The 124,464-nt window shown below is 32.6% G+C and overlaps 1 protein-coding gene across 1 annotated transcript; it reads left to right on the forward strand.

Moving 5' to 3' along the window:
• Nucleotides 1–3,677: 3,677 nt before the first annotated feature.
• LOC123714258 (connectin-like) lies at nucleotides 3,678–81,051 on the forward strand. Its single transcript, XM_045668460.1, has 3 exons — nucleotides 3,678–3,775; nucleotides 78,734–79,772; nucleotides 79,984–81,051. Exons 2-3 carry the CDS (start codon nucleotides 78,743–78,745, stop codon nucleotides 80,454–80,456), a joined length of 1,503 nt encoding a protein of 500 aa, XP_045524416.1. The 5' UTR covers nucleotides 3,678–3,775; nucleotides 78,734–78,742; the 3' UTR covers nucleotides 80,457–81,051.
• The last annotated feature ends 43,413 nt before the right edge of the window (nucleotides 81,052–124,464 follow it).

A 124,464-nucleotide genomic window follows, 5' to 3' on the forward strand; every position in this document is an offset into this window, starting at 1 on the left:
AAATACAATAATAATAAGAACAAAACCTCATACAAGGTACTGTATACATAGAAAGGTATCAACTTCGCGAAGACAGTATTTAGTAGCTTAGGTATTTTCAATATTTACGGAATGCAAGAAACTAATTTGTTATATTAATCTATAAACATATTCTTAACGTCTGCGATGAGCGTATCTTATTATAATTGATTAATCTATAAAATTAACTAAGCTCCTAAATCAATCATATCTCAATGAGCTTGCTCGTTCGAAGTTTCAAACAGAAGCTACTGGAGGGTACTCGAAAGATGGCAGACTATACTTGAGTTAGTGTAACAGAAACAAGTGATGATCTATAGTCTTTTGAGGAAAAAAACTGCCGTACATTAAATTGGCATATAAGTATTTTCTTATTTTAAATGACGATTAATTCCTTTAAAACTATAAAAGAAAAGATAAGATAAAAAAATGGAAATGTAATTTTGTATTAAATCAGGCAAAAGAAGGCCTTGCACAGTTATGGAATATTTAAATAAAACAAAAAAAAAATATAGTTATATTATCTAAAATAGATACATTTAACTTAATTAATATGTTATGATTTATTGTAAGAATAATCCCATTAAATAATAAGTATATTTTTCGTCAACGTTCGTTTGTTCTACCCCTTATGCACAGTGGTTCAATGTCATAAAACGTAATATCTTTATAAAAGCTAGTATATTTATAATGTCTTTAGCTCACGTTTCGTATATTTATAGGAAATACAGTATTATAAGCAGAAAATTAATTTTTTTTGGTTCGGTATTGAATCTGGCATTCCGCAAGGTAGCGTACTTTCTCTTCTTCTTTTTGCTATTTATATTAACTCTTTAACTTTCCGTCTTTTAACTAATTTTCATTTAAACGCCGACGATCTACGTACAATCAAGTCTCGATGATCTCTTGAAAGCCATACAATCCACTAACTATGAGTTGGCAAGATAGTTGACTGGAGTAAAAATTTTGGTCTCTTAATCAATCCCAAAAAGAGTAAGGTAGTAATTATTGGCAGCCTCTATTTCACGACGAAAATTGATTGCGCCAGGATACCGCCTATCTATATCGACGGTAACTTTAAATATTAGCCGTACAGTAAAAAAATTGGGGGTTTTATTTGATCAAAATTTATCCTGGGAGCAGAATTTTAAAGAATGGTGCGTCCAGATTCCTTCGACGTCTTAGTAATTTTCTTCCCTTTAGCACTAAAACCTCACTGGCACAATCACTCCTCCTGCCTTTACTGGACTACGCTGATTCTCGCTCCGCTGATCTAAACGAGGAATTGCTAAATAGACAGGATCGTCTCCAAAATTTCTGTATCCGATTTATATTCGGTCTAAGAAAGTACAACCATATCTCTGCGTTCCGTAAGCGGCTAGGTTACCCATTCGTCAGCGACGTGATACTCATGTTCTCCATCACCTATATTCCATCCTGTTCAAATCCCTTCCTTCCTATCTCAAAAATGATTTCAAATTTTTGGGAGCCCATAACTATAGCTTACGCTCTTCCGAAAACTATACCCATAAAATCCCATCTCATAAATTCTCCTTTCTTGGCGATTCATTTAAGGTCTCTGCAATTAGGCTATGGAATTCACTTCCCATCTTCGCTATCGTCCTTTAAATTTCTTCTGTACAAACATTACCTGTCCACATCGTATCCCTAACTTTCTTACTAACTACTAACTGACGTGAGACTTATCTTAAATTATCGTGATTTATGTGTCTTTTTACTTTTTATTTTTAATGTATCATCTTTTTAGTTTAGTTTGTTTCTTTTCCTCTTTAGTTTTGTCTTAATAACTGTGTATAACATCTATTTTTGAACTTCTTGCCTATCTTATGTAATTTAATACATTTTTTTCTTTACTCACAGTGGTTGCCTGGAAGAGATCGCTCGAAAGCGATAAGGCCGCCAGTTGCCCTCCTTTTCATTTAATTATCTTCAATTTTTATATTGTAATATAACGAAGTGTTAATCAATAAAATAAATAAATATATATATCACCTAGGCCTACTAATCCGGATTTATAATTGCTGATTCCTTGAACCTAAGTTTCATACTATTCATTTAACTTATTGCTTACTTATTTCTATATTCTTTATAACTTATCATATGGTTATGTAAAAAACACACTATAATTAATACCACAAATGTTTGTATTATTCATTTTCTTTGTTTCATAACATAGTAACAATTCGAAAAAAATTATTAGAAAACAAACTGACACATAGTTTTAGTGGAAACAAAAAAGAAGTCAAATAAAAGGTATATAATATATAAATAAAGATAGCTAAAAAATCTAATATTCAAACATGACAGAAAAACGTTAAGTTTATTAGTATTTTGACTATTGATCGTAAGAAAACGTTATAAATACAAATAATTATAACAATTTAAAAAATAAAAGGCAACGTTAATGACTGTTTTAACTGGAGTTTCAAACAGGTCGACATTCGTGAGAGAATCAAGTAAACAACTCATTCTGAGTCCCCCAATAAATATAAATCCCCATAAATAGAATTTGTACCCAGTTTAATGACTTATTTTCCCAACTTGACATTATTAACAAAACAGAGGCCTCCTAAAGAAATTATATACAAAATAATTTCTAACTTTCTCACACACATATATACGTACAGAACACCAATATTTATATATTTTACTAGGGCCGTTCATTGCAATTCTTTGTTATATTTAATTTTATCATTTTTATGAAAATATCTAATGAAAATCATTAAATTCATTTCAAATACCGTTATAAAAGATATAGACACCAATAGGTAGTATTCGTAGTGGTAATAATTAAATATAATAATTGCAACGCTCAATAAGCATGAGTCATTAGTGCTGATTATCATATGAGTATGAGACTTACGTTAAGTATTGTTAAGCATAAATACTAAATAAACAGTTATCCCATATTAAATGTAGTTATTTTTTATTTGAATGATTTATTTTTGAAATAAAAGGCATTTTCAATCAAAACACGTCAGTCTATCACGAATAAATTATACTTTTATTTATATCTACATATTTCAAGATTGAAACTTTTTTCCTGTAATTGAACATCCTTTGTAAATCGCTATCGTAAATAACATGTTTTTCTTTGATGTCAAAAAGTAATTTCTTCAGAATCCCCACAATTACATCCAAGTTATAGATTTTGAAATTAGTTACAGGAATTTATTAGAGAATTAGAAACAGAAGAAACATTTGTAAAGTAAAAGTTATTACATAAATCTATTATAAACTAAGCGATACTCATCCCATAGATTGTGCGTTTAAACCTGGCTGAACACATGCAAAAATGAAGCTTTTCCTCAATTAAAGCTTAGCGTCGTGGGCGGATTTTAAATTTGTTCCAAAAAAATATATATATTTTAATTCAACTTAAAAAGTACTCAATACAATATGTATAAGAGAAAAATAACTCTTCTAAGATAATCAATTAGTACTCCACTTTACGAGTTATTATTACTTACCTGCTTTGGAAAAGTTACCTTAATTAAACGTCATTTATCTCTGTTTATAGCTACGGTGCTACGCTCGTAGAGCCGAGAGCTACGGTTCTACGAGCAGTATAATTTCGGAGCCTGCGCGCCCCGTCAGTTTAACTCGAGCCTTTGTTGTGAGTGAGTGTCCTTTACAGTCTTTAACTGTGGTTTAACCCTCGTTTGACGTAACTGATGTGATTTTAACCGGTGACGGATACGTGAGTGATTTTTGTGATTTATGGCAAGTAGTTTTGGTAAGATAATTTTATTTATTCACATATAGGTTTGCAAAGTTTTTCTTATAAATACTTAGTACTATCGTATTTGTCAACTTTCTGATACTGTAAATGAGGATGTTTATGCCCCTTTTTTTCTTTTAAATATATAAACTAAATATATTTATATACGTATTTTACAAATTTTCTATTTGAGCCTTAAACAGTTTTCTTATTTTGTTTACGGAGCGGTATAAATCATAATGATTTATTCATAATTAATTATAGAATTTCAATAAGTTATTTTAAAAATGTAAATCTATAAAACTAATTATAAAAATATTTTATTTTATTTCTACTTCGCATGCAGGGTTTTTTATGTATATATGACAGTTTAAAAGTTGAGGTTTAATTAAAAACATGTTAGCTGTATCTAAAATATATTTTAATTATTTAAACATATTAAAAAAAATGGTTTAAATTACGATTTCCTAAAGAAAATTTTAGCAATGGCAATCTACGTACCTTTCTACGTTTTGACTTAATCAAAGACAGTTTAGGTTTTCTTAAAATTGATTATGTTAGTTAAGTATACTTTAGATTAATTAACAAATATTAAATACTAATTTCCTGATGTTTTTTTTGTTATGCCAACCAATATTTGTTCTAGAGTTAGATAACTATAGTATACGTATATAATATACCTAATTCATAGAGGATTAGGTTTATTAATAAACCAACCCTAATTTTTTGTTAAATATGTTTGGGAAATTAAAATTTGTCAAAAGGAAAATTGTTCTCATCAATATACAAGGCAACTCATGAGAAAATAACAAAAATCGTTGTCAACACATTTTTTTCACATCTCTATTTACTAAATAATCATGCGTAGTTGTTATTCAATTAATTTTTTTTAAATTAAAATATATTTTAATTTTTTATATAAACAATAGTAAGAGTGCCTGCAATTAAATTGATCTAAGTGCTATGGAATTGGAAAAATTGCTATTTAATAATTACTCGAAAGTGCAATTGTGCTTAGCAAGATACAATGGGACTTAATTCATAAATTGAACTTAATATATTAGATTTCTTGATTAATAAACGACATACACGTACACTTCATAGAAAATTATGGATAACTTTATTAAATGAAAAGCTTTAATCACGTATTAAAGTATTGATTTTAGCGATGATTTTTCCTATTAATTTGTAAATACAACTATGGCTTTGATACTATGGTTAGTAATCTTAGAGAAATTCAATAAAAAAAATCAATAATTTGTTAATCGATCAGTTTCAAGAACTAAACAAGAACAAAAAGATTTCAAGACCTCTTTTAAATGGAAACAATCAGATTATAATAGAATGTACAAATCCAAATGCTCAAATTTTTTTTTTACGCAAAAACAAACGCTACAAGAAATAACTCTGGTCACGACAGCTATATATATATTTAATGTACAAAAAACGTAAAGTTTTATGTCAATAGGCAGGTTATATTATAATAAAATGAAAATGAAATACTTTATTATAAATTAACATCCCATTCCATATTGATTATTATTGCCAAAATATAACATCCAAAAGCGGCCAATTGCACACTGTATACTATTTCAGCAAATTATTCACTGTTACAAATACGCAATTCCAATATCAAAATGCAGTCCAGGTTTTGGCAGTTAAAACATAAAGTACGAACCTAAGCTATGTCGTAAGCGTTCGAGTTGATCCTTTTTGATGCAAATAACGTCAAAGCGTACTGAGTACTGGCATATATATTGCATATAATATTTACGTTCGTAATAAAACGTATGCTAACATGCTAAATCTACTCTTTGCTTGTATGCTGTTGATAAAACTTAAAAGTGAGGGTGTCGTATATTATAGAATTCTTAATACGTGTAATATTTTTTTTCATATAAGAGTAGTATACCTCAAATACACATAATGGGAATCTTCAATAAGACAGCTCACGAGCAGTGTTAGTGTCCATGGGTCACAGTATTTCTTAACATCAGATCAGCCTGTGGCGTTGGCTTCCTGTTCTATAAACAAAATTGAAACTTTATTGACAAACCTGGATCAGCAAGATACTACAAGGCAGTCGTAGAGGCACAGAAAGTTTGGTTATATTATTTTAATTTTTGCAGAAATTTATAAATTTTAATGAAACATTACACAAAACAAAAAATTAAATTGCTCTTCTACAACCTTCCAACACATCTGACAAGTTGTTAGCGAAGATAAAACGAAACAATTAATAGTTATATAATCTTCATAATACATATATACAAGATAATATATATACAGGATATATATTGTATCGAACATGTCCATGGTTCAAACTGACTATCAAATTAAATTAAATTCGGTTCACTGATAATGGTATTTAGGCATGACAATATTGCGTAATATAATAGAGGATGTAAAAATTAGTTACAAATAGTAAATAATTTTGTAAAAATAATATTATCTATTTCACAAGAGAACAACTGGCAATAAACTCTCCGCCACTCTTTATAATCGCCAAGTTTTTTTTTGTATTACATATTTGTAAGGAGCTGTAACCATTACACCATATTCCACATGACATCTTAAGTAATAAATTATAATAAAATTTATTAAAAACAAACATTTTTTTTGACATTGTCAAAGACAATCTGAGACAAATGGGCAAATGGACAAATCTATCACTAGGAGGCATGGTGAAATAGGAGCACCCACTTCCATTCTCGTGGTAATAACACCCAAATATATAGTCGAATGAAACAGTAAACAAAGAACTAAATAATACATTTATAGACAACCCGTTTCAGGCCTTATCGCTTATAAGCAATCACTTCCGAGCAATCCGTGCTAATAGCAACACCGATAAGGGCTAAATAATACTTAATGTAAAATAATTTTATCCAATTATGATATAACTAACTATATAAGAAACTGTATTTTTGTAAACCATATTTATATTTTTTTATAAAAAACAGACAATGTTTCAGGAGTTTTACTGAATATGTATATGATAAGCTTTCACCTACCACCTTTGTTAGAAGTACTGTTTCTATCACTACATAATGTTTTAAATTAAATATGTAAGTTTATCACCATTTAAACAGAATTTTACTTAAAAATACGTAATTTTTTACCGTATACAATGGCGCTAAAGTTGATTAATTGTGCACATAGAAATAAATCACAGTGTACATTCAGACTTAGGACGCATGACATCAGAGCTCACAATCTTCATATAACTTGTTATATTTAGAACAGTCAATTACGTTGTTGGCAAATAATATATTATGTAGGCTTATAAAAGGCGTTTAACCACCAATAACTTAATCACAACCTTTTTTAGATGTCGTAAATGTTACTTGTAAGAGTTAGCCATTACACTTTTTCTACAAAGGATTAATCGTTCTAGTAATCACGTTGACATAGAAAACAAAATCAATTACGCAAAGTAACTTTCGCCCAAAAGAGGCCTTAGAACTAAGTTTTAGAAGTATTTTTCCTTATTTCCTATCATTTAGAGAGACGTATAGAAATGACGACTTTTATGTTCCGAAAAATGAACGAAAAAAAGGCTCGGTGAGTAGCTTGTATCGTCGGTTGAAATATAATTGGTAATATTTTTACGCCAAATTTATTTTTATCCATTATTAACAATTATGAAATATCGGTTCTTATAAATGATTTGTTCTTCCTTCTAAGAGTCTTTAGAGTCTCTAAACAATAATTGTTTTGCCGGGATTGAACCTGGATTTAAGGTTTTTATTTACTAGTATATCACTGAGTTAATGATTTACGGTGATGCACTTTTACACTTTTTATTTTGTATCTTTTTATCTCTTCTTAAGCACTATGTCATGAAAAATCGTTTCAGCGTTCTGTAAAATGAATGGATTTCCAACTCAAACTAAATTGCCATTGAATATATTCAATAGCAAAGGTTTTTAGCAAGTGAAGATTGAAAAAAAAAATATTTAAATAAATTTCTGTAATAATTTAAACAAATAGCTTAAATATAAGAGTCATGTGCTTTGCTCGCTCAACGAATAGCGAGGGAATGGTGCCAATCTTTTTAAAGTTGTTTTTTTAATTATTATTAATATGTAGGTAAAAAAAAATTGTAAATACTGTATATTTGATTGTTATGTTTAGATTTTAATTAGTTATATATTAATAGCAGTGTTGGCCTAGTGGCTTCAGCGTGCGACGCTCAACCCTGAGGTCGTTGCCTATTCAATTTACAAATAATCATGTAGCAGTTATAGAAATCTGAGGCCCAGATCTAAAAAAGTTGTAGCGCCATTGATTTATTTTGTAATTTTTAAACAAAAAACTTATGCGTAAATATAGACATACCTATACATATCTAATAGTAAAACTTCCATTTAAAGTTCTTCACGTTATCAGTATTAAAAAGTGGGTAAAGTGTAAATTCAATCTGTTTATATATCCCGACTCTAAAGTATCCGAGACTAAATCTCAAATTAATCCCCTCTTCCTGATAACTTTGCTGGAACTAACTTAAACTAGAACTTGTACAAATCCTTACAAAATAAATGAAGTTTTTTCTAGTTTTCTGACTACGGAGATAACGCTAAGTTTAAATATTGGATCTGATTTAATTTGTTAAAGTTTCTATTGGTTTTCTTAATTCAATAACATTATAGTATTTCAAGCATTTCTGATACTATATAATCGGGGTTATGTTATGAACAATGCTTTGAAGACGACCAGTTTATTCGTTTAGCGATATCCTCTATGTCTTCCGGATGCTGCCCGCAGCTATTGTTCTTGAACGGATAAACTAAAACTAAAATAACATCCAAAAAGGTTATTTCTATTTTAACGTATGATATTTGCATTGATGTACCTGCATGCGCGCTGTGCTCGGTTTTTTTTGTGTAATATTTTCACGATCAGTGTCCTTATATATATATATATATGTGTATATGTGCTCTATGAATAAATAAATAAATTAAAAACGGATAGTCAAGATATTCTCAAATTGTCAGAGCCTATGAGTAGCACTATGCATCAGATGAGACCTTAAACCAGCTGCCATGTGCTATAAAAATAAACATAATTAGTTAATAGTACGTATTAGTCGAATTTCCGGATGTGTGTGTGATGTGATTGCTTCCGTGTGCGACCACAGCAAAACGGATATTATGAGTATTATATCAAAATTGTATGCAAAACCGGTGTCGCTATCACATTTAATTGGCACAGTATTGACTAATATGCATCCCAATAAATGATTTACATTTTTACTATTGATTTTATCAAACTTTTTTGACTTAACTAGCTAACTAGATAACTAGCTTCGGTCGTGGTTGGTCAGTCACATTTTTTATTAACGTATATAATTGCTATACAAATAGAAGTGATGCTGCATATGGGCCTTCTGTATTTATTTTATATACTATATAAATAATAAATAGAGTATTTATATATACATCACTTTTTGTTGTCTCCATTTTTTTATTGATAGCGCACATATAAACAAAGATCTCACAAAATAATTAAAAATAGACGGGGGTTTAAACGCCCAATAAAAGGAAGAGTCGAGAATGCTTTTATGTAGATAAATGCTCCCGAATATATAATATACGAAGACAAATAAACTTATTTGTTTGATCTAGAAATTAGATATTAGGTCGAAGAGGGACATATCAAAAGAAAAATAATATTACCCGAATGTCGAAGATCTCACAATCACAATCCTATTTCTTTTTCAAATAAGACAAGAATCAGAAGCTTAAGTTACTTACGTGAGTAAAATATTCCATAAAAGATTTTCTAGGCAATTGCTTTGCCGCATATTTCTGTACCTTGTTGTATTATATTTATTATTCCAAATCTATCTTTATTCTAAATTTAATAAAAAGCTATCTAGAAACAAAAGATTACCCCAAATGTATTTGTATCCGTGTTTTCTAAGTTAACGAAACCACTTTTGTGGGGAAATGCGTTACGCATACCCACATTCCCGCGGCCCGACTGTCTTGTAATGGAGGGTTATGTGGGAATCGCTACTGTGCACTAAAACCCCTCGACATCACCAGCAATCGTCCGAGACAGGACACGGTTTATTAAAAACAATATTTCACTTAAATACAAACATACTATAAACGTGACCAAATATTATTTTACCATGACATTCAGGAATAAGACAATTACACTGTAAATATTAAATTTTTTCATGCAAATATATTTTCTTTACTGTGCGTGTACACACGTACGCGTTCTTTACAGTGTTGGCCTAGTGGCTTTAGTGTGCGACTCTTATCCCTGTGGTCGTACGTTGGATCCCCAGCTGGTAATTCACTCGAACGGTGAAGGAAAACATCGTGAAGAAACCGGTTTTCCTTAGAACCAAAAAGTCGACGGAAGGCTGATAACATTGCCTATTAGGTTAACAAATGATCATGAAACAGATGCAGAAATCTGAGGCCCAGACCTAAAAAGGTTGTAGCGCCACTGATTCATTTTTTTATTTTATATGACTAATATAGCCATCAAAATATTTGTAAAATTGTACGTACGTATAAGTTCACAATCTGCTTATAATAACTTTAGATAACTCATTTGAATGTATTTTTTCGATATATGGTGTGATAAAAGTGTTAAAAAATATTTGCATTCTAGACTATTATCAACACATTTCTATGGTTTTTTAAATGAATAATAGTAATTAATTTCCTTTGGAATGAATAGAAAATAACATCATATTTTCATTATATGGTCTGTAATGTTACAATTTCAAAATAAGCTTTCATAGGCTATTAATTAGTAAAATGATAGGTATTAGTAACTATAATTAGCTTCAAATGAACCTTATAAAGGCTGGTTAGGGTATGTAATATCATATTCCTTGCGCTTTAATTAGGAGTTAATATTTTAATTAATGCTCCGCCTATAGTTACAATTTAAAATTATCCCAAAACAATAAAAGTCTGCTTTCTATGTATCAAGTATGTAATCATTTATAATTAGAAAACACTGACAAACATCGTCACAATCAGACCAAAGACAATGCTGGTTTCCTTACGATGTTTATATTTATATAAAATCTTGTATAGCCACAAATTGACGATCTCAGGGCTAATAATCAAATAATTAACCTTAAGTTGATTTGAATTTTCCCAAATAAAAGTGCAAACTGCATATATATTGTAGTCAGAATAAATTTTCTAATATCAGTTTTATCGAATTGTTCATTTATATTTTTATTACATAAGTATTTACAATTTCTCAGTGAATATTCAAGATTAATCCCTAACTGAAAGGATTACGGATATTTTGCCACCAAATATACAACGTACCGGTTTTCCGGAGGGTTAGAGACATTTTTCCTTCACGTCTGTCATCCCTTTTATATTTACGATAATCGCGCGTTCACTGAAAATGGTTATATACCTAGTCCAGCCTGTTCTGTTACAAATGAAATTTAATGAAGTAATGTAATATTATTAAAATTTAAACCTACATATTTATGAAATTCCCAGCAAAAAATAATAAAATATTCTATTCAAAATGGCCATCTTTTGCTTTTATATAGGCCTTTTATCTGTCTGGCCACGAATCTATGGATTTACGCACTGGTTCCAAGGGAAACTTCGCCACTGCTTGTTCCAAAAAATGAAATGGCGCAGAAAAAAACTTTTTAAAAATAATATACGTGTTCCACATTCAAGATAATTAAAAAGTTGATAAAGAGAAGAGTTTTTATGTTACAGTATTTATGGCCAGACTATATATATAAACTAAATAGGTATTGATAAACTACTTAGAAATAATAATTTATCATGCGAGTAATTTATGAAGCCATCAAATAAATTTCTGTTTAAAAAGTAGGGCGACACAAAATCCACTGAAAAGTAATAAATAACAATATTTATTCAATTGAATTTGTTAGAATTAGTTTATATAATAGGGTCTCTCTAAGGTATTATAAGTCTCTGCAAAAAATGCTATGTGGATATTATCAACCTCTTTACATAATTCTTCTTATTAATCTTTACATACAATATACTAACTCGTACGCTCGGGGTGAAAAACGAAAGCGACAGCGCAAAGTACCTCTCTGTACTGTGCGCAAAGTAGCTCCTCCTGGCGCTAGGTTTCGTTTCCAAATTGACTGGTCCATGTCCACTGGACCAACTAGGTCTGAGACATTTGTGTCTTACGCCTTCTGTTCTCTGGACGTATTGGCTACCTGCCATTATTTTCCTTCACCATATAGCAGGTATTATTAGTACATAGAGAATAATGTCAAATCATTATAAGTATCCTATATAACAATACTTGGTGATTTTTGTCACTTTGATAGAAATTTGAGAGAAATGAAAGTTACGAATAATTTAGTTAAAAATATCTTAACAGAATACAACTAGGAACCAGGCTCTGATATTCCCACGCCTATACTGCTCGTTCACATTCATATATCTAAGCTAAATACATAAAACCCGGATAATTAGCGAGTGTAAATCCATCAAGCCGACATAGAGAATCGCTAATGAAACAATGTGTGTTTGCACTCCACAACATGCTCAAAGGGCATTCATTTGTCTGCTAATTGTATGTATTGACAGTATATTGTCATTACATTGTATGGTTAAGTGTGAGTATACCATTATAACAAGAGCAGTGTTGGCGTAGTGACTTCAGCTTGAAGCGGCTTGCCTTAGATTTAAAAAGGCGACGGCGTGTGTCCGGCACAGGACTGATGCTTGCCTGTTTGATTAACAAATGATGATGAAAACAGATATAGAAATCTGAGCCCCAAACGTAAAAAAATGTTGTGGCGCCACTGATTTTATTTTTTACCATTGTAACACAAAGGATTAACAATAAAAGTGGTTATATTTTACTGGATTTTGACTACTTTACAATAAAATTTCACTCAATTTTTTTTTTTAGAGAAATCACCTAAGATTGTCAATCCTTATAGAGATTCCATGGCCGAATCAGTCCGAAGTATTTAATTACCAATTCAACCCTACGAACTTTTCATATTGTTTGTGTAAAAAAGATTTGCTCTTTGGTTCATTCCTTCAAGAAAAAATCGTACCAATTCTTAAAAGGCCGGCAACGCAAGCACTCTGAGATGATGTCCATGGGTGTTACTTAATTTCAGGCTAGCCATCCCTGCCCGTTAGTGGCCTTATTTATTATTTACACTTCACATTTAAAGTACTATACAGCAGTTATGATTAGCTATATCAAGTTATTTATTTATTAGTAATCTTACAGCTAAGATACATATAAAACAAAACACTTAGACAATATACTAAGCCAAAACAGATTACATAGATAAACAATATATTTGAAACAGAAAACATAAGTAAGTACATTAATAGACAAAATACAAAAATAAATTAATGAAAACTGGACTTGTTAAACTATTCCTTTCCTATTATACTCATTTTCCCCCCTCTTCAAACATTTCCTCACGTCCTCTTTGGTAGGGTGGAAAATATCAATATCCTCATAATTAGTGTCATAGTTAGATAAAACCCGGAAGATTAGCGAATTATACATTCATGTTCGTACGAGTCACATGGAACAATTGAGAGTATCTTGTTGCATAGGGAGGGTGGGGGAGGGGGGAGGGTGAGGGATTCTTAGAGAAATTAACGACTAACCCATCAAGAATATTCCGTGCAAAAATAATTAGACTTGCTGATTTGTTAAAAAAAATTACATTCCTTTATACGTCCATATGAATTTGTCCAGAAACTTCCTCGTTGCGACGGAAGAATTTTTAATCAAATAAAACCAATTGTCAAATTTAATAGCAATTACATTACAATATTATAAATATTATATTACAATTCTTTACTCCATTTTGTAGCAGCTGAGAAATTCTATTATACGGAGACAATTTAAATTTTTCCAATTTAAGGCCATCACAGAATTCGGGATAATTCTATTTTACATTGCGAGAAGGCTTGATTTGTATCTTTTATTTAACTACAATACGAGTTAATCAGGTGGTATCGAAATAACTAAGCCAAAACAAAGTTTACGATACAGTGGATGTTAGATTTTCAGCCCTGGGCCGTAATTAAATTTACATATGAGATGAAAGTAATTCATAATGACATTTAAAACAAAACTAATGTTCTTGTATGGATAACCTTATGCCAGTTTAGTTTCGCCTAATTGACATCGTGCGATAATAGGAATTAATTTATTTATTAAAGTTTCATACATAGTAGTAAATCTACGTTATATGTTTCAATTTTATCTAAAACTAGAGGACCCGACAGACGTTGTCCTGTCTAAACTATTAATATTAATTTCGAATTCTTATAACAACTAAAAAATATTTAATAAATAATTGTGTTTACTATTCCAATGCTTTATGATAAACAACATTCTTTGTTTATTTTTCTGGTGCTTTGTTGTTCTTTATTTAAATAGTTTTGTTGGTATTCAAACACGGGACCAGGCAACATAATATAACTGACTATGTGAAAAAACATGGATTTTCAAGATTTGTATTGTATATGTACATCCTCTCTGACGATATTTGCAGCATGCATTCTGTCAATGCTATGTCAAACGCCATAAAGCTACATCAAGAAAGTTTGAATTGTAAAAGCGCTATGCACTAAAAAATTAATTTTCTATCGTAACAAAAGTATTCTTAAATTTTCAAATGTTCCGCGAAATTTTCTTATTTTTTTTCTTTCATTTACAAATACAACAGAAAAAGAATTAGCGAAATCGGTCCAGCCGTTCACGTGTGATGGTGTGACCGAGGGAAATAGGGATTCATTTCTTTATATATAGTTGTATGATAATTTAGGTAAACATGAATTTCCGAAACAAAATTAAATATTCAATTACAATATATACAAGACAAAATAAAACCAGAATATTTATATTATAAAAAAAAATTGAAGCGTATTGAAAATTTTATGATAAGGTACTTGTTCAATATAGAATAATAGTATACGGAAATACAATATGCAGCAATATATTATATAAATAAGTGGAACAATCAAGGAGTCAAGGCTTTAGTCGATATATTTCATTCCAAAACATTGGGCTCTCTCGTCCAATTTGATACGTTATCGTGATATTTCGTTTATTACTCCACAAACTTTTCTGAAGTTATGAAGCTTTTAATGGAATTTTTGGTCTTTGACGTCTTTGATAAAAAGCAAAATGAGCCAATAACTATTGGCATGCTGTAACTCATGAGACTAAAATTAAAAAGAGAATTTCTTAAATAAAAAGTAAACTTATTATTTATGTATTATGCACAAGACAAATATAAATAAACACAAATAATCACTAAAGACGATGGCAAGCAGCTGGATGGGATTTCGTTGATTCCTTGGAAGATAGGACGAGCTTTGGTATGAGATGATACTTGTGTGGACACGTTAGCCCCATCTCACCTTCCTCGGACAAGCAACTGGCACCTCGGCTGGGGCAGCAGTCTTTCCTCCAACTTAGATTTTATTCCCTTTGGAGTAGAGAGGTAGTAATTGAAGATTTAATTTGGCACCTGGTAGATAGTACCAGTGACCTCAGCGCTGGTGCTTTCTTGGGTCAACGAATAAGTATAGCATACAGCAAGGGAATACTTCTAGCGTTGAAGGTACACTGCCACAGGGACCAAAATTTAAAGTTTGTTTTAGTATTCTTTTTATTATCTTTTTATTTTTGCTATGTGGGTTATGAAAACTGTTAATACTGTATATTTAATTGCTATGTAAATTTATAAACGCAAATTAGTTAAAATTTTAAATGATACCATTGTATATAGTTTTTAAATTCATTTTTATTTATTTCAAGTAACTTTTAAGGAAATAAAGATAATATATAAAATAAGATTATGATTAAAACACAAATTAATTACAACTTTGTAACGATCCGAACTCCGGACTTTTTCAACGAACATTAGTTGAAGTCAGAAGTTTTATCTAGTCTAAGTTGAACTATAACTTGAGACAATCTCTAGTCTTCCGATTAATGGAAAAAGGCTCTATTTAACAAGTCTCTTTCAGTTAGTTAAAGATTTTTCTACTCTACTCCGATATTTTGGCTATAGTAAAGCGAATGAGTTGTTATCTCGTATCTAAGTTGCTGGCTGAGTTCACAAGAGTTGCTTTTGCTATATTTTTATCTATAAGATCTAGGTTTATATATATATATAAACCTAGATCTTATAATAATAAATATATATATTGTATTTATGTTATTTAATTGTAGGATAATCGTTGCCGTCATTATTGTGTCGTTCTATTGCATTAGCAGTAACTGTTAAGATATAATTATGATGTGCAAACAAATAAATAAGTTATTTGTAGACTTCAAGTATAGTTAAAACGTGTGGTTTACATTTCGCCTTTTTGAAGTCTAGACTCCTTTTTAATAAAGTTGTGAAAAAAGAAGATCGCTATGTTGTTAAGTAGCACGGGGTCTCTTGGTAGAATGCTTACGCGACCCCAAGTTACCCCAACAGTGACCTGATTGGTGGGAGGGGTTTAGTGGGTAGGGCTTTTAGAGCGAGTCCCACACTCAGTGCGGAGATGCATTCCCCTCATTAAAAAAAAATGTTGTTATGTAGGCTAGGTAGGTGTGGCTGGCAAGTGCAAGACAGTTAAGGTGAATGTATTTTGTTGACGGCAAACTAACCAGAAAATACATCTTCACTTAGATTGATTTATATGAAAATAATAATAAGTTTTTCAAAATGTTTCATTAGAGGTAAAATGATGTTATTCAAACATTTATATATTTTAAAGTCTGTTTATTTCGTCTCTTTCTGTTAAATTGTGATAACGATTATTATAAAAAAGTGTATTGGACTAGCGTTGTTTGATTACCCACCCATCTACAAATAAAAATGAATCGCAAAATATGTTGCTACGCGTAAAAGTGAAAGACGGCTGAAATAATACAATATTTTTTATTTGTTCCTGGAACTATTATGATGAACTTTATTTTAGAGATAAAAAATACATTTAAAAAATCAAAAATATTGGTTTATTTAGAGTTTCAATTTTTATTCCAGAAATCGAATATACAAATATAGCAAAATTTAATATAATTATAATAAGGCAAAACTGGGGTCACATCAGAAGTCCATAGATTTTGTATACGTACGAAATAGCAAAGCTGGCATGGCAGGCTCGAACGCCTAAGAAAATTGTGATGAGAGCACGCTAAGCCGTTTTTCTAAACACCTCTAAGTATTAGTATAAAATAAATAAGTATTAACCGTCATAAAGCGAATACGAAAACTGCCCACTAGATGTCATTGTTAACATCGTCATGTCAATTTATCACAAGTAAATTACTATCAGCGCAATGTTGACACGAGCAATTCTGATTAATTGCCTGCCTCTCCTGTCATGACTCCATATCAATCGAGATGTTACCAAATTGATTTTATGTTGACGATATTTCAATGTTACATAAAGTAACACGATAGCTTTTGAAGTAAAAATCTTATTGAGTATTTTTCTCGTCTGTTTACAGCTCATTACAACGAAGACATCATTACTTTGATTCTTATTAAAGAAATTATTCGTTATTTTATAAATACCTATCGGTGCTGTGTGGTTCATGGGTATGTTCTCGGTAAATGAACTTTTAAATTTAAATTTTAGACATATGCGCGAACTTTTAGTGTAGGTACTATACTTCTACTGAACGGTAGTTTTAAATTATTTCAACAGTATTCACGAGTAGAGTACTTCCATAGCAGGTCATTGATAGATATAATTTAAAGATTATACATTATTCTGAATACTATAAATATTTAAAATAATTCAGCAAAAATGTTTCAAACTTTTCACTTTTTACCGTAACTTGAAAAATGTCTTATATCATTAAAAGTCGATTTGTCCCCGAACTCAGTACATTTGTACTCTGCACCGGATATTAAACGAAGCAACCACCAGCAACGATTTTGTCATTTTCAATGTGTGGAAAAAAGAATTTTAAAATCTTATATTTATACTTACTTTCTAAAAAGATAACAAAAACAAAGATTTTTGATTTACAAAACGTTTTTTATAAAAAAAATTGCTACCTCACGGATATTTATTATTTATCTATTGTACACATAATCTTAAATGGAAAAGAAGTTGGTTTGGTGGAAACGCAAACTGGACACAGTTTTGTATAGTAGTAGCAGAGTTTTAAGAGGTATTTTATATTTTATTAAACTGAATTTTGCAATTATCGCTCTTAGCCTTTCAGAGACAGAATTGATGAGAATTTTCCAGGACATTCGGAAATCTATTGTAAAACCCAGATATTTGTTGTTGTGAACCCAGGCATTGCAGTTGCAGTTGATGGGGTACGAGTAATAAGAATGTGCACATGTGTGATTGTGTATTAGATTGTGACTGGATCGCATATGCATGAAATGGACCTTAATATTAAGACCTTTAAAGAAGCAGATAACTATCGAATCGTGCGTCAACTCTTCGACTATGTATGAATTAATTTAACGCTTACTGGTACAGTAAGCATCTTCGATAAAGACATGCTCTTAGCCCAAAACATAAATGACGCGTGTCAGGTACGCGTGCGCCATATTGGATTGTATAACATTTTAATTTATTAAAAAAAAACAATATTGATTACAAACTGCCATAAGCAAGATCGCAGCAATGAATTATATCATTATAAATGTTCTATAAAACAAAAGTCATCCAACCAAGTTGAAACAGTATTGAATCTTATTAAAACTACCAACGAAATAATAAAATAGTACACAAACAATAATTTGTCGTAACAAACAAATAAAAGAAGTCCACTTACCTATCTCAAAAACAAGGCAATATCCCAAAGTGAAGAATCGCTTCAAATTTATAATCATAAATCCAAAGAAGCTAGTCATCTCCAATAATATGATCCATTTTAGGAGCGAGCGCCTTTGGCTACACTCAGCGGAAAAGTGCCAGCTTGATGTATGAAAAATGTTCAGCACTTTTCTTATTTAGTCGCCATGTATTTTTCTGCGACATTTGTTAATCTAGGCTTGGGTTTAAGAACAAGCTTTTTTATTTTAAAGTGAATACAATTTGAATTAAAGCCTATAAATCTTGCTCCATTCATGGCGTAAAAGTTGGAAACATGCCATATTTATTATTAAGTCATTAATCGATGGTCATTTCGCTTTCAACTTTTAATTAGAAATTTAGTTATAATTGGGAAATTACGGAACACGTCCAACAACACAAAGCAGCTGCATGGAATTATTATAAGTTAAATTCGTTCGTAACCCATATAAATATAGAACGTACACATTTATAGTATCGCACATATTGTAATCAACGATAGCTCTAAAATCCATATTTTACAATATTCATTCATTGCAAAGCATTAATCAATAGTTAGTTTAAAATATGTTTATAAAGAGACGAAAAATATTCACATGTTAATAAAGAGAGTTTGTTTTTTTAATAAATATTTTAAGTTTAGAATCGGTACTGAGACACCCTTTATAATAACATACAGTACAGATCCTCACTCTCATTTAAAAAGCAATCATCGTTATTATATCAACAGTTATTATACAAGAATAATTAAGAAATATCACTCCTAATTCATTCGTAGTGTAAACATTAGAGAATGTGAATATGAGCGAAGCCCTCGACAGTGTCCATTTATGAACGTTTGGAGATGTGCCATGCATCCTGTGACCTCATTTGTGACTCACAGACCCTCGGGAAGCTTGTTTTATCACCTTTGTTTCGAAAAACTCCATTAGCTGATTGTAATGGATATTAGGGCCTTCCTAAAATCCGTGTGAAATATTACTGGAACATTTGGAAATATGCAACGTAAAGAACTATTTTTTATAACTTGACGTATTGAGTAATTAACAATCGTTGTAAGTAAGACTGCCACACGTTAAAGACAACTATTTGATATTATTTTATTAGCCTCGAAGAATACATCACTTGGCATTGAATGACATACAGAACTAAAAATAATTTTACGTATGCTTTCTTATTGGATGTTACTATTAATTACATCTGTACCTCATATCTTAACAACAACCAACAAATTAATTCTAAAATAAATCGGAAGCATGTCAAGCCTGCCATAGTTGTAAATACAGAATATATATATTTATAAAACAACATGCCTACACACTGTGTTCAAAAACAACATACATTTCCAAGAGTATTTCCCTTGGGTCTTGCAAACTAAACGTGCATGGCATACCCATGATCTTATTTATGTAGTACCTTATTTCATGGACATGCCCACTATCTAAACCTAAAAATCGGAACGGATCAGGGCGGATCCCTGATGATAATTAAAAATCATAAAGATACAAAAATGTGTCTATTCTTTGCCCCATTGTAGTCATAATAATACCTTTTATTATTACCAAGTTCGCGAAACTTATTTAAATCGAATGCGGTAGAGAAGTAACATCTGCAATATATATCACGAGTAATAACTTTTGCAGTCTCCGTGTAATTTAATACTCTGCATTTAACTCGTTTTTCACGGCACATAATAGTTTTAATTTTATCTTTATGGCTCTACCAAGATATACTGAAGTATCGAATGCGCAAAAAATTGTAGAAACCGTCTATTTCTATTATTTTACTATATTTCACCAAATATTATTACAAATTGAAGACTTTTATTTTAATTAACTACAGAATAAAGTGTAATAAAAGAAATCAGTGGCGCTGCAACTTTTCTGCGTATATTTCATGATCATTTGTCAATCTAATAGGCAAGTAGGTGATCAATTTCCTGCGATTGATACGCCGTTGTATTTTGGGGCTGGGCATTTCCTCACGCTGTTTACCTTCGAGAGAATCTAAATCTATAGCACTAAGCTAAGCTAAGCTAAGCTTTGGTGGCTAATATTGTCCATATATCAAGACGGGTTCGTTTCGGTATCCTAATTTTGCTCTCACCAAACCAATAATTTTCTAAAATTAGCATAGATTACTGATTAGCTTTAAAAATATTCTATTATTTATTGAAGTGAAACTTCTTTATCGGCGTTGGAAAAATAAATAACTGTCCCATTTTTCGGTTACGCGTCACATTTTTCTTGTACCTACCACGATTGATTCGAAGAGACTCGAAGCTGTTAATTACAAAAATATATAATAAAGATAACAATGATTGTAATATTTCTAGTACTAATAAGATAAAATAAAATAATTGTATTATTTATATTCATGTCTATGATAATAAAAGCCTTTTGTTAACTTTATCTATTTAAGCTTTATTTAACCAATTTCTGTTAAATGCATACTTGATCACTTTTCGAAAAATAAGGTCATAAAGAAGTTTCACTTCCTATGTGTGTACACTAGTACACGCACGCATTTTTTTATTTTACAGAATAATTCAAATCATACATACATTTGAAAACTACTGTGATTACTAGCAATGTAACAATAGCAGGAGTCTTGTCCGGAGCGCGATATACGATATATGGTACATATGAAAATATTTCTTTAACTAATTTTAGGTTTACGTTAAACCGACTCCAATTAGCCGCAGTAAATTAATAAGAAAGACGTATAGATATAGTAATGTGTTACCCTGTCTATAGATACGTAGTATAATTCGAGTTCTGTGAAGAAATTACACTGAATTAAGTTTTCACACTAAGACTTAAGTTTTGTAAAGTAAAGTTAACAGCATTCTTGCAGATAAATATATTAACAAACCCATAACCATCTGAAGTTTTATTTAAACAGCATTTTTTATATAACTGGAATTAAAGAAATCCTTCCCAAGGTCGATATTGCAATCTAACCTAGTTATTAGTGCTTTCATCGCGTTAAACCAATTACTGATATCTCTCTCGATAACTCCGTCTGAACATCGTGGTTAGCTGTATAGTAAGTTCTGGCGCGAATTAATTTCGGCCCTGCACTTCTCACAAATGTGTATAATTGTGTGATAATGTCTGGAAAACGTTCACGGAATCTTTTATCCTTGCTATTGCAAATTACAATCATGATGACATTCTCTAGGTTCTCGTCACTCGTACGCATTGTGTGACCAAAGTACAAAATGATGACGTTGTCGACAAATGGTTGGTAAACGGGTTTTAATATGGAGCTGGGCATGGATTGACACATTGGTGTTGTAAGTTGTCTACGGTATTGTTAACATCCGCCCCCAGAACCACATTTGAAAAGCATGAATCCTTTGCACGTTTCTGCTCCGTCTAGGAATATACAAAATACAAGGGCACGGATGAGTCTCTAGTCAAGAAAGAGTACCAGGGATTGACTATTCCCGCTTTGTTTTGGAATCGATGGATAATTTGAAGTATTATCAGTACCTGTGGGGTAAAAGGTATAAAGGTTCTTTCTTAAATAATGAGCTTACTAGTAACTATCAACAGTTTTAACTTTTAGGTCAAAAGTTTAAACTAATTTGATCAAAACATTTAATATTATATATTCTAGTAAATTATAATGCAGCTCTCGGTAAATTAAAATCAAAACATTAGATTTTAATTCGTAAATAATAAAATAACTATACATTTAATTACAGACTACGTCAAATTATTTATTTATTAAAACTTCGTTTCATTATAAAAAAAAACAAGTAAGATAAATCATTAGAATTGCAACGTGGCCTTATCGCCAAGAAGCGATATCTTGCAGGTAACATAAGGAAAAAGAACTAAAAAAAGAAATAAGGATGAAGAACAAGAAGTGCATAGTCAACTTAACAAAAATAAATTTACAAGTCAAAGTCAAAAATCATTTATTAATGTAGGTAACCCAATGTACATAAATCAACGGTGTAGAACGGAGGAGAAGAACTGGCAATAAACTCGCCGCCACTCTTATAAATCACCAAGTTTTTTTTGTATTACACAACGTTTGTAAGGAGCTGCAACCATTACACCATGTTGCACATGACATCTTAAGTAATAAATAATAATAAAATAAATTAAAAACAAAGATTTGTCTGAGATTGTCAAAGATCCTCTATGAACAGGAGGCGGAGGATCAACGTGAGAACAACACGCAAATACATAGTCGAAATAACTAACATCACCGCATACACGAATTCAAGTACAACCAGTCACCACAAGTAGCACCCATTCACGAGCATCACGCTTGGCCAGCCATCGCCCCCCCGCCATATTTTAGGAAGAGAGACAACCCGACGCATGGACGCCGCCACAAGCAATGACATTTAAGTAATACTGAATAATTATAGTATCACCTAATTTATCTACAATAAAACAAACTAAAGCTGATCTTACGGTTCATAAATCACAAGTCAAAATGCAATACAGAAGAATAAGAATATTTCAATGTCCCTACTCTTGAAAGCATTGCTGAAATCAAGCAAATTAACAAAAGTGAGTTGCTTATCATTCATCCGTTCCAGATGGAGATCCAGATTGGAGAGGATCTAATATGAAAATTATCCCAATAGAATGAACAAATGCAATAAAACAAAAGCTGTTTTATGATGAGATTTGGAAACTTTTACACAATAATAGATTTTTTTAATGAACTTAAATGATGACAATTTACTTTAATCTAAATAGAAAACACAATAAGACTTATAAAAAAAATTAGCCGATCAGATTTTTTATATGTTTACCAAGATATGCGCGTAGTAAAAATTATAATTTTATATTCCAGCTCAATTTACATTTCCCAGAAATAACAGTAATTGTATATATAATAAGCAAATTAAAGCTCTCGACTATCTTCTGTGATTATATTATGATGCATTGTTATAATATTGTTTACTGTAATATAATATGTATAATTATAATTTCAAAATATAATACTGTTATATATTAGACTAGTGTATTTGAACCGCTTAGTTGGCTGTCGTTTGAGGCCAAATATTTACAATGTGTGATCGTGCACCTCTTTTTATTATATTCCGAGGTAAGAATTAGGCTCCTCACTTCATAGTTAGGATTGCATTCATATGCAATACGATCAATATTATTTAAGTGTGATTATTGTCAATACGAAAACATATATATAAAAATAACTATCGTGATTGATTTATAAACGTATGTAATCAATTCTGTCCATGACATAGTTGATTATTATAAGATGAAATTTACAAAAATGAGTATAACTTATCAACCTAATTGACTCATTTGACAGCAGTTGTAGTAGAGTTGGCCTAGTGGCCTCAGCGTTCGCCCCATATCCCTGAGGTCGTTGGCTCGAACCTCGGCTGTGCACTGGTAGACTTTCTATCTAAGTGAAATACAAAAAGTCAACCGCGTTTTTCAGACTCAAAAGGCTAGTCACCGACTTGCCCATTAGAAAAACAAATGATCACGGAATAGATACAGAAAGCTGAAGCCAAGAGCAGGTAGGACTTTTTTTTTACAACTGATAACAGCCAAGAATAATATAACTTTTAACCCGTCTTAATTTTGAATGTAGTTTATTTTACCTAATACTAATATTATAACATATATCTATCTGTATAACAAAGTTTATAAAAAGTACATACAAGCAAGTAGGTGAGTCGTATTTTGCGCTGTCACACACATATTTTTCGGCTATCGGCTAGACATCTCATTTCTAAATTTATTCAATTTCAATTTATTATTCATCACTGTAGAATCAATAATATAGAAAAAACTCAAAAGAGATTCGAAGACATAATTCAAGGGATGACATACCCATGACTATCCCTAAGCTATGTAATTTATTTAATTATAAGGTAAAGCAAGTAAGGCAAGAAATGTATGGTGATATTATCAAGAGGTCTACTAATTTATATGTTAACTAAGTACGTTTACGAGTCTGCATTAAACTTGCTTAAGATTTAGTCGAGAGAACTTATGTTAAGGAAACTCAAAACTTCTTTACGAGATGGCATTGTAGATATCAACATCTTGCCATACAATTTTTTGCTTTAGAGTCTGCCATTTATAAGTAAAATCTTTTGGTATTTTAATTATACATATTCTGTTATAGAAGAAAATAATAATTTGAAAGTGGGAACGTGGGAAGATAAAAGGGAGGACCGCCCACCAGAAACCTGGGGTAATGAAATAAAAGAGATATCGGTGAAATAATAGAGAATAGAAGCAAAGATGAGAGATAAGTGGAAGAATTCGGAGCAGGCCTACACTCGGAGTTCGTGTACTAATAAAATATAGTAACATAAACTGAATGTAGTCCTGATTAAGTAGTAGTCGAATACAGGCTTATTTTTATTTTATATTATTCTAATATTCTAAATGTAGACCTCCATTTTCCTCCAGTACACCGACCTCTCTTCATCCACAGATCAACCTCCTTGACAAAGTCGTCAGTCCATCTAGTCGGTGGGCTGCCGCGAGGTCTTTTGTGCCACAAAGATGTTGCGCCCTTACTATGTCGATGAAACAGTAGACTAACCTTATACGTGTAATATAGGTATAATTACATCTTGACTGGCTTTCATATAAAAACGTTTAGCATATCGCCTCGGATGCAATAATTTATTGAATTGTCACACCTCCACAGTTTCTAAAACTCACTATGTCCGCGTTTCAATTGTTTTTCCCGGAAGTCATATCTCTAACCAAATGTAATATTCACATTCACGTCATATGTGAATATTACATTAGGTTAACGTCTATTTTCAACTCTCAACACTCTCGTTAACTCTACTATAAATATACAAAATTCCAGCTATATGTCATATATTTTTATACTTAAAAGCTATTCCTGAATGGTACTGTCTTGTCGCCAAGATTTGTGTTTTAGAAAATTTTCTTAATTTATGGTTTAGTTAGGAACTACTGGATATTATACTTAAACAGAGTATAAAGTAAATTTCTATAACGCAAAATAGTATTCGAAAATGATAAATTGTAGTTATTTTTTATTTAAATACTTTAAACTCATTAAAACCGCATTATTTGTCTCGATACTCGAACTTCGATACTTTTCAGACTTTTATTACCTGAATAGTAGGTTATTAATATTTTTTAGCAATAATTATAATTATCTAAGCAAATATTAATTAGAATATCTAAAGAAATTAACAAGTTATATTCTCCTTTATGTATATGACTTTAAATGAACACATTAATGTCTTGTAACGTTAAGGAAAATGCTCTAATGATACAATTCTATTCTTGTCACAATGAAGTGTCTTATAAAAAGGGGCATTGAGGAGACGAAAAACAAGAAAATCCGAAAGTGTCGCTTTTAGTTTCCGCATCATTAAGCGTACTCAGGGGAAAGTTGACAAGTTTTGTTGTCTTGTCAGAGTTCAACTTGGCCTTTGTTTCAGTTAACATTGTTATGTGGATATATTTACGTATACATATATTCAATTGAATAAAATTGCCTCCGAGGCGATATTATATCGATATTTTGAAATGAAAGGCAATAGAGATGATATCATATAAGGTTAGACTATAAGTGGCGGTGGGCAGGCTACATAGAATATATGGCATAGAAGGCAGTGCAGGGCGTACTGGATGAACATCGAGGCGGCCTACATCTAAAAATGGACAAAAAAAAGATTGATGATGATGGAGTCTATTATCACAAATATTAGCGCATTTATAACCTTTCCTGATGGTTAACACTCATATACGTACTTATAGGGTAATATTTAGAATCGGCATTTATTACGAACTATCACTTCTGTATGTCAAAATTCAAATAGTTTTTGCACTCATTCTGTTCAGATTGTGCTATTGAAAAACATGAAATACCTAAAGAATTTATTGAGGCTAAAAAAGGTGAATTCGAAAAAGCTACACCTTGTAACATTTGCAATTAAGCTATTCACTGAAACACGACAAGCGTTGAAGCTAATTTAAATAAACTAGACACAGTTCTGAAGTCAAAACATCAGTTCAACAAAAATCTAGTTTTAACAAGTCAATCAATTTTCTATAAAATAAAACATGTTTAGTATGGAACATAAAATACAAGTATCACTTATGCCACGTGATTAAAATTGAATACGTAAACATCCCTACTCTTCGGCAAAGAAGACAGAGGATGAAGGCTAAGAGATAACGCCGGCGTAAAAAACTCTCGGTACCCTTTTAAAATAGCAAATCAACAATTCATAAATCTATATTTGACGAGATTAAGACATTGCAGTTTATGTATAATGAACCTTATTTTTTGCATAATACATATCGAATTGTCATGAATCTCACAAGAAAACGTCTATATAATATAATCAGTTCATTGGCAAGTATCATAAGTTTATCACGTTTTTAAAACATTACGTATGAGATTGATTGATTGATGAGAATCTTTAAGATTTATCATAACAGATTATTACGCTAACAATTTAGAAAATACCATTGTAAAATGTAATAGATCCCTGGAAACTACTGGTTAAGCCACAACGCGAGCTCAATTTGACTGTTCTAACTCGTAGCACACCTTAAAACTTGATCTGGCCAAGCTTTATTCAACGCTCAATGATTGTGCAAACGAACAAAGGTTCCACCTATTTTCCTTTTGAATACTATCAAGTTTATTCTTGGTTATGACATAATAATATCATGGTGCTTTAATATTGCTTTTCTCTATGTGTATGTTACAAACTTCTGCTATAATAATCAAATAAAATCACAAGTTCAAATTAAGATATATTTTTTTATCAGTGTAGGCCGAGATAGTTTCAACTCTCATACCTGAGGTCGCAGGTTCGATCCCCGGCTGTGCACCAATTGACTTTCTTTATATGTGCGCATTTAACATTCGCTCGAACGGTGAAGGAAAACATCGTGAGGAAACCGGCTTGCTTTAGACCCAAAAAGTCGGCGGCGTGCGTCCGGCACAAAAGACTCACCACCACAGAATCACCCACTTGCTTGTTAGTTTAACAAACGATCATGAAACAGATACAGGAATCTGTGGAATCAGGAGGAAATGAGGCCCAAACCTAAAAAAAGGTAGTAACCTACTTACTACTGCGCCATTAATATTTTTTAAAATCTTAAAATTAATTTTACTTAATGCTAATCGAGTCAAAATAAGTTCGAAAGGAGTATTGTATGTCTGAAAGTGTAAGATAGAGTAAAACTAGAAGAAATAAAAAACTTGACAAAGTTTTCTAAACTGCTGCTGTTACTTCTAGTAAATGATTGGAATGTAAATGGACAGGACACATTATGAGAGAAGACAAAGTGAAATGGACAGCAGCAATAGATTGGCATCCTTGCTATGACAAAAGAAAACATGGGAAGATGATATAAGTAGTGCAGCTGGCCCTATTTGGCTACATAAAGCTAGATACCGATAAGAGTGGAATCTATCGTACGTCCTATGCACCAGTTCAAACAATTTGTATGACTCAAAACTTAGCGTTTAAAAAGAGTGGCGGTGATTTCTTGCCGTTCTTCTTGCCCGATCTACGCCCTTGACATGCGAACTGGTAGTAAATGTAAATTTACAATTAATTTAACTTCTTTTCGCGCGCACATCGTCAAAAAACCGACACCTGCACACTGTCACAAAAAACCGACACACTGAAGTTAGCACAATCAATATTTTAAAATAAAAGATGTCCATTTCTTTAATTATGTAGAAATATTTTCTTGTGATATTTCAATAAACTTTATTTAACTAGATAATGCGTTATTATAAAACTATTAATGTATTAAATACCTTTTTTCTATTGTCAGTATCTTTTCAAAAAACCCCAAAGAGAAATAACTTCTAACACGTGTACATAAGTAAATACATACACATGTTTTTTTTTAATAATTTGCCTTTTTTAACATCATGATCAAGCCAAACTCACTACTAATAAGTAATTTAAAACTAACCTATTTTACAGATAGGATTTTTAACATAAGAAAGTATTCAAAGACACTACAGTCTTTATTAAGGGGAAGACAGTCTTTTCTTGTGTACTATTTTCGCATTTACTGCTGAGTAAAGCACAAAGCACTCACAATAATTCACTAATTCAAATGGTTTAAGGTAACATAAAAGATAAAAAGATCTTTTTGATATTAAAATATCTACAAATTGAAACCTAATAAGCCATTAAAATTATAAACAGCATTTTCTTTATAAAATAGAGCAACCACGTCGTTTTATATTCTCAATTGCAAATAAAAACAACGTTCATACAAAGTCGGAATTAACACCAGTATATTCTTCCAGTGACCCAATTAACAATGTTATATTATTAATTTTATTTCTGGTTTAATTAGTTTGCTCCATGGGAATAATTTTCATATGTGATATTAAAATTTCTACGAATATTTTGTTGTTTTATCATTGCCATATTCATATTGCACTATTTTAAATCAAGTTCGACTCTCTTAGTGAAATTGTGTTTACGCTATGATGATAAGAAATGAATTACAGTAGTTAAAATTTTAAAAAGCAGGAATAATCGGGGTTGATTTTTTAATATAAATGAATAAAACTATCCATTGGCTAGTTGTCATACTTTATAACTGACTTTTTCACGGTAGGATTAAAATAATATAACTGACTTATTAACTAATTATATATGACGAATTGTTGGGTTAGGCGAGGGGCAGAAGAAAACTATTGACGGATTAGGACTTGGATTTGACAGGGAAGTAGGTTAATATTCAGGAAGTCAAATGAAACTCCGCAAGGCGAGACGGTACTTAACATCACTTACACCTCTTAGCGCAAATTTGGTCCCACATAGAGTACGGATTTCACCTCTGAGCGGCAGCTCCCCAGTACCAGCTCCTTACATTAGACGGTATTGAACGAAGAGCGGTTCGAATCGTCAATGATCAGACACTTTCCGAGCGGCTTGATTGGCGTTGCTTAAAGATGTGCGTTCTGTGCCTCTTCTATTGCTTCTACAAAGGGAAGTTTTCGGAGGAGTTGTTCAGAATAATAACTACAGCTGAGCTTCATTATAGGAGAATACGAAATATCACCCGTATTACATCGACATCAGTCGTTCCACAACGGACCGTTTCCTAAGGCAGTTTTTGCGCACTACCACTATGTGGAACCATATGCCTACTACAGTATTTCCAAACCAATTGCACTTACGGTCGTACCAATTATTAAAAGGCCAGCAACGCACTTGTGAGCCCGAGACTTTGGCAATGAACGGCGGTGTCAATTAACATCTGGTGAGCCTTCTGCCCGTTTGCCCCCAGTTACAAAAAACCTAAGAATTATGGAATCCCTAGTACTATTGACCACTAAATAATCACTTATTTTAAACTACTACAAACCACTAGTCGAACCATTATTGAATTTTCAAGTAGCATTTGAAGTACTTTAAATATTAACAAAAACTGCTGAAAGCCAACTCTTTAGCGCGAATAATTGATTTTCTCAAACGATACCTTCCTCGATTTATGTTTTCCGCTGCTTGATTTGTAAAGAGTTTTCCTGTTGTTTTGAAATTTATCTTTATACCGAGCAATATCTTAAGTACCACGAGGATAGTAAACAAAATTATTAAAGCGATATTTCTTCGGAGTCGGGTCACGTCTACAACTCATGAATAAATTGTTTTATCGATACACTTTGATGTCTCCGTAATGTGGTGTACTCGGAAAGTGATTATAATAGATTAATTTCAGAATTGAATTGCCAAAAAAGCGGCTTTGGCTTGGCCTTTCTGGCCCCATTGAAAAACAGTATTGCTGGTGACAGCAACTTAAGCATACAAAATGAACCTACATTTTGTGTACAATATATTAATCACCATAAATTTATATATATAGGTATAAATAATAAAACATTGCGATCTAAAAGCTTATAGAATCGTCGCGTAGGCCATTAAGTATATTAATGTTTTAAAAAAAGCCATTACAAAAATATATTTTTTTACATGAGAAACTTAATATATTATATACGAACGTGATACACGCTAATATTACGAATTTTAGACTGTAATTTATTAATTATTGCACACCCTCATACTTGATAGACTTCTTCAAACAATTTGTACGCGGCTTCGGCAAAATAAGCAAACTTGCTTGACGAGTATTGCGTGTAGTGGTGTCTTTAATTTGATTAATACCTAAATGATAAGCTACCATGGTGAGCGATATATTTTTAGAAATTTTGATTTTGCATACTGCATCTTCTTCTTGATATCCGAGGTGGAAATGCATTTGCGCATCCCATGCTTCCAAAAGTTGAAGGGGTATCTGGGACTCGACCCACACCAAAATCTCTGCTATTCAGTGACTGGGTGGGCCACTAAAACCACCTCGAGTAGTTCCTACAAAGCCACGTTGCAGAGGCTCCGGGGTCTTTGCCGCATTCTACCGGGACCTCAATGGTATGTGACATTTAAAAACCTCCAGTGCAGGTGCACTACATAGGAGGTAGGAGATGGGCATATCTGTTCCTACTTATTCCCCTTCTCCTATCCCTAGGATTCGTCCTAAAGCATTCCCTCTCTCTGTTCTACCGTTTCCTTCTGTAGCATTACTTGCTCACAGAAGAACACCACTGAATTCCAAACCTCGTCACTACCGACCATTTTTTTTCAACACAAGGCAAAGCAAGATTACCCACTATAGAACAAAGATGACCACTGTGGACAATCCAACGTATGCAATGCCGTGTCATCATTAACACCATGCATGCTGTACCCAATATTTCATTAACATATATGTAATTGCGGCTTGACTAATCGATTATAAATTTAATGTCGTACAGAATGCATATATTACCAGTCGTACAATTTTGTATTATTTAAACTTATATTAATACGGGGCATGGCAGTTTTATTTTTCTATAAATAAAACCGTTGTGGTAAATTGGATAAAATATATATCAGTTAAAGACCGAGACCAATAGTAACTCTGGGTCTTAAAATAAATGTCCTTAAGGAAAATGGAGCATTGAAAAATACGCAATATTACATAAAGGAATCCACAATATATTTTAGGAAACAGAAAATAATTACAGCATATTATAACAGAGACGGAAAAAGGCAACACAGTCAAAATTTTATATGATAAACTAATCATAGTAATCAAAGAACACTTCCTACCTCTCCAGAAAATCATTCTCAATAGCTATTTCCTGTTAATTATTTCATAATACGTATACATAAATATATTCTACAACCCATGAATATATACTTGTTAACCAGATATGGATATACACAAAATAAGTGTTTGATAAATACATTAACAATTTTTTCTAGTATTACATTTAGAATGCTTTCAGGGTAAATTAAAACAATAAATGGGAGATGTTTCCCGTTCACACAACGTGGCTTAGCTTTTAGTATTGCTAACACCTTTTATGTATGTAGGGAAACCATTATTGTTTTACTTATAAAGGAATTTCAAATACAAAATAATAAATAAATAATTGTTAATATATATATATAGGTTTATATAGTCAAATGTTATTGTAAATAAGTGATTAGCGATAGCATAGTGGTTTTAATAAAAGGTTCTTTAGCCGGACATCGTGTCATCGGACACATTTCTCTATGTGCGGTCACAGATACATGATAGAAATGGTAAAGAAAAAAAAATATGTGTATGTATATATAATACTTCTTAGGCGTAACAAGACCAAAATCCCTATAAAAATTGTATCTTTCGCCTCATTCACACTAACAATATAAAAAAGGTATTTAATACATTGATAGTTTCACTATAACGCATTATCTAGTTAAATAAAGTTTATTTAAATATACACTTAAAGGAATGGACATTTTCTCCGTAACACACCAAAAGAAGTTTAATTAAAAAATATATATATTTGCAAGAATATGGTACAAATTTGTTACTGTGGTACAATCTATAGTTCGCATATTCTGCCACCCATAATGGCGCGCAAATTTGTCTTAAAAGGAATTGGAAAGGTCTACAATCGAGCCCTTGCATGCAAATGTAGCTCAGTCATTTTACGTATAACTCGTTTTGAGTTCTTTAGGATAGGTGAAAACATAAGTTGATTTTAATTTTGTTTCATAAAACGTCAAATATTTGAATTTAAAATACAAAAATGTACTGTACATTTCAAATCTCACAGCTTGAGAATGTTATAGACTTTCTGCATTGGTATTTTTTTTTTGTTAAATCAGGCAAACGGGTAGGAGGCTCATCTGATGTTCAGTGTTACAGCTGCCCATGGGCACTTACATTGCCAGAAGGCTTGCAAGTGCGTTGCCGGCCTTTTAACAATTGATACGATCTTTTCTTGGTCATATTATGAACTATATCATCGTTTAAATTTGATTTCATTATGGGAACCCTACTGATGTAACATAAATATAATACCCTCATCAAAATGTTATTACTTTATGTTTATTATGTAATTAAGAAGCGTGGACGAGACTAAAATATTATAGTTAATTACCTGGTAGTTCATAACTTGCACCTATATTTGTATTTTAAAAAACAAACAATACATTTATTCAAATGTTTTAAAATATAAAGAATTTTATACCATAGCTGTGCCTTGAAAATACAAATGCACTATGTGGAACCAGCTTACTGAAGTCTTTCCGAACCAATTCGACTTAGGGCCCTATAAAAAGAGAGCGTACCAATTCTTAAAAGGCAGCAACGCACTTGCGAGCCTTCTAGCAATGTGACTGTCCATCGGCGGCGGTATCACTTAACAAATCAGATGTGCCTCCTACACGTTGACACTTGTCATTGCTTGGGAATGCTTTGCCGGCTTTTTAAAAAGTGTTTTTTGAAGGTGATGCTTCAATTTTGTTGGTAAGAATTTGTTTGGAAATACTTCAGAGGTAAGCAGGTTCCACATAAATTATTATTCGTTTAAATTAAAAATCAGTTCACTGTATATCTCCGAACCTTCAAAAATATTTATTTTACGAGAATTTAAAAATCCATTGAGTGAAGCTGACACAGTTTGGTAACAGTTTCAGCTGGGTTCATTGTGAATAAAACTCAAATTATTGCAATGAAATATCGATCTGAATGTCATGAATCAAATTTAACGACTGTTTATTACTACTGAGTCATATCAGAAATGTATAAACGTTTGTACATAACTATGTATCTAAACACAATAAATCTGTATTAACTTCAGATTAATTGCCACCTAAAATTGACATAATTAAATTAGGAGCAATTAAGCAAGGAGGGCACATGGTGGCCTTATCGCTTTCGAGCGATCCCTTCGAAGTCAAAAATCATTTAATCATATAGGTAACACAATGTACAAAATAAATATACATTGAATGCTTATAATTTTACATTTACTGCCAGTTCTCAAATCAAGGGCGTAGAATGGAAGAGAAGAACTGGCAATAAACCCTGCGCCACTCTTTTTAATCGACAAGTTTTGTTTTTGTATTACACAACGTTTGTAAGGAGCTGCAACCATTACACCATGTTCTACGTGACAACTTAAGTAATACATTATTATAATAATATATAATTATAATAATAATTAAAAACAAATTTGTCTCAGATTTTCAAAGATCCTCTATCAATAGGAAGCATGGCGAAATAGGAGCACGCACTTAAATTCTCGTGGAAAGGAAACAACACGCAAATACATAGGCAAAATAACTAACATCACCGCATACACGAATTCAAGTACGTCACCACAAGTAGCACCCATTCACGAGCATCACGCATGGCCAGCCATCGGCCATTAAATCTATAAAACCTACCCTATTTTACATTTAATTTACAGTAAAAAACATTTAAAAAAATTAGCTTCATAGCTTCACATCAAAAAAACACAATATTCTGTGCAAAGTAATTACAGCGGAATCTCGTTGACACGTACCCATCAACCACGCGGCCACGATATTAATATTCTTTCATAAAGCTCTTTTTATTGCTGAAATGTTGATGACATTACTCATTACAGCCAGGAAACTATCATACTTGTAGCCCCATAGACTTGTGTGCAAATTCATTTTATTAAACTCCTCGCTACGCTTAAGGTCAATCTTTAGTTTGTCATAATCATACACTACATTTCGTATTTAAAATATATTTATTTATGGATTGTGTATGTATGAATAAAACTTAATTATTATTATTAATCCTGTTCAAACAGTATAGTAGAAATACAACCCATTATCTAATCTGACACGAATAAATATTTTGCATTGCTTATGATCGCGTTTCTACTAAATAGTCAGAATATACCACCCCTGGCTTCTTAAAAAAAAGTTTATATATAATATTTGTGTTTAACTGGTTTTTATGTATGGTTAGAGTACGGTAGCACTCTTTAAAACTTTACTCAAAAAGGTAATATAAATCTTAAACAGTTAATCAAAATTTATTTATATAGTCAAAGAAAATAAACGGATTTAAAGCATGTGAGATGATAACTGTATTTACGAAACTTTTAGTATAGTTTATTTGTTTGTATAATTGTATTTCGTATGAAGTAAGATGAAGTTTTCATTAGACGGTCGGATTTCACAGAGAATTAGTAAACTTACTGCATTGCGGCAAAATTAAGGGAAGACTTATCATAATATACATGTTGGTGTGATTTTGGTTACCTTATTGATGAAAACAAGTCAATCTAATTGCATGCTTTTAACGAAAGTACTCTTTTGTCTTATTCTGTTGAATTGTGTTTACGCTGTGAGGAAAAGAGAAAGATGAGCATTTATTTGTAAATTATGTTCACACTATATTCAATTCAAGAACTAAAGTATCTGGGTTTCATTCATATAAAAATTGAATCGCCTTTCATTTCTTTTTCTCATTTTTTATAGAACAACGGGCAGGACGCTCATCTGATGTTAAGTGATACCGCCGCCGCCGCGTTGCCGGCTTTTAAATGAAAATTTTCAACGTTAAAGATGATTATGATCCATTGGAGATTCTTAATTTTTTCAGCAACATGACTAACATGTTAAACCCTTATTAATTACAAATTGTGTAGTGTAGTGTAGTGAATATAAGCGCAAGTGCGGTATCTCGAACACATGAAATCAGTGTCAAAACATTATGTAACACTAAGACTATTACATTAGTTTAAGCTATTCATAAGTATTGTAGAAAATGAAGTCAACATAATATTACTTACTAACCATAATTATTGTATAGGATAGATTGTAATGCATGTAAAGTAGCACTTTTGTGAACATTATTGTAAGACAAAAAAAAAATTAAAAATTGAAAAAGACAGTGGCGTCACAACTTTTAAGCTCTGAGCCTTATCTCATTTCTGTATCTGTTTCATGATCATTTATTTTTTTCTCATAGGCAAGTAGGTGAACATCCCTGTGTCTGACACATGCCGTCGACTTTTTGGATCTAATGCAAGCCGGATTCCTCACGTTTTACTTCGCTGTACGAGTGAGTGTCAAAAGTTCACATGAGGGTCGAACCTACGACCTCAAAGACTCGCATCTGAGCCATAACTACTCTATATGACATACGTACACACGAATGTAAGATACAAAAAATTATTAATATACGGTTAATTAATTAAAACCGCCGTTATAACTAGGTCCTCCATCTAAATTCAATAAGCGCAATTACTCAAAACTTTGAGCAACTCAAGTTGTTCTACTTGAGTAGTGTTTTTAAAGTCAGACAATTTTAATTGCAAAAATTCTCTCTTCACGCAGTTTTATCCCAGCGCTCGAAAATAGTTCTTTAAAAGTATAATTTTTCGCTTTTTACAGTTCAAACTGTAAGACCTTAAGACGAAGAAATTAGAGTTTTTATACATTTTGCATTCTTATCTTTGTAATTGCTATTTTGCTCTCGATGAATTTCTAGACAAAGAAATTTAGATCAAATCTACTGTAAAGAAATGAACAATTTACATGAATTTTTTACGAATATTTGTGGGATAAATGGAGTTAGTTTTTAACCTACAACTATGTTGTATCATGCTCCTAATATATATATATTGTTACGAAGACGGGTCGACTGCATGTTTCTAGATTTTTCCACTAGTTAGAGAACTCTTCAGCAGGCTGAAATATGATTTCTGACCGTTTCAGAAGAGGCTCAATCACATATTAGTTAATTGTAATTTCCATAATGTTACCCTAGTTTTCAGGAAGCTGAAACATTTTTTCAGTCAGTTTCAGAACATGTGTAGTCGAGTGGTGCAGTTTTCAGGAGACCCATTTTCAGGCGTTTTCAGGCCTAGTTATACCCCTTTGATGAAGGAATATTCTAGACCGAACTTTCTAGGTGTGAGACAAGGACGAAATGATACGAGAGAGAGAGAGAGAAGATCAGAACTTTCTCGAAACTAGACGAGCACTCTAGAACGCCGTACGACAAGGACGGAGCAACGTGCGAAAGAGACAAAGAGTGCGGACGTTCTAGAATTGTGCAATCGCTACTCAGTAGCAAGCCCGCCTAGAAAGTTCTCGAATATTGTTTAGAATTATTCCCAGGGATATATAAGCGAGCCGAAACGCGACTAGTCGCCTTTAGTTTTGAATGCGACAACAAGAGCGAAACACCGAAGCGATAAAGTGCCAATAAAGTGAATACAAGTGATAAAGTACAGTGTGAAGTGTGCATAAGTGAAGTAATTAGTGACTGTGTTTTTGTGTTTTATTAGTGCATCTCTGCAATTAAACTGTGCCCATAAATTCCTCATTGATTTTTCAAGAAATAAACCCTTGAAGAAATCCACGGCATTTTCTATCCGATCCCCTAGCTCGTAACAATATATATACATTTAATACCTTTTTTAATTTGTATATTTTGGTTGAATGCTGTATATAAGAGTGTTTTTGTTTAACTAAAATACGATTGTAGGCCACAACAATCTTAGAGATATCATAGCTTTGTTATGTAAGAAAGTTACAATTTATAATCTTAAATTTGGGAAAACAATGAAGTACCAATCCTAGTAATAAATAAACTGTTTACGGTGAAATTTGATTAAATCTTTTACAACAAGTGTTTATCAGATCTCAAAATCTTAATTTGAAACTCAATTTTATCGACAGACAACAGACATAAATTTCACAACTCACAAGACACATTGTTCGTGAATTGCTCGCAGAATAAACACTTCACAAACTTTTCAGTTTGCTGTCTGAAACATTTGCCGCGGTAGTAACACTATTATGGGGTAAAACTTCATTATGTGAACATATGTTCAAATTTAGACAATTTTCAATGAATTCTGTAAATAATTCTATAAATTTCGTAGATAATAATATTTTGTTTTAGAAGTTGATGAACGCGACTTAATAGAACTAAGTAATATAACTGAATTTTTCAAATCATTTAGTCAACTCTTGAATTTTCAGTGTGTATATTTACTTTCTCATTGATATGTTGTGGTCGATATGACTGACTATAGGTCTTAAAGGATTGTTGTGTTTGTGTATTTTTGGCAATCCATACATTTTTGGAGGTTTTACGCGGTTGTTGTTAAATATTTAACGTCTAGTGACAGTGTTTTAGAATATTTAGTAAGGAGGTTAGATGTTTGTTTTATTACCTTGTTTGTCGGATCTTTATCGACTTTTTTATAGGTATTGACATCGTTTAAGAGGAGAGCCATCTTGCTTTCGTGTTCCGACGTATCCATAACAACGGTTGCGTTCCCTTTGTCAGATCGGAGTACTCGTTCGCCTTTAGCTCCACGGGACCCTTTGTTACAGCGTCGGTAAAGTTTCTTTTTGGCGGTCTGCTTCCTCGCATTATGCACAAGATGGCTTGCTGTATGGTTTCAGCGTCATCCTTTGGTATCATATTTTTGAATATACATTCCTCTACGTAACTAACAATTTCTTCGTGAAGGATTTTTCGCGGTGCCGTTGCAAAATTTAAGCCTCTATTTAATACTTCTATGTTTCACTTTACTTAAATTTTTCGTTTTGATAGATTGATGACAGTGACGTTTTGAGTCAAGTATCGGGTGTTTCATTTAAAGTCGCGACGTTTGACAGCTGTCTATTGCTGTTCTGTGCTAGATTTTCAACTAACTTTTTTATTTGTATGACTTTGCAGTTATTGAATTTGTTGTGAGCCCGAGTGTTTAAGATGTTTATGCACTGCCTCTAATCTGTGTGGAACAATATCTCACGTAGTTCCTCCTTTTCATTTTCTTTTTGTGTGTTTAGTCGTTGATATTCTGTTCTGTGTCGGGCGACAAGTTGACAAGACAACTACATACTAGGTCTCAGAAGCAGATCTAACACTGCGTAGGGTGTGTTCATAAATCAGTCATTTAGTCGTATTTTAAGATTGCAGACGGTGAGCGGTTAGATATTAGGCAGCCTTGTTTTAAAATATAATGAGCCGTGTACAATAAATGATGTGTGAGTGAAAACATTTGGCTTCCTTAATATTTCTCTTACTTACCTTCGTAGCACCGGTGAACTCATTCTACAACAGTTCTTTAGGTTTATACATCATTCTAGGTGAATCTGAAGCGAACACTTACAAAGAGTAATCATAGCAAGAGTAACATGCAGCTTGTTATCTTAGAAAACACTAGAAGGCAACTTGCAATATTGTATTTTGAAATTCCTATTTTCTTTACTTATTTGTTTTATATTTTTATGCCCATTATTAGAAATTACACAACTAAAAATCACGGATTTTTAGTTGTGTAATCGGCAATTGTTATCAGTAATAAAAAAGCCATAAAAAGTTCGAAACGATACTGGAAAAATAGGAAAACAGAGAAGTTAAAGTAAATAAAATAAAGGAAACCTTCTACAAAGCGACAATAATAAGCACAACTCAAAGTCTATCCATCTCAGCGAGAAGAAAAAAAATTGGCTTAAGAAGAGAACTGAAATAAACTCATATAAAACTCAACAAACAATAATGCTAAAGAATTATATAGAACAGTTAACTGGTTACCAACGTCTAAAACATAATGAAGAATATACAGACAAATATCAAATATCGATAATAAAAATAGCAACTTATTTTTACAAGAACTCATATTAATTAGAATATGACAAGTTGAAGGCAGTACCTAGCTTAGATGACACTTAATTAGTAAACATACTACTGTTCATCAACTCCGAAATTTAAAAAGCCGTTAACAGTTAGGAAAATAAGACACGGCGTAAGGTCTTGACTAGATAACAAATATACCACCTCAGGACCAGAAGTATTGTTATGCTTCTGCATAAAAAGGCAATAGAAGTGGAATCATTATAGACCTATAAGTCTGATATCAAATGTTTACAAGGTATTATTGACATTTATACTAAACTGACTAACTAAGATATTAGATTAACGACGATGGAGCAGGCTAGCTTTAGAAAAGGGTTTTTGACTGTCAATGATAATTAAAAAATGTCAAGAGAACGGCAAAGCTTTGTAGTTAGCCTTTGTTAACTACAGTAATGGCTTTTACTCCATAAGTCATAAATTCCTACAAGACGATAGTCCATAAAACCTGTAATCACTTGGCTTTTGGCTATATGCAACCAGGGTCATGACAGCAGTTAACAAATAATAAAAATTCAAAATTTAAAATCATTTATTTATATAGGTAACACAATGTACACTTATTAACGTCAAAAACATAAATGTATATGAAATGCTTCTAATTTTACATTTACTGCCAGTTCTCAAATCAAAGGCGTAGAACGGAAGAGAAGAACTGACAATAAAACTGTCTGCCACTCTGTTTAATCGCCAAGTTTTTGTTTTACACAACGTTCGTAAGGAGCTGCAACCATTACCTTGTTCCACATGACAACTTACGTAATTAATAATTATAAAATAAATTAAAAACAAATATTTGTCGTCTATCAGCAGGAGGCATGGTAAAATAATAAGAGGCATTAGTCGTGTTATATATAATTTGATGTAATAATTCAAATGTATTGAAATGTTGCCATGGTACCGCTAAAATTTGTTCATTAGTATTTTCTAACTTTTACATATTCCTTTTTACGAAGCCAAATTAAAATTTACATTTCCGCATACATGTTTTATGATAAATTATGAAACCGCAGTATCCTTTGAATCTATTTACCTCGATGTATGTACAAAAATGTCAGTACTTACGTCAACCACTTCGTTTAATGCAACGTTGAGCTTGATGCATTTCATTTTATGCCTTCCATCTATAAATTTAAGGTTTCATATTAAAAATGTAGTTTTAACTGATAGCCTTTTGTTGATGAAAGTAGGTAAATATGAATACATCGCATTATGACTTTTATTATTTTAAAAGCAACTCGGAATGAATGCAATAATTATTGTAAAAGGCAGTCATCGTTAACATAGATATCAAAATGATGCCGATGTTTCTAGCATAATTCATTTTGGTGTTTTGTTTACGTAATGTGTTCGTCGTAATGATATTAAATATAATTTCCATCCTTGCTATCAATTATAATTGTCATGCATTGCCGTATCACCTCGACACTTACACGACAGAGCGCTTTAAAAAGCACTTTGAGCCGTGTACCACCTCATTGTGGGACCAGCTGCTAAAAAAGGGTCTTACACACTAATACAACTTAGGCCTACCAGAGAAGAGTGCACCGTTCCTTCAAAGGCTGCTGGCCTTGACACATCCGTTGACAAAATGGCGTTGGCCATACTTGGTTAGGACTTTATTCAAAATTCAAGAAATAAATTTAAATTGACATTTCAACCTAATAGTTTCTTAAAAAAATTTTCTGCGTAAACAAGCGATCAATGACGACAAAGCTAAAAATAATTATCGAATGAGGCACATACGGGTACTAAACCCAGGAGATCAGGGTTGAAAACATACACTCTACCACAAAGCGAACAGTCGACATTTGTAATAGTAATTACAACAATTTGTATGACTCAATACTTGGCGATTAAAAAGAGTGGCGAAAAAGTTTCTTGTCAGTTCTTCTTACCCGCTCTACGCCCTTGCCTTGCGAACTGGTAGTTAATGTAAATTTACAATTAATTTAACTTCTTTTTGACGTTCATAAGTGTACTTGTTTCCCTATATGAATAAAGTTATTTTGATTTTGAGTTTGAATTGAGATATTTTTTTACAAAATAATATTCTCTGAAACTTGCTGCTTGAAAACTATGATTACTATCATTAGCAACAAACACATCACATTATATTTTTTACTACCACAGCTAATTTATGACGCAGAAATAATTATAGTAATACATTAATTCAATATACAGTTACAGGCTTAAAATTTATATAAATGTAGGTATTTTAACCTTTTTGAAGCTGCAAAACATAAAAACTAACTTGTAAGAAATTTATACTAGAAGTATGCAAAACATTCAATATGTTCAAAGCAATAATATTTTTAATATAACAAAAATGTTTAATATGTGCGGTATCTCCTATATTACGAGTTTAATATACGTTCTTGTGGTACAATATAATGATCGTTGAAGCAATTTGAACGTTTCCGTAACAATTTAATGACGTGAACGCCGCCTGAATAGTCCCCTGAGTAATACTTGAATTAATGGCCGTAAGCTATTCTGAAGATCTGTATTGCAATTAAGATCAAAGAACCAATATATCATGAGTTTGTTTCAATGATGATTAAAAATTCGAATTTTAATTGTGTACCATTGACTTGAGAAGTAATATTATAGTCTGTACAAGATACAAAAATAAAAAAGCTTTGTGAAATTTATATTGTACGATCGCTGAAATGAAACGTCTAAAACTGTAATTACTGAATAAAAGTAAAAGTCAATTATTACGTTTAAGTAATTCATATTTGTTTTAGAACAAAACGGGCAATTGGCTTCTCTATCAGGTAGACTTATACGCTTGACCATGGATACTCTCTATGACAAAGTCCCTTTCGAGTCGTTTAAGAATTAATAAGCTCTTTTCTTGAAAAACTGGCAGGTTCCTAGCAGTGGTACACGGCAAAAGTTCCTTAAAACCGAGAGTTTATGTGTGGAATTTCATATTTTGCCTCAAAGTCTGATGAAGCTGCAGGTAATAATCTAAACAACTCCTATAACACTCTCCATGGTAAATGCAGTTGAACACGTAGGTTATTAGATAATAGGTAATTTGGTATATTGGGTAATAGATATATTGTTTCAATCTTGTAATAGACTATGTGTAGCAATACATTTATTAATACCTAGAGAAGCAGCTAAAGGGAATTGTTAAGCATGGAACATGATCCCAGTAGCTCAAACTAAATTATTACTCTAGTAGAAATTAGAATTTAATTAACATTCACAACCATTTCACGACTGTTCTATATTATTTCAACAAATACACACTTTTGTTTTGTTAATTACAATTCAGTGTAGGGAAGTAGGTGTATTTATTTTTCTATGATTAAATAATTATTGCGTATCTATACCATCTAATAAATATCTTTATCTACAGTATTCCAGTCTAGTTACTAATCAACCGTGTAATCATTTTTGGGTATAAAACTAATAATAGTTTTTACTATAAACAAGGGAAATTATATGTATATTATCTAACTAGGCGATAAATACTGTTACATAAAGACTTTTTAATTTTTTTTTAAATTATTTTAACTACTTTTTTGCGAAATTTCTCATATTTTTTCGTGTTTATTATTAAATGGACTACAAGGGATGTAAGGTATGGGATACAACAACCCTTGTGTTATAGAAAATAGGATTGCAGTGATCGCCGTCGGTCATATTACAGACACTTCAAAAGCTTGTATATCGTACTATCAACAGATAAAACAACAGTTCGTCGGCGTGCTGTTAGAACTACAAAGACTGTTAATGCTGTTAAAGCCAGAATTCGTTGAAACCCCATTAGGAAGCAAATGAAGATTCTCGCTAGGTCTCTGTCACAACAATATAACAAGACCTAAAGCTCGTAGCTTATCGTCAATATACAGGACTAGTAGTGCTTGACTACGTAAATCAATCTTTACAATTAAAGAGAGTGTATCAAGTATTGTCTTTTGTTAACATAGCTTAACAAAACTTTTTTTTTTCACTTTTTTAAAAATAATTATAAGTTTATAATAATACATAGCTTCAATCCATTAAAATGTGTTTTCTTTAGAGTGTATCGATCAAAACGCCTTCTGTTGCGAAGGTGAAAAGCAAAGAACACTACAATAAGCAAAATAATAAAGTGTACGCTCACAGTGTTTAAGAGCTGCTCAAGTGGTAGGAATGGTACAACGTGGTTATAAAACTGCATCAGTGATGGTTTGGCTACATTTTTGTGAAAAATTAGTGAAAGCTTATACTGATACAGTCTTTTAACCTCTCTGCAATAGACTTTCCAAAAATAAACCGTTGACTTTCCACCAGGATTCAGCACTTGATCACAAGGTCCGAACTGCCCTGGCCTGGAACTGCCTGCCAAGCCTGGCTTGAAACCAACGTTCTGGACTTAATAAGAGCTGAAAACTGGCCCTCATTTAGCCCAGACCTCAATCCTTTTGACTTTCAATTATGGTTCTCTAAAACTGTTAGAGAACATGATCTGCTCTTAACGACACCGTGACATTTGAGTCTCTTAAAAAATCTTTGAAGCAAGCAGTGGCGAAATTTCCCTTGGAACCAGTGCGTAAATCCATAGATTCGTGGCCAAACAGATTAAAGGCCTGTATAAAAGCCAAAGGTGGCCATTTCGAATAAAATATTTATTTATTTTTTTGTTGAGACTTCAATAAATATGTAGGCATAAATTTTAATAATATTACATTACATCATTAAAAAAAAATCATTTGTAACAGAACTTAATGCTGGATATATCTTGATCTTGATCTATGATCTTTTATCATGTCTCGAGGGTGTAAAATTCTGCATCGTCGCGAAATATTTAGTACTTTCATATAATTAAAAATATATTAGAAATCGATGCTAGGCTAGTGGTTAAACAAGTGGTTCGTGGGTTCGAAACCTGTCTGTACACCAATGGATTTTTTCCGTGAGGATAATTTTAAGATAGTTTCCTCAAATGGACCAAGTCTTTTTAAGCTTTACTTTGAGCATAAGTTCTGGTTTTAGTTTAGTTACTTTAATATAAGTATTTTATATTGAACTGTAACTGTTTATTAAATTCCATTAGATTAAAGTAAAAAACATTTTAATGATTTCTAATTCAAAGCATCGCGAGACCATGTTTTAGGACCAAAAACCATATTTAACACGGATAACGGCTGATCACTTCCTGTCTGAAAAGAAAGATATCCTTCGGAACTTCTTAATAATAATTTAATATAATAAAGGCGAAAACAACTATTTTAAGCTTTCACATTTCCAAAATACTATATCGAAGGACGTAGTCCTAATGATTATCCGAAATAATTGAATGCCATGTGAACAAAACGCTAAAAAAATGTAGTCATGTAACAAGTCAGTTTACACCCACGCCTGTCGCTTACAGAATGAAATAGAGTATGTATTATATTTCGTTTATATTAATGGACTTTTATAACGAGAGTATGGATGTTGTTTCACTTACAAAAGTATACTCCTAAACCTAGTAAAAGCGTTGTAATAATCAATTCGTGTCAATAAAATAGTTATGCAAATGTGATAATCCAGTCAAAGAACCTCAATTATCAAAAAATTTGCATAATAAAGAATTTTAAACAGATGAGCGAGTATAAATATCAAGTTGTTAAAGCAAGTCAAACATTCGAAACAAAGAGACACAATTAAATGAAATAGCGTCACAAGCGCTGACAATTCATTTTTTATCTTTAAAACGCTCTGTTATAAGACAATCGTTATAGAGGGCGGCACTATCGAGCCATTATTGCTCTCTCTATAAAAGCCTCTTTGTTTGTCTCCGCTAGATAATGAAGTATCTTAGCAATAACGCGGATCACGTGCCATTGTTCTCTATGAATTATTATTACGAACGTTTTTAATGCTCATACGTGCGTATCATTAGGGGAGAATGGAGTAAATAGGTAAACGTCATTAGTAATGAAAAGAATTCTTTTGTTTTTTTTTATGATAACATCAGGCATTGTGCGAAATATGGATGAAAAGTTGAATTTGGAATTTTGTTGGGAATAATGAACTATTCATATCAGTTTTAGAGCGTTTACGTATTGTTTTCAGGTTAAATGTAAATTTTAGATTAAGTTTTGCTTAGTGTATTTTTTACTATATAGAAGTAGCACATAGCATTATCTTTTATTAACATAACTTTTAGACATTTAAAGAAAACACTTTTTAACGGATTATTTATTTTATTAAAGTATTCCTACAGCTACTCATTAAACAATATTCAAACTATTACGTTATACACAAAAACCAAAAACGGAATACACAAACATAAACATAAAGCACAGTTTTACCTATTTATACAAAAAATATAACAAAGTACACATTCATACTAAATTATATATTATAAGTTCTAAGATTCATTGATCATTATAATAATTATTTAATATAAAGGAAGAATAACAAAGCCATTATTAATAAAAGATACCAGAGTTTTTTTTTTAAATTTAAGCATTTTCAGTCACATTAAATATATCTATTTGCTGGTAATTTGTGTTATAATCTGAAGCAATTATTTTACAAAAAAATATATATTTTTCCGACGTTTAGGAATTAAAAGGTATTAAATGTCAAAAAGTATCACAGCTGTAGAGAAAGTTATATTATGGAGTTGATAATTATAAGTTTATAATAATACATAGCTTAATTCCGTTAAAAAAGTGTTTTCTTTAAATGTATAGAAGTTGTTTATGACTGGGTATTGTATTAAAGGTTCTTTCGAACGAATAATTCGATAATTTTGTGGGTTAGTAATTTATTTACCAACTCGAGCGCTGACAGAATTTAATCAGCGGCACATACGTTACGACATAAAACATTTTCAACTCAACCACACAAAAGAGACAAATACAAGATGGTGAGCGTCCGAGCAAAAGAAAAGATAGAAAAGAATATTACGGGAGAGGCATGAGAAATTAAACAACGGTATTTCAGTTTGTCGTAGCTACTACGGTTTGTTTCCTCGCCTTTGAGCTTTTTCCCACTTGTAAAAAATTATTCAATTGTAAAGAAAACGTTCTCTTTTGTTTTATAAATGTAAAATATTAAAAAAAAAATATTATAAAGAACAGAAGGTTGAGAGATTAATTGTGCTTATTCTTCATATGTAGTGTTTTACTATTGATACTTATCGTACGAAAGATATATAAGATATATATGATTGAAATTACTAAGGTTTTTCATAGAACATGGGCAGAGGGGCAGGAGGGTCAGCTGATCGTAACATGCACATGGACAGTAAATGCCAGAGTGCTCCCGAGATTCCGGCCTCCGGCCTTTTAAGAATTGTTACGCTGTTTTATTAAAGGACCCTAAGTCAAATTCGGAAATACTTTAGTTTAAGTCTTAGATCTAATATATACACAGAAACTATAAAGATACTACACAGAAAAACCAGAATCTTTTAACAATATTAAAGTACTAACTTTCTTTAAATAGCAACAGAACTCTCTACTTGAATACATTGTTCGTACAATTTGCAGTCGCCAAACATCGTCAAGTTCGTTTGTGAAATGCGAAACGGGCGCAAACTCAAACAAATTGTCAAATTCAAAGCTACCATCGTAACCAAGTTAGTACGTGGCCGTGCAACAGAATAACGTGTACTTGGGATTTCGTTTAGTTTGCTACTTGAACAACCGATTTGTGATCGGACCACTTGCACTCTTCGGTAAACTGTTTGCGTGAAATGCTTTTGTTCGTTCGTCATTTGTTTTAAAAATTTAACTGATTTAGATAGCAGTAAATTGTGCTACAAGCTTTATTTATCACATATCTATTTAGCTTTTTAGTTGGTGTTTTCTTTTATATATATCTACATGGATACTAGGTCTCCTTAGCCTAATATGTGTCGTCGATTTTTGGCCTAGCCGCTTGCCTCAAAACATGTGTTTATTGCGCATATACAAAAGAAGATCCATTGTTAATTAGCCGGGATTAAGCACATGACCTCACGGTTGTAACTATATATTTATATATTTATTAGGGTCACACATACGTCATTACATCGTAGGCGAGAACGGGAACCTGAACCGGATGAGGAAGTCTTAAAACAAAATGATATATGAACCAATAAGTGACACCGTGTATGATAAATTCACTGCAGCATTTTTAAGAATGTAATTTTTTTTTAAAGAAAACTGGTCCAATACTAGAATTACAACTTATCTATATACAAATTAGAATTAAAATTATTGTAATTCCTCTAATTTAACTTAATTTATAATAACAATAGTTTGTTTAGCAGTAACAATTTAGTTTTTTCTTTGAAATATTAAGTAAAAATGTTTCAGTTGTCGTTTTGTCTATTAATGTAATTACTTATGTTTTCTATTTCATATATATTGTTTATCAATGTAATCTGTTTTTGATTTTAATATCGCTCACTTACATAATATATTTTTGTTTTATAATATGTACGAGTATGATGGCTGTAAGAGCAGTGTTGGCAGTTTGGCTTCAGCGTGCGATTCTCATCCCTGAGTTTTGATCCCTGGTTGTCCACCAATGGACTTTATTTCTATGTGCGCATTAAAATTCGTGAGAACGGTGAAGGAAATTATCTAGAGAAAATCGGCTTACCTTAGACCGAAAAAGTCGACGGCGTGCGTCAGGCACAGAAGGCTGATCACCTACTTGCCTATTGGATAAAAAATGATCATTACTAATGATTATTAATGATGAATATTTATATATTGTTTCCTACATGTTCTAAGATTCTTCTACATATATTGTATATTCCTTTGTAGGGTTATCTTGCGATGTGTTTGTTATTTCCGTCTATTAATAAATAAAAACTACTTTATCTCTCTTAATGTAGCTTTTCTAGAATCATGTAACTTAAGGGTTTATAAAGGCACAGTTAATCGTTACAATAAATAGTACATAGCACATTTCCCGGCAAAGCACTTGGCAATGTGGGCTTCCTAGCAATGTGTGTATAGGCGGCGGTATCACTTCCCATCAGGTGAGTCTCCTGCCCGTTTGCCTCCTTATACTTATAAAAAAACTAACCAGTCCAAAGCAATGTTGACAATTGATTGTACCGTGTTTGCGTTTTATATTTACAATTAATTTCATTGCAAGAATTGTTGAATTGTCTTTATAATATCATTTTTACTTTTGACATTTATAAAGCAGTAATCTTAACAAATCATTAGTTTATTTATTTATAAAAAAAAGTTCTTAACTTAACTTTTTTTTAAATAAACACATTGGATGTATCAACAAATTGTTTCACTAATAAAAAATGTAATACAGATCAAAGCAAAACAAAACTTGACAACACAAAATTTATAAAAACCGGACAACGACAAACATACCTGTAGCTATAATAAAGAAGAAAGATACAAGGCTTATGACATTAACACTGTTGTTTTAAATGATGCAGTAGAGGAGTGCGAAAAAGGGTCGATGTTATTGACAGAATCTAAAGCAGAGCACATCCTGTGAAGAGGCCCTCGGATCCCAATGTTGGTTCTGGGAGTCGGAATGATAAAGGTTCTGTGTGAGCGTAACTTACACATTTAATTTAGAAAAAAAACTCAATAACGTCCAAGCAACTGTGTATATAAAATTCGATGCCACATAACTCAATTAGGAATCCATTTGGCCCACATCTGTTCAGGTATACCAATTTATAATGGATCGTAAGTTAAATCGAAGCGTTCAAAAGCATGTCAAGTGCAAAAGCGTGTCCCGTTCTTGAGGATACTGTTGAATAATAGCCAGTGAGCCTTTGATAGCAATTCCTTGGCGTTCGATTAATGTGAGGTAGCTGAATAGGTCCCTAATTTATATGGGTTTCAATACAATATTAGGTAATATTATATTGGTAATCAAACTTATAATTGATTATTGTAGTATTTAGTTTTTAATGCTTCAATTTTAGTATTAAATATTTAATTCAAACAATTGTCTCAGGTTACCAATGCTATAATGTTTTTTAGAAATTACCTGTGCTTTCGCTACTTTTTTGTTGTTGTTGTAAAACAGGGGGCAAATTGGCAGGAGGCTCACCTGATGTTAGTGATACCGCCAATCATGGACACTCATTACCAGAGGTCTCGCAAGTGCGTTGCCAGCCTTTTAAGCTAGTTGACGTAAATAGTTAACGCCAGTTATTATTTATTTATTAGAATCAATGCTTTTACCTTTATTTTTATAAAATACATGAGTATAAACCAGACATATGTTTAAAATACCTCAATTTTAATATACAAAATGTTTATCAAATTAATTTATATAAAACTATCATATACACAAAAATCAGATACAAAATATTCATTAAGAAATATTGATCAATTATGTTTCATACAACCAAGGATTAATTACGGTAAACAAAATATAATGTATCAAGGCATATAAATATTAATTATAAAGCCATTGAATTTCAAAGAAATAAAACAAGATCGACAAAAGTAATGTTCCTGTATTAGAACTTGTAAAGTGTAAAAAATATAAAGGCTACACAAGTTGCATAGAATTTAGTCTAGTTTATAAAATCTACTAATCCATTCCTAGTTCATATTCCAGTGAATGGACTCGTTTAAGATTCCAGCTAAGCTGTTCGTTTTAGTCTGTGTAAGCTCAATACGTCGCTCTTTCACGTAAGAAGGCTTTCACGACATCCTCAGAATACATTTAGAGAGATATTTGGTTGTATATATTCTAACTTCTGCTCCTTTTGAAGATAGATTTCAACCCAAACTCTTTCCTTTTACGCTATTTATTTTTACTAAAACCTCTTTACATGATTCACGGAAGGGTAAATAATTTTGATAGCAATCACTACGTAATGATTACGGTATAAAAAACAAACTATATTAACTAGAAATTAAATTTATTCTACCAGGACACAAACATTTAAACTAGTGAATTAGTGATAGTGCACGTTAGTATTATAGTAAACAGTGCGTGTAAAATAGAACACAAGAACAGTGTCTTCCCTTTAATAGAGACTGTAAGTAGTGATAACGGACATTTCCTTTTGTTAAAAATCCTTTTTAGCAAATTAATTTAGACTTATATTACTTATTAGTCTAAGTTAGACTGAATCGTAATGTTCCATGATGTCTCAGTGAAGACACATGTAAAAAACAATTCTACAATTTGAATTAAATATATGTCGGAAAATTATATATTATATCATCAGACCATCGATATAGACATCGTCATTAAAGGGCTTAGTGGGCGTCATGTAGGTAAAGTACAAGCGAAAAAGACACGAGAAGCGGGTTCAAGGCACCGATCTCACTTTTAATCACAATCTACTTAACTATATATAAGATAGACCTAACTATGTCCAACGTCTTATCACCACAATGCTCCATCTAATACCCAAGTTAAACTATCCTGCGTTCCCTGAACGCACTGTCCAAAGTCAAGATGGCGCCTTGATTCCACTTCAGGCATTTTTGTTCTGCTCTGATTGATTGTAACAATATTAGTACTTTTATTCGATAAGTAATGATTAATATGAAAAAACTATTATGATTCTTAAAAGAATTAGAAGGAATCTCAATTCTCAAAGCCATTCCAGGATCAGAACATTTCCTGATAATCGGAGCATTCCCTGACACATATTACAAGCAATTCTTAATCAAAAAACCTATTTAATTCATACCGTTTATTAAAATCAAAAGCATCTATTTATATAGGTTTTATTTTAAAAATCTGTGTATCAGAAAAAAAGGCTTGTATTTTGTAAGTGACTTGTATTTTTAGCAAATAATAAATGGTGTATAAAATAAATACATTTCTCAATTTCTGCTTACAATACACTTCCTTGAACCAAATTATGTCATTATGCAGAAATATGATTCTTCACAACAAAAATATGTAATTTAAAGCATGTTTTGTAAGTGACATATTTATATTGAAAATGTGATGAACCATAATAATAAATCAGTCTCTATTCGCATAAATCCTTCTCTATCTTCTTTTCAATCTATACTGTACAAACATAACCTGTCCACATCATACTGTCCAACTTACATACTAACTGATGTTAAACTGATCTAAAATTACCGTCATGTGAACTTTTTCTTTTTCATGTGTCCCTTTTTTATATATATTTATGTGTATATGTTTTAATTGCTTTGTTTTATTCCATTCGTTTTGTCTATATTATAAGATTTTTCCCTTCTTGCGCTTGCCTTATGTAATTTTTTAAAATTTTTGATTAAGAAGATATAACCCGAATATAATAATAAAAATAATCGCGATAAGGCCACCAATTGCCATCATTTTATATTTCTCTATTCAATGAAGTGTTAATAAATAAACTTAATTAATTTAAAATACCTTTTATGAATTACCTAGCTGAATTCTAACATATTTGTCTTTAATTCGTAACGCAACTGTAGAAGATATTTATGATTTAAAATGTGAACGTAGAAAATTGTAGATCTACTTGGCTTAAAGAAAACAAACATTGCGAAATGCATTAAGGAGACAACGCTTAAAATAATGTTTTTAAATAATAAAACAAGATACCCTACAAAAATCACATTTCGTCCACAGAAGTAGATATTAACAAACATTGGGAACACCGCGTATTTATCTAACATAATGAGACAATTTTGGTAAATATGAAGACCCTCATTAAACCGAAAACGTTCGTTCCATATTATGACATTATTAGTATTTATCGTACGGTAAAATCTAATATTCGGTATATAAAATGAGAGCGTAGAATGTTCATTCAATAAATTGTGTTTATTACTATTCCCCCTTTTAATAAACATACTACGAAGATGAAACATTGAAAAAACACGAATTTATTAATTTATTTATATAGCTTGAGGTTGGTGATTTAAAGCATTCGTGAGCAGTTGACCAAGTGCCTTTAGCGTGCGACTGTTTTCCTTAAAGTTCGACTCCTATGTTCGACTCCCGGCTGTGTACCATGATATGGTAATTCAAATTCAAAAGATATTTATTCATTTTAGTACAATTTGTACACTTAATGTCAATGCATGTCAAAGCCATCCGTTCATTAGTCTACCAGGAGGCTTTGTTCTAGGAAGAACTCAAGACGAAACTCAGCAAGTTCATTATGGTTAGTTGACTCAGTTTCCGCACTTTGACTCCTCTATCCATTGTGTGTAAAGTCCTGGCTAACTTAGCCAGCCTAGCTCCTTCCAAAAGCACAGAAGTATCCTGGGAACTTCACAGGCTTCACCAAAATCACCTTTCCGGCTGTGTACGAACGGACACAGAAGGAAAACAGCGTGAAGAAACTAGTCTTAAACTCAAAGATGGCGAACACTTATCACCTACTTGCTTCTTAGATTAAGGCCCAGACGTAAAAGGTTTGAGTGCCACTGGTAGGATTTTAAAGTCGTAATGTAAAATCTTATCAATTTGCGTTTTTATCCCATATGGTAGTTTTATATTACAGTTAAACGCGTCAAGTAGAGACAATATAACGAAATTTAAAATAATATTGAGTGTTTATTTAATGTCGGTTTAATGCGCGCAGAATATTAAATGTAATTATTTTTATTCCAATTAAAAATTTAAGTACTTATTTCTACTTCTTGCCCACAATAAAACGAGAAACATAGAATGGCCATATTCTGTTTCGAATGTTCGGTTTTAAATATTATTTCAGCCTTTTCGATAATTAAACTTATAAAACCAAATGTTGACAGGTCACGGTGGATTCTTGTCGTATCTTTACAGGTTCAGGGTTAGACAAAGTGCTGCCTGTGCTTGTAGCAATACAGCTGAAGAGACGGTGTTACATGTTCTGACCGACTGTCCAATGTATGGATACGACAGGTATAACACTGAACAAGCTATGGGCATGGAGGTGACAGAGGCGAGTTTGAGGGAAATAATGTTCAACATTAGGTTAAGAGGCATCTTCCTGGGATTTGCTGTAAAAGTCATAAAAAAGTTGTTAATAGAAATAGATTTATAGTAGTATTTAATCATCCGGGTTAGCAATACCATACGTAAGCTATTAAATAACTCTGACGTCTACATAGGGAATTATCTAGAATTATAATTTAAAAAAAAATGTTCATTTTTAGTTTTAGGATTTTGCGGAAAAAAAATGCCGGGTACCGTTAGAAAATTCTATAGCGCACATTCAGTTATTTATGGAGCTACCTTGTCTTGGACAGATTTAGCATTAAACCCACTTTCACGTTAATAATATTAACGTTACCATATTCGAATTCACTTACATGTTCGTTTCTAGGTGAGTAACAGAATATCTGAATCATATTTGCAATTTAGGCGATTTAATCGAATTGCTTATTGGGTTGAATGGCGCAACTGTGGCCTCAGATTCCAATTTCTTATCATTCGAGATACGAATGCTCGAAAGGGCTTTAAACGCATAACTTTATTAAGTTTTTTGTTGCTTAAAAAGCGTTTCTTATTTAATCACGGAAATGCTCGTTCCAGACGCCATCTTGCTATCAATTTGTATGAAATATAATATGTATACATTAGTCCAGTACATACATACAGTAGTCCTAGTGGCTTAAGGGTGGCTTAACTCTGAGGGCATGCGTTCGATTCACGGCTGCGGATAAATTAGTTTTTATTTCTTTGCGAAATTGACACTCGTGGTTAAGGAAATTATTGTAAGGAAACCGGCGTGATCCAAGGCCAAAACATAGGGTTCTGTATTATTTAAACTACCTTTAAAGTGATTTTTAATTATAAAATGGTCTAAGTTAGAGTGCTAGTTACTATGGTTGCAATAATATTTATGTATAAAAAGAATGGTAAACGTGAAAATGCCCTTACGCAGGCCCGCGCCATAGATGTCGAACTTGACACGGGGAATGTGGGGCTGGGTCTCCACTCGAAGCCTCTGCTATCCAGAGGGGTAGCGAGACCACACCCACTTAGAACACTTCAGCCCTTCACACTCCCTTAAGATGGGCCCTCGGGGTTCGCCAGGCATTCTACCCAAGGGATACAACAATACTACCCTAACAACGCCTTACTTAGACTACATTTTATGATGAGGCTGTTGAGAACATAAGCATACAGAAACGTTATACCTAATATCATGTTTCATATTTTCAAATTCGATGTTTTATCTTTGTAAACCTATTAATTATAAGCATTATAATACCAAAATCGTCCGCACCAATCAAGCCAAGCATTGGTTATAATTTGAGAACGTTTTTCTTAATTTTTTTTTAGATTTTTGGTATTCTTGTAGTGCAAAATGTGCAGAATATAACTGTAATAAGAAGAGTTCGTTTGGTTTATAAATACGCTCAACATGTCTCGGCTTTGGTTATTGCAAGTCAAATCTGATTTCAATGAAATAAAATGCTCAGTTTCTTCCTTGTCTATACTAATATTAAAAAGCGAAAATATTTTTGTTGCTACACTATCCCTGAGTAACGTATATTTATATCACATTAAGATATTTTTCAAACTTATATACCTCAGAATTTTGTCTAGCCTGGAATAGAGGGAGTTTTTTTGTTATTATATTATATGTTCATTATTATTAAACTTAAGTTTATAAAAATATTTATATAAAGAAACTACTCACAAATTTCTCTTTTTTCTCTCTTTCTGTCAAACTATGTTTACACTGAACACACATTAAGAAAGGAAATAGTTAAATACTTTCGAAGGTTTTTTATTGCCGAGCGAGTTTAAACAAGAAAAGAGCGTACCAATTCCTAAAAGGCCGGCAACGTAGTGGCGAGCCCTATGGCATTGAATATCCATGGGCGGCGCTGTCACTTAATATCAGGTGAGACTTCTACTCTTTTGGCCCCTGTACTATAAAAAAACAAAGGAATGCCGATGAAAATATGATAAGCTAGCACTTAGGTTTGGTTGCGAAGGTGGTAACTAACAATGCTCGACCCCAATTTTTCTTAATAAGCGCTCAATAACGACGTATTTTCAACTGGGATGTCAAATATCAGCCAGCCATCTGGGCTTATGCATGTCAAAATCACTCAGACGATTGTCAACCTTTTCGACTGTCAGCGCATACATCGCCAACAGTTTTTGAATTATGGCCTCTTTTCTTTTGTTCTTTTCTTTAAATGAAACGCATTTATTTGGTACGTGTGTGAGGTTTAAAGTATCAAATTGTTTGTATCGCTCTATTCTATGCCCTGAGGGTTGAAAAGGTCAAAGATTAATCGACTCGACCCAGATAAGGCATTTAGGATTGTATCTCGAATTAAATGACTATTAAACGGTTTTATTGTAGTCTGTTTAATGTGGTTTGATTACACTATTAAGCACTGTATTAATTATTTATTTATTTACAATAATTACAGTAATAACAGTACATTTTAGAGATGCTTTTCATAGATAAATTTTGGTACTTTTCACGTGTACATTATCTTCGTATAGTTAAAATCACATTCGATTGTTATAAATTCACATGCCTATGTTTCGTTAACTCGTAGCTATGTTAAACTTTTTTCGTCACTATACAAGCAAGTATTACAGTAATTTGTAACATAAACATCATCTGTACGTAGCTGATTTATGTTTTGTAATTATAAAGATAATTCTCCGTTTTTCCTTTCAGAATTTCATTGTGTTTTTGAAGGAGTACGATTTATATATTATTTTCTTTGCCAGCTGCCAGGTGCTACATACCCGGAAAACCGTAAATTACCAGTGTTGGAAATTTAAGATTTGTTGAATTAGATTCTATTAAATGTATAACTGTAGTGGTCCCGGCTTTAGAACAATTCGGTGAAACCTGTCAATTGGTTTTGAGTATAAGACATGTCGGCATTCGATAAGTTAAATTGTTAATTGCGCTTTTAGAACGATAATTTCATTAATGATCCAATCCACAGGGCTGTGCTTAGGTTTAAAATTGGCTAAGACTGACAATTAGACTTATTCATTTGAAAATATGTGTACGTAAAACGCGTATTATGTTTATTTATTAACGCTAATACAAGTGACTTTTCGGCAAAATACCAGAAACTCAGACTACATATAAGTTGATAATGGCATTAGATAACTTTAATTTGTTACATAAACAGTTTACTTTACCAACCATACTTACTGTACAGTTTACTTTCTTGTTCGCTACAGACGTAACAATATTTACTTTATACTTTTCAGTACGTGATAATGATACAATCACAGTTAGCCTATTACGCCACATAGTACTTAGGCTAGTATGTAGCTTACTACCAGCCTAGTGCGTAGCCCAGTAGATTCTATTCCAGTTCATCAACGACTGCTCTGCTTAGTGTAGCCTACACTATAACCTAGCGCTTGAGACAAAATCACGACAGACGCGACCCGCTAACGTCAATTGAATTTGTTTGGAGATGGTCACTTGGCAAAGCATGAGCTAATATCATTCTCGGTCTAGGTATGCCAAATATTTCAGTAAGATGAATACACAAGGGGTAGCACGGGTTTCGCCGGTCAGTCCAGTTTGGCCATAAATATATGAGGATATTTCCGGAGTTGTTGTCGCCCGGCGAGACTCCAAACCCACCAGACTTTTTAGGAATGGGGAGATTTGACACTCACCTGCTGCATAGAACCTCGACCACAGAGCTGCTGAGACCTGGCTGATAGGCTCGCAATCGCAATCATATCCTATGTTTAAAAAAAAGATGCATTCAGATATTTGTCGTCTAATACGTCACCTAAACCGTTGCTTATATTTTACCTAGTACGTACTATAGTTAATCGCCAATTTCGCCAAATCTATAGGTATCAGTAGGTACAAATGCAAACAATTGCCAAGGTAGATATAGGTAACTAATAGTAGATAATAAAGATAGACAAAGCGATCAATAGGAATAACACAGATAACGTTACAATTTCACCCATTAAGCTTTTCCGAATCATTCTCTTCCGCGTCGTGATTTTTCCTAGAAATTGTCTTATATCCAAGCCACAAATCTAGAACGGAATCCAATTCCTTTGTTGAAAACTGTCGTTTTGATTCCGCCATAATTCTTCTTAGTATTTAATGAATTTATTACGTTTATTTGAATTAACTTAATAAAATTATATTTTTAAAATGTTTCATTGGCGGAATTGGATAATAATTAAGTGTGACTATATATTTGGGCTTCCAAGCATCTGTTCAGAACTATGAGTAATATCGTGCAAAATATCAGAAATTAGAAACAATACCGATATACTATGTTATATTAATTTTAATTTTATGAAATAGTCTCCACTGAACCAGTTTTGAGAAATTAATAGGAACATGGTCGAAAACAGGATTTTGAGTTTTACTATCTAGGCATTATTTGTATCATTGTTGCGATAGTCTGTAGCGATTTTATAAAACTATGTAGTCTGTGACAAAGCTTTTAACAGTAAGAATATGATAAAAAAGAAAACTTAATCACTTGTCCATTGAGGCTTTTGCTAAATATTTTCCAACGCGATTCTTGTGTTTGCAAGTAAAAATAGACGTAAGTCAAAGTGGTATGGTCTAAAGAATTACGCCTGCCCGTTTTTAATATTAAAAATAAATTTCACATTTAACGAAACTAACAAGAGTTTCTTTCGATAATTTTAGCAAAGTGATATTAACTAAAACCTATCCATCTCGGTACAAGATGTCGACCAGTGTTATATTAAAAATTCGATCTTTTTTAATGTATTGAAAACACTTTTTTTAATAACCGTAATGCCGTATGTCCGGAGTATGAAGGTGAATCGATGAATATTTCGAAACTGATCGACTTATACTACCCGGGAACTTGGCAAGTATTAACAAAGTTCATCAACGACTTCCAATGTTACTAGTTTTAATGGAAATTTTGTATGAAACGTGGTCGTACATTTAAGTAATAGCCGCCTTTAAACCAACGTAATGGTAAGAGGTCTACAACTTTAAATACACATAGATATATGCAAAATATTTTGTGAGATATTAACATATCGTTTGTATTAATATTAAACAGATGGTGAGGATGTAAAACAAAACGACGGTGCATTTCATTTAATCATGATTGGTATAAAGTTATACATTGGTTAAGAAAGAGCGTACTCTTCCCTCAAAGGCCTGCAACACACCTATTAACTAGATGGTGGACTGCGGTACCCTTTTATGGCGACATGATTCCAATCACAATTAATCGCACGGTTTGATCTTTAATTTTGCATGTTCTTTTATATGATGATACAGTTATTACCGTAACTTTCTGAATCATATGAAAAATGTTTTTACTAAAAGTATTTATGTAACATAAGAAAAATATTGTCCATAATATAAATATAATTATAAATTAAATTTTTGGGAGCCCATAATTATATAAATCCCATCTCATAACACCTCATTCATCCCTTAAGGTAAGACAGTAAGGCTATAGAATTTTCCCGTCCCTATTCGCTTATCTCCTCTGTCTTACTTAAAATTTCTTCGGTACTAACATTACCTGTCCACATAGTATCGCTAACTTTCGTACTAACTACTAAATGACGTGAGACTGCTCTTAAATTATCGCGATTCATATGCACTTTTTTATTTTCCATGTATCCTTTTTTAGTTTAGTTTGTTTTTTGTTCCTATTTAGTTGTATCTTTATAACTATTAGGTCCTTACATATGAAATTGGCGTTTTGTATGGGAGGAACAAAAAGTCGAATATTTTTAAATAAAATATATTTAATTAATCAAAGTATGAACCATTGCATTCTATGCACTTTTTCCATATCATAGGTAGTTCATTGATCCCTTTACTAAAAAAACCAGTCGGACGGGAATCAATAAAATCTGTGAAGGCGATTTGGACTGCCCCATCAGAGTTACATTTTTTTCCCTTGCAAGAAGTTGTCTGAATTTAGAAAAAAATGGTGATCTGTTGGAGCAAGGTCCAGGGAGTACGGAGGATGTCTTAGACATTCCAATTGAAGCTCTTCTAGTTTGGTAGCCGTCTGTTGTGCAGTGTGTAGTCTAGCGTTGTCGTGAAGAAGCAGTGGCGTGGAGCGATTGACCAGCCTAGGTTGTTTAGGCACTAGCTTTTCCATCATGGTTTGCAATTGCTGACAATAGATATCAGCCGTAATAGTCTAGCCATATTTGAGAAAACTGCAACGAACAATACCGGCACTAGGCCACCAAACGCTTACAAGTAACTTTTTTGGGGTTAATATTTGCTTGGGGCAGGATTTGGCTGGCTGGCCAGGATCCAACCATTGCGCTGAGCGCTTCCGATTATCGTAAAGAATCCATTTTTCATCACAGGTAATTCGGTTTAAAATACCTTCATTATTGTGCCGGTTCAGTAATGTAATGCAGCAGTCGACGCGCGTTTGCCGGTTTGCTTCAGTCAATTCGTGAGGTACCCACCTTTCAAGCTTTTTAATCTTCCCAATTTGCTTCAAGTGAATTAAAACAGTTTTATCACTAACACCGCAGCTTGCAGCTAACTCGGACGTTGTTTGCGATGAATCCGCTTCCACAATAGCCTTCAATACTTCATTATCAACTTGTGTCTCAGGCCGTCCACGGCGCTTGTTTAGCAGGTCAAAATTTCCAGAACGAAAACGTTGGAACCAAAAACGAACTGTGTTTCCGCAGCATTAGTGCCACGGCGGAACTCGTACTCGTAAATAATGCGATACTTTAAGTTTTCCATTTTGTAAAATGAGTGACGCAAACAAAAAAAAACAGAAGAAAAAAAACAAATGAATGACGGTCATCGAAGCTTGTACAAATACATGAGTAAATAACTGTACAAATTTGAATTGAAATGAATTTGAAATTCCTAACCAAAGAGGAGGTATTTGAGGTCAAAGTGGCCAGTACGACAAAACGCCAATTTCATATGTAAGGGCCTTAATATATGTAATATGTAATTTAATATATTTTTTTCTCACACTGATTGCCCGGAAGAGATCGCTCGAAATCGATAAGGCCGCCAGTTGCCCTCCTTTTCATTTAATTATGTTCAATTTTTATATTGTAAGGCAATGAAGTGTTCATAATTAAATAAATAATATATGATTCTAATGCTTGATAGGTCTCTAGACTCACCACGTCAATAAAAACAGTTTATGTACTTTGTAGCTTTCAACTTTAACTCAGTCGTCTTGTGAAAGTTTTTCATCTCATTAAAGTAAACAGGGTGCCTTTTAGAATTATAATCGTTGCTCAGTTAGTCTGGAAGTATTTCGTATTCCGTCTGAATGTGGAGCGTAGCACTTAAGACTAAATGCTGAACATTTTAGTGATATAGGAAAAACACAATGTATCCACGTGTTTTAATGGAGTTGGTTGAATTTTTATTATTTTGAATGTGTTTTTCTTATATATGATTTATAATACTTCTGCGAGATTTTTTTTTATAAAACAGAGGATCAACGGGAATCGTTTACACTGCCAAAAAGAATCGCAAGTTTGTTACAAGGATTGCTAAGTAAGTATAAACTTGTAATATCCAAAAATTCAGACAAGATCGTTTCCTTTATTATTGTAAACGTATTATTCTTAAAACAACCCAACAATTAATTGAATAAATACTGCGTTGGATTACAAACAAACCACTATTTGATACACGAAAACTGCAATTAGTTTACCGACAATTTGAACGCGGTTTCAATTATACTGTGCATGTCTGACCAAATATCCGCCAAAAAGTATATTGTGTATTTATCATTTGCGAAAAGTACGCAATGTATATCGGTAAGTTTTTATAATAATATCTTTTTAAGAATAAAATTGACGTCTTTGATAGTATTTTATAAACTTTTATGTATAAATTCACTATAGAAACTAACATAATCATGACTGTTCTGCTTTCAGAATTTACATTTACATTTCTCTAATCAAGGGCGTCGTATAACGAACATAGTGAACTGTAAAAAACTCTCCGCTATTTTCTATTTCCCCAGTTATTATAATAAAAATCGTAAGTATAGCGAAATACATAGTGAAACCAAATAAATAAATAAAATATATCGTTTGTTTGCAAAAAATGTGGTACATACAGATTGATAATTATAAAAAAACGCACAATCAACCATATAAAATAGGCATGCAAATGTCATATTAATTATCATAATGTCATATAATAAAAACAGTTAAGTTATTTATAGAGCTAGAGCTTTGACACAAAATTATTTCGATGATAGATGATCCATTGTCAACTAATTCAATTTTCTTTTTTGTTTTACAACCAAAATAATTGGCGTATTCCTGCTTATTTACAAAAAAAAATACTATTGGTGAAGATTTTTAATTAGCCCACATTGTTATAAATATATACATCTATTTTTTTTATTGTACTGTAAATCTTCTTAATAAATAAATAAATAATTGTTTTTCAAATTTATGATCGAAATACTCTCCCACGCTATAAAAGCTTTACAAATTTCACATTTTATTTGCAACACTATTTCAGTTCCTTAGCGGTTGTTGGAATGAATCAGTTGTTCAAATAAATGAAACTCTTTTTTGAAGCTAAGTGTCTACTGTCTTTAATCCATCGAACAAGAGTTTATAAGTAACACAAAATTAGGGGTGACGAACAAAAATCTTACTTGACTTATTAATGGTGTAAATGTAAGTGACACATCTGTTACATGTAAAGACTTTGAGTCGACTTTTGGACATTCAGAAACGAGAATGTTATATTACTATTTATAAGTATATGAAAAACTAACGGACTCATTTGACGTTTTATAATTTATTAGCTACAAGTGTTATTTGACTGCTAAAATTTGGTTTGCGCTTGTAATCAACTAAAATGTATATGTAACTTAACTGAAGTTAAATTACATAACTCACGCACACACTAACATTTTATAAATGCGAACTGAATTCGCAGCACCTTTTTTCACGTACCATTCAATAAAATCTAAAAACACACGATATATACATAGAAATTACGACCATCATTTGAATATCGGAACTGTTTTTGGATTGAGCTCGATTTGTCCAAGAATATCTCGTTATATACTGATTTCGCACCTATCCCTTTTTGTCACGAGATCAAAACGTTGATAGAAAAAGACGAAAGAGTACTTTAGTTATAGTGCAGTACCAAATTTTTCCGACGAGGGTGTTTGGCATATTCGCTACAATAAACTTTATAACATCCTTCACGACGTCAACATCGTCCAATTCATAAAGTGTAAAAGGCTCATGTGGTCGGGACATGAGCACCGAATGGCGAACGACAGAACTCGAAGTTTCTTACCGAACTCACAATCCGGTAAAAGAGAAAACCCGGTAGACCGAGGTGCGTTGGTGGGATAGAGTTGTCAAGGACCTCCAAACAAGGGTTCGAAGTTACACTGAAGCGTAGGTACTTGAGGATTCTAAGGCCACAAGGGCAAGCCATTGATGACGATGACACTGAGTTTTTATCAAAATAAAAGGTCTGGTTTGATTGAACATGAACAGATATTTTGAATTAAATTCCTTAATTTATCGATGAAGGCTGTAAAACACTACGTTTAGAACTAATTTACTGAAATTAGTTGTAGCTCTCGCCACGCGCTGTGGTTTCTATTGTATTGCGTTGTGGTTTTGCATTTTTTAGTATAAAATACTTTATCTGAAATGCAGTAAGGATAACTCTTTTTAATATATTTAAAAGAAAAAAACAAAAGAGGGTGAAGGTGAATTCTTTTTCTAAACTAAAAAAATACAAATTAAGTTCTCTTTTCGTTTTTTAAAACATAGTTTAGACAGGAATTATACTGTTTCAATCTTGCATATATGTTTCCTTTTTAATAAAAAAAAAATTGAAGGAATATACAAACCCTACAATTCAAATTAAATGTGACAAACTAAACGCATAAATTAGATACAATTAAATATTATAATGTAAAATTATTAATTACTTAATTAGTACGTTGTATGTACGTTAAAGTTATAACGAAACTATGTGATTATTCCTTTGTGCCTTACCGCTGTTTATTATATAAATATTAACCGTGTAACTTTATATAGTATATTATATATTTTTTATTAATATTCATAACATGAAAGTTTTATATACTATTCATTTCTATTCCCATATAATAAATTATTAATAAGACGTTGAACAGACCAAAATCAATCAAGAAATAATAAAATTGAAAATAAGCATATTTCGAATACTTTTAGTAGTCTGTAATTTCAGTAACAATTTAACTAATGTCTCTCTCAACAGCGCGTACGTGCTTAGAATAACATTTCGCGAATCAGACCAGAGAAAACTCAACGTTATTCCGCTGCAACAATGTGAATACTTATATATAATTTTGTGCTTTAGTGAAAAAGTTATTCATTTTTCTAGGGTGTATCCGTATGGATACCGGTATTGGAACCATTTTTTACAATACTTTCAGTAAATGCGTTATTTCGGTAAGAAAGAATTCGTTATTTTTATAAAGCGTCCCAGAAAAACCATCGTTTCAGATTTGAGTTCTCCATTTTGTTAGCGCGGCTGGTTCGTAGATTATATCAACTTTACAAGACCTATTCCACAACTGTTTGTTTGCTTTGAATATTATTTAATTAATCATTACATTGCATATTTTATAGTCAAGTGATTTTTAATCAACTTTAAGCGGGTTTATCTAATATCAGAAGACTCTCGAGTGTTGCCAGCTATTATGACACTGCGCTGAATTAGGGGCGCGATTTTCACTATACTTCTATAATTAAGAAGAATTATTTTTAAACACATATAAAATGTCAATGTTGTGGAGTAAGATTAACAGTTGTTCTGTTTTTTTCAAACTGGGGGCACTCGGGCAGGAGGCTCACCTAATGATACCGCCGCCCATGGACACTCTCAATGCCAAAGGGCGCGCGAGTGCGTTGCTTACCTTTTAAGAATTGGTACGCTCTTGAGAGACTTTAAGTCGGTTTGGTTCGGAAATACTTCAGTGGGCAGCTGGTTCCACATAGCGGTGGTGCGCGGCAAAAATTGCCTTGAAAAACGCTCAGTCGAGGGATGGTGAAGGTCGGGATGATAAGGGTAAACTAAAGAGAGGATTCCCGACCAGCCTAACCTTTGACTGGCTTGCCTGAAGGCGGCATTGCTTAGTGGCAGTTTTTTTTATAAGGAATCATGCTGTTGTCCTGAAAGATAACTCAGCTATGGCTGTTTTGACCTGCATAGGTCGGCCGAAAAAGAACATTTCCCGCGATTAGTGCAAGGTGCAGGAGACCCCTGCGAGACTCATACTTCGATTTCACAGGTTGGTTAAGCGCCTGAAGGACAGGACGGTAGGTCACTGGAATGAGCGTAGTACGTAGTAAGAAACCTCGCGATTCCCAGTGTAGTTGGTTTTGGTCTATGCCGCGCTTTTTTTATTGAATCTTGCTGTTAACCTGCTAATATATATCATTAGCGGAATTATTGTGCTAGCGGGTTTTAAGGAATGACGTCATCGCAGTGATTGAACCGTAGAATGTAGGTCTCGCTTCATATTTTATGTGTTGCCTTCAATAAATTATATTTCATCAAATTCATGCCATCATTACAGCTAGAATGTAATTAAAACAATGTTTTAATATATTAATCTCAACTAAAGTTGTAAATTCAAAATAGTTCCTGATGTAGGCGCTTTCAACACAACATTTCTACAGCTTTACTCAAAGTCGTTTATTAATTTATACAAAGATGTAAGCCATTAAAATCACTGAACTATTAAAATGAAACTTACTAAATAACCAGTTAGTTCCAGTTCAGTTAACATCAATAGATGATCGGTGAAGACGGTACGTCCCAGACCACAAATCAGTGGTTCCCGCCGGTTGAAACAGGAGCTATTTTGGCAAGCCACTATTGATAGTATTGCGAATATCACTACCTATTTTACCTTGAATTATGAGGTCGAAAAATCATAATTCAGGTGCCTTCATTTATGTATGGTCTATATTTTGCCTATAATAGAGAACTGTTTGTCGTTTAAAGAAAAACAAGACGATACAGTCTCAACCTACTGAGTAATAATAATAATTAAATATAAATAAATTGGACAACTAAAATAATACCAAAGTATACATTTTGGTCTTGTAGCAGTTTACCTTCAATGCTAGGAGCATTTCCTCTCTTATTGGAAACCCTGTTATTGTACAATACTTATATGTTGAGTGAGGAAAGTACCAGCTCTTGGGTCACTGATACTATGTACCAGGCGCCAGAAACCTTTAATTAGCGCACTTAAACGTAAAGAGTATCTACTCTTATGCCGTGAGATGATTATCCTTTTATTCTGAATACTCCATCACGATGTTTTCCTTTACCGTAAGAACATATTAAGAATTAAGTACGCAGAAAGAAATAGGTCCTTCGTAAATCCGTATTTAATATTTAATGATAATATTAGGCTTTGTAGAGAACTATGAAAATTTATTGCGCTTAGAAAAGAAGGTACCTTTCTCCGATGTAAAAGGCGAAACCTCGACCAGTCTAACCAGTAACATAACATGGTTAGTGCGTTTCAGGGTATCACGTCATCAATGTAATTGTAACTATCCAACGTAGACTGTGACTATAAGCTATAATCCAACAAGATTTTAATAATTAAAATGATTTCAATACAATTTTTTTTGGTATATACACTATCCGAGTTCGTTATTAGAAATCAATAATAGACACTTAAAATTGTAAATACCTCAGATAAATAAACATTTTTAAAAAACAAAACATAATCGCCATAAGCAGCTTTACATAACAACATTATTATATCCAACAGATTGTTTCGACTTAACCGAGACTAGTGGCGTACCAAGTCATAAATTATTCAAGTCAGTCAACTATACCCATTCCTGACTTAGATGGGTCGCGCCAAAAGTTACCCGGTCCCATTTGCCGACTACAAAATAAGGTGCAGCACGCACTACGTTTTTACGTGTAACATCGCAAAATACTTAAATTAACGTTTAAAATAAATGGCAAAATATTAACTGTCTATTCACAGGATTTTTATCATCCTTTTACTTTGCTAACAGAGGCTAGCGAAGTATGAACCTAAACCGAGAATACATGTTGATAGCATAAAATTCAAAATAATTTATTCAGTTAGGTAACGCAATTTATACTTATGAATGTCAATAAAGAAATACATTTTAAATGCTTCTTCTTCTTCTTCAAACCGTCGAGAACTGTCAATAAACTCTCCTCCTTTTTTTAATCGCCCTTTTTTTAATTAATTTAATAATTTTTTAATAAAGTTTTTTACTAAATGTTCGTGAGCTGCAGGGCGGGGCAGTGCCCCAAGGCCCTCAAGCTCAGAGGGCCCTGAAATCCAATCCAGAAATCTCGATGGAACTGAACTTTTGGAAATTTCTCCCATTTCCGTAATAAATAGGTTGCAACCTCACTTTATTCATGACAAGTCAGTTGAGAGAAATTCAAAAGTTATGTGTATCTGGAGTAAGTAAGCTAATATCAATAACCTTTTTTGTACTGGTCAATATAGTGGTTCAATTTTATCGTGTCAAATCTATAGATTTCGGCTACAGCTTATTGTGTAACGCGATAATATACAAGTCACCTGGAGTAGGTACATAATTCAGGTCCGCGGGCAAGAGATTGTTAATGGTCTACAGCGTAAATTGTTGCTAACACTAACGGTGATAATTTTTTACGGGGATTCCTTAACGGCACTTGTAGGGTATCGTTGTTTCTCTTTCCTTTTATTTTACTTTTAACGTCGTCAGTAAACAGTGACACTATCTAATATTTTTATTACTTGCCCTGCATGTCATGTACATGCCATGGCTGTACATTTAGATCACTAATAAGCGTGATGATTTCCTAAGTCGTCGGAGTTACACCCTGACAGCATAGCTAGTCGTATGCTCTCTCTTTGACTGTTAAATTGCAGTCATTCGGTACATAGCAATTGGCACTTCATTATTTCACTCATATTCTATTGTTCACTATACGCGACTGATTAATCTAAAAATTCTCTATTATTTAAAGCACCCCGATGACCTAGGAACAACGTACAGTGCACAAAAAGAGCTTAAGTAGCTTAGCATTTTTAAAGTATTTGTTTATTTCATTTTTTTTTTGTTGATTATACCTAATCACTGGGGGCCCATTTTTTTATTTGCCCCAGGGCCCTTGGTTTCCTAGCTAAGCCACTGCTGCAACCATTACACCATTTTGAGTAATACATATAAAAAAAACAAAGATTTGTCCTCTAATAGAAGTATGAATGGTAAACAGGAGCACGCACTTACATTCTCGATGGAACAACACGAAAATGCATAGTCGATATAACTAACTATCATTCACGAATTCAAGTCTGACCAGTCACCACAAGAAGCACCTGTTCACGAGTATGACGTATGGCCATATAAGCTAATTATTTCTGGAAGTTTAAGAAAATAGTCAAACTACAGTTAAGAATGAAGCTCATATATAGGTTTCTACTATCAATATTTGTATCACCAATGCATTCAAATAGCTAAAACTCACCCACAGTGCGCGCCAAGTACGTTTCGCCGAATCCCAACTTACTTTGAATAATAAAACAAAACTTTAACGATTCCAACTGTATTCAATGGTCATTCCAGATGTTATTATAATAATTTTAGAGATTATTGCTTCGGCTATCATTCAATTTTATTGTTTTCACAGACATGGGGCAGGCACCGAGGCAGCATTTCTAAAACGTCTGGCCCACTCACAAATGAGATTGTAAATCATATCCTTCATGTTTTATGTTCGCATCCTTGATTCGGCCTGAATAATTTTTCATAAACTGAGGGTTATATTAATAATTTAGGATTATATTAATAATAAGTTAGGACATAGTTCTGTGTCCAGTTGTATTATATATAATACGTCAATATACAAAAAAAAAACGAAAAAACATCAAAAAAGTAATTTACGTTGTGAATTAAGACAACCTTCTGTAACATAAGACTAGAATACAACAAGAAGTATCGTATATCGCCTTACACATCGTATAAGAAGACCTCCAAACGGCTGCATCTTCCTTTATGAACAGGATAGTGTAATTCAAGAAGGGTTAAGTGTTTTTATATATAAATTATATCTTTTATTTGCTTTAAACCAACTCAAATAAAATTAATTGCAGCTTGTCCTTCTTGCAAATTTTCCTTCCTTGTTACTGCGTACCAGACTCGTAATCGTGCTTTATTTCATGTTGCTCACATCAACACTAACTATGCAAAAGCTCAGTCTTGTATTACGCTGCACAGTCAGACATCGACCAATATTTAACCCTTAACTTGTTTAAGTTATCGCGGAATATGGTTCAAAGTAGTATTAAGAATATTCATAGCAAAATCAACTGCATCATGAGCGTACACCTTCACGTGCTTACCTCCACTTTTACACCATCACAATACACAGTCAAATTAGGTATCAGATGAATGCATTGTATAATTTTTATTGTTTTGTTCCCTTTTGTAAATATTCGAACCTTTTTGTAATTAAATATTATGTATTCCATCTCTGGCTATATTTTTTGTGTTATTGTTTGTTATTATATAATTTTTATTAGTTCTACGACTACGAAATAATTAATCATATAATTTTTTCCATACAATCGATAACGACACAAACAAAGAATTAAAGTATACGTAGAAACCTGTATAAAACTATACCTCAACACGTATTTTTCAACTTCCAATCAAGGTCAACAACTTATGTGTGTGACCAAGATAAAATTACTTTACAAAAATAAAACATTTTTATTAGAGAATTGTCCTTATGCTACTAGCTACGTCTCGATGCTGAATCTCATGTGATGTCTACTTTTAATATTAAAGTTATCCAATAGCTAAAATCATCTGACTTTCTATTGGACTATTTTTGTTACTCTTAAAAGAATAGCGACTTGAAAGGTCATCCAAAAGCGTAAAGGCAGAGCTTGAAAGAGATGCTTTGGGTGTTTTTGATCTGAGGTAGTGATAAAAACCAAATTCAATCAATATCAAAATGCGTTTATTCAGATTAGATGCGTGTTATCGCATCCTTATGAATGTCAAAAACGTTTACAAAAATTCGCGAAAGAGCAAAACTACCAGGAGGCCTTGTTCTGAGGAGAACGAGCAAGTTTTACCCTATCTCTACATTACAATTATTCAATGAACCGCCGCCCACGCACATTCTCAATCCCAGAGGGCTCGCGAGACCTTTTAAGAATAGGTAAGCTCTTTTCTTGAAGGACCCTGAGTCGAATTGGTTTGGAAATACTACAGTGATTCCACATAGTGGTAGTGTACGGAAAAAAAATACCTTAAGAAACGCTCAGTTGAGGAAATCATTTTATGTTTGAGATAACAGCCACCAATGTGTGTATACACAAAAAAAAGAAATTTAAACCCGTGTACACGAGGTTCGCGCGTTCCTCAAATACAAGCAGTCTACGGCAGAAGCTACGACAAAAGGAATTAAGTATATGTAGTTTAAAATACATTTCCTTAAATAAATAACGTATCTACTCTGCAAAGTATCCTTGTACTTTACATATATTTTGCAAACTCAAACAAATCAAAATAATTTAAAATATAAGTTGAGAGTAACATCTCGCTGGAGTTTCGCCAAGTCAATGATTTTAATAATTGAATATGCATTTGATGTATGTCATCCGGAGACCGGCTAACCACAACTTGCTTTTAACTGAGTGGATTTGGCTTTTTGTCATGTCGCATGCATACATTTCATATACATTTGAAATTTATATTAATTTTACATTTCTGCTTTCTAACATAAATAATATTATCACTATCCTTATGCAATAAACAAATAATTAACGTATTTTAACATAAATACACACTTGAATACATAAATCATACTATTTAATTTTATCACAGACATTAAGTTTTTATTTAATGGTGGTGCATGCTCCACCACGATGTATACAAAAAATTGTTACGCCATGGCTCTAAAACTGTTTTATTGCCTTCCAAGAAGCTATAGACCATATATTTGAAACCGATTGTAAATAATCTTTGACATTATTTTATTAAAATTTATATGACATTTTCATGCTTATTTATACATGGCTGATTATGCGGATATTTGTAGTTGATCTATCTAACCACTATACCACTATCATGGCAAATAAACAATTATTATTATAATCATTAATTATATTTTTATATAACCAATTGTTACTGTTAATAATGATCAAATATATAAAATTAAATTATAATCATAGGAAGATATGCAATTCATTAACAGTACTCTTCAGTTACCATTACTTATTTATTTATAAACAAAAAACTAAAAAAGGAAAGAGACTATTTATACAACCAATGTGAAGCTTCGATAATTAATAAGTGTAGATGACGAGCACAAACGTTTTGCTTATATTATAATAATGCCTATAATATGGATAAATATTAGAAAAGGATTACAACAAAATATTTTAATTTTAAGGTATTCCATAAAATAACAAAAGTAATAACAGAATTCCCATCGAGTAATCGGATGGACGATCGCAAAAATATCAAGATTGTATGCCCTGCACATTGCACAATCTAGACATTCTGTTTAGTCAAGCGTAAAACCCCAAATTAGTGTGCCCCGTGGAGATAAAGGTATCCGCTTGTTTGCAACATCTCAAATCTTAAATGCTAATTTAAACAAGATATGAGGTGAGTCCATCATATGATTGCATAGGTTTTACAGCTACAGAACATCCAGCACATCCCTACGACTATAAAGTGGCTTTAACTACAACTTAACTTTAACCAACTGCTGTGGACTTTCGCCAGAAGATGCTTTTTTGCATGTTTATCTTTAAAAATTATTGCAGAGTACTTCGCATAAGATTATTGTATAAAGCAATCATAATGCTGGGTTTTTTGAGAGCTTTGTAATTGGGTAAGAAGAAACCCAGAGGTTTAATATTTTTCCTGGTAATGTTGTCGATATCTAAGTGGAAGCTTAGTTTACCGTCTAAGGTAACCCCTACGTCACGAAAGTGATTAACTTCGCTTATAGCATTGCCTAGTGAAGCGTAACCCCAAGCTCTTGTCTGCGTTAAAGATTATACCGTTGAAATTACAACACTTTATAAGCTGATCTAGGTCTTTTTGAAACAGAATTTTGATCTGCCTATACAATTTCAAGTCATCAGGTAACCTGGAGTAAGTATTGCAGGTGGAAGTAAGTAATGTTTGTTTAAAGAACTTTATTTCTCATTACAAAATTATATTTTATTTACATGAGAAACTAAATATTATGAGCGAGATACACGTCCCAATTTTAGTTCACTACATTCACTTTGACATGCATTTTTAATGCCCCCTTGAATCTGACAAATACGCCAATATTGCGATTTTTTGATGGCAACCGATTAAACAGTTGCACACCCTCATACCCAATCGACCTCTTCAAATAATTTGTGCGCGGTTTCGGCAAGATAAGCAAACTCGCTCGACGGGTGTAGCGTGTGGATGTGTCCTTGATTTTAGTAAGTAAGTAAGCATAAGTTGAACAGTAAAGGGACGAGATATGAACCTTGAGGAAATCCAGACGGTTAGAGATCATTGAACAGAAAGTCAGACGACTAAAGGTATTTCACGCTCTGCGATGCCAAAATTCGAATACCGGAGATTTCTTAGAAGGTATTCAATTTATATATATGTGGGTGTCGACAATTACATTAAACGTAGTTTGAAGTTGATACATAGGGACTGTCAAAACTGAAATGTTGAATATTCATAGATAATATATTCATAAATTATTCCAAGATTATACCAAGCTTTTGCCGTTTTGGCTTTATGTACAAACAAATATTAACACCTTATTTAATAGTTAACCTCTGGCATAATATATCATTTTATGACGGACGGGACCATTTCGAGCAGGGAATATGTAGCTATTTGGATGTGCTTAATGAGTCGATCAATTTCGGTATTGCCGCTATGGAACCGATACAAGCACGCGTATAATCAGAGATCCTCATCGCAATCTACGCATAGCCATAGATAATTTCATACCTTCAAGCGTCCAGAGCTGGCGAGAAATAATAATATATTAAATATTCTCCGATACGCAGAGGTTCAATCCATATTAGTGTATTTATTGTTTCCCCAAGGGAGTCGGTACGGAATAAGTTTAAGCAATTAAATATTATGACACTATCTAGTCAATATATTCTTGAAGCCTTGTGGCAAAAATGTACAACAAAATGTGGATGTACAAAAAAATAAAAACGATTTTAAAACTAACGGTGACTTTAACCAGTATAATACTCGAAATACAAGTAATTTAAGCGTACGAACAACCAGTCTCCAGAAGATAAACCACTCCTTTTATGAAAATTGTATTCAAACATTTAAACAATCTCACAGGCAAAATTAGAGAATTATCACTAAATAAATTCAAAGCTGTCGATAAATGCAAATTACTCAACAAAGCTTTTTAAAAATTTGATGAATATTTAAATGATCCTAATCCTAGGCATTGATTTGCTCCAGTTCAAACAATTTGTATGACTCAAAACTTAGCGATTAAGAGTTTCTGGCCAGTTCTTGTTGCCCACTCTACGCCCTTGACTTCCGAACTGGTAGTACCTGTAAAGTTATAATTAATTTAACTTCTTTTCTGACATTCATAACTGTACTTGCGTTGATGTTAGAATTTCTTTTGCGTACATTTTTGTACTATCATTTTTTTGAGTTATAGTATATTAAAACAATATAAAAGAAGCTTTTGTTTCTAGAAGACATATACAAAATGGTCTTACACTACATTAATAAACTAATTTTCAGTAGTTTTGTAGTAACTTTTGACAAGATCTTAATTGTATTTATTACCTAATTGTTTATTTCTCAATATTTACCAAGCTGGTACTGGTAGCCTCGGTAAATCATTTACAGCTATCGAGCTGGTATAACAGAAAACATTCTCGTTAGTTATTTATGTACTATTGAGGCAATAAGCAACGTGCTATTGTATTCTCTTCAAAATGCTCTCAATACAGGTCCTATGCTGAGCATCTTATTAATCTCAAAGCGCAGATTACAATTGAAGTTTGTTATCTTGAGTTTTAAGTGTCTGACGGAATAGTCAAGTCTCTCTCTTGACGAATTTTATATGGCAATTGTCCTGCCACATAAAAGCCACTGTTTAGTATACAAACAAACAAAACTGTTGCGTACGTGTGTGCTCTGATTTGTTCTCCAACAAGCAATTTCCCAGTAGTTGGCCGAAGCTCCTGGGGTAGAAGGCCTATTCATTTGGTCTATTATTGTAGATACTAAACTACTCGACATAAAACTAAATATTATTATATATATAAACTGTATATTATATATAAACAATCAGTCAAAATAATTTTGAACACAAACAATTTTGCCTTAGATAATTAGCAGCCTTAAAGCGTGGACTGAGGTTAGTTTGGTACTATTTAACATTATACCTTGGTGGAGTGGAAGAAGTGCGAAACTACATCCACTAAAACAAATATAAAATGAAAATGCACATGAATCATGAATATTATATGGATAATAAATTAGTGTTTATAAGTTTCATAACCTAAATGTGGAGATCTTAAAAGATTCGCCAAGAGTTGTGGTTTCTACGATGCAATTTTGAGTGACTTAGGTTATTACTGTGCTTTTAAAAGTTTTGATTTCTTCTTGAAATATAAAGAAAGATTTAGGATTAAGGGATGGAATATAAGAGATGGAGAGCGTGAGCATCACGCCGAAACGGTCCTTAATAACAGCGTGGCAGCAAACTTGGTACTTTAATCGTTTAATATAAGGTCAATAGAAATTAATTAAACCGATGCATTCGAATAATCGAGTCATCGTAAGAATAATGTCTAGGTTAAGTTTTGCATGGAACTAATATAAAGCATTCCTCAAAATCGTTTCGATTTCAAACGTTCCAGAAAACACGGAGCAAAGTGAAGCGTTTGTGCTCGGGTTTTCGATTCGATAAAAATAATTTGCAGCACGTTCACTTTTTTATTCTTTTGCGACACTGCGTATACGGATTTGATTTGTTTCATGAAACCGTAAAGGAAAGCTTGCGCTCGATGCCGAATCAAATACCCGGCTATATTTCAATTATTCAAAGCTTTGATTTTCATTTAAGTAGACTGAGAGAGAGACTATCGACATACTTTATATTTTTAATATTATAAAACATTATCTGTGGTGTTTAACAATTATTTGTGAAAGTTCTGTACTGGAAATTTATGAAATTTACCATTTATAAACTTATAAAACACAGACAAAAAACATTCTAACTTGATAATAAATTCTACAAACGACATTACATATTAAAGACAGTTTTAGACCTCTCCCTTAAAGTCTAGACTCTAGGAAATTCCTCTATATATTTCTCTACCTCTATTCACATTAAATTGTAGCCATAACCATAGAAGACCTTTCCATTATGTGCTATCACTAAACTACAGGGTGGGTTTGTTGATAGAGAAAGTAAAAATCTGATAATATTTTACACTCGTCCGTCGTACTTCAAATTTGTAGTAATGGGAAATTTAAAACAAAATGACACAATGCTGAGTTTCGTTTCATTGTCGTTGTTCTAGAGAGACATGTATTTATGATTCGTTTTTCGTTTTCGATTTCGTCTTTTGTTTCTGTACTGTTTTGGCATCGATCAACCAGTTCTATCTCAGGATCAAAGTACTTGCGTATATTATTAATAATATAGAATTTATACTGTGTAATCCTCAGTACAGTATATTTCCGAGTTCTGTTTTCTTGGTAATGGCCTCCTCTAACCCTTTCCACTGTTCTCTATCGTTTGCGACTCTTTTCGAGGTGTAGCCTAGATAGTGATTCAGGAGTTCTTAAAGTCCTGGTGTTGAGCGATGCTAGATATACGTATATATTGTTTTTTGTCAGAGGGCAGTGGTCTGATCTTCCCGCGGGTTCACCGCGCTGGAAAGGCTTCTTTATTGTGTTGTTTTGGAATGTGTTTTTTTCATATTTGTTTTATTCTTCCAGTTGAAGTTGATATTGTTTTGATTGGTTTCTCGCGTGTGTTTGTTAGTTTTTTTACTGAAGTACTGCTTGTATAAGTCAAATAATATAATAAATGAAAGAAACGAACGATAAACAGCATGTATAAAGAGTATGTTATTTAAACTGCGCCTTCGCGTGGCTCCTGTATAATCTAAAACTGAAATACCAACACATGGCAGCCATTTTGCCTGCACTGAAGCTTACGCTCATGCGATTTTACGATACGACGTCCATGCCTCTTATATCTGACAGTTTCTTTACATAGTTGTGTACGCTTTGAATATTTCATTTAGTTAATTCTGGTTAAGCCTACCCAGCCATAATACTAACAAAATATCAACGTCTCGCGTTACAATGTGCAGGCCGACTTTTAAAAACTCATTTTACTAACCTTATAAAGGGACCAACAAGCGAACAAAACTTTCGGGTTGGTGTAAAAAAAATGATCAAGAAGCGTAGTGATGGCGTATAATCAAGTCATCTTGGGTTGAATTCTCATAAATAATTGCGTTTCTCATCGATATTCTCGATTATTTTAACTTCCATACCCGAAAGATATAAGCAAATGTAAGATTTATACAAAAGCATAACGAACAATAAACTAGAAAACTTTAGTCCTTCAAATCAAAGAAAGTTTATTTACCCCGTAATAAAATATTATTCATAAAAACAATTACATTACTACTACTTATTACTTACTTTTTTGAATACGACGTTACCTTGAATAATACAAAAAGACCAGTCAGGTTCTTTCCAAGCTTCTAGGTCAGTTGCAGTACCACAGTCTTAACAAAATAAAATATCCCGACAAACCCAACAATTTCCACGTAATAGAGTTAGCCGGCGTCAGCGCTAACACAATTTATTATGAAATCTAACCAATTTGCGCATCAGCTAACTATTTAACTTGGGAATGGCCCCTTAATTAACTCCACAACTGCGAGGGGTTGACTACAAAGGAATTGACATTGTGCAGTTTTCAAACGGTAATTAGAGAATCATTTATAGCTTTGATATTTTTATTTTTACTCGTTCGGTGAAGTAAAACGTAGTGACAGGTGGAAAGTGGGTGAACCTTACACACAGTAAATTTAGAGTACTTAGGACCATAGCTTACAGTTTATAGAAGTAGTGATAAAACTATATAAGTGTTGGCCTAGTGGCTTTAGCGTGCCCTAATCCCTGAGGTCGTAGGTTCGATCCCTGGCTGTGCGTCCTAGAACTTTTCTATATGTGTAACATTCACTCAGACGGTGAAGGAAACTATGTTGTTTTTTATTTTGGAATGGAATCTCGCTGTGGCCGTTAAGGACCTTTACACAGTTTGAGCTGTTTTGGCGAGCGTAGCTTGGCCGGAATGGGCGTTTTTTCCACTACTAGGGTAAGGGCGTCTCCTGTGAGAATCGGCTTGGGCCGTCACGGGGTGGTCAATCACTTCAGGAAACATCGTGAGGAACTCGGCTTATCTTAGACCCAACACAACGGCATGTGTGATCAACAGGAGGATCACCTACTTGCCCATATGACACAGATAATCAAATAATGGCTGATCCGATCGCTAAAGCCTGCATGCTTGAAGTTTTTTTTAATAATAAAGGAAATGAAGCTTAGAAATAAAAATAGTTATATTATCTTTGTAAACGTTTGAAGAGGAATGACACTTTCCATGATATTAATAGTCACACTTAATTCATAAAAACTGAATAAAGTTGTATCTAAAGTACTCCTTTGTCTCTTTCCTATTGTTCTTCCGTTGTGAAGCAGCCGGCAGTACTATAGTTAAAACAGTCCAATTGTACCGTAATAAGACTGTTTTTAGCAAGTAAATCTTTTAAGTACGTATTACATTTTTATATAATCTATTTTTCTTTAACAATGATAAAAAAATACATAAAAAATAAGAATTCATCAAGATTTTTTTAGCCAGATTTTCATTCAGTTAATTTTAAATTAACTTTCTATAACCCAATGTAATTAAACGCTAAAAATTTTTACGACCTTGTATATCCATTAAAATTTTACTTGTTATTCATAAATTGAAGCGAAAATTTTTAAACCAGCGAGCCGTTGTTTTTATCAAATTGCTCGTAGGCCGGTCTATTAGGCTTAACAAAACCACTCAGCGTGAGCCAAGGGTGTCGGCTAACGCGAGCTATGTACGGAAAAATACAAGATAATATGGTCCATTGGCTAGTATATTACTACCATGGTCATCGTGAATCTAAAGACACGATGTATCTCATAAATTACTTCTAAATTTTTGTTTGACACTTTTCGAATACTTTCATAAATTTCGAAACTATTTAAGACAGTCCTTTCAATAAACCGTCGCAAATATCTTTTCAGAAATGTGTCATTTTAATGTTAACGGCCCAATATTTTTTTGTAGTGAAGGGTGAAAATATGAATAAATATAACATTTGTATGATTTAAGTTAATTTCCAAACCAACTTTAATTTATGCCTGAGGTTTATAATCTTCAAGAAAAAAGAAGAAATTATGTTATTGTTGTATATAAATTATTAATAGTTGTAATTATGTGTGTCACATTAAAAGTTAGGTTTTGCTAATTACCTGAATTTTTTGTTTAAGCATTGTAATTTAATGCTACTTTTAGTAAAGCGTAGATATTTTAATTCCACTAAGTCCCACTTTAATAAAAACACTAAATTTCATTTTCAATTAGGGCTTTAATTAAAGCTACTTAGAAACCCCTTGTAGTCCATCTAACTCTGGTTAAACCTTTTTGCAATTAAAATTCAGCTCAGTCTTGTGACCCTAGTTGTTAATTTATGTTTTTAATTTCATCTAATGTACCTATTTAATTTACCTTAATTAGATGTTAATAGTCATAAAAATCTAAACAAATCTTGATGCAATTATTCATCTGAATACAAGTCTATTAAACGTGAAAAGGATAACACAAATACAACGATAATTTTAATACTTTTTTATAGTTATTTTGTTTTCTAGATCACACAGCTTAGTTTATTTTTTAATAATACATTTTCTTATTAAATGATAGGAACTACAAAATATTAATTTATCAAATTATACTAATAATTTTAACGTAGGTTTCTTTGAAAGAGAGTGATTTTGTTATAATAAATTACTTTTTTTAATTTCATTCAATGTTGTATTTTCCTATTGTCATTTTTTAATGTCAGAAAAAAAAACAATGCAACAGAATTAAAACAAATAATGTATAAAACTCGATTCAATGTGTGGCAATGTTTTTTATATTTCAAATTCTCTTGTTTCAGATAAAAGGTATGCGGGCTCAAAGGATACCCGCTGCCTTGCTACTATTGCTCATCGCAATCGATTCCCTGCACGCAAATAGAAGAAAGCAAAAGGAAAAAGTCATTCAAACCTCAATAAATATTTGCGACATCAGCGACAGGGATTCAAAGGTACACTGCTACTGCGAACACAGTCCAGATATCAACGAAGCCACTAAAACAGAATGTTGGGTGTTCAATGGAGGAATCGAGAAAACAGACCCTTTGTGGGCAAGTTTCACATCGCAAATGAATATCGAAATTCTCGCATTCAATGTACGCGCAGATGGCGGCTTGAGCTTTGTCCCTACCAGAGTTATGAGATACCTGCGAAAGTTAACACAGTTTAGCATTAAATACAGCTCTATACCTAGAATAGAAAGTTACACATTCACTAACTTAACATCCGTAAATGAGATGACGCTAACAAAAAATCAAATTGTCGTTTTGAATAGACACGCTTTTTACAACCTACCAAATCTAACAGTTCTAACATTAGATGAGAACAAAATTAAAAAATTAGAAACAGAAACCTTTTACGATCTACCAGCACTACAAAAACTATTCTTAACTAGTAATAATATCACTGTTATAGAGGATGGTGCATTTAAACATCTTGTTAATTTATTAGAATTAGAGCTCGATAGAAATAATATAAGCGACTTGAAAAAGGAATGTTTCGACGGACTTGCTAATTTAAAAAGATTAGATTTAAGAAGAAATAAGATAGCTATATTGAATTCATTTACATTTATCGAATTATGGAACCTACAGGAGCTCCTACTAGATTATAATGAAATTTACGAACTAGCTCAGAGGACATTTGATGGTTTATCTCAGTTGAAAAAGTTAAGCTTAAGTTATAACAGATTAATAACATTAGCTGATGGGCTGTTTGAAGGAGTACGAGGATTATCAGCACTCAACCTACGTCATAATAAGTTAAAGAGATTCACATTTGATAATCTACGTCCGATTTATGACAACATCAAATTACAAAAAAGTGAAATTTCTTTAGAAGGTAAGACGGAATTATAAACGATTGAAATACAACACTGTAGAAAATTAAATCTGTAATTTATATCTTGTAGCGTCCATTGGTATTTCAGTAGGCAATTAAATAAATTAAAATGTGAAATACATTTTTTTCCAACTGTAATTTAAGTTGGAAAGGAAATAGTAATTAAATGCTTATTAGGGTAGAAAAATTAAAATGAAATTATCTTTTACAGGTAACGATTTTGATTGCGACTGCCACCTGGCTTGGATGCACAAATTGCGTAATGAGGCAAAAAGCATTAAAGTGAGAACGTCTTTAGAAAATTTTCTCTGTAAATTCAACTTTACTCTGTTACCCAATTCTCATTTTACGTACTACGAGAGAATTGATACGAAAAATAATGTAGATAGCGATAAAATAAAAGACGATGCCGAAAATACAGAAGAGTTTCACGATGAAATCGATGAAAGTTACTTAGACGAACCCAAGAAAGTGAGAGGTGATAACGAAAGAACGTTATTACAAATTCCTGTGGAATTATTGCCTTGTCCCGCCGAGGTTAAGAGCGTAACCGATAGGACCTACACTTACCCGTCTCAAAACGAAGCGAAGGATTATAGGAATCTCATCACAACATCGTCTATATCGACGATCGGCGTAAATATTTCAGTTTTCCTCCTATCATTACTTTTATTGTTGGGGTAAAGATATTTGTTACGTTTCCGCGATAGAATTTTCCTATTGCATTCTATTTGTCTTGTTTATAAGTAAATTTAATAAAAGGTGGAAAAAATTATAGTTTCACATGAATAGCTTTGTTCTTTAAATAGCCTGTCATTCGCGTTCACCGCAATATTATTGAATAGATTAAGTTATAAATGGGATTCTTTGTGCTCTGTTCCTTACAAATTGCCCTTTGTGAAAATGTACATAATCGATATTTTAATCTATCTGTATGTATATCTTTTGTAAATATAATATAGAGATTTTGTAAAGAATGTGATATAATTGTAAGAAATAATTGTTTTATCATGGATGTTGTTTTTATTAGAAACTTTTTCTTTTTTATCTTTCTTGTTATATAAAGATTCGTTTTGTAAATAATAGATGTGTAACTAAATAATAAATTATTACTATAGTTATTGTAAATATATGCTATAATGTTATATTTTGAGTCATCTGTATGCAACATTCGTGGTCAGAGTCGTCTATCAAATTATATGTAATTAGTATCACATCTATCTATCTATCTATAGAACAGTGTAACTTAGCTTTAAAATGTAAAACGCGGCTAAATATTGTCTAATTAGACGGTATACAGTAATATATGGTTTTTAATACAATTAAATGTATGAAATGACTCTGTATATTTTAATTCTATTAGGTATTATTCAATAAATTATTATTTTCGAGAGACACTATAATTAATATTAATTTGATAACGTACGATATGATATGTATGATACAAATAATATAAGAATTGACTAATTGATATGACTAATAATTTAAAATGTAAAATTCTACTACTACCATAATATTTTTGTACCATATTATTGCCATGAATAAATAGTATTATTTACTATATTCAACGTAATCAAATCGTTTTTGACTGTTGTATTGCTGAGATTATAGTTAAAAGCATTTTGTTTGTATGTATTAAACAATTTTTATGTAAATAATTCTAAATTAGTTACATATTTCGTTCAATGTTCGTCAGTTCGTAATTAAAGCGAATATTTCGGCACGAATTTCAAAAATGTCTCTTCATCGTAATAGTTCTGACCCGTACCCTTATGTAGAGAATTAAGGGGACCAAATTAAAGGACAAACTATCGCAGTTAGTGATGATAATGAGAGATGCGTGACCTCGTAGGGAGCAGGCAATTTTAACTAAAAGGCCCTCCCGACGTTTAGAGATTTTATCTGAAATAACAAAATATTTGGCGAACGGAGCTGTCGTAACTCCTGATTTTATTTGCCATTTGACCTCGTGATGAAAAAAACTTTTCACACTACAACCTACGAAACGGGAAAAGTTATTTTGTAGTATTTTAGCATAGAGAGTGGATTTATTTCAAAACTTGGAATTCAAATCTAAACTAGCATATGATTGGGTTTATCAAAAATAAATGGTCTGGCATCCACCAGCGGAATCTTTGATTAAGATATAATTATCCCAAGTAAAGAAAAGTCATCGATAAACAATCATTAGTATAAAGCTTACAAAGATACTTTTTTCATCTGACGTTAAGAAATTTAAGATACGAATCTGAGTATACCCTTGAGTCTTTAATTTAATTTTTGGCTAAAATTACAACCAACCGAGATTATTTAAAATGTTTTATTAAGTTTAAAAATACTGGACTTTAAACACAATTTTAAATATTTCAAAAAGAAACCGTATTAGTAAAATGTTATTTCAATCTGCAAAAACGATCGCAAAACGTCCATTACTAATTAAACTTGAATTTTAATTAACGTTTCTGTGGTTGCGGTAATTTTAGAATAAATTTTCCATCAGTGAATGCACAATCGCTTTTTCATTTCAAATCCTCTTCGTAGTTATTTTCAACTTATACTATTTTCAAAATTAAAATTTTAACCCATTCGAATTCACTTAGCTAGGAATTTAGAATACTCTTGACACAATATATTTTGGTTTCTTCTATTTCTATTCAATTATTAAATTTAAACTCGGGCGTATTATAAAATGTATAAACATGTTAATTACACTTACTAAAATGGACATCAAAAAGCCCAAAGGCTTACAATTCAGCAAACGACGTCTTTTTATAAGACATTAGCTACAGATAATTACAATTTATGTAATAAAACTTCGTAAGCGTAACAAAGACCCATTCTGTTTTTGACGACATAAGTGACGTCTAATACCATGGCAACTAACCTTGCTTGCGAAAAAAAAATACAAAGAACATTTTGTGTTAAAATATGGCCGCGTAATAAAATTCACTCAACTGTTTATCTATTAACCTTTAATGCGTAGGACGTTTCCTTGCAATTACTGAGAATATTCAATAGAGAAGCTCCGCTATCAACCTTCGTCAATGTTAATAAATAAATTCAATAAAAAGCCTTCATTACAATACTTATTAAACTAGACTTTTCCTCTTACTGACTTAAGAAGATTTATTCCAGAGGGACAGAAATATTATGTAGACGATAAATTTGCTATACATTGGAGCAGCGCTATTATGTTACTTCGTCATCTCTATTTGATGATGAAGCAACGGTTTTACCCCTTAGGTAAATTTTAAAACATTTTTATTGTTGCTTGTATTAATGTATTGTACATTGATTAAGCTGAAAAATTAACAGTAAACCACTTAACGATTCGTACATAAATGTATAACGGCGAGCGATAATACGGCTTATTAATATTGTTATTTAAATTTGTTCCACATAATATTATTTTACATATTAATTTAGGTATAATGTATATTGTGGCATACGGAATGACTCGTTTAATGTATTCTATAAATTTAAATAAAGGTTGATGTTAAGAAGACTTTGTTTTATTTAAACCTACAAAAACAGACAGCACTGTTGGCTTAGCGCCTACAGCGAGCGACTCTCATGCCTGAGGTCGTAGGTTTGTTCGCCGGCTGTGCAAAATTGGATTTCCATTTTGTCGCGCATTTAACATTAGCTCAAATGGTGATAAATATCGTGAGGAATTACGAAACGTGAGTGAGCAGCTTAGATACAAAAAGTCGATAGCGTGTGTCAGGCACAGGCACAGGAGATCACATAATTGATCGTGAAACTGATACAGAAATTTGAGGCCCAAACCTAAACAGGTTATAGTGCCACTGATTTATTTTTTACAAGAACAGACTCGGTAATTACATCCATATTGCGTTTTTGGACCGTGGTCACCCGGTTCAATGCCAGCGCTACGAACATCAAAGGATCCATATTAAAGTAAGAAACAAACTCTTTAGGACTGCTGTATCTTTACAGAGTACTAGTGCAGAGTTTGATTGCACAAGGTTATATTTTTGGTTAAAATAAACCTTATATATTTACTGACATTGATAGCTGTACCACCGATGATTGAAGAAAACGTTTGGAAATTATGAAGAAATGGATGCTTTCTTCTTTAGGCACTGAAGTCTAAACACCTAGCACAAGTCAGGGTTAGGCAGTCATCTATATAAATTACCATACCAATGGTTTACAAGTATCCACATCTAAAATACCTAATTCTACGATACATAAAGTAGCGTCTAAAAATGCTACTTAGTAATAAAAATAAGAAAATACTGAAAAATTATAAACAAGAGACTACTGCAACAGGATGACAGATTTATTATAGTCTATTGAAATGCCATATTTAAATCCTATCTATAGCCGCGATGTATTCACTGGATCAATATATGCTAGAACATCTTAAGTAAATACACATTAAATAAATAGACCAACACAATATTCCACTGTAGGGTTACGGGACATACAAATTAAATCAAAATTGCTAACTAACTGCGGCGCAACATACCCCAGAGCTAATGCTCTTACTAAGAATATTTAAACACATTATCTTCCGCGAAACAAAATCTTGGATTAACTTGTAACTTTTAAAAAATAAATCCAATTTGCATTAAGCTAATTCTACCTAAACCTCTTCAAACTTTCAGAAAGCCCTTAGGTGCAATCCAAGTAACTTTCACACGACAGCCAACATACTTCAACACAGAACTAAATCAAAACCTTCTCTTGCACCCTCACTTTAAGTATTCACAGAAGTTTTTACGACGCCTAAGGGCCTAAGTTTAAGACCATTTTAATTAGTTGGCATAAATGAAGCCACGAAATTGTCCAACTCCGCACCTTTATATCATAATGGATGAAACACTCAAGCAGTTATGGAGTTTGGAATAAGGATACGTCAGATAAGACGCTGTTTATATATGATGCGGTTTTATAGAAGTGTTCCTAGCAGATTAACTCGCGGATACAAATCCCTATTCACCTCATAATTAAATTCCTTTCACCTCTCATGTCCAATAACGTCGGTTTGTACACAACAAACTACTTAACTCAACCATATAAACTCTTTAGCTTTATAATTTTAGTACATATTATATAACATTAAACTTGATTAGACTTGATAATTTCTTAAGACTGAATTGGGGTTTAATCCCAATTGAAATTGTCCATGTAAGTAGGAAATATATTAATGATATCCGAAGTAATGATAATGTTCCGATACTACTAAGTTAGCCAAACTTAGGACATCATCGACATTTCTCTCAGCCTTAGCAACCTCAACTTGGAATTTGAGTATTTCGGACACGTTTTACTTAACACCAAAAAATATTAGCTCCTTCAACTAATCATACAAGTAACAGAAAATAGAAAACCTGGCCGTAACGCACGTCTTGGTTGAAAAACTTAAGACAATGGTTTGGTCAAAGCACCAAGTCATTGTTTATAGTCCCGGCAAAATTAAAGTAGCCATAATGATCGCCAACCTTCGCAAGGAGATGGCACTATAAGAAAAAGAACTCGGTATTTTAACTATCTCAAGTTATTAGTTATATCATGGGCACATATTAATTATATAACCACATTTATGTATAACTTCTAAAACAACGTGTATGCATAAAATTATACATGTAAATATGAAGACAATAACAAATTTTACACACAAACTCATCGATCAATCAATGAATGTCAAAAACGTTTACAAAATTCTTGAAAGAGTAAGACCAGGTCATATTAGAACATAAGCAAGCTGGCAAGGGAAGAAATTGAACAAGCCAACAGAAAATAAATAATAAAAACAATAAGAAATAAAAAAAAACGTACTAATAACTAAAACTAAAAACAAATAAATAATTATAATAATATAGTACGTGCTATATTAAACGCAAACGCGATATGTGTGAAATGTATTTATGTACAAATTCCTACACCTGTGTTTCATGGGATCAAATTAAAGCCACAGTGTTAAGTAGAACGAAGTATCTAAACTGTTATTACAATTTTGCTTACCAGGTGAAATCCAAGCTACAATTTTATATCATTTATAATGATTATATGACATTTACTGAGTTTTTTAATCACCTGGTTTCAAATATGACCTTGTGAATATAATTAGATTTAAAATTCCGAAATTCAATAAAATACTTAACATAATTTGTAATAAAGATTTTTTCTTATAATAATTGTGTCATTAGCTAAAGTGGAAAGTTATATCAACGTCGGTATTGATTAATTGCAGTTAATATTTTAAATTAACGAATGCTTTGAATATTTATAATCAACTAGACAAAACAAAACCAATAAATGAATAATATATCAATAAATATTGCCTCTGCGTACACACAATTGCATACAATACCAATCCTTATTTATCAATTTCTTGGTCATAGCATTCGGAATTTAAATGTTTGAATATGAATGGAAAGCGCAACAAACATTTTATCAGTGTGATATGCTAAAAATAGTATCGTTAAAATACACCATTTTACATGTAAAATACAGTTTATATTTAAAACGCAAACTGCGTACATTTCCATCACACGCTCTGTAACAAACGGCTAGCATTTAAAGACCGAAAATCGTATATTTGAGGCATAACGGTTTAATTTAACAGTACAAGAGGCCCGGGAACTGTTATTTCACCTCGACTACGCGAAATAAGCAATTTTTGCGTAACGTGAATTTCTCAATTTTTGCCGAAATGAGTTTCATAATGATTATAAGAGTAACTTCCCGTGAATCGAAATCTATTTCGTTAATTTGTCGGTTCACTTGAAGATTGTGGAGTATTTTCAAAGTTTTTATGTAGAATATTATAAGGCTGCGTATTTTTAATAAGCATATTATTTATTTTGTAAGTAGATTTGTTGATTTTAACTTAAGTATCTGATGTTTTGTAATATCTGGTTGTACATTGAGTTCAGTTTTTAATACTGAACTTTTAATAGGGCACAAAAATGTTCAACTTCAACATTTAAACAGAACAAGAAGATTTTTAAATACAGTATTATTTTTTAAACATTTCAATTTCAAATTAGTTTTCTTTGGCGAGTAAACTATGTTTCACTGTGCCACAAATTATAGGTCTGTGGCCGTAGATATAATTTTTTTTCCTTAAAATAAGTAGCCTCGTTTCGATTATTCTTAACACGAAGAAAAGAACACAGTTGGCAGATAAGATGAAAATTAGTATGAGAACAGTAAGGTTAGATTGATAATATAGTAACAAATACTTTGCCTTGAAATAGTTTAAAATACACACAAAGACTCATTAAGCAACTGTACAACTACTAAATATACTTGGTATAAATATAATCAAATTCAATTTACGTCTAGTATAAGCCGAGCGAAACCCAGAAGTAAGTATAAAACGTGACGATCGCACGCACTTATAGATAGATTACACTTATCAAAATTTACTTTATTTTTGTATTGAGGAACTAAAATTATTTAAAGTTACCTAAAATATAAGGAAAAATTTATACAGAATATTTGTGTAAAGAGTCAGCTTAAACTTTTAAAAACTTCGAAGTTTCAACTCGAGTCATATCTCACAGTGCTAATGGTTGGAAGTGGCAGTATCTAATCACATTAGCGCTGCCAACCTACAAAAGTACACGGAGTATTTTGTGTTCCTCTTAACAAAAGGTCAACAAATAAACTTTGAAGTGGATAAAAATACACAAAAACGATGTACATTTTAAATAGTTGATTTTATAAGAATGTGTAGTGTCGAGCATATAAAGTACAATCATTTATTTCCAACATGATAATAAATCACTATCGCATAGGCAGTCGTAAAGCGTAAACCTTGTAAAATTATATACCTAAATATTGCTCATGAATCAATCTAGATATTAGCTGACGAGTTATTTTATATATTACTATCTGTCATGCGGTGCACTGTGCCACATTTTCTATGACCTCGGGAAAAAATCGGATTACCTAAACGAATATGCCACCATTGCAATGGCAATACCTACGAAATATTGTTTTTCAATAACAGTAATAACAGTCCAACACCTTCCAAGCTCAGCTAAATCTCGTGAGTTAGGGAGTTTATGGGTTTGTACTGCATTCACTAGGAATTAGGGAAAAAAATCAAATTCCTTACAAAGGACCGAATTCCATATTAGCAATTCCTGTGTTGGGTTAAAATGCTTTCAAATACTGAGTCAAATGGTTTTCAATTATACATTCATTTATATTAATCTGGAGTTAGTATACATAATAAAAATAACATATTTAGCTTAAAGAACGATACTTGTCCAATAGAAAATGTATAGAAGTTATTCTTAAAAATGTTCATATCTCCCGGACTCTAGTTTTTGCCGCATATGAGTAAAAATAACTAGTTTTCGTACCATAATTAAATTTTATCAAATTCAATTTCTATCACTAATGGGTGTTTTTGTACACAACTCCCAATGGTGTACAGTCAGGTTCGAACCTACGACCCCAGGAATGAGAGACGCACACTGAAACCACTACTCTATATACTTAGACGATAACGTTTCTTTTATCTTATTTGAGTGTTTTAAATTCGAATTTAAACAAACAAGATCTAAAGAGCTTTTACGTTTACAGAAACGTTTTTAAAAATTTTCTGTGCGCGGATTATTTTTTGACAGCTAGTAACATATAGCCAGTTTTCATAAAATGTTCGGTCGGTTCGATCTTTGGTGATTTACTAACAAAATCCACATACAAATTCAAAACACTTTAATCCCTGACGATTAACAAAAATTAAATCGATTTTACTCCGTGTAGGATCAGCCTGTTACACTATTCCACATTCCTGTGCCAGAATTTCCTCCACCTCCCTTTCTTTCGCAAGCATCAGTGCCTGAGTGAGAATAATATATTGAAAGAAAACAATTTTTTACCGGATTAAAGCTATTTGTATTATTATAAACTTATAATTATTTACAGAATTTTAAATTAAATTTTTCCGATGTTTCGCGTGCGTACAACGTGCGTACAGCGTGCGTGGTCACGGTGACCATGGTTGACAATGTGTAAAAGCTAGCTAGCAAAGACAAAAATAATATAATAATGCTACATATATGGAGTAATTATCGTCGCAGGGTGATAGTTCCTACCTCTCCTATCTGGGGGACAAATTGAAACATTCCTTTGTGCCGCGGGCGGGAGTTTGCGTGTACGTCAGAGAGGATCTATGTATGCTGAAAATGACCGACTTACTGATCACATCCAAACTAACAAGTCTCCGTCGTGCTTTGGCTCCTCCACGGCCCCATTTTGTGTATTTGGCACTGTATTTAAACATAATGGGGCGGGATACGGTATTTCCTAATCTTGGTATTATAAATCTTATAAGCTATTAGTTGGTATGCTCCAAATTTCGTACTGTCACCGAATTTGTTTTGCAGGCCATGGAACTCTTTATTCCATTTTCGGCGGTCTCGACCAGTGACAACTTTGGTTTTAACGTGCTTGACAGGCCGCCCTGCGTTGAAAGCAAGAATTAAACACGTGATGCCAATATCAGCAACTTAAAACAGAATATAACTCTTCCATCAGTTCTTTTAAACAGGATATTGCTAGGGTAAAGTCTGAGCACATTCCCAGATGTGACTGGATGTGGGAGATTGTCTCGCCCGAGAACTCGAGCTTTCGGGTATCTTGCCAAAGCTATTCAAGATAATTTCTGTCAGCACTCCGTTCCACCCCTGTAGAGGAGGATCTTAATGGCCCATACCACAAAGAAGAATGCCAACCTTCAGGGGTCTTTTCGCATCCAACTCTACTGGAAATCATATTCAAATAAATTCGTATCAACAAATAAAATAGTAATCGTATCACAAAGTTATTTCTAACCCTTGCAATAGGTGTTATTTACGCGTGAGCATAAAATTTTATGAAATATTACAGCATAAAATAATATGCACTTTGTGGGAATAAATAATTTATTGAATAGATTTATGTGCAACGTGTAACGGGCAGAGGGAGGTAAAATGCCAAATTGGCTTACCGCGGCTAAAATGGTACGTAATTTGTTTAGAGTAATATGCGTCGATTAAAACTAATCGCTTTGACGACGCTTTGTTGAATGGGAGTCGGCGATTTTACTTTTTATATGGAAAATGGGTGAATGCATCCACTGGGGCTCAAAAATATAAGGGAACAACTGAAAAATGCAAATCAAACCCCGATTTGTTTAAATGGTCAACAACGTCTCCGTCTCAGTCCCACCACAGACTCGTGACGTCGCTCCACGATAGGTCGAGTCACGTCTGACAATAGCAATGGAATTTATTTATTTTTAGTAAATAAAGGATTAATATCGTAATTAATATTGGTGACCCCAGACCGGGTGCTTTACTCGCTAAACGAATAAATATCGCATTACAGTGAGGGAATGCTCCTAGCATTAAAGGTACAAAGCTACGAGGACAAAACTTTATAAATTTGTTTTAAATTTCTTCTTGTTAATATAATTATTCTTATTATTATTACAATGTAGGTTGAGAAATTGTATATTAAAGATTATAGGCACTAATTGTGGTATAAGGCAAATCAAGAATGTAACAAACTGCACTTTTGAATACAGTGTATCATGTCCCTTATAGTATTGAGTAATATTTCCTTTAACCACATTTTAATAGACGCTAAAATTCTAAACCCGTACCCAAACCAATATTCACTAAAATGTAATTCAAGATCCATATACATCTCCAACTAACGTAACTCAATCTATCGTTAAACAGGAAACAGGTGATATCGATGTAGGCCTAGTGACCAGTATATCATGACCCACGTTCCCTTTTAGGCCCACACATTCCCCTGAAACCCACCGAGTACTCGAGGTCTTATTAATATGGGCATGTAAATTTGCCTGACGCACGGAAATTAGTGAACCCTACCAAAGGTTGAAGACGGCTTTCGGGATTATTGGAATTGTTCAAGTTTAAAGCGAAAATCCGTGCACGTAAGTGTAGCTATTTCACTGTTTATTTTACGTGTGTTAGTTGAGTTTTTGGGGGTTAATATGCGGTTTACCTTGTTCGAGAAGAGCCCGTAATGAAAAGATTAGAGTTGATCGGTTGTCAATTATTTGGGATTTCTTCTATACGTTAGTTGGATTTGTCAAGTGATTATTTCATAAATAAAAGATAAAAAAATATACGCAGGTATGAAATACTTGTTGACCTTATGTTTTGTGTTTCTTAGCCTATGAGGGATTCTAGCCATATGGATTTGGGCGTCTTGGGTTTTTCACTTCTGGTTGGCTATCATGCCCGTCTATCAACCCTTTCAGACAATTCCCTGAAATCGATGGCAATGCAATATTAATTCAATTTGACTGAAGTGCTTTCAAGAAAAGAACGTATCTATTCTTAAAAGGCCAGCAACGCACTTGCAAGCCCGCGCCCTCTATCGAAGCAGTAAGTGTCCATGGATGGGGCAGCGGTATCACTTCAGATGGGCTTCCTGTTTTATAAAAAAAATTAGAGGATAATGTTACTTTAAATACCTACATCAAAAGCAAAAGTATGTACACAAAGAAATTGCCTGGTGAATATAATAAGACATAAAAACACGTTTTATTGTTATTGGACGAACATACGCATCATATCGAGTGTCAACACGTATTAAACCAGAGGCGCTATTGACCAATCACAATCAAACGGAACCTGCTGTCGTTTCGTTATTGTCACCCTCTTGCTAGGACTTCTAGTCTTAAAATTAAAGTTTTGAAGTAATACATACTTACTATGAAGTAAGGTCCTGAACGGTCTCTCGGTACAGGTACTGTATCCGACAATCCAAGCAGTCTTCGTTGTGCCTCCCCCCCTATAACGCCTGTAGCCAGTGTATATGTACTGGCTACAGGCGTTCCAGTCGCGATTATCATGTCCCGTGCACCCTTCTAGGTGAGGAACGTCGTTCTCTACCGCGATCTGGAGCTATAGGCCAATGGACAAAATTGGCGTCCACACGCAAGAATCATTAATTATTAAATGTTCCAGACTATAAAGACCCGTAGAAGGCCCCAACATGTCCTAATGGATCCGGATGATCCAATATCTAATGACAAGTTGACAAACAAGCCGTAAAGAAAAATCTGATTAAAATAAAAAACCGCCTTCACTGGCGATGACCTGGGCATCAGGCTGGCCATCCCGCGACGGCTCAAGCCGAGGTCCGAGTCTGGCAGGAGAAGCCCTTGCGCTAGTCGCGGGAAAAACCCCATTCCGGCTGAGCTACCCTCCCCGGCCTTAAGGCCAACAGCAAGATTCGATTTCTAAAAAAAAATACTTATTTAATAAATGTGACTAACTTAAAATAAACGTCTGTGTATACACAGTGTATTTAAATAGATGATAAATCTATTACTATTTTAGCAACATATTATTTACTTAGTCTTATTGACAATACTGCAGTTACTTTCGACAAGGGACATGCCGCAATAATGCGCATGTTTCCGTGAAATTGAATAACATGATATCCAGTGTTTATTTCAATTTCTGTCTCTGAAGACATTGTGTTGGGGACGTTCTGCGAATCGTAATATTTTGTCTCCTTTATATACGTAACTAGATGTTTGACTGTGTTCTCATTATAAAAAGTGCGATTTTCCTTTTGAAAACTCACCACTGAATCTTGGAGGTACGATATTTTTGTCACCTTATCAGTGCCCTAGATTGGTCAGGAGGGGTAATGTTATGACATGTCCTACATTACTAGAACACTGTCTACATAATTTTATTATTTATTTTTAATCAAAATGTTAAACTTAAAAAAATCCTTTTTTAAAGTTTGTTACAATCTACCTCACACGTCTAACTCTAATTTGACCCTAACAGGGTAAACTACATGAAACAGTTAAAAACGATTCTTTCTTCCAGTCTTATTCTTGCAGTTAGGCTGGTCGTTATTGTCGTGAAGCGTCTCTTTTCATGTGCCAGGTGCAGCAACTCTTTCGATTCAACTCTACTCCCTAAAGTTACGAAGCCATGATTTTTTGGATTGTCTGGAAGAACTTTCGTATTAGATACCATCTGGATCCAGACTATTCGAAGCATGCGACGATAACATCTCATATGCTTCTGGCTGCCGATGGGTATCCTCTTTTATCCAAGCTTCACAGCCGTACTGAACGATTGGCCATATGTAACAAAGGTGAACTAAGGCTTGGAGTTTTTTTTTAGGTTACTGCTACCTGTATATTTTTTCTACTTTTCATTCAGAAATTTATTATTTTAGATTTTTCTTAACGAACGAGTTGGAATAATAATAATATATAAAAATAAATAAATAGAAAATTAAAACAAATTTATAGTACCTATAACACTGGCAGCATTTCCTCGCTGTATTGCGATACGAACTCGTTAAGCGAGGAATATCAGTAACCAGGCGCCAACATAAATCTTTAATCAGTGCCTTTGCACTTGAAACCCACGGCCCAAGAGTGTCTACTCTAAAGAGAACAAAATCGAAGTGGGGGGAAAGACCTCTATATGTGAGGTTTACTATTTTTGCATATTAACCATAGATAAAGTTTGCTCAAATTCTATCTGGTATCTGTGACAATGGTTGTGATTTTGAGAAGGTAATTTTCGTGATGTGTCATGCGAATTTCTTGAAACAAAATGTGGTTTAAATATAGCTTGATAACTTTGCTAAACAATATTTACTTACAAAGTCTCAAACATTTCGTAATCTTATACAAGAAGTTTCAACTATTGATTTGTGTCTTGATTAGAACAGACTTAATTAGTATCTAAGTTCTTGATTAGTTTGTAATGCGTCATCATTATTCATAGACATTCTAAAACAATCATTCATTTAAATTATTCTTTAAATTTGCTCAAAGCAAGATTAGGTTACTTTAAACTTAATGTCATATGAAATATGTCATGTCAATTTATTAAGTCTCTATACATGTAGAACATAAAAAAAAGAATTTACCTGACGTAAATTAGCTACGATAACAAATAATACTAAATACAAATTTTCATCAAATATATATCTCTATTCTCCGTATAGGTATAAAAGTTATTAAAACATTTAAAATATTCACAAGTCATGTTAAGACAAAGACAAATACAATGACCTTTTAACAATAAGACTTTTCAAAGTCAGCTTCACAATTAAGCCAAACACACAACACTATATCACTTGATCCATGTTGCATTGTTTCAGTAAAAATATCACATTTTCCCCGAGTGTAGGCACTCTGGGCACGTCTAAAGCGCATCTAGAGAGTTCTTCCAACAAGGTCCTTTAAAACAATTTGTCGTACGGCGAGACGCGACCGCTTTTAAATGCATTTGTTTTCCATTTGCAAGAGAATGTGACTCATAGACTCGAGTACAATAGTAATAGGATAGGGTCTCGTCTCTATGGAGTATACGGCCTTGAGGTTAATTCGAAAGGTTCTGCAGAAATTTCTGTATTCTGTATGAAGAATCCATAAATGAGAGGTTGATACTAAAAGTAGTTGATACTGTAGGACAATTCGCGCTACAGTTAAATGTGTCTACATAACGTATACGACAATTTCTGTAATCTTAAAAATACCCAGGATACTGGCCTAATGGTTTGTAAATAAAAATAATTAATGTAGTAAAATTTTTCAAGGTTTTAGCGACACCAGATCATTATTATATATCAGTGTTAATATATTCTTTAAAATTGGTTGAACCATTAGCACAACTCCACTTGTTATCGAGCAGGAAAGGTTAGAAAGAGTCCTCATATTTACGTTCATGGGAAGCGTACTTACCGAAACTGGATGAACCGAAGATGACATCTCTTCGAGATTTACAAAAGCCAGGACAAAGGTCACATCACGTTCCAATCCAACATAAATACCGTATATATAGCATTATAGGTAGCAAAAAGTGGAAAGCTGATCAACATCTTCAGGTCTACTTAAACCGTTACCTTCGTCAAATTCTTTGAATATTCTGACTAGACAGCATATTCATCATCAGAATCATCAGCTATGACATATGGCTATGATGGCTATCGTATTGACAGGTCTATAAAATGCCGACCGTCGTATGCTCAAGGGGCCGGAGAGATCCAAGTCACATTGACAAGCAAGCCGTCGACTGGAATCCTTAAGGCAAAAGGAAACGTGGCGGCCCAATACAGAACTGGCAACGAAGCAACATTGTAGAGGAGAATATAATGGAATGGTGTGGATTGAAATTAGGACAGCTACCCAGGACCGATCCGGCTAGTTTCCGACGCTGGATGCCCCATGTCCCACCTGAGGGGCATAGCACTTTGAGTCATGTTAGTCAATATATTCATTACGTACCTTAGTTACAGAAAGTTTAATAATAGTAGTTAAATCTCCTATGTAATTAATAATAACGATACACATACAATAAACCCTTAAACTTTACGCAAACAATAAGGAAATATATGGAGACTGTTGAGCAATTTGATTATAACATTTGTTTAACTTAATTAATTATCAAACTTCATTGGGTTGTATATTTTATACATTTTGGTTAAACCAGTCAAATATAATTTGTATAAATTTATATATGTTAAACATACATAATTATTTTCCACTGCCACTTTTATAATATATTTTCTTATGAAAAATGCATATAAGGAAGTAAAAAGAGGCGAATGGATAAATATTCATATAAAGATATCCGTATCTTGTTGGCCAAGTGGCATGAGCGTGCGAGTCATCCCTGATGTCGTAAATTCGAACCCGGCTGTACTCAAATGAACTTTTCTGTCTATATATATATATATATATATAAAAGCTCGTAATTCAAAACCGGCCGGCCCGCCCTAGACTTAAATAAGTCGATGATATTTGTCAGGCACAGAAGGCTGAATAACTTCTTGCCCATTAGAAAAGCAAATGATCACGACAGAGTTACAGAAGCCTGAAGCGAAAATCAGTGCTAGCAGCGTCTCTGGAATAAACCAAAGAGTAAAAAAATTAGACAATGTTTCTCTTCTTTTCATCAGTTTCTGTTATTTTATTTTCTTGCTCAGATATACTATATATTATGTATTCTCCCGTCACGGTATGTTTACGATATCATTACTTGCGCCCCCTTCGTTTTACGGATAAGGATCGAAAGGGATTTTTGAATATATTAAGTTTATGGTCCTCAAAGGGCCAAGAAGAAAAATATATAGAATTTGCGTAAAATATACGAGTTCTTGATCTAGATCTTATAAATAAAGTCTGAATTTGATTTGATTCTCATAACCATTTTTCAGTTTAACAAAAACAATAATATCAACGTCTAATAACAGCAACCAGCTGCGCAACAACTTTTTGTTTCTAGTCAGATTTCTGTTTCTTTGTTGTTGGCAATTGTTTTTTTTCTATTAGACAAGTAGATATTGCCCGACACATAACATATTTTTTGCGTTTCCTCGCAATGCGAATGTTAATATATTATGATAATTTTAACACCAAACAAACACATTACAAAAAAACCTATTTTTCTCTAACGAAAATTGTGAATTGACTTTATAAACTCTTATCATGTAGATAACGTGTAAAGCTTCAGCGAATTACAAGTTCCATATCCGATTAATTTCTATTTCTATTACCATTTTAACTAAAAGTAACATTGTCTTTCTGTTGTTGTAAAATGCCTTCCCCTATAATACTTTAACTGCTTAATACTTTTGAGGGTCGGAAATTAGATACAATACTTACTTGGAATAGTTTAATGGGACCTTCTGAGAACTTGTTTAAGTGGGGTAGAATTTGCAAGCCAAACTCATACATTTTGTGTTAATATGACGTAGAAATGCTAAGTTAACAAGGCTACTTTGTATGAAATAAGGATTGCAACTAAGTTTCATAAATAAAATATTTTACAGTCATTGCAGTTTTTCTTGCTTAGAAGAGATGACTAAATAACACCAAGGCCGTTTTTGAAAATATAAAGATTTTGTCGACAAAAAAACACCCAAGTTTCTGATAAGTTAAAGCCACATCACTATTCCACCTATCACCGTTTTCACGGGCCGTTACATTATTTGGATAATAGAGACCAGAGGTTAAAACAAAATTTCAAATATACAGATTTAATTCACTAGACAATTTATGCATACGAATCAATATACAGCTCGATCGTGAGAAAATCAGCAAAGTTTCGCTTATATGGCGGCCATCTCTTCTGCGTCAACATGTCACTCTGTTCAACGAGTTTGTCAAGTAAAGTTGGGCTGTAGATAAATATTATTGTTTATACTAAGTGATTTAGTTATTATAAAAAAAAATATAGAATTAAAGTTAATCTATTTTTATATTTTAATTATGATTTACGATTCAATGTAGGAACCTAAACTCATCAGCATCTCAGATGAATCGTTATACTTTTCTTTCGTTATTATTTTTGCCACACCACGCTCAACGACATCATACATGGAATGACGACTAAGGACGCAACATCTCTCTCATAGCCTTTTACCATCACAAGGACGATTGTTAGACGCTGGATGGGATGAGAATGGAACGACATTGGTATGGGTATCTACTGGTGTGGTCCTCGAGTCCTTCCTCGGACAAGCACGTGAATAATAGTGCTAAAAGGAACATACACTTCAAATTTATTTTAAATTATTCTTTTTGTATATGTAATATTTATGTTTTCTGTTTCATATATATTGTTTATCTATCTAATCTGTTTTGGCTTTGTATATTGTCTAAGTGTTTTGTTTTATAATATGTACAATAGCTGTATAAATAACTAATAAATAAATATTGTTTTCCGCTTACGTAAAGATTATATTGATTGTAACTTTTGATAAATATAAAAATATTGTTATATCTATTAAAATTTATTCATAGTATTACGTGCTAGAGCACGCTAGAAAAGTATTATACTTCTAAGAAGAAGATTTTATTCAGGAACACTTTAATCGTTGATATGTGACTTAAAAATTATTTTAGAAATATATATTGCAATGTTTCTGTACTCAATTCTAACTTTACTGGAAAAAATTCATAGATTTATTTTCATAGACCACTCATAACATCCTTAAATATAAAATGTCTGTACATAAGAAGTGAAACTTCTTTATGACCTTATTTTTCGAAAAATGATCAACTATATGCAACTTTACAGAAATTGGTTAAATAAAGTTAAATTAGATAAACTTTAACAAAAGGCTTTTATTATCATAGACATGAATACAAATTACCCAACGCCGATAAAGGAATTGAAGGAACTTCAAAAATAATAAATCAATCGGAAATTTAAAAAAAAAATAAGAAGGCGTCATCAAATGAAGCGCTAAGTTGGTTAAAAATAGTGGCGAAGAGTTTCTTGCTACTCTAGTGAACTGGTCATCTATAAGTTATTTTGAGTTTAATTCATAAATAAAATATTTAATGAAGTTTTAATATTGAATTAGTCCAGTTCTTCCTTAAAGCCTTAATACTTTCGATTGTAATATAAGACTAAAATTAATACAAAAATGGTTAAATAGAAAATTTAAAGAAATTTAGACCGTTGTGTCCTGTGATTGTGTCCCTTTTATACTGACAGCATCTCCTCGTTGTAATGCGATACTTGCTCGTTGAGCGGGGTACTCTCTATCAGGTCCAAAGGTTACAAAATCTTGTAGAAATGACTCTTGTATTTTGTTTTATCCTTTATTTGTGTGTCCAGATTAGGTTACGTTAATATTAAAAATGATTTATTGTAATAAACATGTAACATTGTAATAATAAACTTTAGAAAAAAAACCTTACATTTTCCTTTTTATATAATTTTATAAGCACTTTATATTTTCCACCTTACTTTGATTATCGTTTCGAGCGTAAAATTTCAACAACTGCAATTCTTGTGCCAGATTCAACTCTTCAGTTGGCAGGGAGCGCGCCTTACATGAATTTTTGACATTTTATTATATTTGAACATTTGAAAATTTTAAACATTTCCTTATTTAATTGTAATTTGGTATAAGAAGATTATATTGCAAACTACACGTTAAATGATATAACTATATTTAAATAATAAAAAAAACATTGGCGCTACAACCTTTTGGGTCTGGGCCTCAGATTTCTGTATCGGTTTCGTGACCATTTCCTTTATCTAATAGGCAAGTGATCAGGCCGCCTACCAAACACTGTCAACTTTTTGGGTCTAAGGCATGTCGGTTTCCTCGCGATGTTCTCCTTCACCGTTCGAGCAAGTAGTAAAGACAAAGTCTATCAGAAGCTGAAGTTTGAATACTAGGCCAACGCTACTCTTAATTCAATGGTAATTAAAACAAAAGATTTCCCGCCCCTTTAGCGTTAACAAAACACAAGATTATTAATGTTGTAGCTTCAAAACCTAACACGGCTTATATGAGCCAGTGTCGCTTCATTATGCCCCATTTATATTAAAAATTAACTTTGACTAGTTTTTAGGTTATTTATATATATTTTAGTACGTTCTAAATTTTTCACGAATCACACAAAATAATACACAACGAACCCCCAGCGACAGTATATATTTTGTTCAAAGCAATTTAAACAGCATAGCTATAAATCTCAGTATAAACTGCGCATACTTCATATCCAGGCACGGCTAAATTCGATACTCGAAGCGGAAAACTTAATAAAATTCAGTCATATTCACATCGAAAAATAAGATTTCTTCGTCAAAAGGCTCACACGCCCGTCATAATACAATCAGCAACAAACGCCTGCTGAATCTTATTCAATTTAGGATTTGTATCTGAGATTGAGCAACGTAATCGCGTTGCGAGTGATCCGATTTGCCCAATTTCCCCTCATACATGGGTATTGTTAACTATTCGCGATACACGGGTTTCAAGGTGTAAGTGATGCAAATGTTTAATCTCCCCAATTATAGTTATATCCTTGTACTTGATAGTTATAAAATGACGCTACAACCATTTACTGTATTGACTTCAGATCTCTTTCTTCTTCAGCTCACTCTTTATTTCTGAAGGTCGTGTTAGCGGCACCACAACTTCCTCCACTCTCCTCGGTCGTCAGCAAGCCTCTGCACTCGGGTAATGGTAAGACCTGGTTCAATCGCACACAAATCGATTTTGTGTCTTAGCCCTTTGCCCTAAGAGTAGGAGTGATATATAACATCCCAACAAAAATCCATTTAAGCATAGGCAGTGGTGGAACATAGTGTAAAAGTATATAGACTAGGACTATGACTTTTCTTCCCTCGTTTTCTTGAGACTTTGATAGAGAATGCTGCTAAACTACTTTAACTGAGCCAGTCTAAAGCATTAAAGAAAATAGTTTCCAGTTCCTCATCATTATACTTTTTTTATTTTAGGAGACTCATACTGATACCTAACTTTTACTCATAGTTAAAGACGTTACTTGAGCTTGAATCTAGAGCTAACGTCTTCATTAAAAAAATACGCACCTTATTCCGATATTTGTTAATGAGCTACTGGAGACGTTACTTCTTCATTGCCGAAGGTCGCATTACTGTAAGGTGGCTGCTGCCCTGCTAGTGATAATACTCCACTTTGCTTGGTCTATATCTTCCCTAAGCGCAGTTGTTATGTGGAGACCCGTGAACTTTATGACCCGGCGCCAAGTCTTGCTGGAAGGACCATTCTTGGTTATTAAAAATAGTGTTGTTAAGGGACTTCACTATCTTCTCAAGAATGGTATCTTATTACACTTATGCCGATGTTTTGACACCTATTTCATAAAAGTATCGCTTAGTCACTCCTTCACAGCTAATAATACCCCACCAAACCATCGCTGAAGTCGGATAATGCCCACGCTGCACTTTATCGACTAATTGGAAAAAAATCTCATCCTTAAAAACAATTTTTCTGTGACCTCCCTTTGCGTACCGCTTTAGTAGTTGTTCCGGTTTTATCACCCTATTCTTTTTTAAAATTCAGTCAGTTAAGAAATTACTAGTACGTCTGTTATAGGCTACAAGTCCTAAGTCATCTCTTAATATACGTGACATGGTTCTATATGTTATCTTCATCTCCCGATAAAATTCTTTTGCTTTCGGATAGGATTTCTTCGAAATCTTTCCTTTACAGCTTTGACCACCTTTTTCGTACGAACACTACGTGGACGGCCAGATCTTTTTTCTATTACAAACAGAGGAGGTAACTAATACCAAGCGTATGGAGAGTTTTAAGAATTGCATTTGGCTCCATATCTACTTTGTGTAATGCAATCACAGCGATTCGGTTCTCTTTATCACCACACTCCATTTTAAAATCGCAAAATATTCTACATGTATTGGCGCCAAAATGAGAAAACCCAATGAACAATGACATAAAAAATGACAGAATCTAAATTCAAATGTAATATTTTGTTAAAATTTTAATTGTAACCGTATTTTACATTTTATACCATAAGAAAATAAGACAATTATTATAACTCGGATGTTACTTATTACTTCTAAGGATAATAAGGTCAAATATTGAACCTGTTTATAAAATGTAATATCGAAATAAATCTAATAACATACTGATAGTAAAATAAAACTATGAAAAAAACGAATGTACTATTACAAAATGTCACTTAATGAAACCCTCAGACGCTACCAAGTGACGTATCAACGACCTTGATTCATGGCAGTTAATCCACTTGAAGAAGCAATTGTGATGAGGAAGGAAAAAAGAATTTTTAACGTTATCTCCCTCTGGGGAGCAACTGAATTAACGCGAGTAACGTGACCGTGAAACGAAACTCTGCCTAATGCGTTCACTTTTATATTTGCGGACCACCGATGTTAGTTTGATGGTAACATATGTAATCTTTTTTTATAAATAAATCTAAATACATCTATTACTGAGAAATTGTGTTTACATCGTGATAAAAAAATCTGTTGTCTGTAAAGTCGGTTTACTGACGATAGTTGAACGTGACAACGTCATAAGAAAATACTGATGGAATGGTTGCTTTGTCAAAAGAAAATTTTAATGTTATTTGTTTGGTAGATTTTTTTTGGATAAAGAGAAGGAGGTAAATGGAAATAACAATTGAATTGATCAAGTTACATTTATTTGTACGCATAAATACAATGATATCAATTTTTTTCATGGCTCACCCAAGATGTCGAACGCTGCCGAACGCGGAGGCCGATTGTGCCTCTTTGTCGCTCATTCCGCACTCTCGCTTGCACTTCAAGCCTTAAATGACATGCCTCAGAGCGAGGTAACGCCGCATGCGTCATGTTTTTTCATGCGTGCAGCCGGCTCCATCGAATTATAAGACGTTGTCACGGTAAAAGAAACGAGAGAAGTAGGTTTTTATGAATACTTTAATACCTTTAAGCCCAACGATTAATTACGATAATTATAATAAGTATGCAACCAAATTTATTTCATGCTAGCGAATCCGACATACGTTGTCCTGTACACACGTCTTACATACAAAAACAAATATCTAAAAATGTAAATCATTCTCGACTTCATCTGAACCCACAAGAAATTTTATCCAAATGTTTCCTGCCCTTTAGAAGTTTAATTACGAACATATGCACATAAGATTTATATATATATACCAGTTGTTTATTTGCTGTATAGATATATAACCTAGATACCGACTGCAGAGCCAGGCTGATTTATGAATCTAAACCATCCAGGACGCCGCCCAAACGCATACAAAAATATTCATTCAAATCGGTCCAGCCGTTTAATTGGAGTTCAGTGACACACGTACAGTAAAATTATGTATTTATGGATATAAAAAAGTTGTGTAGTTAAAGTGGCTATAATTCTAAGTTAGCATTGTAACTTAATCCTAACTTATTTACTAATGTATACTAAACTCATAATTCTGTTCGTACACGTCGAAACTCGTAAACAAACCTGTACCATCTCATTTAATATTAATTTCACATTACGTTTGTACAAGTTACTACACAACACTTAAACCTCTAATAAGAGAATATATACTAGGCCAAAAAAAGAAATTTGTAAAATATAAATGTAGACGAAACATCAAACGACACTCAGCCCACACTATCTGCTTATTTGTTAAAATATTTAGCGAATCTTTCGCGTGCATTTTGTATAATGAAATTTTAATCATTACTGCGGTAAGATGCCGTCTATTTTCCTCTAAATAATTTTTGCGTCAACACACTGTCTATGTTCAAAGTGCGTTAAGCTGTTAAGGAAAGTGGTTTTCCTAATTAATGCTATTATGAAAATATAAACCATCTTGTACAATACAATTTTAAGGCACACATCAAAAGCAAGGAATGGTAAACATAGTGTTGGAAATTATTTGCCTTTTATTGAGAAAAAAAATATTTTTTTAAATAAAATCTATGGTTTATTTATTTACTACAATTAGGACAAATTGGCGTAAAGTCCTGGCTAGCTAAAACAGCCTTGCTTCTATATTTACGGAGTGACCTCACAGCTCTGAGGAATTCTGCACGCTTGGAAGCCAAAGCCTACTCGTGAACTGTCTATCGACGACTGTCTATATACGACTAATATATGTTTATTGACTTGTAATTGTCCCTATTATTGTCCTAAAACATACAACTAAAAACAGGTTACATATATTATTAGGTAACTAGAGGCCTTATCACTAATCGCTAGGCAACCCAAGTAAGGAAAAATAACACTAGGATTCTAAAAAGTAATTTTTAAGCTACATTTTAATAAAAAAATAATATTTAAAGTAACAATATCTTAACTTTCCATCGTTCGTAACGATCGCACCATTAATCATGTAGTGGATTAGTACGTCTACTTAAAAGGTCGTAAGTTTTATTTACGAAACAAAATATTACAGTTTGTAACTAGAAAGCTGAAGGCTTACAAGACTATTGCAAACTTATTACAATGGCTGCCATTGCGAGACTTATACAACATCCATCTGTATGCGATGTTAAACAGACACAAAGTAAGGATGCTAATTATTTCACGGAAAAGCAACGCGCAGTTATCTGAAATATCATTAAACATTTGATATGGTATTTATGTACTCAAATGAAGTAACGCAGAGGTAATCTTATATATAAAAATGAATCCCTATTTCTCTTGGTCACGGTCACGCGTGAACGGCTAGACCAATGTCGTTAATATTTTTTGTTGTTGTGTTTGCTATGGTCAGGAGAAGGTTCTAATGAAAGAAATAAAATTAGGAAAATTCAATTCAAAAAAAATTCAGTGCATATAAAGCTTTGTTCATGTAACCTTATGGCGTTCGACATATCATTGCAGAATACGTGCAGCAAATATCGTCAAAGAGCACGTAAGAAAAATGGACTTCGTTTAAAACAAATGCTTTGATCGGAGTTATTATATTGGTAATCAATATTCATAGTTAAGACAGGACAACGTGTGTCAGGGTTGCAAATTATCGGAAAAGAGAATGTTAAATTATATTTTATGAGTGTAGTAAAACCTAAATGGCTTCATGGTTTTAAATATTTATATAAAATTAGAATAAAAATATATTGTCGTTTGATTATTGAAATGTTTGGTGGGTAGATTCGTGTACCCTCGTTTTGCAAGGCCATAGTTACTGAGGCATAGCGTGAGTCGCAGTTTACGTTATACATTCCTGAGAGGTCATTGAGACGTTTTTGAGTAATCAAATCAACCTTTGTTCTTTATTTTTGTCAACACAGAACTATTTAACAGTCTTTCGCTGACCATTTCTGTAAAGTATTCTAATTATACAGTAAATCTCGTGTTTCCATTCGACACAGAAGTTTATTAAATAAAGTAGTACTAGCGTAAACTAAAGACCTTTATATTTTTGAAATGAAATCTTGATTCCCCTGTTGTTTGTCTGGGACCTCATCTATATAAAATCCACTACATAAGTCCAAGGGTGACAGGTTATATTATCGTTTAATTGAGGATAGAAAATTTCTTGTGGTACATTCAGTCTGCAGTATAAAACGTAACAGAATGAGAAAAACAATACTTAGTAATGTATGGTAATAAGCGTGTTTTTAGTTTTGATTTATGTTAAGTCTACCGTGTAATGGTATAACTAACAAATAAACAATCGAGTCAACAGCTGGTTTACGAAGGCTATCTTACCTTTCACGTTCCATCTCATAAATATTCAGGAACTAAGTGAAAACAATATTAATTTTGTAAACTTGTTTATCTTCAAAAGTATCGTCCTGAATACAACTTTTATCCGTTTGAATTATTAGTAATCAAATAGAACTTACTTCGTTAAACTTCAATTTTGTATACAAATTTATCCAATTAAAATTTGAATTACTTTGTTTACTGTTTATTTAATAAAAGGCTTAACAGGGCTTTTTGTTTATTTGTATCTTAAAATTTTGATTGTAGGATATTTTAAAACGCGTAAAACCTATGTTATATTAAATTACTGAACTATTACAGAATTTATTTATTTATTATTAATTAAACATTATTATTATTACAATTAATTCTAGTATGAAATTTATTTCCCTGCATAAATTGCATCGTAGCTTTGAGATGAAAATTTCATAAAATTGCTTTAAATTTAAAACCTTAAATCTGAACTAAAATCTCGAGAAAGTTCACGGTTACTTAAGCCATTTAAACCAATGGCGCTACACACTTTTTGTTTTGGGCTTAGATTTCTGTATCTGTTTCATAATCATTTGTTAATTCAATAGGCAAGTAGGTGATCAGCCATCTGTGCCTGACGCACGTCGACTTTTTGGGCCTAAGCCGGTTTCCTCACGATGTTTTCCTTTACCGTTTGAGCAAATGTTAAGCCACTATGCCAACACTGCACATAATGCTTATCAAATAAGCCATTTAGTAAAGATAAAATTGACCATAGATCCAGCTGTAGCTGAGGTCTTTCCGTAAATCAGAATTTATTTTTTCTAATTATTATTAGTAGAGTCCAAGTGCAGCAAACCTTTACTTTTAAACATTTACCCATACACTATTTATTTATAAAATTTCTGGTATTCGTTATTTAGAGGTAATGTAGAATTATAGTGAAAAGATTTTACAAATAAATACATACAAATCTTTCCTCTCTAAAAATATTTATTTATTACGTTAATCAGCGATCATTTTTAACATATATCATTAAATTTAAACGCGTTGATTGTAATAATCACTATTCGCTCTCATCTTTATTCATGAAATTTACATAAAATACATTTTAATGTACACTTCAGCCCGGTAATGAAGGCGAGAAACGTCGCCTCTGGTCATTCTCATCTGACTCGTACTGTTGACATGACGCCGAGGATTATTGAGAAAATGGAACTTACTAGAAAGAAATGATTTTTCATCTTTAATATCTAGATTAAAATGAAAACAATGATTAACATAGAAATTTTAAAACCTAAATAATATCAATAATGAAATATTGTTTACAAAAAATTGTACGAAATTATAGGATCTAAAAGGTAGTGTGATTTTCAAGATGTGATAATCACTCACTAGTCACTAATAATTATTATACAAACCAAGGCTGTACATTTTGCTGACTGTGGTATTCTTAGTTTAAAACCGAGGAGATTACCTAAGTCGTTGGAGTTACGCCCCGAGAGGCACTCTCTTCTGCATTTAATAAATATAGCATAGCAATAGTTGAATTTAATTATTTAGCATTCACGACCAACCAACCAACAATAGCAACTTACAATTTGTCACAGCATTTATCAAGTCCAATTTTAAAATTCAAAGTTTAATTAAATTTGTAATTATATAAGTAACGGTTGATGGACTCGTCGTTGTTGTTGAGAGCGGCTTCATACCTTGGCGTTGCGTCTTTCTACATCTTCTACCGGATTTACCATAGTGTTCACAATTACCATTCGTATTGCCTCGACGTCCGTCGTTCCACAACTGAGCGTTTCTTAAGGCAGATTTTGCCGCGAAACAACACCATATGGAATCAGCTGCCCAATTCGACTTAGGGTCCTTCAAGAAAAGAGCGTACCAATTCTTAAAAGATCGGCAACGCATTTGCGAGCCTTCTGGGTGTCCATGGGTTACAGTATTACTTGACATCAGGTGAGCTTCGTGCCTGTATGCCATTTTTTGACTTCAAGTTGATGGACTCGCCAACTATTCCTTATCTTAGTAACATATTATACTTACATACGTATTAATAACGAGCCAATAATGTATACAATTGATTAATTTAAGTACTACATTGGATGCGATCAAGAACTGTATAATTTAAAATATTTTTTTACTATGAGACGGCGGCGGAGGCGGAGTACGCCTTAATAAGGTGGTTATATTATTTTCTGTATAGAGATAAACAGAAATTCTGAAGCCTCAACACTGAATGCGACCGGATGCAGAATTTCATAAAAACGGGACGCTACAAATAGCTTGAAGGAGCTTAGTCAGCTTTCAAAAGATTTTCCAACGTTGGTTAATTTTTTTTTACTGTGTCATTGGAATGTTTTTTATTGCATGCTTTGTATTTGCAGAGGAGGTGAATTGAGCTGGAAAAATTTGGAGTGAGCTAAAAGGGGATTCCAGGGGTCATAGGACACATTAAGTTAAAAGTCAAGAAAGGTTTGCTTATATTATTCAAGCTATTATTAGTAGGAGCAGTGTTGGCCTAATGGCTTCAGCGTGCGACTCTCATCCCTGAGGTCGTAGGTTCGATCCCCGGCACCAATAGATTTTCTTTCTTTGTGCGCATTTAACATTATCTCGATCGGTGAAGGAAAAATCGTGAGGAAACCGGCTTGCCTTAGACGCAAACAGACAACGGTGTGTGTCAGGCACAGAAGGCTGATCACCAACTTGCCTATTAAATTCACCAACGATCATGAAACAAATACAGAAATCTGAGGCCCAGATCTAAAAGTTTAAAACGCCATTGATTTTTTTATTATTAGTAAGAGCAGTTTTGGCCTAGTGGCATCAGCGTGCAACTCTCATCACCAATGGACTTTCTTTCTATGTGCGCAATTAGCGTTAGAGCCAAAAGTCGATGGCCTGTGTGAGGCACAGAAGTCTGATCACCTACTTGCCTCTTAGATTAACAAATGATCATGAAACATATACAGAAATCTGAGGCCCAGACCTAAAAAGGTTGTAGCGCTATTGATTAATTGAATAATTAGTATATAATGATAATTCAGCGCTGCTTTGGTATTGGCTTCGGATTTCTGAATTGAAACAGTCTGTCTGTCTAATAGATAGGTTCACTTTATATGTTTTGCTTCACCATACAATTACCAGTGGAGCTACAATATTTTTAGGACTTGCTCTCAGATTTTTGTATTTATTTTATAATATTTAGTCAATCTAATAGGTTATCTCGTGTAACGTGTATCTCGCTCGTATATACATAATATTAAGTTTCTAATGTAAATAAAATATAATTTTGTAATGAGAAATAAAATGCTTTAAACATAAGTGTTAATAAATATAATAAACAAACACAATTAATGATAAATAATAATAAGATAAACATTCTTTAACTATTGTATGTTCATACTATATATTATAATATAAGCTTGTTGCCTATTATGATAATGAAATAATGCAATTGTACCAGCTAATATCCGGCAAAGTTTCTTATAAGATTACGTTGTTGCCATTATAGTTAACTTTACATTATATTGAACACAAGACAATACACTTAGTGTCTTGGTTATTTTCTCGATGTAGAATATTTTCACCACAAAATTGCTATTTTGTGTAAAAGTGTTGAAAGACAATGTCTAAATTAAATTACTTATTATTTGTGTTAAGAATTCCGGCATAGGCTATATTATCGGATTTTTTTACTTGTGATTTATGCATGCTATCAGATTTAAACGGAAACAATTATTATTTTGCGGGAATTCAAGTTATACGCAACATATTTTAAGGCGTAAAGCCTTTGTGTTGCCAACGCGCGATTTTTGAAAATAATGGAACTACAATTAAATTGTGGCAGCAGTGTTGGCTTAATGGCTTCAGCGCGCGACTCTCGACGGGGATTGAACCTACGACTGAGGTCGTAGGTTCAATCCCCGTCGAGAGGTGATGGTGTACAGAGTCATCTGTTCGTCATCTGAGAAATCTGAGGCTCAGAAATAAAAAGGTTCATAGGGTTAATTAATTTAATTACAATTGTATTGAATAAGACATAAATCGTTTAATGGAACTAAGTACGTACGAGTACCGTCATCATTATCGAACTATCAAGCTGAACCATAAGAATACTGCTGTCTTAATAAAAATAAGAATAAATAAAAAAATGAATTTAATTTAATTATATGCTACAGACACCTGAGCCACAATTTTTTGTCATAAAAGTAATTTAAGGACTATTAAATTTCTTTCCATCCATTACCAAGACACAAACAAAGGGCAAATATTAAAATCCGCGACAAGAATATTAAAATAATCCGTGTTAAAGACGGTGACATGAAATATTAAAATTGTTTAAGCAGCGAGATCTTTCACAAATTTCTTTAGAGACAAATAGTTTTAAGAACAGAAAACTTCTCAAAATCTCTCCACAATCCTCATATTTAACCTTGCGTAATCACTTTACAATTCATATTATATATATTCTGAGAACTTTATATTTAATGTTCTTTTTGTTTATTATGTGTAAACGATGCCGAGGCAGCATACATATTATGCGTCCTTACGTATGTAGTGTGAACCCAGTTTCCACAAGACTCTCATTAGGTTCGTTGAGCGTAAAGCCAGCCATGCTTCTTCCTGAAGCACGCAAGTCTGCTGGGCACTTCGCAAGCTTCACGGAGCGACCTCACTGCTGAGGATTTTTGTTCATTAGGAAGCCAATTTCACGCATTCCAGAGGTGGTTACTGATTTCTCTGCTCTAAAACAGCCTCTGCACAAGGGACTGTCTGTCGTGCCAAGGACAAATATATGTTTATTAAAAAGACAGTATAAAAAGACCGTATGTCATAAGTCACAAAAATAAAACACCTCGTGTTTATTTTTGATGAACATTTCCAAGTTTGAGGGGACTGAGCTCTGGAGGCGACGGGCTATTTCAAAATACGTTCATGTTATATATATATATATATATATATATATATATATATATATATAGTAACATTACACATAATTACATATTCACAATAATTTAGGTTTAAATATCACTAAGTTGTTTCACTGTCCGCGTCTAATAGAGAAGTACTTACAAATAACAGAAAACAATATTTTTATATAAAAGTTAAACAGGTATTCCAATATTCAAAATTAAAACTTTTTCTTAAGATGTGACAAGTGTTGCCTGCCATTATTTACATATTCAAACTCCAACAATTTTGATATTTAATCTGATTAAATTGGATAGTATTATTACGAATTAATATATAGTAATAAAAAGCATAATACGGCGACGATGCTATCAGCTGACATTGCATTATATGTCACAGAGCTCATAAATTACAAACGTCAATGTCAATTCAGTTTAAAACCTATACTACGTGTGGTTTGTTCGATTTCCCAATATTACTAAATCTATAAATCAATAACTATTTATAGTTCAAAGTAATAGTGATTTTATAGTTATTAATATTATTAAAAATAATTTATTATTCCGGAGCAATGGCGTTACTGCTAGCATTATGACAATTATGTCATAATGCTTATAAATGAACAACGTCAAAGTCAAATTATTTCAAACCGAAAAACATATAAATCTATAATTTAACGAAATAATATTAAAATAATCTAACTACCTTGCCTTCTTCCTACACGTATTGTTCGCGCTAAATCAGTGTCAATCAAAGAAGGATGACAATATTGTCGATTTGACTTTGACACACGAACCCGAGATGGTAGGTGGTGTCCCAGCGTAATGGCGCAAGGGAGTTACTTTTAACCGCTGTCGCGTGCGCACTTAATATATACCGCATACCGTATAGCATTTACTATTTTTTGATTCATCATTGAAGGATCCAGTGTTTGAAGTGAAATACGCCACCGTTGATGGTAAGTGCTAGTTTTAGTCTTATCGATTATTGGATTCCTTTTTTCCTGGATATAGCTTCCGGATACCCAGGCCCACACAGCTTTTTTGGTCCCTCGAGCCGTATATGTATCATATCTCTTAGTTAGGCATATTTATTTTTCGTATCTTCTTTAACGCATTTTAGGTTCGTTAAGTTAAATTTCCGGTGGGTATTTTCTTACCTGTGTAACGACAAATTTAATACAGATTTTTTAAATATTATATGTATTTATAAATCTATTATCCGTATTTCGTATCCCGTATTTCCTATTTACGTATTTAATAATAGATTATGCCTGATTTGGTGTGAATGATCATGCGTAATTAATATCTACCTACATCACTTTTTTCTAAAAATTGTTTTACAGTTAACGTTAGTAATAAATCTGTTTATAGTTGAATTTAATCGTATTGTATATATTACATTTTATTTTAATATTTTTAATAAAGTTAATTTCAGAATAATTAATAATCATTTGTAGATAATATGGATAAAAGAACCAGAACAAAGGCCGGTGAATGTTCACCAAACGAGTTGACAACTCGAGACAACTTCCATATTATTATTGCAAGCACGACAAAATTCGTATTTTTCTAAGATTCAATCATTATATGATTTGACGTTAAACCTTAATAGTAAGGAAGACGAAAAAATTTCCAAATCAAAACGTCAAGCACTTCGTACTGAATTTAATGACTTAGTATCTCAAATAAATATTGAGCAAATGAAGCATAATCCTCAATTATCTCCTTCTTGTAAGTGCTAGTTTTAGTCTTATCGATTATTGGATTCTTTTTTTATATTTAAATGACATGCGGCAGCCAAAGCAGCGCATATTATTTCACCGAGGGAAGGGAGCATCCTGGATATAGCTTCCGAATACCCAGGCTCACACACTTATAAATGAACAACGTCAAAGTCAAATTAGTTCAAACCGAAAAACATAAATCTAGATCTATAATTTAACGAACCAATATTAAAATAATCTAATTATCTTGCGTTATTTCTACACGTATAAAAAATAAAATAATAATACACCAAAATATATCTGACAGGCTCTTTCATATATTTTAATACATACAGACTAAATAGCATCTAATCAATTATCCTGTCATCCATTCCTCACATTTCAAGTAATCGACATTCTGTGTTTCTCTCACATAAATATTGTATGAACTAAGATGTGGCTATCAAGAGAATATTCTATTTTATTTTAAGACACGAACAGGGCGTTTCAATGGACGATAGTGCTCTTCACGTTATGGGAATAAAGGATCTGCTAAGTTTAAGAGCATGGCTAATGGATGAAACTTACCAGAAGTAAATATTGAAATTTGAACCTTAAAATAACTAGCGTAAGTCTCAATTTTAAAATTGTGAACATTTTGGGCAGTTGTTGTATATAATCGCGGCTACTTAGAAAGTTAATTTATTATTTGTTTCGTCTCTTTACTGATGTTCTCTCGAGCTCACTTGCAAGCACATTAAGGAAATAAGATGAAAATCTTCTAAAAGCGGTAATAATTGAACGTGAACATAATTTTCTTTATGTTTAAAATGTTTACATTGCTTGTCGTATTTAAAAATAAAATAAAATATGGTGCCTTCACGAATGCCTTTGTAATTATGAATCTAATCCTTATAAAAGTAAGTCTTTAGATATACTGTATATATCATTATAACGAGCGTAATTTGAGGTAGAAGAATTATGGTTGATTGGACTATTTGAGTTAATACAAAATTGGTTCTAGATATTTTAAACGTTTTGTTTGATAATGTTCTGAAGTCGATTTGATAACCTCTTAGATGTTCTTGAAAACGGTTGAAAAACAACGACTCTTTAAAAAAAACATTACAATTAAATCATCTGAGTAAAATATCACTATAATTTAATTTAAAATATGCAAACTATTAATATTATTATATACACTTAAAAGGGATACACATAATGAATTGATGTAAAAAAAAACACATTTTTTAATTATTAACATAATTTTATTAAAATAACTAGGTGCCATCTATGCCTTAAACACACTGCTTTCGAAGATATGGACCCTTAAACCTTTACGACATAATTATTTCTACTCAAAAATAAAGTTTTGATTTAATTTATTTCAAATGGTTTTTATATAAAGTTGATACAAGTTTATATTTTTCACGTGGTATGGAGAAATGGCTGACTCTATACGTTAGTCGGCTCCATTACATTTTATGCCTTTGTTCGTGCGCATACAAAAAAATTAAAATAGTAAATCATTTTAAATTTTTAAAAATTGAACGCTACTCTGAACAAAGAATTTAATCGTGTAGATCAGTATAATTTGGACGTAGTGTTAAGAATCATATGTTTAGTGGAGGTAGGGGAGGGATGGGCACTTTTTCACATAAGTAATTAATAAAAATCGGTAACAACACAACTACAATTATCAAAGTACTGTCCCACATACGAATGAGGCGAGGTTGATTAATTAACGTAGTTTTAATAAGTTTAAATGCGGTATAATTAAAGTTGTCGTCGCCACGCTTCTCAACATTTCTAGTTATATATATATATATATAGCTGGCCATGCGTCGTACTCGTGAACGAGCGCTACTTGTGTTTAGTGGTTGGACTTGGATTAATTATATAATATTAAATACAAAATTTTCTCCTTTGCTGTACCGTGATACTATAACATACTTGTTTGCGTGTTGTTCCCACGGTAATGTGCATACTCCTATGACAACGTACCTTGCTTATTAATAACTTTCTAAATAATTACAACAATTAACTACTTTAACATGTCATCACCAGCATGATGTTTTTGCAATGTTTAAGGGTGCTCTAAAACACATGGTTAAAAAAACCTTGGCGATAGTTCCATCATAGGATAGAAACTAAACTATTTGTAGTACTGTACATTGTTTACATGTAAACCCTTTACTCACTAAGACCTTCTCAAAACCAACTGATTCGACCTACATCCAGACTAAAATTACATCAATCAGGGCCATTGACCTCCTCAATAAAAATATATGTTAAATTACACCGTTACAGAGTATCTGACTGAAATACTCATTTCTTTGTAAAATTTAAGTTTATTAATAATGTTAAGTACATTCTCTTTTTTGCAACATCAAGCCAATGCAAATATAACAAATAAATAATGTATCTCCTTATAAGATTAAAATGTCTAAAAAGATAATTAACTATAATAAAGCATTGCTCACAAGAGCGCTGTGCCCAACCAAGGTCCTTACTGTAACAAGATTATAACATGTCACGTGTAAAATATAAACATAAGGAATGCAATAAAGATTTGACTTGACTTGACTACATTTCAACAATACAAGGTGTTTAGGACCTCAAATAAACTCAATCGCTAAGTATAAATACACGATTGATTGACAATTTAACTTCAGAAGGTCCATAAATAAACTAAGTACGAACAAGTGTTTATTATTGAAGGTGTTTCTAAGCCTCGACATATGTAAATTTTCGGTTGTCCCATGAGCACCCCCATACCCTACATACATATCCTAACATACACACCAACACACACTCATTAGACATACATGTGTTTGTATTCTCAATAGGTTTCATGATTTCCGTTTATTCTTCTTTCTTGCCCAAAACTAAATGTTCAAGTGATGGGCAGCAATAGTCACCTCTTTTCATGCCTAGTGAGAACATCTTTACGCCTACAAAGGTATGTAAGTAGAAATATGTTGATATACTTACCGTGTTCCAGCGTTAACCAATCCGTAGTCAATGCAGTAAATGGACGGCATACGTCATACGTCATGCGTCAGCTGTCATTCCTTAAAATTTCACGTGGAGTGAAGCTAACCACAAACGTAATAGCTGTAGAGGTTTTCCTATATTATATCAAGCACCGCATAATTGTAGAATACCTATCATATTACTAACGTTATGATAAGCGATATGTATTCATAAACTTTAAAAAAGGGTTTGTATAATAAACGTTGTGTAATAAATGTGTGTTAATTTAGCACTTCTCCCAGGGCGGGGTGTAACCCGCTTTTATTCTTGTCGAAGTTCGTTATATCAGCAAAATTTACGCATGTTATAAAAACGGATTACTAAACTTTTCCTTAGTATCGGAACAGCAGGATAGCGAAAAATAGCTTTTTAAAATGCTAAACGACTCCGAAATTTAAAATGATTACCAATCATACGTATGAATACCAATATTTTTTCTTTGACTAACCTTTATTACTAAGAAAGTAACATGTATTTCAAATAAATATTTTGGGCATAACTTGGATGTCAGTAAAAAAGTAGCAAACATAAATTATTATTCATATAAAAATATTTTTATAAACACATAGAATACGACATACAGCTAGAAGTGTTTTTCACAACGGAAGTGTTTTCCTTTGGTGTGAAAATGTGGGGAATTTTTTGTCTGAAAAGTCGTGTTTATTTTGGCCTACAGACCACGGCAACAAAAGGGGTCTCTCAGGAATGTGAATCTCGGAAATGCCCCGGAATCTCACCCCTTGTCACTGCGATTATTTCCGGTCGGTATTTTCCGGTTTAATTAGATATTTTTTTGTATTAAATTAAATGTCATCTTAAACTAGGTTGTTACTTATACAATAAGCATCAAAGTTTAACAATGATAAACGCAAGCCTAATTTAAATGAATTAGATACTCAAATCAACATTAAAACATGTTATACCTGTTAGATAACAAATAGATTGTGTAAACTGAAAAAAAAAACAAAGGAAACTTTTGTGTTGTTTCGACAAATCAACCAAAACAGTATTTTATCATGTTTTTATGTAAAAAATAAATTATTATTCCTATAGTAATCCTGATTTTATTATAATCTGAGTTATAGCCTAAGTTTGTACACGGAATGCCTACTTAGCAAATTCTAAAACCTTTAGCTTCCGGATGATGGCTTAGGCAATGTGCCTGGAGCGTACTATCGGAAATCTAAGTCTTTAATCGTAAGAAGCACAGTATTGTGTGTATTTTGCCTGTTTCTAAATTCTACGATTTATACCAATGGAAAGGCTTAATCAAGTTATGTATTAAAGTGTTATATTTGTTATTGTATTATTTACCTTTTTTTAGATAACTTATCTTAATCATGTGCGGCGCACTACCACTATGAGGAAACAGCTATCTACTGAAGAGTTTCCAAATTTACAACTTAGGATCATTCAAGAAAAGAGTGTCCCAATTCTCAAAAGGCCAGCTACACTTGCAAGCACACTGGTATTGAAAGTGTCCAAGGGCGGCGTTTAATTATAAATTACAATTTAAACGCGAGATCAGCTGTTTCCGTTCCTGCCGCTTGTTCTATTAAAAATAATGAGCTATTGTTTCATTGTTATATTATTTGTATACATGTAGAGATTCCCATAACATAGAAAATCAAACGCTGTGATAACTTAGTAAAGGAATCGCATATTAAGATTCCTAATTATAATGGTAAACCAATCCAAGGATTTGTCAAGTAGGTGATAAGCGGTATCTCACGAGAGGAGGCGCGTCAGTTATGTAATCTCCTAATGTGATTAGCACCTAATCCACACTCATTAATTTGATGAAAACCTCACGTTATCAGCAAAAACGTCTTCAAAGAGATGACATGAAGATTCCATGCTTTTACGAGAATCAATTTTTTAACTTCCGCAACTCGGTCACTTTGTTACTACCGTTAAATATAAAATATTTATTGATGGATTGAAATATTTGAGTGATTATTCTTTTATAGAACAGGGGGCAAATGGGCAGAAGGCTCACCTGATGTTAAGTGATACTGCCACCCATGGACACTCTAAATCTATTTTCTTGAAGGACTCTAAGTCGAATTGGTTCGGAAATACTTCAGTGGGCAGCTGGTTTCACATAGTGGTGGTGCATGGCCTGCCTTAAGCGTACAGTTGTGCAACCGATAATAAAATTCAGCTACAGGTATTACCGCTACAGTATACCCGAACAACTCCTCTGAATGCGGCTCCATGGTAATTGCGTTAGAAGATGCAGAGTGACCCCTAATGACCCCATCTCTAAAACATAGAAACAAACTTATGTAATATGTCTGCCTTTATAATTTGTTTTTATTTGTAAACTATGTTTTGAACTAAACTCACATGATTTGATGAAATGGAAAGTGTTTCTATTTAAATGTTTTTGAAAAAAATACTTTAGATAACAGAATAATGAACAATACATACATGTATAAGTCATACGTTTCCGTACTATACTAATAAGATTTTGGATATCTGTATAATATAGAAGACTAACAATAGGTTTTACAGGCTGGATGCTAAGGATTCGCTGGACAGCTAAGGAAACAAATGTGTCATCACTAAGACGGTTACAAGTACAAAAATCATCTTTCGACACTTAGAAACACAGTTTTAAACAGTTTTTATGGACATGTAACACGCAGAGTTCCAGAAAGCCTAGAAAAACTCATCGTGACTGGCAGAGTGGAGGGCACCAGACCTAGAGGTAAATCCCCTACTCGAAGAATAAGGGTTTGCAGAACAGGGTAAAGCAATAAATAAGAATAATAAATATGGAAAAAAGCAATTAAATACTATGAACCTTTGACAAGAAAAACTCCATTTGATCTAATTTAATTGTAAAATTATTTCAACATAATATATGGTATTTGTATAATCTTAATTAAATTTAATTAGTTCACATAACCGCCACGCTGCAGCTGCTTCTCCTTCTGTATAGACAGTACATATTACCACATCGTACCATACCATTTAAAAAAAACTACTTTAAAGAAATTGACCCGATTCGTTAAATATTGAGGTTGCTAGGACGTTCAATGTGATTGACAATAATGGGCAGGCTCCCCTGCGAATCTATTTATAATGCCCCATGCATTATATGTTACAGCTAAACGACGAATTTAGTTCTATAAAAGTAAAATTTGTGATATGTAGTGTGCATAAGTGTGTGAGAGCACAGTGGCTGAGACCCAAAACATGTCTTTGCCTGCGAAAGGAAACTTCTACCGCTATGGTGGCTCTATTCTGTAGATCCAGCTTGCCAGCCTACTATCCAGATGGATCGGGTATACGGATCCGATCCATAGTTTACTAGAACTACGAACAAAAAACTCATCTTAAACGTTTTTATTAGATAATTAAACACGTGTATTAACTAGACGAGACAAAATTTTATCTGCACCAAATCTGTTAATTCCTTAAGCTTACTTAAGATTTATTCAGTTTATAATGGTGACAAAATAAATATTTACATTAATATTTCAAGTGAACAGAAATGTTTTAAAGTGAAACGCAATTTGTATTAAAATAAAAAACGTTTACGTTTATATATAGGTACAGTTATTCAAATAAGTCCGTACTTTTAAACGGAATCCAAAAGATCTCGTACTCTGTTTTTAATAATAACATTGTAATCTCTTGGTTGTATAAAATCATTCAATAAAAACAAAAAAATATTGTTAATTTTATAAAGGAAATTTATTACTTTTCAGTACATTTAAAGGTATTTATTAATTATTATAATATAAACGTGTATATTTACAACTTTATATTATAATAATTTATATATTTACAAGGAATAAAATTAAGTTTTCGATTGATTATTTTATTATTATATTTATTTACAAAATTAAAAAAAAAGTCTTGATGGGCTCGTTTGGTCTGTTGTTATTATGTACTTTATTTTGGATTTAAAAATGGTTTCATCAGTGTATCATAAAGAATTTAATAAATATTACGTACAAAACCATAGTTCAATCATTATTCTTAAAGAAAAAAATATCTATCTATTATGGCTGAATTAGACATGAATTCAAAAATGAAAATAAAAATATCATTTATTCATGTAACTTTATATACATCAAGTAAGTGTACACGTATAAACAAACGTCAGTAATAAAAATAATGCTTCTAAACTTACATTAACTGCCAGTTCTCAAATCAATAGCATTGAACGAACGAGAAGAATTAATATAAATCTCCATCACTCATACAAAATATTTGTAAGCACCTTTAACCATTACATTAGGCTCCTCGTCATATATTACAGTAATTCATCATTGTAATTAATGAAAAAAATTTATAAATAAATAAGATAACCAAACGTTTCACCTATTTCAGGAAGGCACGTTGTAATGGAAGCATGGACATTACTGTGGAAAAAACACGCAACCAAGTAGGTCAATAAATCAAGATGACTCAATTAAATATATCTGGGATCCTTTACATACATAAAACACTTATATAATGAGTATAACTAAGTAGGAATGGCAAAAAATATTCTATTTCACATGACTACATAATTATGTCCTTTATATGCAGCTATATGCAATTTCAGATATATTGTATTGCAGGTGACTTGTCGTCGTCGTCGCAAAGATAATGACGGTGAAAATATGAGTTATTTCTGATGGAGTAAATGCGTATAAGACAAGTTAGTGTTTTTTGCCAGCGTAAAATAGACTTTTTTGTAGCCAAAAATGTGAATCGAGTTGTCAAATTAATCAAATTTGAAATATCTTAAAATATACCTATTAGGATATTGATACTACGTATATACTACTCGTTAAAACTGAATGATCGTTTAATACATTTAATTCCCAAGGTAAAACAAGCCCTATGAAAACAAGAAAAAATGTGTTATTTTGGTTAACATTCATATCCCCTAGATGGCAGCGGACCTTTCAGGGAATGGTACGCTACTTTCTTAAAGACCCCAAGTCCCCCCAAGTCGTATCGGTTTAAATATACATATAATTATCAGCAGCCACTTACAGCTGGTTCCAAAGATGGTGCACGGCAAAGAGTGCCTTAAAAAGCATTGTGTTGTGGATTTATTACTCCAAACAATTTTTCTGAGCACTCTCGTGATAAATGCGTTAGAAGATGGTGAGAGAATCAACATTTCTACGAAAAGCCAAAGGATCAAGCCGATGGGAAAGAGCAGGTTCATCGTCGATTTGAGCCTCACTGCGATCCAACAATTGGAGCTGGTACTGCGGAGCACCCGCCGAGAGGTATGAATAGTAACGTACACAACGGCTTGGCAGAATTTGCGCTTCATACAGTTGCCAGCGGTGAAGTACGTTTTGCCTTACTGATCAGTTGTACCAATTACAATTCTTCAACATTACTTTAGAGGATATACCTCTATTTTTACTAATTATTGTGTTAAAACTAAAAGTCGAATTAATGAATGGATTGTGTGTATACTTTATTAGAAGTCGCTTAAAAATAAAATTATTCCAACTTGTTAAACACTGTTTACCAACTAATTATCCTATAATTATCTAAGATTAGCAAAAATTGTTTCTTTAATAAAACCTAAATTGACTATTAACTCTTGTTAATTAATAATTGAACAAACACTTTCCTTAAACAATTCGTGTTGGAATCAAAACAATTTTCCAATAATCATTGTTGTCAAAACACGTTGTTTGACATCCTGTAACATTCATGCATTTAGTTTACAAAACAAATTATTTAATAAATAATAATAAATTTTGATTTACTAGTTGGCGCATTAATTTTTGTACTCCGGGAAAATTAACTTAGTTTTTTTATAGTCAGACCAAAAAAATTCAAAGAAATTGATTGCATTTCTTGAACCAAAGTTATATATAACAAGTAACTTAAAATAATGGTAGCGCTTGTCAAATAGTGCCAATATGATGAGTTTTGGAACGAGGGGCACCAAATTGTTACACGTCTATTGCGAAGGGCAACGATTCGTTAGTGTCCTATTTCTCATAACATATTGCAGTATTTTACTATATTAAAATGTATAAAATAATTCTTACTGGGATTGCGTCGTGTTTTCCACGTTATTGCGATAGTAGCGTGGTATTTGGTTGTTAAAAAGACAATAACAAACTTGTTCCTTAGATTAAAGCGTTAAGCAGTAAAACCTCACTGGCACAATCTCTCCTTCTGCCATTATTATCGCCGATTCTTGTTCTCCCGATCTAAACAAGGAATTGCTTTATTAACTGGTCGTCTCCAAAATTTCGGTTTAAAAAAGTACGACCCTATCTCTACTGGGCTGGTTCTCATAACTCTTTCTTTCTTGGCAATTCCTTTAAGGTCTCTTCAGTGAGGGTATGGAATACACTTTCCGTCCCTAATCGCTTAGCTTCTTCTCTATCTACCTTTAAATCTGTACTGAACAAAAATTCCCTAGCCACGTCCTATCCCTAATCCCTATGGAAGTCCATATAAACAAGATTTGAAGTAGTTTTATGTTATGGTAGCAAAATAGTTATATGTTTTGGAGCTTCGATTCGGGATAGGCCAACATATAATTGCCCATGCACCATTCTTTTTGTAGATATTGATATGTTCTATATATCATTTTTATTTGTTCTCTTATCAATAGTTTCCACAGCGCGCACGATGATGGATTTTATGGATATTTTAACACATTTTATTATATTGTTGCATTTTTATTAGCAAACCCATTTTTTTTTGAAAATGTAATGTAGCTTATATCGGTGAAGAAGCAGCTTTCTAATGGTAATTTTACCTCTTTATAATAATAGTATAGATTAAATATTGTTTTAAATCCAGAATGCCTAATAAATTTTGAACTCAAGAGTGGCGTTACGATATTTAGTTTGGGTCTTAAATTTATATATCTGTGTCTTTGATTTCATTCAATTTTATTTATAGATATGTAGTCTGGCTTTCATAGGCAGGGTTGAGAGTCGTGTCTTTAGTCAACTGGCCGTGGGCTAATACTTACCTTACCTCTTTATTTTTATAAACATTACACTGTTATAATTACAACATTGAATCTCTTTTCTGTGTTATCGTTATATACACTAAGGTGGGCCGACCATAAAGCGCATGGAAGATACCAGATGGAGCTAAAGGCTCTTTGAAGGAACACCTTCGCAGAAGAGACCACCTCCGCAGAAGAGACCACCTCCGCCAACGAAATGGACCGATGAAATCGAAAGCATGTAGGCTGCAAATGGATGCAAATGGCGGAGTGCAGGTCGAGTTGGAGGTGAGTGAAGGAGGACGTCTGAGGCTGAGGAAAGAATGGCTGATGATAATGACTTATCTCTTTTCTATATTTTCAAAAGGTAAATTTAACAGAAAGAGCTGATTACTTTTGCTAAACACTATTAATATATCAAACGATCATCACTATAAAGGTGTTTAACCTACGTAGTATATTGCTAAGCAAAAAACAAATACAGTTGGTGAAAGCCTCAAATTTATTTATCTTTTCCGTAATAATTATTTTTCTACCGTATTAGCAAGCTTAAATCGAAAAAAGAATTCACAGGATAGAGAGGCGCACGCTCAGTCACTAGGCCAAAGCGGCTATTAATATTATTTTGAGTAAATCGGCCCATTTGCAATTAATTAAGCGCTAAACGATGTTTCTAATAAATATCTAAAGCGGACGTAAGCGTTTTATACGTATTAACATCATGTTTTTTTACAAAAGATTGACTTGTTATCGTACCCTTGATTTGAGAAATGGCAGTAAATGTAATATTAGAAGCATTTAATGTATATTTCTTTATTATTGACATTCATAAGTGTACATTTTGTTAAAAAATCAATGGCGCTATAACCCTTTTAGGTCTGGGCCTCAGATTTCTGTATCTGTTTCATGATCATTTGTTAATATAATAGGCAAGTAGGACGCACGCCGTCGACTTTTTGGGTCTACGGCAAGCCGGTTTCCTCACGATGTTTTCCTTCACCGTTCGAGCGAGTGTTAAATGGGCACACAGAAAGAAAATCCATTGGTGCACAGCCGGGGATCGAACTTACGACCTCAGGGATGAAAGTCGCACATTGAAGCCACTAGGCCAACACTACTCGTACATTGTGTTACCTATTTGAAGAAATATTTTTAGACTTTGACTAACTTAAATATTATATTGTATAGTAACTTGCACTAGTACATAAATCACTTTAGCTTGACGAAATATATACTTACGTTACGTTTTAGTTTATTTACGTTACATCTTTGCATACAGAAATATAATACAATTGACATAATTAATTGAATATAAGGGCAAAAGGCGGTTATCGCTTTTGAGCGATCAGTTCCAGGCAACTACTGTGGGGAAACAAATAGATAAGGTAAGCAAGAAGTGCAAATATATATAATACTTAAAGTTATTTCGACAAAACTAAAACTGGAACAAAAAACTATACTAAAACAGGACACATGAAAAATAAAAATTGCACATGAATCACATTAATTTTAGATCAGTTTTACAACTGTTAGTACGGAAGTCTTAAGACACTGAAGTTAAAAATAAATATCTTCTCTTATATTATAGAAGAAAGTTTTGCATTTTGATTTTTTGGTTTTATTTTTAACAATTAATAATCAAGCTAAAAATTCTTGTACAGATTAAAAATATTCTTTTATTACATACTGGAAATCGAGAATTTTTCAATACCTGTAGAGTATTTTTAAATTTACTAATGTCTACGTAAATGATGTTACGAATTTAAAAATATATTCGATATATATTTGTTGTAAAGTAAAATCTGTATATTATTTACGTTATGAATGTAATCTGAAAGTCATAATAAAAAAAAATGTGTGCCTATACTAGTTAGATTAAACAGTAAGAAGTGAAATTTGTTTGTGATCTTATTTTTCGAAAAATGATATACTTATATGCAACTTTACACAAATTGGTTAGATAAAGTTTAACAAAAGGCTTTTATTATCATAGACATGAATACAAATAATACAACTATTTCATTTTACCTTATTACTACTAAGATTATTACAAAATTTCATTAATTGTAATAGTATTATTACTATCATTGTTATCGTTCTTATATAGTTTTGTTATCAATGGCTTATGGTAACTGAAATATGAAATATATTGTTTACATTCCACAAAATAGGAACCGTAGTAATAGTAACCGAGTAAAAACTCCATCAATTGTAGTGCCGGATGTTGTGAAATAAATACCACAATCACACCCAAGTAATAGAAAAAGAGATATTACTTACTAATTACTTACTTTTTTTAGAAATTCACTGGAATTACAATTAAAATAAACCCTTTGATTTTGCTGATATATATATAAACTAGCTAATTAAAAATAGGAGTTGATCGTAGAGGGGTTGTATGTATTTTTGTATGTTGTGTCATAAAAAAATAAAAACAAAATGTTTTATCTGAAAAATTAAAAATTGGGGTTTGAAATATAGATAGTAGCCGATTCTCAGACTTACTGAATATGCATAAAAAATTTAATAAGAATCCGTCGAGCCGTTTCGGAGGAGTATGGGAACGAACATTGTGACACGATAATTTTATATATATAAATATACATGTGATATATTTATAACGTTACCCCCCTTATTTATTTGTAACACTATATAAGTGTTACAAATAAATAAGGGTGCAATAGAAAAAGGGTCAAGTCTCGTGGTGGGCGTAAGTCGGCTTAAACGACATGCTATCCCTACTCTGCTGGAGAAAGTACTCTTCGAATCAACCGCCACAATCGCCGATAGTGAAGTTTCACTTGAAAAACTAATTAAACTAAGTAAAATAACACTTTGATGATAACAAAAATATATCTATTGTCCGACTTAGTAGACTCTCCTAGTGGTAGACCGAGAGATCAGTATCTCATCAGTCAGATCAGTAGCGAGTATTGCTAGTATTTGCTTGTAATGCTAGTATTTAAAAATACAATATAGCAACACTACAATACATTCTAAGCACTTTTAGCGATAGTGAATGTTTTTAATTAAAACACTTCCGACTCCACGATCGTCACCTTGATTAACTATAATGTATAAACAATTTTAACCTTATTTATATATAAAATATTAAAACATAATTA

The sequence above is a fragment of the Pieris brassicae genome, chromosome 9 (genome assembly GCF_905147105.1).
Source record: "Pieris brassicae chromosome 9, ilPieBrab1.1, whole genome shotgun sequence".
Lineage (NCBI taxonomy): Eukaryota > Metazoa > Arthropoda > Insecta > Lepidoptera > Pieridae > Pieris > Pieris brassicae.

What these genes read in the sequence shown, in the direction of transcription:
- LOC123714258 (XM_045668460.1), top strand. Translation starts at nt 78,743, where the DNA reads ATGCGGGCTCAAAGGATACCCGCTGCCTTGCTACTATTGCTCATCGCA. An exon ending in AAGTGAAATTTCTTTAGAAG is followed by an intron (nt 79,773 to 79,983) that starts GTAAGACGGAAT and finishes TATCTTTTACAG; the next exon opens with GTAACGATTTTGATTGCGAC.